Source organism: Electrophorus electricus, chromosome 13 (assembly GCF_041902795.1).
Source record: "Electrophorus electricus isolate QZ-2024a chromosome 13, ASM4190279v1, whole genome shotgun sequence".
Taxonomy (NCBI): Eukaryota; Metazoa; Chordata; class Actinopteri; order Gymnotiformes; family Gymnotidae; genus Electrophorus; species Electrophorus electricus.
Window position 1 is genome coordinate 15074094 of NC_137509.1, and position 144179 is coordinate 15218272.

The 144179-nt window shown below is 38.0% G+C and overlaps 4 protein-coding genes and 2 long non-coding RNA genes across 12 annotated transcripts; 4 read left to right on the plus strand and 2 right to left on the minus strand.

Moving 5' to 3' along the window:
* Positions 1-4355: 4355 nt before the first annotated feature.
* On the minus strand, positions 4356-5052 carry LOC145660424 (uncharacterized). The gene is made up of 3 exons (XR_014126789.1): positions 4972-5052; positions 4494-4601; positions 4356-4390 (listed from the first exon to the last, which is right to left on the minus strand). It is a non-coding gene; the product is annotated as an uncharacterized LOC145660424 (long non-coding RNA).
* Positions 5053-34160: 29108 nt separating this feature from the next.
* Positions 34161-98722, plus strand: LOC145643550 (uncharacterized). Its single transcript, XM_081695083.1, has 4 exons — positions 34161-34206; positions 34296-34662; positions 34860-35055; positions 98531-98722. The coding sequence occupies exons 1-4, from the start codon at positions 34161-34163 to the stop codon at positions 98720-98722; spliced, it is 801 nt and encodes a 266-aa protein (XP_081551209.1).
* LOC145643401 (V-set and immunoglobulin domain-containing protein 2-like) lies at positions 78155-87404 on the minus strand. 4 transcript variants are annotated; one of them, XR_014115768.1, is made up of 9 exons: positions 87352-87404; positions 87171-87240; positions 86668-87018; positions 86205-86555; positions 85750-85857; positions 85612-85646; positions 85392-85499; positions 84701-85057; positions 78155-79721 (listed from the first exon to the last, which is right to left on the minus strand). XR_014115768.1 is itself a non-coding variant. In XM_081694538.1 (8 exons), exons 1-8 carry the CDS (start codon positions 87400-87402, stop codon positions 79707-79709), a joined length of 1089 nt encoding a protein of 362 aa, XP_081550664.1. In that variant the 5' UTR covers positions 87403-87404; the 3' UTR covers positions 78155-79706. The 4 variants fall into 4 exon arrangements, 3 of the variants coding, with proteins under 3 accessions (XP_081550664.1, XP_081550665.1, XP_081550663.1); XM_081694538.1 differs by lacking the exon at positions 84701-85057; XM_081694539.1 differs by lacking the exon at positions 78155-79721 and having other exon boundaries at positions 83141-85057; positions 86205-86495.
* A 948-nt stretch (positions 98723-99670) lies between the features above and the next one.
* LOC145643408 (uncharacterized) lies at positions 99671-102846 on the plus strand. Of its 2 annotated transcripts, XR_014115773.1 has the most exons (4): positions 99671-99780; positions 99903-99937; positions 100100-100244; positions 102710-102846. It is a non-coding gene; the product is annotated as an uncharacterized LOC145643408 (long non-coding RNA). The 2 variants fall into 2 exon arrangements; XR_014115772.1 differs by having other exon boundaries at positions 99678-99937.
* An 8243-nt stretch (positions 102847-111089) lies between these two features.
* Positions 111090-113157, plus strand: LOC113568807 (uncharacterized). The gene is made up of 6 exons (XM_081694912.1): positions 111090-111279; positions 111397-111747; positions 111846-112190; positions 112323-112424; positions 112538-112572; positions 112686-113157. Exons 1-6 carry the CDS (start codon positions 111240-111242, stop codon positions 112719-112721), a joined length of 909 nt encoding a protein of 302 aa, XP_081551038.1. The 5' UTR covers positions 111090-111239; the 3' UTR covers positions 112722-113157.
* A 14406-nt stretch (positions 113158-127563) lies between these two features.
* On the plus strand, positions 127564-130837 carry LOC145643491 (uncharacterized). 3 transcript variants are annotated; one of them, XM_081694851.1, is made up of 8 exons: positions 127568-127673; positions 127869-127927; positions 128017-128379; positions 128565-128915; positions 129716-129829; positions 129928-129962; positions 130140-130267; positions 130699-130837. In XM_081694851.1, exons 2-7 carry the CDS (start codon positions 127882-127884, stop codon positions 130260-130262), a joined length of 1032 nt encoding a protein of 343 aa, XP_081550977.1. In that variant the 5' UTR covers positions 127568-127673; positions 127869-127881; the 3' UTR covers positions 130263-130267; positions 130699-130837. The 3 variants fall into 3 exon arrangements, with proteins under 3 accessions (XP_081550978.1, XP_081550977.1, XP_081550976.1); XM_081694852.1 differs by lacking the exon at positions 130699-130837 and having other exon boundaries at positions 127564-127596; positions 130140-130672; XM_081694850.1 differs by lacking the exon at positions 130699-130837 and having other exon boundaries at positions 130140-130672.
* Positions 130838-144179: the final 13342 nt, after the last annotated feature.

Genomic DNA, 144179 nt, shown 5'->3' on the forward strand with positions numbered 1-144179 from the left:
CCCAGGACCCAATGGTGTTTTGAAATTGAGCAAGACAGCCATAAACAACCTAGCTTTCAAGATAGCCTTGTATTCTGACCCTCAACCCCCTGTCCTTTGAAGTCATAAACTCATGTATGAGAAGGAGGAAAGCTTCCTAGCCTGGTTATACTTCAAGAAACTGTGACCATAAATTCCATCAGACTCACTCAAATCCCTACCAGGGCAAATATCTTTTCTCATCCCACAGATTCACAAAGTAACAACTTGCTATTTACTCTAACATGATGTCAAATGATAATCAAATAGTAATATATGGTTATTTTAACATAATCTCCAAATCATGACAGTTGCTCCTGTTATTTTATATGTATCTATTGTCACATTATTCTGTTCATTATTTGTTCCGTATTGATTTGCAGTACTCATCCAGATTACTTCATCTGTATGTTGCGTAACCTCATGCATATTGTAAACAAATTTTTACTCACTCCTAGTTGCATTTACCAGAAATTTTATATGAACCAATTAGACAACATATTACAGTTAGTAGTTTGTAACTTCTGGAAAATAGGAAATTATCCAATTGCTCTACACCTCTTAGGGTTTGTTAATAAACTTCATTCTAAGATGAGGAGGGAGAAATGGGTAGGAATATTTGATTTTGTTTATTTTTCTTTATTCATTTATTTTCTTTATAGTTGATTCATGGTGGATCCTATGTATTCCTATATCTGTTAAATAATTTTTCCTCAATTTTGAACACAAAGGCTTTAACGTTGAATGGAAAGGAGGCGGACATGTGCAGAGAAGAGCGAGTTTTATTATGGACAAATCTAGAGTCCTAATTGGTCATCAAACTAACACAGAGTCTGAGAATACATCTTAAACAAACAAAAGCACATGAGAAACAGATGATGCAGGCTGTAACAAAGAGGCTAGGAGTCAAGAACAAGGCATGGACTACAAACAGAGGCTTTGATTCACAATGACCAGCCAAACCACAGGCAAAAAGGCAGGGTATACATACACAGTGTAATTGTTAGATAGTGGAGCCTTTATGTCTTCAGGCACCCAACGCAAGGTCTCTGCCTATCAGCCCTGACATGGCAGCTTGACCGCCAGCCGGTCACCAAAGGTCATCCGCCCCCTCTTCTTGTCTCCTTTACCACTCCCTTTCTCTTTCTTTCTCTGCCTGTCTCTCTTTAAGCACAGGAGTGGCTCATGGTGGGCACGGGAACAGCTCGTGGCTTGTTCATACATAGAACATCTAATCTTTACTAATCTTGTCTCTTTCCTATCTACGTAAACCCTTAGAACATGCTTCACTTTTACCCGTCAACCTTTAGATTTAGATGGTAGATATAGGACACATATATACTGTGTGCTTTCCTCAATAAATTGGCTCTCTTGATTCACTACCTTGGTGTCAGTGTCTCTTGACTTCCCTGGATCTGGCTACAGAGGACGGAGGGCAGAAGAGATCAAACCTGAAGGGCTGGTCACTTTGAACCAGTTTTTAACAGTCATGAGGACTTAACAAAACACAGGTGCTATAAATGAAGGATGGACAAAATGAAACACAGAAGCCGAATAATTACACTGGACAGAGAAACCAAGACAATAAGAAAGATACCGTGACAAAGGCTATTAAATTTGCTTGAACTAGGCATATCCCCCCCCCCCCCAACAGAGAACTTCAGCCGAAATTATTTCCTAAAATAAGTGAATAACCTCTTGCTAAGTGGTTAGAAAGATTCAAATCCAGGTTATCTTAGTTTGTTTTACCATATTTTATATTTACATTTTTTTGTTTATTTTCATTATTATCTTACTAATTTCTTATTGTTGTTGTGTAATTTGCACATCACATCTTATATTGAGCAACCCACTGTCCAAGAATCCTGGTCCTGTCACTGCCATCGGCCTTCATAGCTCATGCAACGCTATTGAGATGATTTCAAGGAAATGGACTCTGTCTGCATGACCCACTCTGGCGATGTGATGGAGACTGAACTTCTCCCTCAGAGCCATCAGACAACTCCAAGGAAAGGGGTTACCCATTTACGATTTTCTCTATCCAGACGGCTTTGTTGAAACACACGCTTTGACAGATGGTTCAGACGCCAGCGTGTCATAACATCCTGCATTTCCCTTCTACGTTACCAGTTGGTATTCAAGTTCAAGTTTGGTTTATTCGTCACATACATAGTTATACACAGTATAACTCGCAGTGAAATGGTGGGCACATACATGGGTAGGTATCAATTGGTATCAATAGTAACTTTATTATTTACTAATTAAATTAGGTTAGTTAACTCTTTCCTCTCGTCTGTGATTCAGCCTCATTAACACCATTATTAGCTCAGTTTCCCATACACTGTGTCATAAAGGCTGGCCCTTGTTCCCCTTATCTTCCTTTTATGCTTGGATCATGAATTTTGTTTGATTAATACGTTTGCTTTAGTTTTGTTTGGTTGATAAGTAAATTACCCAGTTGATCATTCCCAGAGGGTGTTTAAAACAGTTTTTTATTAGCCTAATTGCCTACCCCATCCACCATGAATTAAGTGTTACATTCTGTTTAGTTGCCTGTTAGTATGGTTATTCTAGTGAATTTAATACTCCTGATCATTAATAGAATTCTAGTCAATGATTGTTGTGCAGGTTTTTCCTATTTATGCTTATTCAATAAATATCCCTTGATTATTATTCTGTGAGTTGAGAAGTGATATTCAAATGTTTAGTAGTTGAGAAATAATCATGTACCAAACTCGGGACTTTCATGAGTTCAGACAGGATTATCAATCATTAATAAATGTATTAAAATTAACACATTTTCATTTTAATCAAATTGTTGCCCCAAGTAATTTTATCCATTGTAATTGACAATCTATTAAAAGTATTAAAACTGCTACATCAGTTTCTAAAAATAATAGTCCTGTTGTCTGCTTGGCACTGTTGCAGACCACTCTTAACCAAACTGAAAAATTGATTTGTGTAAAAAAAATCCTTGCACAGGCTCAACACCTATTACCATGCTTGAATCAATATTGTGTTGAGCATGGTCTCAGCAATGTTCCTGTGGCCATAACTGAGTGGTCCTGTGGGTGGAAATAAGTGATGATTGGGATAAAACAGGGCTGCTCAAGTCTCAAGCATGGAGATCTTTCATCTGAAGAACTTATTTGCATCCTTAATACATTCCTTCAGCACATATATTAGAAACAGTATGCTAGAATTAAGTGTTATGTTGAAAATGTTTTGTGAAAACCTCTTTTCCTTTGAACTTTGTTCCATGTTTAAGTGTATATTTATCTTTAACTACTTTCTAGATAACACAGACATGGATCTGAGGGTTCTGTCCACATCAAACCCCCTCCACCCACTCCCCAAAAAAGGATGGAAACATTCTAAACGTCAAGCCTTCTTATGTCCAAGCCTTACTATTACTACTAATAAATTTACCTGTAATTGGAACACTGACGTGTTGCAAAGCTTCATATTCACAGATTTAAAAAAAATAAAATAAAATAAAAAAAAATGCAAATGATCTGCAGATCAAACAAAACACTGATCATTTATATTAAATAAAAAGGCAAAAATAATTTACAGCATTTAGCTGATGCTTTTATCCAAAATGACTTACAATTTTGACTGAGTACAACTTGAGCAATGAGGGTTAAGGGCCTTGCTCAGGGGCCCAATGCTGGAAGTAGAGGAGCTTGAACCAGCAATTTTCCAATTACAGCTTAAGTACCTTAACCACTGGGCTACTATCCTGGATAAAAGCTGGATAAAGTGTGCTAGAGGACACAAATCCTAAAATGATAAGTATTTCTTTTAAAACAGTACTGTACAAAACAAACTGCATAAACACATAAGAATTACAACTGACTGATTCAAAGCTAGGTGCTGTACCACATGTATAGCTGTTTTGGAGCTAAAAAATTAGACACACTTCCCACATTGCTAGTACTACTAACAAGAAAAATAATAATAATTGGTATTAAGTATTATTGTTATTATTTCAGCAATAGGAACTTTACAATAACTGAAATCCAATCATTCACATAAATTATACCACCATACATTCATTTCTTAAAAGAATATTGTAAGGAAATCCTTACATGGTTTTCTACTGATGTGCCTTTACCTGTGCATATACAGACTGATCACTGTTGAACTTTGCTTTGGTTCTTTGAGCAGAGTGAGAATGAGCAAAGCTCAGAGCTGCATAGTTCAAGGTGCCTGGGGCCTTAGTCTGAAAGTAATCACAACCCAACATGAGAAAATGCTTGAGCATTTTAAACATATGTAACATTTTAGCACATGTAATCTAATGTACTAAAGTTATTATAGAACAAAATAATCACCTGGTTTACTTGAACTCTTTGACCTTCAGAAGAATCTTAAACGAATGATAAGTAGATCAATTAAACCAATGTGAAATATGGAAGGTACATTCACCCACAATGAGAAATAAACAATTATGTCTCAAAAATAAAATGCACCTTCATGATGACTGTTGTGTAATCTTGTACATAATAATAAAACCACAACCAGGCATATGATGTTTGATGCTGCTAAAATAAAAATAGTTGGGTCCATAGTACCTTTGTCTGCAATAACCAAATAAGAAGACTTATAGTTAAATCAAAATGATAAATGTGATTCAGAATAAAATAAATAAAACATGCACTGAACATTCACTGTTTATGAAAAGTCATAGCAAAACAACTTTTGTTTTAATCCAACTCAAATGGTAATAAATGGTTGCCTGTCAGACTAATATTTAATTTGAAATCTAAAAATGTTTTGTTAGCATTTAAAAAAAAGATATACATTTTTCCTCTTATGCTGAGTTTGTTTTTGTTACACACAGAAGAAATTCTAATTATTATTATTATTATTATTGTTATTATTATTATTGTTGTTGTTGTTGTTTTTGTTTAATTATTATTTATTCAAATCGTTTCATTTAGTTTTTACCTGCAAAGTTCAATTCAGTTCCATTGTCAAAGATTATCTCTCCACATTCAGCCACAGCACAGTAGTAAGTTCCAGCATCAGAGAGACTGAGGTTCTTCTTGGGAAGCATGCACATACAACTCTGTGTATAAAAGCCAGCCTCAGAGCTATTTTTACACTGACCACTCCTGTCTCCATGAGTGTAAATGATTTATGGATTAGATTCTTCTGAGCCATGTCTGAACCAGTAGACACTGTGCTCTCCTGCACACCTCTTTGTGAGTACTGTGCACTTCAAAGGTGCATTACTGCCTGTCATGACAGGATTTAAAACAGGATGTTGGAGAACATCGTAGTGACTGGCAGGTGTATCTATAGAGAAAGTTATTTTGTGCTTATTGAGGGAGACAGTCTGATTTGTACAGTAAATTATTTCATGGCAAATTATGAAGTGCATTTAGTATTTTAACATACCAGCACCTACCTTTGAGCACTACAACTGTGCAGTCCTCCAATCCAATATGTGAATAATATGAAACAGCAAAGTAGTATGTTGCAGAGTCAGATGGTTTTGCATCGGAGATACTCAGAGTAAAGTTGTGTCCTTTTCTTATAGCATTATGGCGTCCAGTCTTGTTAAAATGTTTGTAGTACAAAACTGGTTCAGAGTGGTATGCAGAGGCAATCAGAAGAGGCTTTTCTCCTGGAGTGTGTTTGAACCATGCAGTCGTTGAAGCAAGACTGGATGAAAATGAGCAAGTCAGATGAATATTTTCACCAAACCTAACAAACTTCAGCCCATCTATCTGAATATTTACCTCCTTTGAGGTATTGCCTGAAAAAAAAAGTGAAAAGTGAAACTCCATTGATATAAAAAAAATTGGAAAGGTTTATGGATTAGTACAGCAAATATAGTTGCTGCAATGTACTGTAAATGAATGTAAACGAAATAAACTTATTTAGTGATACACTAAAGAGTATACACTACCTAAAGTTGTTAAAAAGAAGGAAATTATATAAAATCGAATAATCAGCAAATTCCTCAAGTAATGTATCCCCTGGGGTAAAAAAAATAAAATAAAATAAATTAATTTACACTATTCACATATTTAGATTAATGAAACTTTAACACATCTAATTGGACCAGAATAAAAATGATTCACTTACAGATTTTGAAGAACAGGAGTAAAGCTTTGTAGGTATAACTAAAGAATGCATGATTCTCTAAATGAAACGCCTACCACAACAGCTTTAAAACTGTGTGCTGACAGCTGATTGGTTGCCATAACAGAAGACTGAATTAGGCCCCACCCACTAATATGAATGGGTTAAATTCCCCGACCAAAGGAATAGTACCACATTAAGACTATTAATGTATTTTTAAACCCATAAAGCTGAATTGAAAGAATTGAAAATTAATTAACCAAATTGAAAGATAATAGTGTGATTTTCTTTTTACAAAACTGTATATTTCATCCTAAAAGGATGAAAAGATGGTAGCTGTGAAATAGAGCTGTGGTCAAGTAAAAATGTAATACTCATTTTGCAGTGTGCAAAGCACAGTAATCTTAACACAAAATCAGTTTTGAAACCTTATGAAATTAGTAGTAAAGCCTTCAACAGTGTATCACATTTTAGTATAGTTACACAATGTCAAAGTGACATTGGTGTTTATTGATATTGTTCCTGTCTCTTTTTTAAATAAATCTCTTTCATGTTTGCACATGCCCAATCAAATCTGTCTGCACAGACATTACCACTAAATACCACTATTATTATATAAATCCATGACTTTGAAATTTTCAATATATAAATAAATATTATTTTAGAAATTTCCTTTGCATACAGAGCATCATACTTGAATACCCACTGGGTAGAGAACCAAGTTGCACATAAGGTGCCACTGTGTTGGAATGATGTGATAATGGGCATGATGACAACATTTAAGCAATATTATGAGAGGGGGCACTGTTATACTGAATATCTGCACAGCTGGGATTCAGTTCAAGTTAAAAATGAAATTCAGTGTAATAGCATGAATTCACACCTGATTTGTTTAATAATTTATGTGGCTCTGCCAAAACAGATAGTTCTGCAACTGGGTTGGGAATGAACTGTTGCCAAGCAACATGATAATAATCAACATGATAACAGGATAATGGCTGTGACTGGCCTGGTTGGGAATTAATTTGTTGCTGGATCTCAATGTGAGGGGCACTCATATGGCACTACCTGCCAAACCAGAAACCCAAGTGTCTCAGATGTTTCTGATTAAATACATTTTCATGGGGCCCAAAGATCCATGGAACACACCTGCTAGTATCATTTTGCTTTGCATATATGGATGTTCTAACCATCCCAATGGTGACATCCCATGCATCAACCTGGCAAACTATCATCCCCAGTAATGGGTGGTCTGTGCCATACTCTGGGACCATGTATTCAAAGGGGCAAGGAGCCCTCAGGTGCCTCCTAGCCACCTCTCTTGAGCCCTACAGATGTTAGCAATTAGTTATCCCATGTCTTCATGCAGTGTCATTGAGAACTCTTTTCTTTTCATTACAAAAGGTTCTAAAATATGTATTATATTGACTATATATATGGGAAAAATGCAACAGACAAGGTTCATGCAAATTCTGCATTGTCTCATACTGCACTGATTTTACAGCACTTTGCTTCAGCTCTACAGTTCTTTGCTTCAGAGCTACATTTTCCTTCATGATACAAATAACAGCAACTCAAACAGATTGGAGGCACCCTACTACTATACTTGTAGAGTCTTTTTGATGGACAGTTTATCTGCCCAACCTAGAAAAGGCAGTTTCACTCACTTACTGACTGAGTCCCATTGCTGCATCAAGCATGTGCAAAGACTCTCAGGGCCACTGTGCAGTAGAGAGCATATATTCCAGCATGTGTTGTAATCAATATATTGTAATCATTGATCAATTCTCAAAATGGATAGAAGCCGTCCTAAGTGTGAGACGAAATGCAAAAATGCACTGATTTTACAACTCTTTGCTTCAGCTCTACAGCTCTTTGCTTCAGATCTACATTTTCCTTCCTGATACAAATAATAGCAACTCAAACAGATGGGAGGTGCCCTACTACTATACTTGTATTACTAGTATTGCATAGGGCCCTTTCTGATGTGCCCTTTTAAAGTTGACAGACTTTATCTTTTTTTGATGTTGTTGATATTCAATTAGCATCATCTACAGTTCAATTTCTTGAGTTGTCCACAATCTACGTCACATGGGTAATGTTTATGTTCTGAAGACAGAAGGCAAGGCAGAACAATTTTTGAAGTTGTATTCCTTGAGTTTGTAAAAAAAAATAATTTCTAACTATAATCCAATTTACATGACATTTATCCAAAGCATCGTACAATTATGACTTGAGCAATTGAGGGCGAAGGGGCTTGCTCAAGGGCCCAACAGTGGTGGGACACGAACCAGCAACCACTGAGCTACCAATTCCCACAAGATGGATTACAAGATAGAAACTACATTTTCACTATATTTATGTTTATGACACTGTCCTACACTGGTGCTGTAGTTCAAAAGTTCAAACTTGGTGACAGAGTTGTAATTAAATGTCTGCTTCCTAGGAAACTAGAAGAGAACTGCTACGGACCACCTGTAATTGTCATTGCAGTAACCAGAACTACTGTATTAACAGATTCTCAGCCGCAATGGATTCATGATAGTAATATTAAAGGGGTCACTCGACGGAGCTCACAAATATGACCCCATGCTGATAGGAGCTGCTCCACCAATCTTACCTGGGTCAGGAGAACAGCTTGGACTAATGAATTGAAGGAGCACCATTTATGTCACAAAATAATATTATCCTCCTATGTCAATAAATTTGTGTAGCTTTTATAGTGCCTTAGAAGTAAATACTGTCTCTGTTAATCATTCAGTTTTAATACCTAATATCCTGAGGATGTCAACACCACAAACTTATTCATGAATATGTTTTTCATTTTTATTTGAATGTAACTTTGTTCATGAATAACTTTTCATGTTTGTTTTGTAAATGTTTCATATCCTGAGATAGGATGAACTTCTATCACATGAAAAATGTGAAAAACAAACTCATAGACTAAACATATTTCTGTTAAATAGTATGTGAAGCATTATGTACTTGCTGTTCTTGGGGGAAAATGCTCCTCTCCTCATTTCCACCTGTTAGAAAATCAATTTCAACATGTTCTTTATGTTCTTTATCTGTCAATAACATACATTTATCTTTGCACCCTTCCCTACACCACTACCCTTTTTTCCTCTCACACACACACACACACACACACACACACACACACACACACACACACACACACACACACATACACACACACACACAGTCAGCAATCCCCCCTCTGGCCACCAGAGATCCACCTCTCTGGCATACTAGTATGGTCTCCATGGTTACTATCTCACCTGTTTTTACTTAATGCCATCGGTCAGTCTATTTAAAATTACTAAACACTAAACCAAATGCTCAGTGTGACCTAGTGCCTCCACAAGTATACATAACATTCATGTTGCATATTATTTTGCCTTCTCTGTGTTTTGATCTCTGCCCTCTGCCTAGCCCTTTTTTGTACCTCTGCTGGTTTTTGATCTGTGACTTGCCTGGTTTTGACCCTGTCTATGTCTTCTTGAAATATCCATTTATTTTGCCCCTATTATTAAATGTTGCAAATGGATTCCACTCAGTTTTTGAGACTCACTCATTACGCAAAGACACTTACTGTGTATATTCTCTGTCCATCCTCAAGCTTCTTGCCCAACGCATGACACCTGGTCTTGATTCGGAGTCAGTGTTCACTGCAAATCTATGTGATTGCAGGATGATAAGAAGGTCTCCTGCTTACAGACAAAGGGTATCCCTAATTGCCCTAAGTTATGACACCCTGTACCCTGTACCATTTTATCTTGTCCCTGAACCTGGACCACAGTCATGCTAAAACCTTTCCCATTGGAGGACTAGAGCAAGGATCAAGATGACCATAGGGATCTTCAAGGTCAGATTCCTGGTCTTGTGTGGGCTCAGGGTCACCTCAGAGAAGGCATGTGAAATTATAATAACGTGTGGTTTTGCTCAACAATGCCACCATCAAAGGAAAGATACTGAATAGATGCTGAAGAGGAACATCACTTCCTTGTAGCTGACCACAGAAATGGTAAAATTGTCAGAGGCATGATTTGCAATAACCATTTCTGTGACTAACTGTAATAGCCCTGTTCTTTCAAGCATCTGCCCTTTAATAAGTATTTATTTTTAAGACAATTTTATTTCAGTTTCATACTTTCTTTATTTCCTTTAAATACAAATTACACACGATTGTAGAATTTCCTTTGAATTACTTTTGAGTAAGATAACATTTTGGCCGGTCACATTCTGTTAGAGGATAGTCACAAACATGTTATCATGCAAATTCAAATGAAATGCCATCCTATGTGTTAAATATGTACCTCTGGAGGCATTTAGATCAGTACAACTGCAGGAGGCTCAGTCACTGCCACAACATCAATCACTGTATGTTCAGACACTTAGTAGACGGACCATTCCATAGTTTTTGTGCTGTTAAGTGCTGTGAACTTACCTTGAACATAGGCACAGGGGATTTGTGGCATTAAAGGGCTATGGTTAAAGGCAGGCTACTGTTCACTGCCTGTGTGAAAGGTTGTGGCAGCCCCCTTCCTGTTTTTGGGGCCTCAGCCTTCTACCTATTAGCCATAGAGCCAGAATCAAATATACACCATGGAAAATTAGGTTACAATTAACGACATTAAGTAGTTAATACTACTCATACTAATTGGAATTGTGTTTTCATATTTCATTTGTATTTGAGGCCATGTGTTTGATTCCACTTGGATTACATATGAATCAAGTAAATCATGTAAAGAAAAATCAGCGTGTGTAAAATTGAGACAAATATTACAACCAATATATTAAATATTTTTGGCCTATCCTTCTGTTAAATATTGAATTATTAGGCTGTTACAAAATGTTTTTAAAATGTAATTATAACATGTGCCATGCTAAAGGAACAGTCCTTTACAAATGCTGTTGTATTGCTTTTGAGTTGAAATGTACACTACCAGTCAAAGGTTTGGATACACCTACTCTTTGTTTATTTTTACTATTTCCACATTAAAAAAACCACACAGACTATAACAGACCAATAAAATAACACATATGTGATTATGCTGCAATAAATCAATAATAACTTTCCTATATCTTATATTCTTCAAAGTAACTATCATATACTTTGATGATAGCTTTGCACACTCTTGGTGTTCTCTTACAAGCTTCATGAAGCAGACACCTATGATGCTTTCCCATCAGTCTTGTAAACATTCTCACATATCCAGAGAACTTGTAGGGTGAAGAACTAAAGTTCTGAAAGAAAACTATTTGCTGAGGGTGTATCTAAAATTTTGTGTTAGTGTGTATGTTTTGAAAATTAATTCATATATAGGCTAACACCTTTCCCAAATTATAATTATATTAGAAACAAATGTAAGTGTAATCCATTAGATTAAAATGCCTCTATTACTTTTAAAACATTTATTGTGTCAGGTGTGTCCAAACATTTGACTGGTACTGTATGCTCATAGGCTGCATATGCTCTATTCTTTTTTTTATCTTTAAAGGCCATGGTGAATCCTCTTATTGGTGTGGCATTGAGGACAAATTTTTTATAGTTAACTGAAGTGCACTTTTGTTAGGATCAACCAACTAAGTATTGACTGATCTTCAGTTGGGCAGAAACCAAAAACTCTGTATATGACATGCTGAAATAAGTCAACTTGGAGTTCAAGGTTAAGTTTAAAGTTTGCTAAACAAGCTTTGTGAAATACCCCATACTCATATTCATAATCTGCACATACAATCATGATTATTTCCACTTCCACTGCCCTAAAATACATTTAGAGATTTTCTTCATTCACATGTGTTATGAATCCTGTTTTCAGCCCATCATAGATCATAGATTTCTGAATGCTCAGAATAGTTTACTGATAAATGCACTTTCCTGTGAACTCTGTTCTATGTTTGAATGAAAACAATAACCACAATCTAGATGGTTTAGATATGGTGCAGTACATAGGCTACTGTGGATTCTGACCACATCACAGATAAACGTTAACAGCCAGAAAGACCCTTGACAGAAAGGGAAACTGTTTAAACCTGTTAATACCTATAGCACTCAACTTTCATCTCAACTTTTGACTTATGTACAACTAAGACCTCTTCAATGACACCTTGCTATGCATTATAAACAATCATGTTAATTTTATTACAAATACATTTTAACACAGTACAAAGCTTCATGTTAATAAAATGTCCTTGTGTCACAATACACTAATAATAAAACTAATGATATAAAATATCTTTTGTAGCAAAGTTAACATTTAAATGCTAGGTTTTGTCCAGCAGGTCTTCACTGAATACTTCTAGTACTAATTTAACAGTTCCAACAGAATGCAACTATCTGAATTCCTGTTTAAGCTATATTCTATATTGCCTTCCTGTTTCCTTTTTTTTCTGTTCGCTAGTCTGTTGTACTTTCTCTGTGTTTTCGTCTGTGCTGCTTTCCCTATTAGTATTCGCTTGTCTGATTCCGGTCTCTTTCCTTGTCAGATGTTCTCCCATCGCTTCTGTTTAGGTTTTTCTTCCCCTGTTTATATATGCTAGTGTTGTCTGGTTTTCCTTTTCAGTTCTGATTACCTGTGTCATTTGTCTTGGTTCTTTTTTGTTTTTCTTACATTGCCCAGTTCTCTGTACTCCCCGCTAGTCCTAGTTTCATTCCTCATCATTTTTCTCCATTAATCATTCCTAAGTGTTTTTGTCCTTTCTGCCTAGTTCTTGCGCTCAACATGTTAGCTGTCTGTTCTTGTTCTGTTCTGTATTGTTAGTCTGTTTCCATTATCAAACATATTATTTATTTATTCTATTCGATCAGTCCCGTTCCTTTTGGCATCCTCAGTTAGTTCCGTTCCTTATCACATCCAAGGTGCCAGCACTTCACAAGTGTGTTCACTCATCACCTCCCACACATTACAGAATGACCAACCTACTAAGAACACAGTGAGTGCGCAACTCTCCGGTCAGTGGTCACCTTGCTGTGAAGAAAAGTTCTCTCAGCAAGATCGCACCGGGCAGATTAACTCCACTGGCACTGTGGGGACAAGGGGTTTTCGACACAAGTCCAAGGAGTCCGCAAAGGATAAGCAAACATCAGACACGAAGGTAATTGCGACTTCCGGTAAGTGCTCATACCTTACAGATCACAAAGCAAGCATCAGGGATTCACAGCTTCTAGGGCAGGACCTATAAGGACTATGAAAGGTGTTTACTGCAGAAGTCCAGTTCCTGTTCCTGGTGTGAGAGACACTGCCCACCCTGATCCACTTCCTGTTCCCAGTGTGAGAGGCACTGCCCGTCCTGATCCGGTTCTGTTCCTGGCATAGTGGATACCTCCGCCCATCCTGGTCCTGTTCCTGGCATAGTGGAAGCCACTGCCTAGCCAGGTCCCGGCGTAGAGACAACACCCGTAGAGATTGTAAAGGAAATACTATGCGCTTCAGTGATTCACATACATTCAGCAGTATCCTGTTCCCTAGGAAAAATGTTTATGTAAGCAAAGAACTTTAAGGGAGTGAGACCGTAGATCAGATAAGCAGGAAGATGTCTCTCGTTTTATTGCCTGCAATTGCTTTACTGCCTGCAATCGCTTTATTGCCTGCAATTAAGGGATGACAGTCAAGCAAGATTCTTACCAGCCGGCCTGAAAGAGATAAGCAACGCTTCTGTGATTGGTCAAGGCATACAGTTAGAATTGTATATCAAGCAATGCTCTGTATGACTCGGGGCTTCTCTTGGTAGTGAGCCCCACACTCTGTGGAATCTTTCTTTTCTATTAAAACCTTTTTTACTTATTATCCACATCTGACTCCCCGTTTCATTGAATTTCCACCACAGAATTTGGAGTTGTCGGCAGGATCAGCGAGAGGCACCATGCGGAGCAGCGGTGACTAAACTTCGAGGACGCTTCTCAGAGAGAGAACTGAGCTGGAGAAAGAGGGAAACCCACAAGAATACGGGAAAGTACCTAACCAGGGAGTGACGTCCCGCTTGACTCCGGTGGTGTGCTCCGCCTGATCTAACGAACAGAAAGTAAGTGGTGAAGTTCAGTAATTTAATCCTAGAAGAAAGTGACATAGTGATCCGCCTGAGTCTACCCTGGGGTGGGTCTGTAAAGTAGCATAGTACATGAGATACTAGGGCTTAAAAATAGGGTCTAGAGGACTCCGGAGTCTGGGACTCCGCCAGCCTAAGAGAATAGGCACACTGAGTAGAAGTACTAGTGTAAGAAATAGGCCCGGGCCGACAGAACACCCCGTAGGGAAAGGAGTGGACTCAGTATACTAGCACGATTTGCTGGAGCGGAACTAATCCATATCGGGGGTAGATGGTGTGGATAATAAGATAAGAATAGGAAAATTGTAGAGAGTAGGTAAGTTTCCTTTGTTCTTTTGTTGCCTGGATCCAAGAAAAAAAAAAAAATGTTGTTATTATTATTATTATTATTATTATGGGTGCGGGCAACAGTAAGGAGTATGAGTTCAGTAAGGACAAGTTCTCCAGTAGCCTACTCTTTCAAATGAATAAGGACTACGGGGAACATGTAAACAAACATGTCCCATTTTGGATTAAATATTACGGTTTTAATGTCTCAGGGACTCTAAGTGTTGCATACCTGTTAAAATTAATTGAAAGAGTTAAGGTTAAGCCTAGGGAAGCTGATAAGAAAGCGCGGAAATATTTTGATGAGAACAGTGAAGACATGCTGGAAAAGGCAAAAATGTGGTTAGAAGAAGCTGAGAAAAGGCAGAAGCAGCAGGTAGGACATAGAAAAGGTAATAATGAAGTGTCTCAGTGTGTTTCTTTAGCTGATCCTGACCTCGATGCCGCCCCGCCGAGAGCCCCCCAGCTGATTCAGCAACCACAAGCGCTAGCAAATCCACCTCCTTATCCGCAACCAGGAACTTCATTAACACCAAAGCCGTCTCCGTATGATGAATTAAGACGACAACTGGAGGCAATAACCTCACCAGTGGCTCATCGCACTCGAAGTCACACCACTATAAAGCCATCTGCAGAGCCTGAGGTAGGCTATGCCCCACAGTTCCCGATGGTGGAAGTGTCAGTACCTGAGGGAGTGATTATGGTCCACCGTCACTGGACTGCAGACGACATCATGAAAGCGGCCGATGGCCTGAGCAAGCCAGGTGACATCGGCGGACGACACTTCGGACAAGAACTGATGGCATTCGTGCAGTCCTGCAGACCAACACAGGCTGAACTGAGACAGTTGTTGATGATTCGACTCGGACCACAGTATAACCGCATTGATAGAAACTGGGTGGATGGAGATGTCCGTCTCCACCTGCCTGAGTGGAATGCACCGCCCCAAGGCCAACCTGACCTGAATGGCCCATACAGAGAGATGATAAGAGGACTCATCGAAAGGGTGGAAACAGCCTATCCAACCACCATCAACACCGATGTGATAGCATCATGCAAACAGAAAGATGACGAACCCGTCGCTGACTTTCTCGTCCGTCTGACACGTGTCCACACTGACCATTGTGGAATTGACACACCAGCACAACGAGCAGCAGGACCTGGAGAAGTAGGTGCATGGGAAGCTCATTTGAGAAACAGCTTCCTAATGAATATGAGAAGACATCAGCGATCTCATTAGAAAAAAACTGCATAGGCTACAGCAGAGCTCCCCTATCTACTATTGAGGAGCATGCCAAGCATCATGAGACAATCCTGGGGAAGAAAGACGCCAGACAAGAGCGTCAACGAGCAGATACCACACACCAAGCGATGCTGACAATGCTCCAGACGGTGGGAGATCAAGGAGAAGGCCGCGGACGAGGAAGTAGTCGTGGCAGGGAACGTGGTCGCGGAAGAGGCAGAGGCAGAGGAAGAGGAAAAGGAGGAAAAATTGATTGGATGAAAGAGCAGGAATGCTACAACTGTGGAAAGCTTGGACATTTTGCCAGAAACTGTCCGGAGGAGGATAACTCGTATGACGGGGGCACAGATCAGGATCCCACAATCCACGAGTGACGGGCGGTGGAGAGGCAGGACAGCAGCGGACCACTGAGTGAAGACAGCAAAAGGGAAGTGACAAATTTAAATTACCAACTATTACAGCAGATTAGTAAAGGGCCAAGAGGCCTCCCCGAGGTAACTGTGAAAGTAGAGGGAAAAAATGTTAGGTTTTTGGTTGACAGTGGTGCCACCCACTCAGTGTTAAAAGAAGGATTAATAGAATGTAGAATGAGACAAGGATATGGGATAACAGTAATTGGAGTGGGAGGTCATCCCATTGATGAAAGGATGTCCGAGCCTCTCCGATGTAGTTTAGGGAAAAGCCAATTTAAACACAGTTTCTTGATATCAGAAACCTGTCCAATTAATTTGTTAGCTAGAGATTTAATGTGTAAACTTGGGTGCACAATTAGCAGCAACCCAGAGGGGTTGTTTGTTACGTGGGAAACACCTACACAGGGAGTCCAGCTAGAGGCAGGAGCCCCTTTGTACGTGTATGAATTGCAGTGCACTGCGGGGGAAGTACTAACACATTTTATGACTGAAGTTACTAACACGCTACCTGGTGAGCTGACAGTTAAACAAAGTGATTCTATTCACTGTACAATGAAGGTCCATGAGGGATGTGACGTTGACTTTGAACAGAAATTTGACTTAGGGGGCAGTGACAGTTTGATTATCACAGCCATAGCGTGGGACTGCGAGTGGGCTGCGGGAGTGGTGCAGCTCTTAGCTAAACAGAAATCTTTATATTCAATCTCACATGCCACACCTCATGTGTCGCTGGCTAGCGCACATGTTGACCCAGACTGGCAGAGAGTAGGGTTGTGGACAAAACGCGTGTTGAGCGCAACTGATTGGATAAAAGAACCCCAGTGTAAAATTATGTACAGCCCAAGCATAGACGTGTGGAAAATGCCAACCCCGTATAGGCTAAATTGCAGAAGGGGGGTCGAGCTTGTAAGTCCAAATATAGTAATTATGGCAGCCTCTGTTACCCTCTCAGAGGAAGAGGAAGAGGAACTGAAAACAGTTCCTGCAGGGTTATGGGCACAGGGAAAAATGATGTGGGCTTAATAAAAGGATGTGAGCCTGTCCACATCACCCCAAAATCTGATTACAGACCACACCAGCACCAATACCCTCTAAAACCAGAGGCAGTGGAGGGCATCAGGCCTGTGTTCCAATCATTAAAACAAGCAGGAGTTATCGTACCATGCCCAGACTCACCAGTACGTACTCCAATTTTCCCAGTTAAGAAGCCAGGGAGAGATGAATGGAGATTTGTGCAGGATTTGCAGGCTGTCAACGCGGCAGTACACCCTAGAGCCCCAGAAGTTCCAAACCCGCACACCATTCTCTCTCAGATCCCACCAGACAGTAAGTGGTTCAGTGTAGTTGATTTGGCCAACGCTTTCTTTAGCGTACCTGTGCACAAGGATAGCCAATTTTGGTTTGCTTTCACTTTTGAAGGAAAGCCATACACATTCACGAGATTGTGTCAAGGGTATTGTGAATCACCAACCATTTACAATGCCGCCTTACATCGAAGCCTAGAGGCTTTAGAACTCCCTAAGGGAATAGCCTTGCTGCAATATGTTGATCTTTTGATTTGTGGGAGAACACGAGAAGCGTGTAAACAAGCCACGGTGGCACTGCTACATCATTTAGCAGGGGAAGGCCATAAGGCATCCAAATCCAAATTACAGTTCTGTAAGCAGCAAGTGCATTTTTTAGGACATGACATCACTGAGCAAACGCGCATGCTGACTAAAGACCGAGTGAATGCCATTTTGACTATACCAAAGCCCATGACGAAAAAACAACTGTTGTCCTTTTTAGGAATGTGTTCCTATTGTAGGACATTCATACCGTCCTATGCAGAACATGAGGGACCACTCAGAGATATAATACCGACCAAAGGGTCAAATTCCTCACAGCCGGAATGGACACCGGAAGCTGAGGCGGCCTTCACAACACTGAAACAGCTGTTACAAGTCATGCCAGCGTTAGGCATTCCCGACCCAAACAAACCATTTGAACAGACAGTGGATGTTAAAGGGCAATATATGACAAGTGTATTGACACAAAAACATGGGGACAAACAAAGGCCGGTGGCCTACTTCTCAGGAAAATTAGACAGTCGCAGCAGGCCTACCTTTATGTGTAAGAGCTGTGGCAGCCGCCGAGAAGGTACTAGTGGCTTCCAGAGATATAGTAGGCTACGCCAAGCTTACCCTACATGTGCCTCATGCAGTGTCAAGAATACTGCAAGATCAAAAAGTGGCACATTTGTCCACTCAGCGATGGCTTAGGTACCACACTGCCTTATTAGACATGCCAAATGTTACTGTGAAACGATGCACAACTCTAAACCCCTCCACTCTATTGCCTACAGAGGAGGAAGGAGAGCCCCATGACTGCCAACAGGTGTTAGAAATTGCAACATCTCCCAGAATAGATTTAAAGGAGGAACCAATACTTAATGCGGACCTGGAATTGTTTGTGGACGGTTCAGCTAAACGTGACTCTCAAGGCACTAATCGAGCAGCATATGCTGTTGTGTCACACACAGAAGTGGTGAAAGCAGAACCACTCCCATCTAATTACTCAGCGCAGGCAGCTGAACTTGCTGCACTCATACAGGCATGTAAACTAGCACAAGACAAGACCGTGAACGTCTGGACCGATTCCCGGTACGCGTGGGGAGTAGCACATGACTTTGGGGCCATTTGGAGACATCGCAACTTTCTCACCAGCTCAGGAGAAAAGATTAAGAATCACCACCTAGTAGCAGAGCTGTTGGAAGCAATTCAACTACCAAAGGAAGTAGCAATTATAAAGTGCGCTGCACACACTAAGGCGGATGACGCCGTAGCAAAAGGGAATGCTTATGCGGATAAAGTAGCTCAACTCACAGCGTTACAACCGCTCCATACACAAATGACACAAGCAGATACCGAAACCAGAATATCTACTAAAGATATCCAAAAACAAGCCACTCCACAAGATTATGTGAAATGGAAAAAAGGGGGGTGTAAACAAATAGGCGGGATATGGGTACACCCAGATATGAACAAACCCTGTCTCCCCACAGCTTATATGAAAGGACTAATTGAGATTGCTCATGGGAGGAGTCACATGAGCAAAGGGGGGATAGTGGAGAGTATAACAAGACATTGGTATGCACCAGGAATAAACACACACACCCAAAATTTTTGTTCCTGATGCTTGGTATGTGCACAAAACACACCACACCGAGACAATCATACCAAACACGCACCCGCCGGACACCTGCCGCCTAGTGAGCCATTTCAACATTGGCAAATAGATTTTGTAGAACTAACACCAGCTGAAGGAAAGAGGTACATGCTTGTGTGTGTGTGCATGTTTAGCAAGTGGGTGGAGGCCTTCCCAACGGGAAAACAAGATAGTGATGCAGTAGCAAAAGCGCTACTGAGAGAAATTATTCCCCGGTGGGGGTTACCACAACGAGTGTCCAGGGACAATGGGACACCCTTCGTACACGAAGGACTAAAAGCTCTGACTAAATACCTAGGGGTAGATATGAGAAAACACTGCAGCTATCACCCTGCTAGTGCATACTAGCATTCTAGGGCAGTAGAACGGACAAACAGCACCATTAAAGGAGGTCTAGCTAAATTAACGCAGGAAACAGGCATAAATTGGGTAAAATGCCTTCCCCTCGTCCTGTGGCAATGCCGAACCAGACCGCAGGCACGAACAGGCTTATCAGCTTTTGAGATAGTGTTTGGACGGCCTCCCAACACAGGGATAGGACTGCCCGACTGGGATACTAACCTGATCAATGAATCACTTTTGCAGTATTGTGTGTCTCTGCACAAATCTCTCTCCCATGTGTCTAAGCAGGTGAAGGCAGATCTTCCCGAGGTGACGAATACTCCACTCCACACCCACCAACCAGGTGATTGGGTGCTGATAAAGGACTTCAGAAGGAAGCGGTGGAACCAGCCCAGGTGGAGAGGACCATTCCAAGTGCTACTGACGACTAACACCGCCGTCAAGACCGACGGAAGAGAGACATGGGTGCATCACACGCATTGTAAAAAGGCACCAGAAACGCCACCGCAGGACTAGCAAGATGCAGCACCTCCTGTGGATCAGCCTGATACTATCACGCATCAGTGTCATTACATCTAAAGATTGGTGTATACAAAAGTATGGAGGAGTAGAATTGGACTATATGGTGGGCAGTTCTACTGCATGGACTTTTGACTTATGTGACGTAATTAATTGTGCAGGAAAGAATTCATCATATCACAGATATGACACATACTTATGTTGGGACAAGGATAACTTCCAGTTAACTTCCATGTTTTTGCCATAACTGAAGATTTTAGTTAATGATTGTATGAGAATCAAAGGGGGGAAATGTAAAGGAAATTATATGTGCTTCAGTGATTCACATACATTCAGCAGTATCCTGTTCCCTAGGAAAAATGTATATGTAAGCAAAGAACTTTAAGGGAGTGAGACCATAGATTAGATAAGCAGGAAGATGTCTCTCATTTTATTGCCTGCAATCGCTTTATTGCCTGCAATTAAGGGATGACAGTCAAGCAAGATTCTTACCAGCCGGCCTGAAAGAGATAAGCAACGCTTCTGTGATTGGTCAAGGCATACAGTTAGAATTGTATATCAAGCAATGCTCTGTATGACTCGGGGCTTCTCTTGGTAGTGAGCCCCACACTCTGTGGAATCTTTCTTTTCTATTAAAACCTTTTTTACTTATTATCCACATCTGACTCCCCGTTTCATTGAATTTCCACCACAGTAGGCAAGCGTCAAGGTTTTAAATCTGATACATGCAGCTATATATTTCTATATATATGTAAAATACATATTAATTTACCTACTCAAGTCCACAGCATATCAGGTGATTTGTACTTGTTCACTTTAACACTAGATATCTGAAATTGTACACATAGCACAGTGAAACATAATAAACCAGAAAACAGTGCAGAGGGTACAAAATCAGAGAGCAGTGTAAATGGTCAAACTAAGGCAGGAGCAAGGAAGAGTTGATAATCAAGCAACAAAGCAGTTGAAAACCAAAGAGACAGACAAGGAGAACACTCAATACACATGTGATACTCATGGAAATACTTTGTAAGAGACATTGAGAAATGGGCAGGTTTAAATAGACAGGTACATGATGATGAAAACAGTAAGTGATTTGAGGAGCTGAATCGGGTGTCAAGGGGACTGGCAACAGGTAAATTCTGGAAGATGGTGTTCAGGCTAGGGAGCATGACAATTATTGTATAAATGCATCCAAAACTCCGGAATAGCAGAAAATTATAAGAAACAAGACAAAATCTAATATTGTATACAGTCAAAGTGTCTGAAAACCCATCTATTTGCAGAATATTTAAAGGACAACTGACACTGTTCTCATATTGACTCACTAATTTAGTAGTTATTGTAGGTTATTGTTTATGTACCCTAGCACTTATTGTTTATTACACTTATCATTGTTTAAGATGGACCTTATGTATTTTGTACATCTAGTCATCAGCAGTGATCCCTGTATTCTACAGTATTCTAGTTCATTGGAATGTTGGACTCTAACCTACTGTACTGTACTAGGATATTCTATGAGTAAATGACAAAGCACTTTTGTAAGTTGCTCTGGATAAGAGCATCTGCTAAATGCCGTAAATGTAAATATAAATGCTATGGCCTTTCAAAGTAGAACTGCTCATAATATATTTGTACTCCAAAATACTAATAAACCAAAATATACACCAATATAGGTAACCTATTGGAAGACAGTGTTTTTTTTTTGTTTTGTTTTTTTTGTTTTTTTTTGTTAAGGCTATTATATGCAATTTCAATTTCAAATTGCAATTTCAAAATGATCATCTTAGTCAATGTAGTGTTAAACAATAATTGAAAAGGCATGTTGAATCCAGAATTTAAAAGAGTTATCAGTTACTATACGTAATCTCCACCAAACAAGTTTTCCATCTGCTGATCAGTTCTGTTCGTGTGTAAGGAGTTACTGTAACCTGTATTTCTCTATACAAACTTCTTTCAGCAATGTATAGTTTTGCATAGTAAAGTATAGTTTAATTTTGGGATAGTTGCCTAGGATTTAAGTGGTTCAGATGAAAGCAATAAAATGGAATAATGGTCAGGGCTTTGATTTAGCCATTCCAGATAAGATATATTGTTTGAGATATGTTTTCTGTTTGAGCTATGCTATTGTTTATTTATTCATCAGTGCTTGAATTATGTTTCAGTAGCTAATGGGTAATGCTGACCTACAGGAATGAGTTCAGACTGTATATCACACTCAGATTTTAGAAAACATTTATGCAAAGAATATATCCTAGACAGTATAGTAGGTGAGAGTCCATTATACCAATGAACTAGAATTTGTACTAGAGTTTGTTAGTCAAAATCAGTGTAAAACAAAAGACTATTGATTTGCATGTTAAACATGTTAATACCTTAATACCCTGTGTTAAACTGAACCAAATAAACTGACCTGAAGGTTTCATGTAACAGCATTATAGGACAACTTTAAAAAATATTTTCTGTGCCTCATTTTGACAAACCTCTTTACTACTTTAAATAGCAACACTGCAATACATCATCTGTAATATGAAACCACAACATAGCATTTCCTAAAAACTATTGGACAAATCAAATGAGCTTTTTTACAATTTTTTAGAATTATAGAAACAACTTCTATAATCTTAAAATATCCATTCAAATAACACAAAGCCTCTTTTGCTGATTCAATAGATTCTAATAAACAGTAGAAATGCTTAGTATTTTTTTTTTCATTCTTTGCCTCTTGATAACTGTTAAGTGATATTTTTAATAACCAGTATGTTTATGCTACAGTATCGGCTGCATATAAGTAACATGCATTCTAGGCAATAAACACTTTTTTTTTTACTCTCCAGTTAAAACATCTACAATCATGGAGCTTCAGGTACAAACATTTAGACAGGGACATAGCGTGGCAATTAAACGTGGCCAAAAGAAGGTCAAAGATAGCAAAGGTATTTTCATTTGGTATAAGATGAGTTTAGGAAAGTTGCCTCAGCAGGTTGTGAGAACAACTGAAGATGGTACAAAACACAAATTTACTCGAGCATTTGACATTGGCCACTTCACTGTTGCTCTGGGTGATGAAACGTTAGACCTCAACATTAATGAAATCTCAGAAGATGACATAGGAACATATTTCTGTGGAACAGTGAAGGCAAATGTTGTAGAGTTTGGATCTGGAACCTTTCTGCTATTTCAAGGTAATTGTGTGCACAGATTTACTGTTCTGCTTCTTTTCTTCTTTGGCCTGATTAATGGTTCTCTATTGTTACTTTGTTTTTATTAATTTTTCAAGCTGAAAAGATCAAGTGGCAGCTTCAAACTGAAATGGTTTTTAAGAACAGACAATATTCTACAGTCCAGTGTTCACTACAAGCTGTTACTGAGAGTTGCACAGAAGAACACAGTGTCTACTGGTTTAGACATGGCTCAAACAAATCTCATCCAGGAATCATTTACACTTATGGCAACAGGAGTGATCAGGGTAAAACAAACTTTCATGCTGGCTCTCCTACACGGACTTGTGTCTACGACCTTCCCAGGAGTTACACCAGACATTCTGATGGTGGAACTTATTACTGTGCTGTGGTTGCATGTGGAAATAACTCTTTGGAAATAACTTCTTTTTTTTGTAATACATTTTAAATGTATATTTGTGTATAATATATATATATATATATATATATATATATATATATATATATAATTAATGAATGGGAAAAATAGACCATTGTCTATGAATGAATTTGCTTTTAACCTATTGCTTTTGATAATTTCAGAAAATACCACATGGATTGTTACTGTTCTGACAATATGTAATTTGATCTCTGTTATTATCATCACGGTTCTGGGTGGACTGCTATATAAAAACCAACAGAAAAGTTAGTTAAATTACATTGTATTTAAAGATTAATCTATAATACAGGAGTCATTTTAAATTTTAACATAATATTTTCCCAAATATTTGAACATCATTACTTATTTTTTTCAAGACAAGGACAAGGTCCAGGTCAAGTCACTTGACACCCAAATAAGGTAAAAATAATAATAATAATAATTTTCCTGCACATACAAGTAGACTTAAAAAAACCTCCAAAACTAATTTTACTATACTCCTATTCTCTGCATGGTTTATAACACATTTTGTTCTCTGTCAGGTCTCAGACACAGATGGCTTGAACTATGCAGCTTTTAGATTTGCTCAGAAACCTTACACCTCTGGAATATACAGTTATGAACAATTCAGATGTTTATGCTCAGGTCAAAATACAGTAGAAAATTGAAATGAGAACATTTTTTATTTTCTGTTTAATGACATATTAGTCTCTCTATTTACATGTAGCATGACGGCCATGAATTGGCAACAAAACGGAACTCCTGTTTTGGTGATTCTAGCCTTGTTTCAAATACTCAGATGAGCCAGACAAAGTGAACAGCCCCATTGTCCATGCTGTTCAATCCTCCTTCAGTCATGCATAGTAAAAACAATTTAAAAAGCTTAAATCAATTAAAGTGAATTTGTTTTTGTCCAGATAACATTATGGAAATCAATGGCTATTATGAGACACATATTCTGACCAAAATGATATTCCAGGAAGTTGGTTAAGCGACTAACCCAAATATGTTAAGGCAGAGTTCATGGAAATCTTGGATTTTACATTCCAGAAACCAAGATCAAAGAGAATGTCAGTTACTATGACAACTTATGCTCTGAAGCTAACCTGTTTCTGACAGGTTTACTTAACCTTAATTGGGGGTTACACCCATGTTACTAATTGTAAAAAATAATTCTATACATTCTACAATACGTTACTGGCAGCATAGATACCAGTACAGTACTGTAAAATGGTAGCAGTGGTTAAAGTACTTAATTTGTAGTTGGAAGGTTGCTGGTTCAAGCCCTGCCACTGTTGGACTCCTGAGCAAGGCCCTTAACCCTCAATTGCTCAAGTTGTACTCAGATATAATTGTGAGTCCCTTTGGATAAAAGTGTCAGCTAAATGCTGTAAGTTTCCAGTAGCTAATTTTCAGTTTGTTACTGTATTATGTTATTAAAGTATTTTCTTGCCTACTGTGAATTTTACAATAAATTACTGCCAGCAAAGACACTGTTAATTTAAAGAACTTAAACACATTTTATAGTGTGTTACTGTATAAACAATAAAATTACATTTGCTTTTAAATCACTGTACTGCTAGTACGAGGCACATTGAACAGAACATATGTTTTAATAAAAAGCACGACTCAACACACACACAAACACATTACGTGGGTCAAACACTGACAACTTTGACGATATGACACAAGACTTATATGCACTCATGACAATTACACACAACAAGGATCAGGTGCCCAACACAAGAGGGCGTGGCAATACGGAAGCACACACAGACACACACACACATGAGGGGGTAGGGGCCGTACCGTGACAGAGCACCCCCTCAGGGTGCAACTCCCAGTGCGCCAGCCTACCGGGCTGCGGCCCTGAGACCAACACCAAAAGGCGACGTTGGAGGACCAGACAAACCGCCATGGGCCAGCGCGAGCAGGGCAGCGGGGGGGAAGGACAGGGACTAAGATGATGACAGATACAGGGACACGCACACTAATGGGCACGGGCACAGATACAAAGGGGAACAAGGTGACCGGTACATTTAGCATAATAGGGACAGACATGGTGACAGGGACAGGCACATGAACAACACCACACATATTCAATAGTCCAGGGAAGGGGTAAGGAACCCCAAACTGTCCCCCAGTCATCAGCTGGGTCGAAGCCTGACTAGCCTGGCAGGAAGTGTCCCTTGCCAGCCTAGCTGGCGGCAACTGTCCTGGTACTGGTGCCACTGCCTTTTTGCCTGCATGATGCCTCGGCGTAGGTGCATGCACTCTGGAGCTCTTCGCCTCAGGTGAGGGAGTGTCCTTATCTGACAATGGTGCTTCCCTGCTACCCACCCGGGTGAGCCTGCTCGCACCTGGGTGGCGTGACCTAGGCGGTGCCTTGGGTGCTGGAGGCTCCTTGCTCTCTGAGCTTTTGGCATCACCGTGGGAGGGAAGATCCCTATGAGGGTACTCTTCTACCTCCATTGGAGCTTCATCCTCACAATCGGAAACCCTCTTCGACTTCAGACAGACATCACTGCACTCCTCTGTCTCTCCGTAATCTGTGTCTCCTCTATGATCGTCCAGGTAGGGGTCATAGGACCCAGCAGAGTCCATATCTGAGTACCACTCCTCTTGGTCCGGCTGTTCTCCGTAGGACTCCGTACCGTCCAATCCCAGCCCATACACAGGGCCCCCCCAAAATCGATCAGCGGGTTCCTGCCTCCCGGTAGCGCCATGAAGCGAGGCCAGGATGAGGGAAGGTCTTACTGCTGGAATGTAGGGGTCCACAGAGTCTGACTCTGAGGACTGGAAATCATTATACCAGTCCCAATTATCCACCAGGGTTCCGTATGACTCCCCTGCTTCCACACCTGGAGTCAGGTGGGTGCCCAAGAACACAGGATACTTCGCTGCACGTGCTGTGGGAGGGCGTTGACTTTCCTCCCCGTCTTCTTCTTGCGTTTCCCAGGCATCCTTGGTCGGTCGGTGTTTCTGTAACATTTAAGGAGGATGCGGGGATGAGGTACATTAAACAGAACATACATTTTAATAAAAAGCACAACTCAATACACACACAAACACACTACATGGGTCAAATACCGACAACTTTGACGATACGACAGGAGACTTATATACACTCATGACAATTACACACAACAAGGATCAGGTGCACAACACAAGAGGGCGTGGCAATACAGACACGCTCACAGACACACACAGACACACACACGAGGGGGGGAGAGGTCGTACCGTGACATTAACTTAATTAATCTAAGTAATTTTACAGAGTATGTGGTAATTTCTTTTGGTTTTTAATTTAGGAGATGTTTAGTTTCAAATATTTAATATTTATAATTATAGTGAGCACAAGTACAATCCAAGATGGAAATAAACAGCAGGCAGGGGTTGTTACCAGATCCAAACAAACAGCTAAATGAAGGCTAATCCAAAGTGGAAACTATATAGTCTATATAGTCTAGACCAAAATAGTGATTACCTGGCAAAAGTGTAAAAAGATAATCCAGTAATGTATAGTCTCAGACAAAGAAGCAGATTTCATTACACAAACAAGGTAGTACACGAATACATGCTCAGTAAGCTGACAATACATACGCAATACCTCGCAATGAGGTAATGCTAGAAACAGGCCTAAATAGTGGTTCATTAGAGGCAGGTACAACAATTTAGTACGTGAAAGATGTGGTGTCTCTTGTGGTGTCCAAGAGGATGGGAAGTAGAGTCCTGTTTTGACACTGTGATAAACATTTGAGGCAACAAGCAAGTAAAGTCCACTTTACTTAAAACCTTTGAAAAACAGCTCAGCAACAGCAACCAAAAATTCCACAATTTTGATTTTTATCAAGATCTGTCCTCTCCACAATCACTGGAGCCTAGAATAGAAAAGAGCAGAATAAAAAAAAAACCCTTTCTGGAATATCAAGTCTTATCCTATTTCTCCTAAACCTTTTCAAAACTCAATTAATAGGTTTTCATAACACTACTTAATGTTTAAACAAACTGTTTGATGAACCTAATTTTCCACTCACCCTAGAGTCAAATTCATGAACAAATATATTTTTCTTTTTTTTTTGGTGATGTGTTGTTACAAAAACAGTTTGTGCTCTTTTGTGACTATTGGTTTCTAGTGTTTGATAGTAATGTTAGCCTTGCAGTTTCAGTTCTAAACTAAACTAGCAAAACCTGGACTTCAAATGTGTTGACTGATCAACTACATCTAGAATACATTCTGAAAATTTGATTTTTGGCTTAAATGGTCCTTTATAAATCATGAGAAATGGTGTTTTGATATCTTATATTGATTTAGGTTTTATATCCAAGGTCTCTAGGACTATATGAAACATTTCATACTAATAATAATTTCAAGTGTTTTATGATTACATTGTTTATATCCTCATGTCATGCATGTCTATCAGATCATGTTATAGTACCTTAATTAAACAGTATCATACTAAGATGTTTTATTTATGATTAAGATATGTCTTGATAAAAGAAATAGGGTGACAGAAAAATAGAGAAAGGAGAAAATAGCCCATGAATGTAAGAAAAGTACTCTGAGGGTATAAACAAGCATCAACAGGTACACCAGATGACATGTCTCTCACATTCTGTAAGCTTCCTCATCAGGGAACAGACATGTGGATCGATAGCCAAAGACCTTTTCCGGACAGGCTGTCTGGTCCTCTTGCTCATTACTTTGTCTCTGCTTGCATTTGATCCCCTCTCTGGGTTGAGCTTAAAGAAATGTATGAGGGGAAAAATGAAACATACACTATTATGGACAAAAAATGAAAAGAGAACATTGGCAAATTAACATATGCTTACTGATGTTAAATTTACACTTTGGTGGGGCACAGACAATGGCAATCCAGCTTGCACCCATAGATTGTATAGCTCTTTTAGTTTTCAAACTATAGCCATCAATCTAGCTGACCCATAGCACCAAGCAGAATGTCATACTGACTGCACTCAGTATGAGTGTATCCTTTCATTCATCCCTTTATCCTCCCATAGGAACCCATTCATTTTATAACTCCTTACGTGGAAAACATAGAACAACTACATTTGCTGTACTGACTGAACTATGCCAAATCACCAAATTGCTCTTCATACTGATGCACTCATCTATCCACACATCTATCCTTTCATTCATCCCTCCTTCCATCCTCCCAATACACATATAATTTAATTTGCCACATTAAACCATGTGTGTATTCTGGAAAGATGTTATTAATGCTTGTAGGGTCTGCAAGGTGATGCTAGTGATCAGGTCTGGAAACTTGAGTATGAGAAGGTGGTAACAGTAATCAAGATCTTGAATGTTTAGTCTTAGCATAAGGGTCAGAATATCTGATTGTGACATGCAGTGCTCAACCATTTATTTGTTTCTTTGTCAAACAACTTGAATGAAGAAACGTAGCTTTTACCGACACTTTTACCTTAGTTAAAAGAACAGTAGCAAAAACAACCAGATCTACAGATCCTATCATTTTTACAAGGCCTGCTTATTTATTTAAGTCCTAATTTCATGTTACGTTAACAAACTATTTTAAACCAAAGGCTCCTAGACATATTTTTCTGTGAGCCAGTAAACATGCACAACCCACAAAAACATTTTGATCAGTAGTGGTGGATATGAAAATGTAAAGAAAAAGAACTATGCATTTGCTTACCTGATTCTTTCTAATGGTTTTCAATGAATACTGTATGAAAATAAACCACCAATCAATCAATAACCTGAGCTGGTCTTGGTCTAATTCAATACACCGTAATATATAGGGAATTATGTCATGGGACCTGAAAACATCAGAGATGAAGAGGGGGGAAGTTTATAAAGATTTTAAAATTAGGGTGATCAAGCTGGTGGACATTCCCTTAACAACCTGTGGTTTGCATATATATTTTGTCTAAAGGATTTATCTTAGATATGATCTCCAAACCTAATGTTAACTACAGCTAGATTTCAAGGACAATGTCACATTTGTTAATCAGAGATTATGGTAGATAATGGAAGTACACAAAATTGGTATTTAGTGGCATGGAGCATTAAAAATGTACTTTATAACAACGCAAAGTCATAACTTGACTTGGCAGATTTTATATAAGTGATGTGATGGTTCCTCCTCTTTAGTAGTCTCTGCTTAGCAGTCATGGCCACTGCATGGCTTTTGTTTTTAATCTTTTATAGCTCCACATGCTTTGTGTTTTGGTTTCTGTACCATGCCCCTGCACAGGTATCCCGTGTTCCCCTTTTATTTGCTGTGCCACCTGAAAAGCTTTTGCAAAACTATTGCAAAGTGGTAGACCATTTACTCTGGTATGGCCAAATCATACAATGGGGCAGTGGCAGCTCAGTGGTTAAGGTAGTTGACTTGTAATCGAATGGTTGCTGGTTAAAGCCCCACCGCTGCCTCTGTTGGGCCCCTGACCAAGGCCCTTAACCCTCAGTTGTTCAAGTTGTACCCAATCATAATTGTAAGTGGATTTGGATAAAAGCATGTTTTGAAGGGGACCTTGATTAAAGGTGATTGATACAATGCCACTTTTTTTGATGGCCAATGGATTATCCAACTGACATTTGCAGCATGGTACATGCCTCTGATGTACACCACCACAAATGGCTATCCAATAGAAATGGAATGTTAACCACTTGTCTTGTCCCAAATACCTGTCCATTAGATTAGGCTTGAAAAACAGAAAAAGCCTAGTGAGTAACAGCTTCCTGGGTGGAAATGTGTTGTTGATGAGTGGGGTCACACAAGAATGGCTAGACTGGTTCAAACTGACAGAAATATATCTCAAATAACTACTCTTTATATCCATGGTAAGCAGGAAAGCATCTCACAACACCATTGAACACTGAGGCAGATGGGATACAACAGCAAAAGCTCACTATGCTACATCTATTCATGTCAGCATAGAACAGGAATCCATTTCTTGTGTAGGTCTTTCACTCTGGCATGCAATTTTTTCAATGTCTCTCCACTTGGAACCAACTTTGAATGGAACTTGAGTCTGTAGCTTTCTTTGTTGATCTTGTATTTTTGTAAAACAGCATCTTTCACTCTCTTGTAGTCATTAGAGTGCTCACAGTCGATGTATGGTGATGTACACTGCTCTGGTTTTCTCACTCAACAGTGGGATAAAGTGTAGAGTCCAGTACTTAGAAGGTCATTTACAGGTTTGTGAATTATCCTTTCAAATGTTTTCAGGTAATGTTCTATGTCATCATTTTTTGGGAGGGGGAACATCTTGGGGCCTATCCAGCCCATATACAATGGGTGTAGGTTGAAGTTGTAGTGTTGCTCAAACTGATGGTGCAGTGTCCGCCATCTATGATGCTGTTACAAAATTTATCTGTTCAGCCTTTCCTCTCTTGTTTGCTGGGCATACAATTTCTCAGTTGATTGCTGAACTGGGACACCATGTTCTCTTTTCCTGTATGTGTAACTGTGTTCTCTTTTCCAGTATGTGTTTTATTTATATATATATATATATATATATATATATATATATATATATATATATATAATGTACAGCTCCAGACAAAAATGAGACCACTCTGATTTTTTCTTAAATCAGCATCTCCACATGTACAGCATTCAAGTGTATGTTGAATTCCTTTTCAGACTCACCACATTCTACTTAATGAGATGCTAACAAAATCCTATTCTAAACCACTGCTGCTGTCATCACTATTCTCTTGTTATAGAACCAGCTGGATGAGAAAAGAAGTGCTAGGACTACCCAAAAAGTAATTGTACTCAAAATACAGCTACAGATCTCGCCAAAAGAGTTGAAAAGAAAGGTCCTTAATGAGGAAAAGAAGGGTTCAATTGTAGCTTTACTGTTAGAGGGATACAGTGAGTGTCAGCTTGTTTCTATCTTGAAAATTTCATAAATTATGGTTTATAAGAACTGGGTGAAGTAACAACCACATGGGACAACAACAGCTACAGACTTGCAGAGATCGAAAAAATGACTCTCTACTGACCATGATGATCACCACCTCAATCAAATGTCACTTAACAACCGTAAGATGACGTCAAGTGACCTACAAACAGAATGGCATGCAGCGGCTGGGCTGAGTTGCACAGTTTTGCAAAAGACCATAAGGATTGGACCATAGAGGACTGGAGTAAGGTCATCTTCTCTGATAAGTGCAATTTTCAGCTTTGTCCAACACCTGGCCATGTAATGGTTACACAGAGACCTGGAAAGGCCTACAAGACAGAGTGTTTTGCACACACTGTGAAATGTGGTGCACTGTGAAATTCGGTGATGATCTAGGGGTGTTTCAGCAAGGCTGGAATCGGGCAGATTTGTCTTTGTGAAGGACACATGAATCAAGCCACTTACAAAACTGCTGGAAGAAAACTTGCTTCCTTCTGCTCTGACAGTGTTCCCCAAATCTGATTGTGTTTTTTCAACAGGACAATGCTTCATGTCACACAGCCAGGTCAATCAAAGTGTGGATGAGGGACCACCAGATCAAGACCCTATCATGGCCAGCCCAATCTCCAGACCTGAACTGCACTGAAAACCTCTGTAATGTGATCAAGAGGAAGATGGATGGTCACAAGCCATCAAACAAAGCCAAGCTCCTGGAATTTCTGTGCCAAGAGTGGCGTAAAGTTACCCAACAGCAACGTGAAAGACTTGTTTAAAGCTTGCCAAGACGCACCAAATAATGATTTCTTGACTCATCCTATGTTGAAATATTAGTACTGTGTTGTTTATAAATGAATATGAGCTTGTTTTCTTTGCATTATTTCTGTAACTATTGCTATTTTGACCATTAGTTATTTTCATAAAAGAACATGCTCTAAAATACAATATTTTTATCTGCAATTTGAAAGAAATGTTGCCAGTATTTTATAGAATAAAACAAAAATGCTCAGCCTGGTCAAGCACATAGCCATCAATTGTAAAACTAAAAACTAAAGAAACTGATAATTTTGTAGTGGTCTGTTACTTTTTTTCCAGAGTTGTGTATATACACATCACTTCCCTTCTCCATGGGTCAACATAAAAGGGAAACAGCACTGAACATAAAAATAGCCTGCTTGCTGATGTGGTAAGTCACCTTTCTCAATTTTAACATTGACAATACATTTTTAGGCAAGACAGTTTAAAAAATGAATTCTGCATCAATCTCTCATTTTATTTTTGGTTTCACATTAAGATTTTTCTTATTGGTGTGGAGGGTTCTCCCACTCCCTCAAGGACGAGGTTGGCCTCTTCCTCTTCCAAATGCTTTGGAACTCCTTCAGCTGCTGCAAGAATACTACAGCTTCTGCTATCTCAGTAGATTTAATCAGAATCTATGCCACGACTCTTCCACCTAATAGAGAAGATTGCACTACAGATTTCCTGCCTGATTCTACAGTCTCCCCACAGTCAAGTTTGCCCATTGTTATGCTTAGGAAACAAGGCCATGGAGGAGTATGTAAGAGAAACACTGGCTCAGACTGTCCGAGTCCCCAGCATTCACCATATTCAGTGGAGTCAGTGACATTCTGTAGAACAAAAGACAGGAAGAGGCCATTCAGCACAATGTGAGACCATTTGAAGTGAATTACTGCTACACTGAAATACACGTGTTGCCAGACACATAATTTTCTATGGGTTTCCATAGCTGTATATATTTTATTACAATGAAACTTATGTATAGATTCAGTGCAATAAATATATGAAGAATTGCTGCACTTGATCTATAGCTGTTGGAGGTTGCTTTTGTCAACAGTTGTCACCTGATATGATGCATCTGAAATTGACAAGAAAATATACTAATATACTATACTTATTAAATACTAATAATTTAGTGAAATGGAAACAGAAAAATCACCAGAAAATGAGAGTGATTTAAAAAAATACAAATGCAGCTAGGTTTTTAAGGACATATATGACCCAGCCCCTCATTGTCATACAACCAATTAAACACTGTGATGTCAGTATCCTTTGAAGTTCTCACTAGTCATTATTCTGTGCAAATGAATACATGGGCAGAGTTAAAGGATTATTCCACCAAATCCTTATACAAAGAGCATGTAAGTGGAACAAATTTGTTTTGTGCATGCCTCTCTGAAAACAGATGCATCTCTTAAGTACTGGAATGATATGAATGGTGACCATCAGAATAATCAAGTATTTATGATTTTATGTGGATATTTTAAAAGTGAAATTACAGACTAAGGTTAAACTATTTAGAGGATCTGTCTTTGGATTCTACCACTCTATTAATATGATATTGTTGTTAAACACACTAGCATTAATTCACTTTCATAAACATATATTTCTACAAAAAATGTTTTTCTTCCAGACTTCATTGAAAAATGAGGTTCCTCTTCTTGATTATATACCTTTACTCAGACTGCTTTTGTAAGTTAGATTTTCTGTTTTAGTTTTTCATATGATTTCAGTGTCCTTTTCATTTAATTTTTATGCATATATTCTCTTTGCATTTTTAGATGCACAATGTCAGGTGGTGGTGGTTATGCAAAAGGACCCTCTAATAATGGCTGAACTTGGAGCCAATGTGACAATTCTTTGCAATTATTCCTCCAAATTTATGAATACAGTTTCATGGTACAAGCAGACTATCGGAATGAGACCACTACTAGTTGCAGACTTTCAGCGCTACTCAAAAGAAGCCACATTTTATAATGATTTTGACAAAAACCATTATATTGTACAAACTGAAGAAAGCAGTTGTGCTTTGAGCATTGTGAAAACAGAGCAGTCTGACTCAGCGACGTACTACTGTACTTTGGCTTTTATGAATATTATTACTTTTGGAGATGGAACCGTTTTGGTGATCAAAGATTCTGAATGTTAGTCACACTTTCAACCCAAATGCTAATGCAGAAATAAGAATTTTAATTGGATTTTATTGCAGATATTTATTATCAGACATTTTTGATCAAGGACGTTTTATTTGGTAATATTTTATGTTACACATTAGTTGATTACTTCTTTGTTAAAGTTATTTATTGCTTCTAATGCATTACTTTTTATGGTGCACATTATTCCAGCCACACACTTCTCCAGCAGCCTGTGTCAGAGCCAGTTCATCCAGGAAACTCTGTGACTCTGCATTGTACAGTCCTCACTGAGATCTGTGCTGGAGGACACAGCGTCTACTGGTTCAGACATGGTTCAGAAGAGTCTCAACCAGGAATTATTTATACTAATGGACACAGCAAGGGTCAGTGTCAGAAGAGCTCTGCGGCTGACTCTCCTACAGAGAGCTGTGTGTATGTTTTCACCATTCCACAGTCACTCTTCATACTTTGCCACAAGCATCAAATGAAAGTATTTCTGCACCAGTCAAATAAAAATATAAAAGGTGGACTTAGATCACTTAAGAAAAGTAGCCAACAATGGTTGTTTATATGTGTGGTTAGTTGTGCAGGTCAGTGAATCAGAAATAATCAGAATAAGAAGTATGCCCTGAGAGCAAAATCAAACTTCCTAAATGCAGACATGTAGAAAAACAGTATTTTCTGTTAAAATCTGTATCTTAACTGAACTTTTTTTTAGAACCCAAAATGGAGACATGGAAATTCCCTGTCTTAGCACTTGCATCATCAAATATCATAACTGTAACTGTGGTTATAATGCTCATCAGAATGTTACAAAAGTATCAACAAAAAGGTATGGATTTGTCAAGTTTTCTTATATATTTGAACATAAATATCCAGTATCTCTAAATGTGACATTACAGTTAATTATACTTTCTGATTATTTTCAAGACTCTTTAACTGCTCAAACAATACAAGTGAATCAGGTAAGTATTAATTTCTGAATTGCCACAGAATTAAATTGATGTTTTTCAAATCTCTCAATCAATAAACCTACTTTAGAAAAATGGTCTCTCACTGTATGACACAGAATGTTCATTTGAAAGCTGACAACTAAACTTTTGTGTTGTTATGAATTTTATTTTTATTTTATTGCTCTTGCAGGTTGATGAGAAGGATTCCTTGAATTATGCTGCTTTAAGTTTTTCTCCTGATCCAGCATCTTCAAAAAAATCAAGAGCAAAGCCCATTAAAGACAAATCTGTGTATGCACAAGTCAGACTGTGAAAACTGTAGGTTTGATTTTCCTTAAAAGTAAGCATGTAAATACACCAGTTACAAATCTGGTCCAAATACACTTGTATTGGAAACATAAAATCCCTTACAATAAAAATGTTTTTATTGCAGCTTAATTTTTAGAGTTCACAAGTCAGTATATAAATATGTTGATTCAGCATATGTATCACTCTCACTAATTTCCCCAGGTCTTTGCTTTATGTTTGTGTGTGTGTATTCTCATTGATATGAAACCAACATAAAAACAGTTTCAAAACATTTTAAATACTCACTAGCCACTTAGTTTTCAAGTTTTACAGTGTTTATCCATTGTGTTGTCTTAAGGGTCAAAAATGACCCGCCACCACATTTAACTGCAGAGAAAACCCCTTTAATGATCTTTTTTCAACATGAAATTTGATGACTTTTCCTACAGTGTCTCCAAGATTGCAAGAAGTGAAAAATATTGTTGTTTATATTTCCATGAAAGCTGTACACCTCCAGGGTACAAAGATTGTTTTAGGGTCAATCATTTATATTTCACAAAAAACACAAAATCACACAAGCATGTTCACACGCACACACACACACACACACACACACACACACACACACACACACACACACACACACATACACAATGAGAAATTGAAATTATGTGCTACTGATAGAACTAAAGTAGATTGGGGGTTTAAAACTCAATTCAGATATTTTATTTTAGGGGTTTAGTAAAGGCGGGTCATTTTTGACCCTTAGGACATGGTGTGTATACAGAATATTAAGACAACACGAGGGTTAAAATGATGTTTAAATAGCAAGATATAAAATATAACTTCAATGTCTTGATAGAACATCATGCTTCTGTTTTAATATAATCTGTGTAGAAACAGGATGTACTACTGTCAGATCGAGTGTGTGACATGTGCAGGGAGGGAACGAGATGCAAGCCCACATTCAGAATGTCTATATTCTCCATAATACAACAAACACAAAGCAAAGGAGTGAATGAAAAAATAAGCAAAGCACTTGCATAAACTCTCAAGGCACTGGGCCACAGTTGATTAACCATTCCTGTGGGCTTGAATAGAGAGAGACCAAAATGTAAATGAGGGACAGGTGCATGTAATCAATAATTAGGAGACTGCGGAAGGTATGGTGTGTGTGGGAGTGTGTGTGGCTGTTGGCATGTCCCTCGGGCTGGATGCCTGGTGCACTATGACAAAGTGAACAATGGAGTGATTTGCACATAAGTATAAAACTATAACAGTATTAATGATCAATATTGATCTGAAGTCAGCATAAAATGCACCAGCAATAGTGTTTTCCTTAGATATGTCAATTGAACTCTCTCCACACCAAATTGCTGATTGCATGTCCTGTAATGTTTCCAATTAATTTCTCATTACTTAATAAGCGTAGAACAGTTTTCCCCATTCTAGACCTTGGAAACCCCCCCAAAAGGCCACATTTTAGTCCTGTCCCAGTTCACAATAAAGTCAAAGACAAATGTATTTATATAAGACATTTGTCAACATGTCACAAAGCTGGGTCTGGATACCTAATGAGAAAGCCAGAGGCAACACTGGGAAGCAAAAACTCCCTGGGCTGAATTAAGGAAGAAACCTTGGGAGGACCAAGACTCAAGGGAGCCCAGCCAAACATAGTCGATGGAGCATTAGTTATACCAGTGGCTCTGTGGGTGGGATGTTTCTGACATGCAACGTCAGTTCATCGACTGGCTAATTTAGTTCATCTATAGGTGGGGCTTAATTTTTTTTAGATGCTTTCTACTAGTCTAGGGGTGATGGTCACCATCTTTAGGAAAGGGATGATAGCCAACCACTTGAAGCTCAACCCCAGTAAAACTGAGCTTGTGTACATCCCAGGTACTCCCAACCCTTACCATCCCAGGTACTCCCAACCCTTACTCACAGTGTCTTTTGAGAACTCCATGCTATCACCATCTGAAGCTGCCTGTAGCATGGGCATAACTTTGGACAACCAGTTGTCATTCTCAACTCATGTTTCAAATCTAACCTGGTCTTACAGATTTCTCCTTTGTAACATACAAAGGATTCGGCCCTTTCTCTCACAGGAAGCTATGCAGGTGCTTGTGCAGTCTCTTGTGAAATCAAAGATAGACTACTGCAACTCACTACTTGCTGGTCTGCCTCCAAGAGCCATCAGTCCTCTACAACTTGTCCAGAATGCAGCAGCTGGTCTTCAATCTTCCAAAGTTCACACGTTACTCTGCTGCTGCGCTCCCTTCATTGGCTTCCAGTAGCTGCATATATCAGATTTAAAACTTTGATGTTTGCCTACAAAGCCAAAAATGGACCAGCCCCTCCATACATGAGGTCAATGGTCAAAGCCCGATCTGTACCTCAAGTCTTTCGAACCTCAAGTATTGCTCGGCTTGAAATACCTTGCTTCAGGTCTCATGGATGACAAGCATCGAGACTATTTTCTGTCCTGGCTCCAAGATGGTGGAATGAACTGCCACTTGCTGTCCAGACAGCATAGTCCCTTGCAGTCTTCAAACACAGACTGAAAACCCATTTATTCATGGAATATTTAAATGACAACTGACCCTGCTCCCATATTGAATGACTAAATTAGTACTTATTGTAGGGTATTGTTTATTACACTGACGTTGTTTAACAAACTCTAGCACTTTTTGTTAATTACACTTATCATTGTTTAAGAGAGACCTTGTGTATTTTGTACTTCTAGGTATCAGCAATGATCCCTGTATTCTACAGTATTCTAGATCATTTGTATATTAAACTCTAACCTGCTGCACTGGCTAGGATGTATTCTATGAGTAAATGAAAAAACACTTTTGTAAGTTTCTCTGGATAAGAGCATCTGCTAAATGCCATAAATGTAAATGTAATGGCATAGATTCAACAAAGTGCTGGAAACATTCCTCAGAGACTTTGGTCCATATTGACATGACAGCATCATACAGCTGCGTATCCATGATGCGACTCTTCTGTTCCACCACATCCCAAAGGTGATCTATTACATTGGGACTTGGTAGCTGTGGAGGCCATTTGAATAAGTGACCTCACAGTTATGTTCAAGTAACCAGTTTGAAATATTTTGAGCTTTGTGACATGGCATGTTATCCTGCTTGAAGTAATCATCAGAAGATAGGTACCCTTTTATCATAAAGGGATGTCCATGGTTAAAATTATGCTCAATTGGTCTTAAGGTGCCATAAGAGTTCATCCTAAGTCTGAACTGTTGATACGAGGCAGGATGGATCCATGCTTTTATGTTTACACAAAATTCTGACCCTACTATCCGAATGTAACCGCAGAAATTGGGACTTATCAAATCAGGCAATGTTTTTTCCAATCTTATATTTTATAACTTTGGTGAGCCCATGTGAATTATAACCTCAGTTGTTTGTTCTTATCTGACAGTATTGGTACCCAGTGTGGTCTTCTGCTGCTGTAGCCAATCTGTTTGACATGTGCATTCATAGATGCTCTTCTACATACCTCATTGTACCGAGTGGTTATTTGAGTTACTGTTGCCTTTCTATAACCTCAACCCAGTCTGCCATTCTCCTCTGTTCTCTTGCATCAATAAGGCATTTTGTTTCCAAGAGAACTGTGGCTCATTGGATATTTTCTCTTTTTTGGATCATTCTCTGTAAACCCTAGAGATGGTTGTGTGTGAAATTTCCAGTAAGTCAGCAATTTCTGAAATGCTTAGACCAGCCTATCTAGTACCAACAACTTTGCCATATTCAAAATCACTTAAATCACCTTTCTTCCCCATTCTGATGCTTGGTTTGAACTTCAGCATGTCATCTTGACCATGTCTACATGCCTAAATGCATTAAATTGCTGCTTTGTGATTGTCTGATTACATATTTGCATTAACAAGCAGTTGAACAGGTGTAACTAATAATGTAATTGGTCTATATGGTTTTGTGGATCTGAAGAAGGCGTATGTCTATGTGTCAAATTATGCTCTGTGGGAGGTGTTTTGGGAGTACAGGGTGTCTGGGTCACTGATGTAGTCCATTTGATTTTTCTACTTTCACGGTGTCATTTGTTACACATTCTCAGCATTAAGCCTGTGTTGTATTTCTGGTTCCCTTGTATGAAGGTCTTCAGTACCCTCTTGAGTTGTTTGCAGATCATTGTGGAGCACTCAGTATAACTGCAATTCCTCCACATTGAGCGAAGTTAGTCAAGATCATTTGAGAATCTATTAAGGATTCAGTGGTCACCTCCCACTGAAGATATACCAGACATGGCCACCTGGAAGGAGGTCTTCATGTAGACCCTGGACCCCTGGCATTAAATTCTTTGGCAGGCCCAGGTGTTCCTAGGGATCCTCTAGGAGTAGATGGAGGCACATGGCACATGGAGTAGATGGCTGAAGACACATGGGGTTCTCTGCTCACCAGATTTCCTCTGCAACTCTGAAATAATTTAAGTGTAGAAGAAGATGAATATTGATTAGATGAAGATTAAAATATCAGAAAGTTGTGAAATGTTTCTACTTCACACACAATACACACACATTTTGCAGGCTAATTTTAAGTGAATGTCTTTGATCCAAACTAATGATTGTCATACATACACATATACTGTAATGAAGCAGGATCAGCCAGATGCTTTCAAATAATAGAGGGTGAGATTTTAATGACGGGTGGATAATCCAAAAACATAGTTTTAATGAGAGACATATAAGATAGAAACAGACAAGCCAAGGTCAAACGAGAAGAGTATATTTACCAAACCAAAAGAACACTGGGAGCAGGGTCAAAGACATTCTGGATGAAAACCAATAAAAACAATCCAAAGAGCAAACAAATGCAAATTGGCAGAATGCATTAACAGAGTCAAGGAAAACAAAATGAGTCAATACACAAATGGGAACAATACACAAAGAAAAAAATTCTGATAACAAGGCAACAGGTTGCAATGTCAATGAACAAACCCAGATTTATTATACATATAAATGAGGAGCAGGTGGAACCAATCAGTACTCCAGAGAAGATCATGCTGAGAACATCATCTGATTCGGTGATTGCTGGGTGTGGAGATCCTCAAGACTTTCATGGAGATTCTTGGAAATGGTATGGGCCCTGAGTGCTATGCTTGTTGGCTTGGGCTACAGGGCTGGAGGGCTGTGTGACTGTCACATATACACCATATTGTCGGATCAGAGATTTTATCTTGTTGCAGCATATACAATATTTGAAACCACTTCCCTTCCCTTTGTCCTCTTCCCATTCCTTTTTGAAAATGTTAATGAGGAATAGTTCAGTACTCCTGGATCTTCCACCTACATGAAAATTGGTAATGGAAAATTAAAATTAGCATGAAAATTAAGAAATTAAAATGAGCATAAAATAACACACACTCCAATGTACAGGCAAAGGTGCAGGCATGTGTGGCTGAACTGGCAATGCTAATTGTCATATGTTGTCTGCAAATTGCCAGCCAACTTCTCTAAGGGCCACATCTACCACAGGAAATGTTTTGATGATTTGTCTTTGGTCCTGGACCATTTGTTTTATACCTTTTGGATGCTGTCTTTACAGTTTTTCAAATTTCAGAAAATTCTCAGTATGCTCAACACATACAAAGCATGTGTGGAATTGGAATTGCTGTTGCATCTGTAGTTATAAATATATAAATGATAAGGGAGGGCCCATATCTTATATAAGGTCAGGGTTTCCATTTGTTTGATTACTGTGTGTATTTGCATTAAGCCAGGTTTACACTGTCTGATTTCATCGGTTTTATAAGTGTGTTACATGTCAGACTGTACAAGATCATGCCAGTAAAAACTTTTCTATGCCAAACAGTGTGATATTGTTTTTGAAGTTTGTAACACGTGGAGTTAGGGCTATTTAAGTTGCACTCCAACCCAGATGAGCAGGGCTTTGGGACAGGTAGAGAGAAGCCTATGAAGCACGTGGTGGAGCTGGACTCACTCAGTTAATATAAACCTGTTGGTTTATTCACCCCGTGACATAGGCTCGCACCTGGAGTATAGTAGACAGCTCATACATGAGTTGTAAACATATCCAAAGCTCGTAATGTGTTAATAAAGAAATAAACAATAACAATGAAGAGCTGGGTCCAGCAATATCTGCCATGTACAGTATAAAACCAAAAACTCTTCTGCGTGGCCTACGTGCAAACGCCTTTTACGAAAAACGTAACTTAAGGAGACAGTACGCAATTAACTGACCGTTACAAGCTGACTATATAAAAAGGTTCACTAATGATAGATTAAATTAAATGAAATTACTTCATTCAGCATACATCATCAATGAGCCCACTATAGCCAGTATTTTAGTTGACCCATGGGTTTCATGTCTCCTAATGACATCCTCTCTTTGGTGGCTTGTAGATTAGGAGCAGTCTCACTCTGATTTTCTAAATTTCTGACACTACCACAACTGAAAAGTCATCACACAAAAGTCTCAGAAGCACTAAATTGGCCAAAACGGAGTATGTCACACTATGCATTATATGTCCAACAATCTTAACTCACAACCAAAGATTTTCATACACCATGCATGATTTGGCTTACAACAATATAAAATCATGTTGTATGCAGTGGGAAGTCAGCCTTATACACATCTATATAAAGTCTATATACAAAGTACCTGTGTCACGGTAGCCTGGTCCCCTACCGGGAGGGACACACCCACTCCAGACAGGGACCTGCCCCACTCTCAGTCACCTGTCTTTTAAAAGGAGACACCTGCTCCTCATTCTATATCTCCCTATTTATTCTTGTACAGGTTCGGAGAGAAAATGCTGCACATTAGCGGACGAGACCACGAGTGCCCTTCGGTGCAACGATACTCTGCTCCAGGAGATTTAACAAGACTTCTCTTAGTGTTTGTTCAAATTATATGGAGAATAAAGAACATATCAGTTCAACCTTGCCTCTCGCTTCCTCTGTGCTGCCTACGTCACAACCTATAGCTAAATTACTGATTAGATTTACTCTTGACTACAGCAACAGTTAATTCACCATTTTTGAAATTGTGGTAGAGTGGCATTGTTGAAAGCCTTTATTTTTGCAGGATCATTACTTTTTAGGCTAAAATTTCAACTCTGTGTGATTGCACAAAAAAAAAAAAGCATGCATACTGAGGTAATTGGTTGGCAAGAAAACTCTTGCTGTGAAACACTGGTTACCTTACTTCAATACCTGTGTATTAGAGCTACTGTGCTACTACAGTAAAACTACATGGTTACAGGTGAACACAATGTTGCAGATGGATTACATTACTACATTACTATTGATGCAACTGCTGTACAATACCTGTGTCTAGTAACATCACATAACAATCTGGATTAAAATCAACAAATTAACTAGTACAAGTGGGATCTTGTACTATGAAATTGAAGACTGATTTAACTGGACTTGTGTTATTATTTTTGGTGCAAATGAAACAGAAGCACAAAACCCACAAGTGTTTGAATATGCAAGTATACACTGCAATGTCAATTTGTAACCAGTTTTACCTCTACATGGTGACAGTGGGCTTGGACAGGAGCATCTGAAAGGAAACAAGAAATAAACGTGTTTTTAGCCAAAGACAGCAGAATTTTGTGTGAGATAAAAGCCTGATTGCAGTTTCTTTGACATTAAATTATCTATGAATTCTGTAAAGCTTATTATTGTAACATGTATAAGCTGTCATTCTTGAGTTTACCTTGGGCCTGCTTGCTTTTCTTTTTTAGCCTGAGCAGGAGCAGTACCAGCAGGGCCATGATGAAAATGATGATTCCACTCAAGAGCAGTGTTAGTTTGAAAAAGATGTCATCAACACCATGATCCTGTGTAGTTATAGGCATATCATCATGACCAATTTAAAAAGGTATCATAATGAAAAATCATCACATGCATTACTACAGGTACTCAGGACAGTAGGTATTTGACAAATCGTAAAACAAAACCACATAATACAGTATACAGTAGAGGCATAGATCATATAGACGATCATAGATCAAAGAATATTTCTGAATAAATATTTTTAATCATGCAATATTACCTTTAATATCTAAATGTGATTCATTATAGAATTCCATGTGATCCCATGAAAAAGCTCCATAATAATAAAGGCCAGAGTCAGAAGAATCCACTTTCATGATTTTCAAGGATGAGCTTTTGTTTTTCGGAGTCATTTTAAAATGACAACAAAATGTTGTTTCATAGCTATAATAATTAGTTTCAATACAAAGTGGGAGAGAACCATTGGTTTGATTGAACCAGGCTAGATAACTTGGTTCTCTTAAAATGTTGGCAAAGGTAAAAGTTGCATTTTGTCCAATATTCACCATAAGTGCAAAGGTCTGAGCTGTCCATTTAAGGATGAAGCCTGAAAGCCATAAAGAATTACAATGAAAACAGATACTTTGATAATTTTGTAATCATCTTCTATCAATTTGTCGTTGATAATATTTAATATCATACTTTATCAGCCAGGGCAAAGCTGACAATTAAGAAGAAGTTCAGGCTAAAGACATGATTATACAACACAAAAAAGAATAATTCTATACAGATTGTTACTAATTTTTTACTTATTTTTTTACTTAATACATTTTCAATGACAGTAAATGACAGTAAATAATAAGAAAAATACTGTAGAATAAGATAAGAATAAGAAATACACATATTTCACATACACACAAATTCTACTGAGCACAAGTACACATGATGGAAGGAGAAGCATATGTGAGCTGTGGTTTGCAAGTTTCTACATCAGCATTAGACAATCAAACTGTTTTACTATTTTCGAGAGGCGTGATTTTTGTATCAGACGTGCAGAAAGAGATCTGTTTACAAGCAGTTGATGTTTCTTAGCTGTACTGTGATAGTTTTACATTAGTGCTAGACTTTAATGCAGGCAAACTAGGTGTAGGTATCCAATTTATGACCTCCTATGCTTCAGGTCCTGTTATAAATCGACACTAAAAAACAGCTGGCCAGATACTCGCTCATCAATTGCCAATCAAGTCATTCAAATAATCAATGATGTTCAAGACTCAAAAAGCATGGACATGCATAAAATTTAAAATATTGGAATATTTCACTGGATTATATTTTAAAACTTAGCATGAACCTTCTATAGGCCTGGGGACAGCTGCTGGGCTGGACAAAGACTTCTTGGCTATGGAGACAGCTTTAGTAATCAAATATATGAAAAGTGGTAAATTGCAGTGACCACATAGATCACCCCCCTCACCTTTGTTGCTATCAGTCTTTGAAAAATAATTTTCATCAAAATCCCTAAAAATCAAAATCCCATCAAACAAGTACTACGTAGGATTATCTCTTTAATCCTCAATAAATTAAAAAACCCTCTTGAGTGAACCTCATACCATCGAATTCTAAACACTGGTGCTAAAATCCTTGATAGAATTCTGATAAATTGTTCGGAGGGGGTTCTTCCCATCATCATATCACCAGATCAAACAGGTTTTTGTAATGGAGCAGGAGGGTTGATCGGGTGAAGCACCCTGAGAGACTGTGCCCCTGGTGAACACCCTAGCAGAGTAGGAACTCTTAGATGGACTCAAATGCAGATGAGGTGGAACAAGGATGAGCAATGGAAAAAAGAAGGACAACTGAAGAGGAAACAAGCCAACTAGGACAAGATTTGAACCAGAGTAGTGTGGTGCAAAACACATGGTGCTACCTGCTACACTCCTGTGAAGGTGAGGGGGGGGGACTTGGGCATAAACAACATAGGTAGAGAGTGAGGGGAGTGTTTGGTGGTAATGAAGGGAGGACAGGAGTTGTGGGCTCACCCAAACAGATGAGATTTATGAGTATCAAAGGCCGCAACTTCTTCTAAAGAGAAACAGACGAAAGATGAAAATCTTCATTTTCTAAATTTAATTATTTTATATAAAGTTTTATTTGGAACTAAAAAACATCCCAAATTAAAAGAGGTATATTGATCCTTGTATGATGAGACAGATGGCACTCTCATATTTCCAGTATTATTTCTGGGCAGTGTAAAGTTGAATGGTTAGCAGGCGGATGCCAAGTGCGGAGAAGAGCAAGTTTTATTATGGGCAAATCCATATTGAGAGTCGTTAGTCCAGAGTTTCTACAGCATGCTTATTGTGTACTAACCTGCCATTCACAAAGTCTTTGCACTTATTCAAAAACTGGAAGGGTAGAAAATCTGTTTTATTTAAGGGTTTGTGGCAAATAGCACCAACTGCAAACAGTCACATTGTTCCATCAGTCATAGATGAGGCATTTGCTGTCTGGTCTAGAAGAGGTGTAATCTCACTCTTTGATGTCTACTGACTACTATATATGCAAGCAATTCTGTTAGGCTATTTAAAAATTCTATACTGGTCTGCACTGGTCTAACGTTAGACTTTCTAATGCTATCATAGACCCGACATGTAAACAATGTAGGCAGGTCTAGCCTCTCTGCTGCACATGTTTAAGAAATGTCTTACACATTCTAACAAATTTCATGTCCTATGCATTCAAATTATCGTTGAGACCTTCTCTAGGATATCTGAAAAAGTAGAAGAGCCATCCCCATTCATTACATTATTTGAGGTGGTCTGGCAGACACCCAAACTGTCATGCTGGCTTTCTTCTTTCTCCTGCCAGGATATTGATTTTGTTTAAATTGAGAGATGGAATTAGTTGTATGGTCACATATTTTAGTGGGTTAGATCAACTTCATTTGCTGACTGCGGTGAACCAAAGGTTATGATATGCTCCTGAATTCAGACTGAGCATGAAATGTGAAACTAAATGAAATCTCTGGTTCACTTTATTTGTGTATTTTATTTTTATGATGTCTTTTCAAGACCACAAACTATCCCCCTCTTTTTGGAGAGACAGTAAACCTTTTGAGAACAAATCTACTGAGAACTCTATATAAAATATTTTTTAAAAACATTAACAAACAAACAAGCAAGCAAACAAATATGTGCACACAGCATTATAAAGTTCTGATAGCATTTGAAGGCCTTTTTGGTCCGAGACAGACAATCAGATAAGGCCTGAAGCCTTGTATACTTTTACCAGAAGCTACGAGCTTCTGGGTCAAATGACAGCAGCACATGACTATAGAATTTGGCAGGGAGAGTGGCATAACTGAAAACTAGGTGACAGAATGCAGCTTGGTTTCCTGCAGAGTGAGGGACAGGAAGAATGAGACTGAGGCATTTGTAATCTACTCCTGCACAAGAGTGACTCCTGAATACCATCTAAAGTTCACTGAACATGCACATGATTTACACAACACGTTCATAATGGAGGATCATTTTCTGCCACATGCTATAATAATACAAATGGAGTTGCTTGCTTTTATGGTATTTTTCTATGCTCCATTTCTCCAGTCTGGCTTTTTGTTCCTGCTGCATGTTGTTTGCAGAATAACACCTGTAAGCTATGTGCTTAAAAACACAAGCAAACAAAAACCTCTTGACACTTCTATGCCATGGATAGAAAATAAAACTACAAATTTTCTCATTTAATTCATCATGACTTGCAAAACCTCTATTTGCACAAACAAAGCATGGGGGAGTGTATTTCTTATTGACTACAATTGTCATTTTAAAGAGTATTTTTTTACTCTTTAAAATTATTAAAAGTATATTTTAGGTTTTATATATAAAGAGTATTTAGACTATTTTACATTTGCCTTTTGTCAGATTATATATATATATATATATATATATTCTGTTTGTGAGACTAAGTATTTTTATTTTCAAGATCAATTAGATAGAGCCGGAGGTTTTGTTGTTTAGACAAACCACAAGCTCCTGTTTAAATGACAGCAGCAAATGCTCCTATAAGGAGCTGGTGTAAGTGGAACAAAACTGAAAAAGGGGGTGTCAGAGAGTGGCCCATCACTTCCTGTTGAATGATAGACAGGAAGAAGCTGTTCATTGTCCACAAGAACCGCTGAGCTGAACAACAGCGGACCAGTAGATTTATTGAAGATGTTTACCAGTAACCAGTCATCAGTCAATAACTACATTATATTTAAATGTTGATTTTCACAATTGTTTTGACAGTTATGATAAAAACAGGCCTTGTTATCAATATTATTCTTTTAGTGAAAGTAACTTTATTTGTTGTTTGGGATTTTTTTTTAAATATTATATTTGTCACCATACTAAAATACATGTTAGCATGCTTAAGTATGTTTTTAACTGTCTTACTTTAAAAGTTAATAGTATTCCCATTTGGAGAGAATTGCTATCATTTTACTATACAAGTGTCACGGAACGCTCGCCTCCCGCGAGTCACGTGGTTTGGCCAGCCACGTGCAGTAGGAGGACTTTCGTTTGTGGCCACGCCTGCACACACCTGCACCTCGTTTTGTCTGTGTGTATTTAAACTCACGTCAGGGTGTGCGGCGTGGTTGGTTATTTTAGATGTAATGTCTAAATTTAACACGTTTGTTAGATGTATCCTTGTGTATTGTGTTCGTTTAACGTCAATCGTTTCTTGTTCATGTTTATCGTTTGTAATGCGTGAGTGCTGCTGTCATTTATGTTATTAAATGGTCGTCCCTGTCGAGGAAGTCTGTGCGTCCTGCCTCGCGCCCTGCGGCACTGGGGCCGACACACGTTACAAGAAGTATAATTTTTTGCTTTTACATCTACAACTTTTTGCTGCATGGATAATAAAAGAACATTTAAAAGCAAGTATTTTTTGTGCATTTTACTTTTGTACAATCAACAGGAATTATAAATACTATGGCTACTTTTTTAGTTAGTTCTTTTTGATTGATATCTCCACATACACATCAGTACATGACTTGTGTACTTTCTCAACCCTTATTATTATTATTAGTAGTAGTATTAGTGCCATCATCATAATAATCTCTCCACTGTTTAATTCATCCAGCTAAAATGTTGCATGTAATTGCACATACAGAGCAAAGGCCCAGGCTGCAGATGTGCATTTGTATGGCTAGACATGCAGGTTTGCATGAGAGGGCCCCTTGGTTTGAGTGTTTCCACCCACAAAATTCACCAGGCCTGACCTTTTTCACACCCTGTGCTGCAGCACAAAGTGCACTTTGCTTCTCTTTCCATAATCACTGAAATATAAAATATAAAATGACTTGTTTACTCCAACTAAATCAAAAACAACTAAAAGGAGAAGCCTGATGCTTTTTGTTTTGCATTTAGAGTTTATCCATACTCAACACTGTTTTGGTAGCTTGTTTTTTTTAGAGTTGGCTTTCAAATATTTTATTTGTTTGGAACCTTCACACATGTTTGTACCTAAAATATTACTGCTAAATATAGCATTTTTACTGCTAAATTTACTGCTAAATTTAGCATATGTCATTGTAACAAACTATTATATCATTATTTCATATCTTTATGACCTTTTAATCCATTTGTATCACATTAAAAAAAATATTTTTGTAAACATATTGAAGAGAGAAAAGTAGTCAAGGTGTGGGAGGGCAGGCTTGACTGATATAGGTTTATAGAGCTCTCACCAAACACCACTCCCTGCTGGTGACAGCAGGAAAAAATAGGGTAGCTGAGCACCACACAAACAAAAAATCCACAGTGAAAAATCTATTAAGATGAAAGTTTAAAAGCTTTTCTTAACTTTAGGAAAAGCTTAGGTGAATTCCAATAAGTTTGTCAGTTCACAGAGTGTTTTAATACACAGTCTTTAAGTGGTGAACTCGTACCTATGCTTCCTGTTTGGACTTATTCCAGTATCTTGAGTTAACTCGACTGTGAACTGTGAGTAAGTGTGAACTGTAATGGAAAGACAAGAGAGATAAACATCTCTGTGGTATAGGATCTGCAGAGAGCCTCTCACAAAGCATTAAAACAAGGAAATAAACACATGTTTGTATATTTAAACTTTAGTTATCCTAATTTGGTGTACAGAGGCAAGGCAAGTCAAGGTGAATTTATTTGTATAGCACTTCACACAGGGGGACAATTTAAAGCATAGGCCTACTATATAATTGGACTATAATGAAATTATGTTTATATTTGCTTGGTGCCAAACAATTTTAAGAACTGTCTCTAATAAAATGCATCATTATGACAATTCTCACTAAATTCTACTAAATATTTCTAAATTGTAACAAATTATGTCACACAAAAGTTTTCCAATATATGAAAGCAAAATGAAAAGTTCACTAAATCTTTTTTTATGAGGACACGAATTTATTAGAATTGTGCTCCATAGCTTGTTTTTTTTAAATTATTTATTTATTTATTTTTTTATTATTGTTCACCACAGCTTCACAGGAGGGAATTTCAGGACCATGGACAGGGACATGCAAACCTTATTCCTGCACAGGAATGAAACCTGGATTGTAGATGCCTTTCACTCAGTGAATATACAGAAAAAATATTTACACAATAGATTCATAATTCCAGATCTTTTTCCTAGTTCTTCCTGTCATTATGTCAAGGTGAGTGTGTCACACCACCTTTGACAAAAACAACAAAAACATACAAAAAAAAATAATAATAAAAATACAAAAACAAATGCAGTCCATGCACTGACATAAAAGCATCCACAGCACATGTTACTATATATTATTTAAGATAAATGGAACAATAAAAAATATTGCTTGTCATCCATACAGCACAGGCAAGATCTGAAATTCACATATTAAACGGTGATTCTTTTTTGTTTTTAAGGTAAACCAGTGTGTCAATGACAGAGGATCAGATAAAGTTTGAGGTCTTGCTTACACATAATACAGAAACCACAAGCTGTTGGTCAAATAACAGCAGCAAATGCCCTTATAAGGTGAAGGTGTGAGTGGAGTATAACAGAAAAGGAGATGTCAGAAAGTGACCCTTCATTTCCTGTTGAGTAAGAGACAGGAAGAAGCTGTTCAGTGCACAGTGAGACCTGGTGAGGTGAACTACAGTTGACCAGCATATATTTTCAGATTTCTAAATGATACATAACCAAAGAATAACATTTTTAATGGTCATCAACATAAAACACTCTTAAGTTGACTGATTTATGTGGTCATCTCAAATAAAATATATATTTTTAATTCTGTTATAAAACAGAATAGCAAATAAAAATTTCGATTATTAAACAATTCATATGTTGTTTCATATGTTTCTTGTATCAAGAGCGTGCTCAAAACATAGAAGCCCAGTATGAGTGTGTGGGTGTGTGTGCGTCATAGTTTGACTATTTTCCTGACACACAACTGACCTGTCGGCTTTTCTTTTTACACACCCATAACAGTGAAACCACAAGAACACAGTTCCCACCAGAGACCCTAGACCTTTTTCCATAAACAGAAACAAAAATAGTTATCTTGTTTACTGCTGACTTTAATTGTTTACTTTCCCACTTTAATTTACCACTGAATGTAGGGGAGAAAAGAAGTTAAAGAATCGGCACAGTTGTTTTTGATCTTAGAATAAAGACGTATTTTGTCTGTTCATGTAAGTGAATTTACATTTACGGCATTTAGCAGATGCACTTATCCAGAGCGACTTACAGAAGTGTTGTCATTTACTCATAGAATGTATCCTAGCCAGTACAGTAGATTAAAATTCAAGATACCATTTAACTAGAATGCTGCTAAAATACAGGGATCACTGATGATGCCTAGAAGTGCAAAATACACAAGCTCTATCTAAGACACCAAACAGTACCCTACAGTAAGGACAAGAGTTTCAGTTAGTCAATATAGGAGCAGGATCAGTGGTCATTTAAATTGGATTGGATTTTAAAATAAAGACTATGATCTGTGACTTTACAAAAGCCATAAGGCTGAGCAGTGCCAAAACAGCAAGTATCCTTAGTGGGTTCTGATGTGTGCAATGATTGATGTGTGAAAGACAAATGTAGCTTGAAAACAGTACAAGCAGAGGTGTCTAAAAATGTTTAAATAATAATAAGAATAAAAATAAAATTATAAAGTAGATTTTATGGAGTAATCATCGATGGTGTGAGAACCATGTTGCTGAAATGTCCCATAAGCACAGACAAGTTAGTATTAGACTAATAGCACATGGAAGCTTAAATAAATGTTGATTGAAAACTGTACAAGTTGGATGAACAAAATACTGGCATCATCAAGTCAATATTGCAAAAATCGATATAGGAAGAGCAAAATATTGGCTTTGTCACGCCAATATAAATAGACCATTAATAGATAAAGGTTCTTTACCTTAGTTCTTCAACATTAGTCCAATCACTTTGCATAGTTTTAATCTGTCACTGGATATTTTCAAATACAGTGTCTTGTCCTGCTTAAGTTTTATCCATTAATTTGAATCTAGCTGTAAATGTACATCTTTTTTCCATAATTTGAAATGACTGCTCCAGTCAAAGACAAAGAAGAGAAATATAGTGTGCTTGATCTGATCCTGATACCAGCATGAGAAGCAAATTAATGTGGCATCAATATTTTTTATTATTTTACTCTTGCACTCGACATCACTCAGAGTTGCTATCAATATGCATATGTAGTTACCTGTGCTCAGAGTCATAAATTTGAGAATGTTGTAGACATACATGAGTCAGATTGATTCCTTGCAGAGCGTAGAGGTGTATCTGTTAAGCCTGATGAGCTTGATATTGAGAAGTATACTGAAACATGTCGACCTTGTAAATTACTTGGGAGTTTGCTAAAGTGGATTTGTGTGCCACTAAAGAACAGCATAGTCATGCACAGCATAAAGATCCTTATTTGCAACACTGCACAGAGAGTATAGATAGATTGCACAATGTTGATTCTACAGTACCCACGTATATGTGGGATGACGGCGTATTGATATGAAGGTGGACTCCGCCTATGCACAGAGAAAATCAGAAGTAGAATACAGTTATTGAATCACTTGTGCCTCAGGAGTACAGTTCCAAGGTTTTAACTTTAGCACATGATCATTTACTAGCAGGTCATTTGGGGGTGAACAAAACATACAAACACACATATCTTACAAGATTTCTTTTGACCAGCATTAAAGTCTGATGTAAGAGACTATTGTTGCTCATCACACCTTTCAGGTAACTGGCAAACGAAATCAAAAGATTTTGCCTGCTCCACTTCAGCCTATACCTGTGGTGGGTGTTCCTTCTTTTAGACTGTATAGGACCTTTGCCCAAAACAAAAACAGGTCATCAGTATCTTCTGACAGTGTGCAGTTACAAGGTTTCCAGAGGCTATTACATTAGGTACCATAAAAGTGATGTCCATAATTAAAGCCTTGATAAACCTCTTCCATTTTTGGTTTACCACAGTACATTATGACTGACCAAGGATCCAATTTTTTATCCAAAATATTTGCCCATGTTTTTCAACAATTGTTCATCAAGGATAGGGTATCAAGTGAATATCGAGGGGCTTTGGAACAATTTCATCAGACCCTAAAATCAGTGTTACGAAAATATTGTCTACAGATGGGACGGGATTGGGATCGTTTTAGTTGCTTTAGTGGTTGAGTTGCTTCAGTAAATTTTTGTTTGTTTTAATGGCATAAAGCCCACCCTGCATAAACTCTCCCATTTAGATTCACTTTATGTTGTTTTTATATATATTTTTGTATGTCCGTTTTTGTTACCATATAAAAAAGAAAGCAATATCACCACTGAAAACCATGCATAGAGTGCGTCTCTGCATTTCTTTTTTATGTTGCGCCCTTTTTGTTCCTATAATTCAAGATCACAAAAGGTATAGGTAATAGGGCCTTAAGAGCAGTAGTATGTACACTGGATGGCTTTCTTGGTACACTCAAGCCATACTGTTTAGATTGTTTGTGGTTGGTGTTTCTCCTGTAGTACTTTGCATGTTTTTTTGACTTCCTGGTTTTGATCAACTCACATGGACTGTTGTAGCTTCTGTGTTGACCACTCTGTATGGATTCTGACCTGGTCTCTATGTGGTTTTGGATTTGCCATTCTCTCAAACCAATATCACAAAACTTTATCCATGAGCATCTAAGTTCTCTTGAATAATTAAAATACCACTAAAGGGCATTTATTAAATGAGTTGCCTTGAGATCAGCTGACTCCCCTGAGTCTTGCGCTCCTTTTTATTCTTTGTTTCATCTCTGAGAGGGGTGCACTACACTGATGATCTTACTACCTCTGCCCTCCTCTGGACTGCACAAGGAAACCAATAAAATGTTGCCCTGGCATACAGTTGTTTTCAAAGCAAAATAAGTATTCTTTAACACACCTGGGTTTGGCTCCTGTTTACATATCTTTATTTATCTTTAACATATTCTTAGCATATTCACTGAGTAGGCAAAAAATCTCCCACATAATTCCTTCCATGTGGCTGCAAAATTCACAACATACATGTGCTATAAACAATCAGAATATAGTGATTACAGCTTGTTAGCTACACAATTTATTAGAGTATCTTGACATTTGGTGTTGGCAATATTTGGTTATTACTTTCTTTTCATGCATACCTTTAGGACTGTATACACATCTTCAGGTATAAGACACCTCTAAAGGTTTCACTATGTTTTAGCAATAAGTTCCAACTGTTCTCATTGTGTGGGAACTTATGACTCCACTAATAGCTGCAACTGATCTTTTCTTCCCATTTCTCATTTGATCCCATCCACTGACATGTTCCTTTACCCATATTTGATCACTTTCATTTTATGGCATGTCACACAATTTTGCTTGCTTTAGGTTGTCCCAAGTTACAAGCAGGATGCTACCCATCATTGGCTAACCAGTTAAGTTGGTGCTAAGAATTTTATCGTGCCATTTTCCTCTTAACTACTGTTATGGTCTTATTGCCTAGATGAGGTCATAACATGAGGTCCATACTCAATCTGAGTCAATATACATGTGAATCACTAGGAAGCTTTTACAGTATTCCTGCACTCTCTAAAAATCCTACAAGGGAGGACATGAGGGTGGCTTACCATTAGGCAGTAGCATTTGACATGTGCAAAAACTGATCATATTTCCTCCCACATTATTCATAGCTAGGTTCTTGTCAGCATGGCATTTCAGATTTAAGAAAGGTGGATGCAGTGGGCTCCTGTAACAAGCCTGCTAATAACAGGAAGCAAGTGTGAGTGACAATAGAATAGATTATTACAAAAAACAAGGTCGATTAGAGGCAGACATCAGAGGCAAGCAAAAGGCAAAGCAAAAAAATATATATTTAAGTTCAAATCAGGAGCAAACAGGGATATCAGATGCAGACAAAATGCAATGTAATAAAAAAGTCTGGAAAAGGGTAAGTGATTAATAGCAAAAACAAAATCAACAAAAATGGCTCAGAAACTTAGCTAAGCCACAAAAGACTTCACAATGACTGTAAACAAAAGAGCCATGTAAAGGGTTCAGGTAACATCCCTCATGTGTGAGTAATTGGTAGACTGGTAGCAGTTTCCACAAACTCACTGATTGTGGAAATCAATTTAAGGAAAAAATAAACTGAAGAACTGTATTGTAACCACTATGCCATGGAGGGTGACTGCAAGCTCTGTCAGTAGTTCCTGCACTATGACAGAAGCAGAAGGAGAAACAGAAAGGGAGACTTCTCCCCAAAAACAACTGGAAAAACAAAAAAAATTGGAAAGCTTTCTCTAACAGAAAAGGTAAGAAAGAAGAGCTCTCTCACACAAACATCCCATTCAAGATACCATTTACCAACAATGCTATTCACACCAAATCTCTATAGCCAAGGGTTCACAAAGACTGGCCTTTGTGAAGCCCTTATATACACAAAGATCACCTGCTGGTAATCCTGTTGATTACTGATTAGAAGCACATGACCTCCCTTTAATGGCCAGAGGCCAGCACCACAGGTGGCCCCTTACACATTAGTAGTGAGAGTTGCTAAGCAACTGTCATTGTAAATACATGTCACATGGACATGGACATGCGCCACAACTGGTCAAACTTTACTTGGTACAACAAGCATAACCACCTCTTTAAAAATAAGCTTAGCTATGCCCATTTTAACAATTATGAACTTGTAAGTTAAGCTCTGGTATTGAAAATGGCCCATGGTGTTACTTTCCTCTTCAAGTTTCCTAGGAACTTGGAAAGCCAGATATGGATTCTAGTCAAGTACTGCCTCGATTTGATCAACTATTTCTTCCTTCTGGAACAGTAGTCTCCTATGGCATTCAGGCTTTTGCAATCTTAATTTGTTTCCAAGTTTTTGTATTGCTAGACCTCATTCCCTACTTGCCACTACCCTACGGTAAAGTCAATTCCAATGTGTGAGGTCCACAGTTAGCCATAGGAAGGAGAATGCCAGCCTAGTGGTAGCTGAGGGAGAGTAAAGATAATTCCTTTCAGGGTTGCGCCCACGTTATTTCCGGGCTGTACCACCAGCACATGGTTCCTGATGTCTAAACCGGGTGCTAGCAACTTTTTATCATTTGATCAGCACCTTGGACAGCTGCCTGCTACTACAGAAACTTATATGCTGATCAATTTGAGTGGTGACATATCAATCTATCTCCACAGACCTCCCTTCTTAGTCTTCCCAGGCAGCAGGGATTAAATCACTCATAGGGGAGATGGAGCTGGGACAGAACAACTGGAACAAGAAGCCCCAAAGCGAGAGGACCCATGGAGTAATTCTGGTACTCATACCTTGCCGTATGCCATTCATTGTAATGGAGCATGGTTGGTGATAAAAGTAAAGGACTTACCTTTAGGACAGAATCTGATTTCTTTGGTGGTCTATTTGATGGCCAAGGATTCAATTTGGCCTTCTGCCACAATTGACAAAGTGCCAACACATAGCTCTTATTTTCCAGGATTAAACTTGAATATCTGACAAATACACTACCCATCTATTAATCTTGGGATATCAGCTCTAACCACAATTAGTGTTGCTTTAAAAAGGTTTGTGAGATAAGTTAGTTGTGTCCCATGTTACTACATTGAAAATACTGTGAGATAATGGATTTTCAATTGATCAGATTGCCTTTAAAGACCAGATGGGACAAAGTTTATTACTGAGCAGGTTAAATAGGTTCATGTTTTTAATGTTTCACTAACAATGGAGGAGGGGATGACCTTCCAACCTTCACATAGTGGTAGAGAGCATTTATCTCAGTTGTTTGGTCCAGAGATTAACCTATACCAGACTGGAGCTTGTATTCTAAACTACATGTATCCTAATAGTATATAGTAAGGTGAAGTGGTACATTATGGTGCATACCTAAATTATTGGGAATATCTTTTCTGTATAAATGAAATCCTGTCACTCTTCATTGTATTATTCAATTCAGTATTATTAACCTGCTGTTATAACAGGGTCCTTTTTCCATTGTTTTCTTGGGTTTCAAAGGCGTAACAAATACATAACAAAAACCATGAACTAAGGCATGTTTTGGTGCTGTCGTCCAGTATATTCCTTAATTGTGATAGTCACTTATTTAGTGAGTGTGGATTTATTGGTAACATTAACAGAAAAAAAGGTCATTTGGACATGTCAAATGCTGTACTTAGAGAGCTGTTTTCAGCCCTCCAGCTCTTCATAATTTTCAAACTGAGAGGAGGAGGCTTCGGATATTATCTGGAGGAAGACACCAGTCATGCACATTGCACTCCCTCCAGTGAATGCAATGTGAGAACCATCTAAATTCCTAAATCTTGTTGCCTGAGTACAGAAGGAATATTTAAAACCAGGCCTGTCTTCAAGCTCAGATCTTCCCCCAGAGTGAAGTGCCAGCTCTTTGACATAGCAGCCAGAACACACATTTAACCTCTTGAGTGACATTCTTTAGATACCTTAGGGTTTCCAAAAGTTACTTTTGAAGGCCTTGGGGAGTAGACTTTTGGGGACGTGACTTGTGGGGGGGGGGGCGTCTTGTGACAGAATCCCCTGCCAAGGGGTGCGGCTCCCAATGCGTCCATCCCAGCACTGTGAATCCCAGGCAACCGTGTACAAATACCTACACACAACACAGCGACGCCCGGTGCCCAAGCAACACAAGAAGGGCTAGGAAGCGATGGCTCGGGAGATCTCTTAACAGGAGGGAGAGAGGCAGGATCTCTGCCTCTTTCAGCGCAGTCTGGCAAGCTCTTTGTAATATGCGGTGGGGAGACATTCCCTGACGATGACCCCTCTCTAGGGATGTGGTTCCTGACACTTTCCCCTTCTGGGATAGCGAAGTCCAGGCTGCTGTATACACACACACACACACACACACACACACACACACACACACACACACACACACACACACACAGTATGGCCATGCCTGGTGCCCACCCAGCACAAGGCGGGCCAGAAACCTCCCACCTGGGAAACCCTCACCAAATAGGGAGAAAGACAGGGTGCCTGCCTCTCTCAGGTCAGTCCGTCGCTTTTCCCGTGCAGCGAAACACCTAAAGACAAACAAGAAGCCCAAACATACACAAACAAAAGTGCCTTCACACAAACACTTTCGGCATGGTGCTGCAGTGCCTGCAGTCAGTGCAAGCACTGTAAATTTGTCCCCGGCATCAACGGACATGCGACTCCTATTCCTCTATCCATTGTGTCTGTTCCTATTCATACTCTGCTGCAAGGTATATTACATACAAACATCTGACATCTGGTTAAACAAAACATTGTTTTCTCCTGAATACAACAATAAGTATAAGACTAAAATCTTATAAAATAATGTGCTGTTGTTTATGACAATGTTCTGTGGGTCTTATGTTAAAGTGTCTCATATAAAATACCGAGTATTTAGTCATGGAGTAAATATGTTCTGTGCCCAAACCAGTTTATATAATGCATATAGCACACAGTGACATCTATTGAAAGTGTTTTTAAATGATCAGTTGGCTGCAACTGGCCAATCAGCAAGCTGCATGGAAAAGCAAGCCCCCACCACGTCCCTTTTCTTTACCTTCTGTGCAATTTAAATGAATTTACACTTGAGGATTGGAGGGATTTCTTTACACCATTATGAATATATCTCAATTATTATATCTAACTTTTCTAGTGATTAGCCAGTGTAAGTATCCATTTTTACCACTCCTTAAAGTAAATATTCCTTTTCCTAACAAAGACTCGTGGTACAAAAGGAAAGGATTAAACAGTTAAAAGATAAAGAATAAACCTGTCTAAAGTTTAGTGGCTGAGTTCCAAAAAATGTATTTTCTTGTATGATCTTAGATTCCATTTCACATTTATGAGATGGTTCCTACATTTGTGCATCTTATCATTGTAAGGTGAATCTGCTGCTGGAGTTATATCACAGCTGGAGTCAAAAGTTAGGGTAAGGCCTTGACTCCCAACCACTCTTCAGTGCTATGTTCAGATAGATGGACTCTTTTCAATGTTCTGAATGAAAATTCCTCTTAACGGAGCCCCAGTGTGTATAGCAACTATGAAACCAATAGGGGAGGATGTGGAAATGTGTGAACAATTTATCAACCATTACAGAATCAAAGTCACGTGGAATAAAATTACTTTCAATTTGTCATTTTCATCAGTGGAACAAACAGACAGTGTAACATATGTTTGTGGAAAATATAATTATGGAAGATTTGTGTTTGGAAATGGGAGTATGCTGATGCTTGAAAAAAATGTCGATAGTAAGTATGGTGAATCTTGAAATATGAAATAGAATGAAACCAAACCTTTTGTAAAATATTACAATTTTGTCAATTCATTGTGTCAGTGGGATTATTAATAAAGACTAAAACATTTGACAAATACTGCAAAAGGAGAAAAAGGCCTAGTGTAGAAACTTAGCTATGATCAGTTGCTGCACAAAAAATGCACTGCTGATCAGTTCCAAAAGCACATGAAAACTCAGTGACAATTAGATGAATAAATCTTTAGAAATGCATAATGATGTTTGGAAATTTCACTGGAATAATTATAATACCTTGAATGGCTAGTTTGTGAACAAGCTTCATGTTGGTGTGACAAAGCTCAATAAAAGCAAATACACTGATTTTGATTAACCGCTAAGACGCAAATAGCTGATCAGTCTCAAAAGCACAAGCAATTTAAGTAGGCATAATGTATGATGATCATTTTAATTAGAGAACATTTGAAGGTCTAATAATAAAAAATAACAACAATAATAGTATAAATAATAATTATTATAAATATACAGAAATAACAAATTGTTGGCTTTTTCAAGCTGACACAAACATATAAATTCATCCTTAATAGATTCAGGTTCTTTAGTTTAGTTCTAATCACTCAGTGTTTGTTGAATCTAGAGTCATATCATTTGATGTCATGTGTACACATGGTATCTGTTTCCTTAATATTTTCAAATCACGTCTCTGGTCATCTTTAACTTCTACATGTTTATTTGAATATTTGCCTGGTTTTTAAGGCAAATATACAGGTAAATGTGTTGTATATGTCTTTTACATAACTTGATCCAACAACAGTCAAAGACAGCAAAAAAAACAATGGTAGGTTTTATCTGACTGTAATAAAATTGTGTTTTACTATAAAAATAGTATCATTATTTGCAGTTATTGGTTTTATACAGTACCTAATGTATGAAGTTTTGTGATTGTGTTACCAAATAATCTAAATCTAGAAATCTGAATTTCAATTAATACATTTACTAAATGACTTTCTCTTGTAATGGTAGGAAAAATACAATTAGCTGAATTCCTAGTTCCAGCATTAGTGGTAACTAATGTGGCATCAGTATTTCTCATCATTTTACTCTGTCACTGCTTAAAGAAGAACAAAGCTGGTAAGAATAATGCACTCTGCTTAAATATCATACCATATATATGCAGAATTAAAATTTGATCAAAGCATGATCAACTTTCAGCATTTTTTTTAATCTTGTTGGGAAAGAATACAATTCATGAAACACTTACTGACTGTTGAATAAACATGTTTTTAGAGTATGCATCATATATTCCTTGCAGGTGTATCAAGTGTAACCATTGATGCAGGTGACAATGTAAATGATAATTAACTGCTGATGATGGAATAAGTAACAGTACAATACAACATTTATAATGCTGAAGTTATGGGAACTGCCCAGGTGCTCTCTAGGACTAATATTGTTAAAGGATTTAATGATTATGTTTAACATGTGGCCTTTTCTAAACAGAACACAGATGAAGTAAAATATGCTGGTCTCACATTTGGCACAAACAGAGAAGAACTGCACAGAAGCGGACCAGTGCTGAAACCTCAGTCATATATGGAGCTGTGAAACTGCAGGGGGAGTAAGCCTGTCCAAAAGGATTTCTGTTTTACATACTGCATGTCATCATCACTGTATGTAGACAGTAAATAACATCTTAGATAATACAAAATATCATACAAATTACAGTGTCAGTTTTGCATACAGTGTTAAAAATGTTCTGTAAAGTTCACCTCTATTCCATACATTGGTTTAGCACCATGGCCTAAGAGCAGTCAAAATGTGTTTATCAGTGTCTGAAAAATTTAAATAATCATATCCACTCTTTATATCAGTTGTGTCAGAAATGTTTTCCAAGACAATAAAAATGTAAAACAGTAGTTGGATCACTGTTTTGTTCCTTGTTCCTTCATGCTCTCAGATCACCATAGAATAAATGGTGATATGTGGTTTGTTTGGGTTTGTGTTATTATCTTAGACTGCGCCAGGGGTCAGTATGGGAATTAAAAGTATTTATTAAAAAACAAAAAAAAAACAAAACATATATAGAATCTGTTTACATGAATTGTGTTATGATTATATTGTAGTGTGTTTTAAGATTGTATTTTATTATTGTGTGTGGTTACTTTAGTTTTGTTTTTTTGTAAAATGAAAATTATTTGGACCTCACAGAGATCACTATTCATACACTTAAAAAAACTTTTACACACTGAATGTTTTATTGCATTTTAAAGGATTCTTCAATTAACATTTAATATTCAGCACATCGTATTTAATCATGAATAAATCAATATATTTATTGTGTCTATAATTTTAATCAAGGTTTAATGATACTTACAGGTTAGTGGGTTTATGTACACCAGCAGGTGGCACGTTACACTAAGTAATATGCTTCACTGTCACCCATGGTTTCCCTTGTACACAGAGAAAGTGGCAACACAGTTCCTATTTTCCATTAACAAAACAAAACAAAAACGTGACATATGCACTACCCTTCCAGGAATACTGGGAAATACTCTCTAATCATAGATTGAATAAGCATTCTGGGCAATATGGTAATGAGGTTTTCCTTAAAAAATACTTGTATGCTAAATCAGGGTCATTTCATACTAAGGTAGCAAAAATGGAGAGAGGATGTTCTCTGAGTAATTTAGAATGGCTGGGAGTGTGTACTATTGCAGAGCTGCTATCGATAATTTTCTTAATAATTATGTGCATTTCTATGCATTGTTTGATTAAATAGAAGATTGCAGTGATGATTGTTCTACAGTGAAAAATGGACCAGATGTGCTCCACTCTTTACATGAGAAAATACCAGATAAACCGACATGTTCATTGTTGCACAGGGCCATAATCAGAAAGAAAACTCTTGTAAAGTCCATATTGTCGAAATGTAACCTATGCCACCTTAAACCACATTGTCGAATATGTTTTGATTTTATTTTTAAATTAATTGTTTTACTTAAAAATTTAAGATTAAAGCCCATTTAACTTTACATCTATTTAGAAGTATTTCAGTTGAAAGCATATGCTTCCATAATTACTAAGGAAAGGACCTTACCATCCTCATAGCTAGGTACGGCCCTGTTGTTGCTTTTGCAATGGCTGACCAACCCTCTCATTACCACAATGTAGCAAAGAGCCTTCCATGTCATATTAATTCAGCTGTTTGGGCTAAGGACTGCCCTGCCCTACATGTTTGATAGATAGAATCAACTTGATTGTCATCACTCAATACAAGTGCAAGCCAACAAAATTGCATTTAGTTGCAATTTGGTTAGTGTCCACACAACAGATATTGAAGCTATTGCCAAACAGATGGATAAGTCATATGCTTTTCATCATCAGAGAGAGTCAGCTGTCCAGATGATGCATATCACAGCTCTCAAGAGGATCTAGAGCTTTCCTCTATTAGTATCTGGAGGTGCTGTTTTAATATGTGGATGTATGAGGTTTTCAATCTTTTTTCCCAGGTTATGTGAGTCATTAATTCCCTTAGGGGGGCAACAGCTACAGCTCCAAATTCCCAACAAGTTGATCTTTAATTTCCATTTTTCAGGATGTGGGTGATTCCAACACTCGTTTATAAAAATAACAGGGTTAAATCAATGTGTAAAGAAAAAAATAATGTCCTGGAGATGTCCAAATGTCAAGGTTCTAAATCTTTATCTTCAGTTCTCTCTGCATGCAGCATGCATACTGTTGGCATTTATCTTCCTTTCTGCTGCTCATGACAGTAATATTATTGCAGTATGGGTGTGTTTGCAGATATTTTTTAAAAAGGATGAAACAATAATATGCAGGTGATATTTATAGTGAGTGAGGAAAGCAATAGAGCTAAACAAGTTTATTTTTCCAGTAGTCAATCAGTGCAATGTGCTGAAACAATTACTGTAGATAATGTACTAATTTTAAGTTAAAGCCCAAATTAAAAGTGCAGAAGTTGCATGATGGTTAACCCAATGTGCATGTTAAGAGATTGCTAACAAATTGCTTCTGGTATCCAATGGCCTATAGGTTCTCGCAACACATTTGCAAGGCATTTCCAATTAATATTTTTAATATGGCAGGTAATGAGTGTATACATGACAGGCACACTTGACTGCAACCACCTTCTTTTCAAAAAGCTATTAGATTCATACAAATTGTCCATGACCTTGATCATTTACAAACATATTGTTCAGTTAAAATATTAAACTAAAATGTTGTGCCTGTCATTTGCTAAATAACAATTTTTAACATATTATGTAGACAATAGATATTCATGTATAAATCCAAATCATTTCCAATGGTTCACAGACTTATTTTAAAATACGTAGTTTTCCAGATTTTCAAAAGGCAAATCCATGTATGGCAGACTGTCACAGAAAAATGAGGGCATATTTTTATCTGGCTACTAAAAGGCATATTGCCAATGTATAACACACTCACTGGATTGGTTGTGCACATGTGATTGGGCACATATGTACACTCTGTTCACTGGATAAATAAAAACAGCTAAATATTGGTGTTTGTAAATATATACATTTGGGACATTTAGCTTTCTGCTATATTTTTTTACAACTAAACACGTGGATCCAAATTGATTGATAACATTTTCTAGAGATTTAGGATTCCTGTCACAGTGTCCATATATGTATTTATATAGCATACGAAAGTGTTTACATTTTTTTTAAAAAGCCCTAGATCAGACCTCTTAGTGTCACCCCCCCCGACACACACACACACACACACACACACACACACAAAGTCACACACACACAAAGTCACATGGTACGGCCTGCAGCGTGGGGGGTGGGGTGGCAGGGGTTCACTCTTGTTTGTAGCCACACCCCCGTGATGGCACGCACCTGGAAAGGATTTAATGTTTAGTGTTTGTCAGTCTAAACCCCAATCAGTGTGTGTCTTACTGTTGGACATTGTTTATTAGCGTCTGAGTAGAATGTTAGTATTCATGTTTGTGTAGCCATTGTTATTGTTTGTCTAGCCTATGTTATTGTTACCATCTTTATCGTTAGTGTTAAGTGTGTTTATGTTCACTGTTAATGTTACGTTTGAGTGCCAGCATTGTCTTTTACGTTCGATGTCATTAAATATTTCACAAAGTCGAGGGAGTCTGTGCGTCCTGTTCCCTGCGACACTTGGGCAATCGTTACACTTAGTATTAGAATCTGTAAAAGATATGGACTCAGGGATAGGAGTCTACTATCTTCAATAGCAAGGACACTCTGCATATTGATTTGCTCTGTATTTTGCAACATATAACAACATATAACTGCAATAACAACAATATTTTACTTTTGTGGATGTACGTTCAAACTTTATTACTCACATTACCTGACTTTAGTCACTTGTTTGTTCTCTTTGTGCCATTTTAGACATACCATATTATAAAACTGCAAACCTTTCCATATGCATTTTATGAGTAAACATGATGTCTTTCTGTTATCTTATTAGCATTTTGGGCATTGAAAGGCAGATAGTAATGTACTGTTTCTCAGTTTTACCTGTAACATGATTTATTTTTTATTAATTTTTTTAGCTAGAGTTAAGCCTAACTGGAACATATGGCAACAGTACAGATAGGGGTCCCCCTGCCACTTTTTTTTTTTCCTGCCAACATTTTTGGAACTGTTGTACATTTCTGTGTTTTAAGGCTATTTGGTATGTTTGTATGCTAGTAGTAATATACAAAATAAGTAATTTTGGGAGAAAGGAGATGTGACTTATAGTCATTATTACATCATTACAGTCATTACAGCTTTTTACTAACTGCAAATGTTTTAGGAGTACTCTATATACAGCCTGCAGAAATTCATGTCGTACAATGATTTTGTGCTTATATGAGATTTATATGCAAACATGACTTCAATGTACACACGTATGGAGAGTTTTAGTGTATTGAATGAATGCAAACACAGTGTTGATGAACTCAGTTCCACGTGGTTCTGAGGTCACTTGGAGGTTCTGCAATGTAATAACAGCATTCCCTGTATTGTTTTTGAAAAAATACACACAGCCAGGGTGAGGTGTTGCCTGGCAACAAATGATAGTTGCATAGTTTCTGTTTTTAGAAATGCACTAAGAACACAAAAATTACATTTTGTTAACCTTTGTTCATGCTCTCAATTGTTCTTCAGGTTTACTAATTGTTTGTAAGGAAATGAAAAACACAGTGTACCAAAATACTCAAATAGGCTTTGGCATTCAAACAATGTTCTTTTGGTATTTGGGAGCCTATTGTGTGCCAAAAACATTTCCCATATTATTATACCCCTAGCAGTTGTTGGGTGGGTCCATGTATTCATGCTGTTCACATCAAATTCTCTTTTGTTCCCTGTCTATTTTATTGGGTACTGTACTAGCTATTTGTGTATTATCTATGTGGTGGATATTAGTGTTCTTATTAGTTTTGTTATTTGTGTCTTGATCAAGAAACACAGAAAGTCTTAGTGATGTTAGAGAGCATGCATTTATTCAGCATAAACCATCTCTTGGAAGGCATTTTGGACATACATTTTAAAGGCCCCATCATGTGTGTTGTGACCCTTCATTGGTCATCAGAGATAAGACTTAACCAGTTGTTCATAAAAAGAGACATACTATACTACATTTCTGCCCAGTTACAAACATGTGAGTTGTTGCTTCCTTCAGGGCATATCAATCCTTCTATTATTTATGTTGCAGTGCAGTGAAGGTGAAGGTAGACCCTTGCAAAAGCTTTAACATTTACATTTTTATCCAAAGTGACTTATGATTATGACTAAATATAATTCAGGCAATTAAGGGTTAAAGGCTTTGTCAGGGGCCCAACAGTGGCAATTTGGTGGTGCTACCTTCTGAATACTAGTCAGGTACCTTAACCCCCAAGCTAAGGCTCTCTCACATGAGAGCTAAGGCCCATAATAAATGAGTGAAATAATATATGAATGAAATATAAAAATATCAATATCACACATAGCTTAGTGGTGGTGCTTTACCTAGATACGGGTGAAGCATCAAATAAACTTTGCTCACTTATGTGTTGTGTGTTTGAGTCCTGTCACTTTGTCACTTATGTGTTTCTTGTCCAGTTTTAGTGAGCCTGTGTCCACTGTGGCTTCAGACTCCTGTTTGTTGCTGTAAATAATGATTGAAAAGAATGGCTGTTTGAGGTAATGTGGCCTACTTCTTAAGTTGAACCCATCAGCCCATTATGCTGTGACTTCTGTTAATAACTCCCCAAACTGCCACTCACTGGCACTGGAAGCCACATCACTGTCAGTAACTCAGATCACATTTTGCCAATTATTATGTTTAATTTGAGCACTAACTGTACTTCTTAACCCTTATACGCTCCAACGCCCCCTAGTGGGCCCGTGGGGGGGCCCAAATTGGTCTTTGCAGTGCCATTGTCTTGGAATGACAGCAATTCACACTTATGTGTGAAGCAGGAAAGGGGAGGAAGGGTGACTAGCATTTACTTCCAGGTGTTTCCAAGAGTTTCCAGGGCAAGCTGCTTGATTGTAGCGGTTTCATCAAATAGAGGAGGCTTAGATGAAAATGTAGACCCCTCACTTGCCTTATTTAGTCATCCCTTTAATGCTTAAAGGTAAGTGTACTGTCAGTGCTTCAGTGTTGTTAGCAGATAGCATAGCACATCGGATTGGCACTGTTTTTGCCAATATGTTTGGACATTATGGAAAGGAAGAGGCTTATTTTAGCTGAAGTTATGTGGAGTTGTTTGAGTGCTGCTAGCATGGACTAGCTTGACTGCTAGCATATATTATTTTAGCTGCTAGCATCAAATAACTTCGATGTTTGCATAGCAAATCACTGGATGTTTCCATTCACTGCTGGAAAAATTCATAATCCTACTATAAATCAAAGTATAAATGAGAAATTATACTACTATTTATTTATAGTATTACAGCATTTTCCCCGCGATTTACAGTATTATCTAGTATAGTAGTAGTAGTAGTACAGTATTTTAACCAAATTATGCCAGCAACGATGCTATGAAGCTAATATTGTTGTGGAAGTTACTAAAGTCACTTATTGTGATGTTTTAGCAAAAAAGAAATGTGCAAACTTGATGTATAGTAATAAATTACTGTGTGCCTTTGGAGAGGTTTTTGGACACTCTGGAGAAGTCTAGGACACCTACTGGAAAACATTGTGTAGATATTTAGTCATTTCATGTACATGCTCAAAACTGTTCAATTTATTACACAAGACCCTGGTGAATCAGAAAATGCAGAGTATGAGTGAAAAGCAATCTCCAGCATCAATAGACACATTATACACCAAAAAAATCAAAGGCGTTTTATGTTTTTTTTGACATTTTCTTCTGTATTAGATGAGTTCAAATGGAACCTAAATGATGGACAAATAAGCCTGCATGTAAATGTATGTCTAATCCCAAGTGTCTACTTCAGTTTGAATCCTGAATGATCATTGTACTATGTGTACAATTTCAGATACCTAGTGTTAAAGTGAACAAGTATAAATTGTTCAAAAATGAGCTTAAAACTGCTGGTGCATAAAGATGCACATCTGAATGACTTTATACATTGCACTACTACTACATGAAAGGCTATTTGGGTCATTACATGAACGTGTAGTTGAACAGGTATTCCATGGCCAGCTAGTGTATATGCACAGTTGGAGACTACTGGCAATCTGTGGTCAAGCATAGGTTGTATGCTGATATTCTAGGTTTTTATTAAGGGTCAGTTTCTGGCCAGAGGGCTGCTTTTGACTGTGTGCATGGTGGCTCCCCCTAACTCCAGTAATGACAGTGTTGTGTAAAAATTCCAACTCCAGTAAGTTGCTTGAAAATGTTCTGGCACCCAAATAATAAAAGGTAATCCTTTTGACACAAATTTACTACTGATGATATGTTAGAGGGCACCTAACAAATTGTGTATGCTATCAGACTATACTTTGTTTTTGTACACTTACTAAGTGTAAATATAAGGAGGTGATTCAAATTAAATGGTCAGTGAGTGCCCAGTGAACTAAAATGCCCCATGAAGCAGCTATTAGCTCAACTTCAGATCAATGATGGAAACACTCTGTTATAAATAATGAATAATTGATTGGTCATTTTGTATCTACTGGTAGAAAAGGATTGGGTTCAAGCTCAGGTAACTGATAAAACACACAGTCAGCTGAAAGACTGGAAATAGCTAAAGTTCTTAACTTTGGCTGACAAATAAGTTCCAGATGGACTTCCACTGTTAACCTAAGCTTGTTTTTTTGCACTGAATTACACCTTTGTTACACCTGCTGAGATGGCTGTAAATTCTTAAGGCTATTGAGAGGCTGACAATCATCTTTCATAAAATGTGGGTAATAGACAGTGTAGAAAAGAAACAAAGTCCACTCCTAGTGACAGACCAATTAGAAAAATGGTCATCTCAGTTGAACTTACGTAATATGTACAACGGAGGCTTGCCTATGATTTATGCTTGTTTTGCTTCCATTTTCAAACAGGTGCTTAGCATCCATTCATTCACTGATCACATTTAAAGAAGACTAGATTACAAAATGCATGCACACTTCTTTGTGAGCTAGCCTTTGATGTTAGTGTAATATTCATAAAAGTAAAAATTACAATTTGGAATTTATCTGAAGCTACTTCAATTTACTGTAAAGGAATTCAATGTAATTGAAAGATGATTTTAAATTATTGTACTGACAGTATCGCCAATAGTCAGTGTCACAGTCTCATATTTTTACAGTAATATTCAAGCAACTATTATCTATTAAGTCAGTTTTAAAGCAGAATTGCATAGGATTCTGTTATAAAGATTTAAGAAGTTACTCCTAAACTGCAAATATTAAATGACAACTCGGGACATTTATTTCTGTGCCCTTTCTTCCTCTTTAAACTTGCTTTACAAAGGTTTTAACTAGACACTACCAAAATATTAGGACTTTGGGAGCCCCCCATATAACACCTCCATATACCTTCACCTCTTCTGCTATTCTACCTGCTTCCACTCTGCCATGATCCACCTCTACTTACAATCTGCTTACAACTCCTTACAATCGAGGCTCCTCCCAAACAACACTATAAATAGCTTAGAGCTTCCCATAGGTCTCTGTGAAGTCCCTGTAAAATGAGTTGCATGGATAACACCTTATGTAGAGGCTATATTCATTAGATATTTCAACCTACATTTTCAAGTCACTTTACCAAGCTTTCCTACCAGTCCCAAAAAACAGTCCTGGTGACAAAGGTCCTGCATAAAATTATGGAGAGCAAAACGATGAGTCACAAGTGTGCAGAGAAATACAATTATCCACCACTTCATGAATGCATTAAATTTACGAATTTGCTTTATTTTAAGTACCAATTTTTTTAAGTACTAACCGTCATATGAGTGTACATGTATTGCTATCAGTTTTCCACTGGATTTCTGCCTGCCTTTTGTTCCAAATCTACTGCCATGGGAGATGACAAGGTGGCAGCACCGACAACAAACAAGACTTGCCCATGTTTAACTGTCAGATGCATCTTTGTGCTCAGTACTAGCAATAACATCTGAAAGGAAAAAAGTTATTACATGTTCCAAATTACCATGGTAAGTTAACAATACTGTGTTATTACTTTAAATAGGACAGTCCCAACCATTCCACCTGCCTAGCCAGTGTGACCTTTATGCCTTACAATGCAAACAATGTGCTCTGCACTTGAGGCAGGTTTATGATGTTGCCTCAGGGGCTCTGTAAACCAGCCAAGAAAGTCTCCATTCTGGCTCAAAGCAAGTTTCTTGCAGACACTATTTCATGGCCCTTCCTCTGCTTTCAAAATGTATTTATTTCAAAACCTGCTGGACCCTATGATGCTCTGCAGGGATGGCTTTGTTTTTTCTCAAGCTCACAGAGAAAGTCAGTCAGAGAGCAAGGCAGAGAGAGTTGGAGAGTGAGAGAGATAGAAAGGGGTGAGATCACAGAAGTGTTTGTCCCCCCCACCAGCACCACCACCATCCATAGCTCCTCCTGAACTTTTCCATCCAAACACCACAGCGCTCAGAGCTGTTCACTCAGGACAATTTCTACTGCAGTTTTCTCCAGGATGTGCCACCTTTCATGGCCCCTTATCATACTAGAGGAGATAAGATGCTAAGCAGGTTGTGGTGTCTGCTGGAGGTAACTATGGGATAATTTCTTATCGAGCTATGGAAGGTTTTCTTTCAGAAAGCAAAAGGATGAAGGCTTGGCTTGACGACAATCCGGACTTCACTCACTCATACAAAAGCCACCCGGTAACTTAAGGAAGTAGACATGTTCATCCACCTACGATTAATTTGTTAATCCATAATATACTAGAGAATAGTGTAATGGATTACAAATACATTACAAATTATAAATACAACAATGTGCAGTGCAGTAAGTATATCATTAAGAGTTTAAGGACGCCATGCAGACACGCAATTGCTTAAAGCCTTTAGCTAACATTTTTCCTGATAAACATGTCACTCTGAACTGCTTTAATTACTTATGTTCAAGGTACAAGTGCTGACATTTTTATTTCATTGTGGAGTCTTATAGTTCTATTTACATGCAGCCTATAGCAGTATGCAGCGATTATTGTATACACCTATCTGTGGTCATTTCCATGTTACGTTATCATGCCTGTCCGTTGCAACGCAGCCTCTACATCTTCTGTTTCTCCTGTTCCTGCCTGGGACCTGTAGCTAGACGTCTGAAAGCTGTAGCTTCCATCTGAAAGCATAGGCATAGTCAGACTGGTATATCCTGTACAACTTGTCAGTGCTACACAGTGAAATTTCTGTTGTTGGACTGACACCATTTAAAGTGCAGGTGGACAAACACCTGGTAATTGTAGAAGGGATTTTGCTATAAAATCTGCTATAGCTTATGATGTAGTTAAGGAGTATTGCTGTAAATTAATACTCCAATATACACAGTAAAGCTGTTAAATGAACAATGCAGTGTTAAACTGGTTCTTGATGGATCACATATGCTTACACTATATTCCATTGTACACTATAATTTAGGTTTGGTTTTGATGGGCTTTCCTCCACTTCCTTGCAAGGTGTTTAATAAGCCATTGTGTCTACTTAGCCTGCGTTCTTTTAAACTAATGGATATGCTGTAACTTCAGCTCAAATCACAGATGCATGTGCGGAGAGGAGAGTGATTTATTATGGACATTATTAGGAGTCGTTAAAGCAGTCCAGGGTCATAGAGCCGACATGGAGAGTATGTGGATACATGACAAACAAACAAAAAACACATGAAGGCAAACAAGAAGGCAGGCTATAACTAAGGCTAGGAAAACACTCGGGGCTAAACAAGACAAAAATGAAGGCTTTGGAACACAGATTCAAGAAATGACCACAACAAAAACACATTCACAAATTCAAATGAGAAGCAAACTACTGGGAACCAGACAGGGCTTAAATACATGAACTTAATACTAGAAACGAGATACAGGTGTGGAAAAATCAAACGAAGGGTGGAGAAAATGAAACTATGGCATGGAACTAAAAAAAGAAATGACAGGGAAAACACGGAACACAGAACCTGGGAGGGACTGATTGGGTCAGTTTGAAAATGCAAGAAGCTGTCCAGGAACTCCTTTGAGGAACTCATTTGCCCTGGTCTGCAGATGCATGAAGGGCCCACACACTTTTGATGTTTTTACATCTGCATTAGAGGAAATACATTCAGAGTACCACATCAGGGAAAAGATTACCAGGACAACTACAGACCGTAGTTCAAAGTTCTTGAAGGAATTTTGCATGTATGGGGAAGAAAAAGAAGAATTCACTGATGAACAGGATGCAGATGTCTCCATTCTTGATGATGATTAAGAAGATGAAAGTGATTTAGAAGTGGAATACCAAGATGTCTATTTTGAATGATGACACTAGCCTCAAATACCAGCTTCCAAGGCATCAAAAATGTGCATGAGATCTGCTGAATATCTACAGTTGATGCCAATACTGCAGAAGTTAGCAGTGAGACATAAGAGGGCAGACTGTCTGCTTCTGCAAATTGAGGAAAGGAACTGTGCACTGTGGAATAAAACAAGCAGGTCAGCAATGGCTTTTGAAACAGTTGAATGTCACTGAGTTGCTAATTGTTGATATACAAATGATGTTACCAGCAATTTTTTGTTTTGCAGGATGACGCCAGCAGAATTGGGATTTTTGGATGAGTACATTGCTGTAATAAAACATTTTTTTCATGGCCCTTGACATCCTCCAAGAAGAATCCTTTGTGCATGTGGGTTTCATGATGCCAACTCATTCTCAACTGCAGGGGATGTTGAAGAAGTTTGAGTCATCCTGAAAAGTCTGTAGGCTCCTGCTTATAGCCCTACAGACAGGAATTCTGAAGAAGTTCAGATAGGTCATAAAAGATACTGAGATGATTGCTGTAGCTATACTTCTACCAGAATTCAGAACATCTTGGACCACAGAGGAAGTCTTATTGAAGACTGGTAATGTATCTTTATTAAAGAAATTCAGTGCGGTGTGCATCAATAAATATCAAAAAAGTGAACAGTAGAACAATTGTATAAATGGAACAGTGAATTTTCTTATGTGAATGCTTTTCTAGTCTTTACAATTGTAATACATCACATATTTTTGTTACGCAAACGCTGTAGGCTTTCTAAAGATAGCTCCAAAATAGTGCCCTGCTAGCCTATACAATAATTGAGTAAAATTATTTGAAAATTATGTCTTGGCACAGGGCTTGAGTACATCCTGAATCACCTTGAGATGAACTTGGATAATGATGAGGTTCTTGCAAACAATAGCCACTCTGATGAAAATTTCTTAGCATCTATGAAGTTTGGGAACTTACTTGTAAACAGGAGAGCTGGAGTGATACCTTTCATGTTCATCCATGGAAGTATCAACATTTTGCATTCCTTTTCGCAAATCAAGAAATTATTGCTCAAATTCTGCAGCCTATGAGAGACTGTTTAGTAATGCTGTACTCCTATTCTGTAAAGTGGGCTTGAACCCTCGTCAGCTAGGTGAGGACAGCTAGGTGAGCAACCACACCAACAATGGTGGGCCCATGTGCAGAACAGTTAGATCTTGGTTCAGGTAAAACAAAAGGAAAATACTAAACACCATGCCGAGTGTGGAAAAAGGGAGAACAAAGGATGCCACGATAAGAAATGGCAACCCTGAGGCACTGGGGAAAACCAAACTATAACTTCCCAAACAAAACCAGAAACGGGGAGGAAGTTGAATGGCTAAGCGAAGCCTCAGAAGAGAAACAGAATCGAGAGGGAAAACTGGAGAGGGGAGGAGACATGGAAAAACAAACATCCTTGCAGACAAGAAGTGAGGTGTAGCATGAGGGCTCACAGACCTCAGTACCTGAAGTTACTGGCTAGGAGCTTGGCTCAAAACCATAGCAAAGACCCAGCACTGAACGACTAGGTCACTTGGCATGTATAAGCTCTAGTCCAGCGGTTGGGTGTTGATCCTGATTAGTGGTATGGTTGACTCGGGGCCTCCCTCTGGTGGCTGGAGGGGGCCTCGGCCTGGTGCCGACCGTTACAGTACCCCCCCCCCCCCCCCCCCCCGGAAGGGGCGGCTCCTGATGTCCCAAGGCCAGCCGCACGATCCTGCCGAAAAGCCCAAATGAGTTCACGGTCCAGGAAGTGATGGGAGGGGACCCAGGACCGCTCCTCGGGCCCATATCCCTCCCAGTCCACCAAATACTGGACTCCACCATGAACTCACTGGACGTCCAAGAGACGCTCGACCGTGTACGCCGGTGCAACATCCACCATGCATGGACCCGGCGGGTTGGAGGGTCCCAGTGCACACAACACGGGCCTAAGGTGAGACACATGGAAAGTGGGGTGGACAAACAATGACAGGGGAAGAGCAAGGTGATAAGAAACAGGGTTTATGCGGCAAAGGACCTTGAATGTCCCGATGTAGCGAGGGGCGAGTTTGCGGGTATAACCATGCAAAGGTAGGTCCTTGGCTGATAGCGAAACCCTTTGCCCCGGCCGATAATGTTTTTGAGTAGCAGCGGCATAGAAAACAGCCCTGCGTGCCTGTTGCCAGGTGACGTGGCAGCGCCTGACCATCTGCTCTCTCAGACCCAACACCCATGTCCGCTTCTTCGTCAGGAAACATGGGTGGAGCATAACCATACTGGCATTCAAATGGTGACATGCCTAAGGAGGAGTGCCACAGGGTGTTGTGGGCAAACTCCACCCATAATAGGTGCTCAGACCAAGAGGATGGAAAGGAAGAGGTCAGACAGCAGAGCACTCCAAATCATGATTAATCTTTCGGTCTGGCTGTTGGATTGGGGGTGGAAGCCGGAGGACAACCTAGCTTCCGTCCCAACAACGGACAGAAGGCCCTCCATAACCGGCCAGTGAATTGAGGCCCGCGGTCTAACACGGTGTCGCTAGGCAGCCCATGAATATGGACCACCTGGGTAAGCAATAACTTAGCTGTCTCCTTCACCGATGGAAGTTTAGGCAGTGCAAAGAAGTGGCCACCCTTGGAGAACCCGTCCACGACTGTCAAAATCACTGTGTTGCCCCTTGATGGGGGAAGCCCTATAATAAAGTTGAGTGACAGTTGAGACCAAGGGCATGAAGGCACAGCTAGTGAGCGCAACAGACCAGCAGGCCTGAGCACACTGAGCGCAGGTGCGACAGGAGTTCACAAAACACCGAGACATCGGGTTCCATGTGGGGTCACCAAAACCACCAACGGAGAAATTCAAGCATCCGTCTGACTCCTGGGTGCACAGAAAATGGGGATGCATGTCTCCACTCGAGGACCTGAGCTCTAACCACCTTAGGGACATACATCCCTCTTGGTGGGCCTCCTGCCGGGTCTGGTTTGGTAAGGAGAGCCTGACGTACTGCCTTCTCAACCCCCCACTGGATTGGCGCTATGACACGGCCCTGGGGACAATGGTCAAGTTCAAATTCAAGTTCAGTTTATTTGTCACATACATAGTCATACACAGTATAACTTGCAGTGAAATGGTTTGAGTGCTCTGTCCAAACTGAGGGAAAAAAAAAAAAATTCATGGCCCTTGACATCCTCCAAGAAGAATGCTTTGTGCATCTGGGTTTCATGATGCCAACTCATTCTCAACTGCAGGGGATGTTGAAGTTTGAGTCATCCTGAAAAGTCTGTATATATATATATATATATATATATATATATATATATATATATATATATATACACATATACATATACATACACACAATATATTAACAATGTATGTACAATATATGTATAATATGTTTATATACACAATGTACAAAGTATATATGGATATGTATGTACACAATGTACAGGTCCAGCTTACAATTGAATATTTACAGTTACATGGTGGTGGTGATCCCCACACTTTATCAGTTTCCCCGAGTCAGGGCCCGAATGGCCTGTGGGAAGAAGCTCCTCTTCAGTCTCTCTGTCTTGCTCATCAGGGAGCTAAAGCGCTTCCCTGACCTCAACAGAGAGAAGATCCTATTGTTGGGATGGTGGGGTCCTTCACAATCCTCCTGGCCTTGGTCTGGCACCACTTGTAATAGATGCTCTACAGGTCAGGAAGTTCCATATGAGTGATGCGCTCTGCTGAATACACCACCCTTTGGAGTCTGTCCTGCTTGGTGCTGTTCCAAAACCAGACTGTGATGTTCCCCGTGAGGATACTCTCAATAGTGCAGGTGTAGAAGTTCTGCAGTATCTTGGAAGGCAGTCTGAAGTCTCTTAGGTGTCTGAGGTGGTAAAGACACTGATGAACCTTCTTTGCCAGGGAGTTGGTGTGGCGGGACCAGGACAGGTCCTGCGAGATGTGAACACCAAGGTATCTGAAACTATCTACTCTCACCACCGTGGTTCCACTGATCCTCACAGGTTGGTAGTGCCGCTCCTGCTTCTTGCTGCAATCCACGATCAGCTCCTTTGTCTTGCTGACGTTTAGAAGGAGATTATTTTCCTGGCACCAGTTTTCCAGGTGTTTAATCTCCTCCAGGTAGGCCCTCTCATCGTTGTCCGAGATCAGGCCCATGACGACGGTATCGTCAGCAAACTTGACAATGATGGTTGAGCTGGAAGTGGCTGTGCAGTCATAGGTAAGTAGAGTAAGTAGAGCAGGGGGCTTAGGACACAACCCTGAGGAGCTACAGTGCTGAGGGTGAGGGTGGATGAGACACAGTTGCCCACCCGTACTGATTGTGGTCTGTCTGTTAGGAAGTTGAAGATCCAGTCACACAGGGATGTATGCACTCCTAGATCCTCCAACTTGGTGTTAAATGCTGAACCGTAGTCTACAAACAGCATTTTAACATAATTACCCCTCTCGTTGTCCAGGTGGGTCAGTGTGGTGTGGAGCATATATGCAATTGCATCATCAGAGGAGCAGTTGTGGTGGTATGCAAACTGCAGTGGGTCCATTGAGGCTGGCAGTGAAGATGTGATGAAATCTCTGACTAGCTTCTCAAAGCACTTCAAGACTGATGTGAGGGCAACAGGGCGGTAGTCATTGAGGCCGGAGGGTCTAGGTTTCTTCGGGACGGGGACAATGGTGGAATGCTTGAAGCTGGATGGGAGGATATTGAGCGTCAGGGAGAGATTAAAGATGTCGGTGAATACCGGGGCTAGCTGGTCTGCGTAGGCTTTGAGGACTCTCCCGCAGATACCATCTGGTCCTGCAGCCTTCCTGGTATTCACTCTTTTGAACACTCTCCTCACGTCACGCTCTGTGATGATGAGAGGGCTCTGTTCAATAGTGGGCTCTGGGCATGCGCCGTTGGCTGCGCCGATAGCACCATTAGCATTGTTAGTGTAAGCGCTGTTAGCATTAGCGCTGCTAGATGTAGCCTCGAAGCGAGCGAAGAATGTGTTCAGCTCGTTCACCAGAGATTCATCTGCACTCATCAGTCCGGAGGGTGGGCTCCTGTAGTCTGTGATCATCCATAGTTCCTGCCACATGGATCTATAGTCACTCTGCTGGAACTGTGTCCCTAATTTCCTTTCGTAGCGCCGCTTTGCCTCCCTCACCACCCTGCGCACTCCGTATGTCACAGACTTGTACTCATCCATGTTCCCGCTGATGATCCCCACATTGTAGGCAGCAGTGTGAGAGCTCAGAGCCTCGCGGATGGTTTTGTCCACCCAGGGCTTCTGGTTGGGAAACTTTGATGGTGGTTCTTGGAATCGTGTTGTCCATCAGTTTCCCAATAAACCCTACTACTACCGCCATAAACTTGCTGACATCAGTGCTGCACCGGAACATGTCCCAGTCTGTGTCATCCAGAACATCCTGCAGAGCGTCCACCAATTGGTCTGTCCAGCACTCGTCCAACCTCTGAACCGGAGCTTCCTGTTTCAGCCTTTGTTTATATTTTGGTAGTAGGAAGATGGCGGCGTGGTCTGACTTACCAAATGGTGGATGAGCTAGTGCCTTGTAGCTGTCCTTGTATGGGGTGTAGCAATGGTCGAGTGTCCTATTTCCCCTGCTGGGGAAGGTTACATGCTGGTAAAGGTTGGGCACAGCACGCTTGAGGTTAGCGCTGTTGAAATCCCCAACCACAATAAGTGCAACGTCCCGGTGTTGTGCCTGAAACTGCATGAGCCTCATGAAGTTCCTACAGTGCAGTGTCCATGTTGGCCTGAGGTGGGATGTACACGGTGTTGATGATGACTGAAGTCAAAATACACTAACAGGATTAAAAACTATAACCCTGTGTGTGTGGGGGGGAGGGCAATCTTTCTGAAGCAATCTTTCTAAAGTATTTTACTTCTTTCATTCTTACTTTCTTTGGTAAACTTTGCATCTCAGTAAAAGATAATGATAGTGGAACTGAGGCCAGATCTCAGACGCTTTGATAAAAGTAATCTATATAAGCATAAATCAACCAAAAATGAAAGGGATTTGGTTTGGTCAAAATTTTGCCTAAGAATACTGCCATGAATAAGGCATGGTATCAAACCATCCTCCAAGAACAACTTCTCCCAATGATCCAAGAGCAATTTAGTGATGCTCACTGCTTTTTAGATCATGAAGGAGCACCATGTCACAAGGCAAAAGTGATAACCAAATGACTCTGTGAAAACATTGAAATTTGGGTCCATGGCCAGGAACCTATGGTCAATCCTCAAAAAGAGGGTGGTTGAACAAAAACACAGAAATTGACATCCACTCCAAGCACTGATTAGGCAAGAATCGGTTGCCATCAGTCAACATTTTGCCCAGAAGGTGATATCCAGCATACCAAGGCAAGTTGAAGCAGTCTTAAAAAAGGAGGGTGAACACTGTAAATATTAAGTCTTTGCTTGACATGGATATATTTGAAAAAAAAGGAAAAAAAAAAAACTTACGAAATGCTTATAATTTTAATTAACTATACCATATAAATATCTGACAAAAGGATCTAAAAAACTGAGGTAGTAAACATTTTGAAAATCTAAATTTGTCTCAAAACTTTTGGCCACAACTATACATTCATTATTTGGTCATGGTAAAGAAATACATTCAAGGTGTCAGGTTTTTTTGTTTTTAAATCAACATTACATATAAAAACTCAGAAGACATGTCTACTTCACTGGCAGTTTTGGACATAGAATTGGATATATTTGTGCTCTTGATGACCCCTGGTTACTTTCACCACCACTGGAAAAAAATCTGAGTCAGCAAGTTTTTCTACAATGAACCACACCAAATCTGACTTTGAATGACTTTGTAAACATTAACATCAAATTTGAAATTGGATATTATCAACAAATCATTCAGCCTGACAACAAACACCCTTCATGAGTAACACTCAATATCCAAATACTTACATTTAAATAAAACACTTGGAAAAATGATGGGTATACAAATGTGTGTATTATTGATTCTAATATACCAGCACAAATATAGTTGAAAACAAGAATGATTGATAATAACTGTGTAGGCACATAACTAAAGGTATAATATTAGTACCCCGCATGCAACATTATTGGCTAACTGCCTGATAAGCTTGTAATTGGTGTGAATGTGTTGCATGCACAATGGTCCAGGAACAAAGTACTTGTGGTTTTCTAGAGTAATTTGAGTAAAGCCCATCCAATGCCTCATTCATTACATCTGGTAGGAAACTAAGACCAGCTGCATTTATGAAGATTCTTTCTTTATTGACAAGATAGAGTAAGTAGACAAAATCAGGAGTATTACTTGAAAGAGCATGCTCAAGCCTTGTCCAGAGTCTTGAATTACAATCTTATCTAAAAGCTTCCTGCAACATGAAACAGGACACTCAGTAAAACATTAAACATATTGACAATAATCTTGCTAACTGAATGCACCTGAACAATGACATGGGTAAAATCTAATATACGCCTGTTTAGTCTACATACCCACATATATAGAGCTGATGTTAAGTTATCTGAAGTTAAGCTACTTTACCAATGGTTAAGATGATGTAAAACTGTTTTAGTCATCCAACCTATCACAACTAACCCAAACACTCCTCTAAGATTATAACTTGACTCAAGTTTGTTAGGGAAGATGACATTTCAAATGTGCAGTGCTCTGATTCTTGAAGAACACACAGACACAGAAACCACTCAGCAGCTCTTAAGGCTCACATGAGCTATGCGAAGCTTGCAGTGCCACTTGAGATTCAACTGAGTACCATAGAATGGGCTATCTGAGCATTCCATCCATCTATCCACATCTTGTGCTACAGGGAGGAACGACCCATCAAGATGGGTAGGTGCACAACGCTTACCTGGGGTCTCATTACAAAAACCAGCTGCATGTGAAACTACCTGCTGTGTTTTCTGCGAATGAAGAGACACCCTTGGACCTGCAGTGCTAGGGGATTTGCTGTCTCTGGCTTGGTGGCATTGAGACATGACAAACCAGAACTGTGTATAAACAGCAGGAGTTTTGTCACAGCGGAACAACCATATAACAGAGTCTTGCTCTCTCGCTGCATCCTTATAGGGCTGGTCATTCTGTAACGTGGAACAATCATGAACCAGACACAAATAAGGAACGGATCCAAAACAAGGAAGCTCATGGAAAATAAACCACGAAGTAAACAAGGGCACAAGATAGAGTTGCCAAGGTAACAGAGACACTAGGGAAGAGCCAACCACGAGGACCATCCCATACCAATTAACAACTTTACCTGGTCAACTCTCCTCCATCTTGTAACAACACTGGTTTCAACTTATGGCTTGATGTGATATGACAAAATGCACCAGATGGTGCTGGCGTTCTTAGAAATGAATGAGAGGTGAAGCAGAAATTGCCTCGCTTCAATGCAATACAAATGTGCCATGTGCGTGCATTATTCACTGCCTAAAACGTCTGCACAAGCATGTGTTAACACTTAATGCATTAGGAAATTGTCAGGCAAAGAAACCACCTTAACTGACAATGAATTATATAAAAGGATATTGTTATGTATATTTCATTTAAGTTTGGTTCATCAATTATTTTGGCATATAAACATAAAAATGAAATAACCAAACTGAGAAGTAAATAACAGAGTAAATATTTTGGCATGATTTTTGTTTTTCTGAAAAAAAAGTTTGTGGTACCCTCAGTAACTGCACACAAGGACAGCACATGGATACATTTATATACAGCTTTAACCCTGTATTCATTCACTGGACATTTTATTAGAATCATGTTGTAGCTGTCTGTGGGCATTTATTTTTTTGTTAGCCATCCCCTAGTCATGGATACTCAGTGTAGTGACGATAAGACTACCATTTATTTCCCTGATGAAACTTTGACCTGGTCAAAGGGGGGCCCTATCTTACCCCCGGACCACTGACCAGACCCAGGACCCGATAGTGCTTTGAGGTTGAGCAAGACAGCCATAAACAGCCTAGCTGTCAAGATAACCTTGTATTCTGACCCTCAACCCCCTGTCCTTTGAAGTCATAAACTCATGTATGAGAAGGAGGAAAGCTTCCTAGCCTGGTTATACTTCAAGAAACTGTGACCATAAATTCCATCAGACTCACTCAAATCCCTACCAGGGCAAATATCTTTTCTCATCCCACAGATTCACAAAGTAACAACTTGATATTTACTCTAATATGATGTCAAATGATAATCAAATAGTAATATATGGTTATTTTAACATAATCTCCAAATCATGACATTTGCTCCTGTTATTTTATATGTATCTATTGTCACATTATTCTGTTCATTATTTGTTCCTTATTAATTTGCAGTACTCATCCAGATTACTTCATCTGTATGTTGCATAACCTCATGCATATTGTAAACAAATTGTTACTCACTCCTAGTTGTGTTTACCAGAAATCTTATATGAACCAATTAGACAATATATTACAGTTAGTAGTTTGTAACTTCTGGAAAATAGGAAATTATCCAATTGCTCTACACCTCTCAGGGTTTGTTTATAAACTTCATTCTAAGATGAGGAGGCAGAAATGGGTAGGAATATTTGATTTTGTTTATTTTTCTTTATTCATTTATTTTCTTTATAGTTGATTCATCCTATGTATTCCTATATCTCTTAAATTATTTTTTCTCAATTTTGAATACAAAGGCTTTAACGTTGAATGGAAAGGAGGCGGACACGTGCGGAGAAAAGCGAGTTTTATTATGGGCAAATCTAGAGTCCTAATCATTTGTACAGTCCAGTGTCATCAAACTAACACATAGTCTGAGAATACATCTTAAACAAACAAAAGCACATTAGAAACAAATGATGCAGGCTATAACAAAGAGGCTAGGAATCACGAACAAGGCATGGACTACAAACAGAGGCTTTGATTCACAATGACCAGCCAAACCACAGGCAAAAAGGCAGGGTATACATACACAGTGTAATTGTTAGATACTGGAGCCTTTATGTCTTCAGGCACCCAACGCAAGGTCTTTGCCTATCAGCCATGACATGGCGGCTTGACCGCGACCGCGAGCCCTGTCTCTCTTTAAGCACAGGAGTGGCTCATGGTGGGCACAGCTCGTGGCTCATTCATACATAGAGCATCTAATCTTTACTAACCTTGTCTCTTTCCTATCTACGTAAACCCTTAGAACATGCTTCACTTTTCCCCGTCAACCTTTAGATTTAGATAGTAGATATAGGACACATATATACTGTGTGCTTTCCTCAATAAAGTGGAACTCTCTTGATTCACTACCTTGGTGTCAGTGTCTCTTGGCTTCCCTGGATCCGGCTACAGAGGACGGAGGGGAGAGGAGATCAAACCTGAAGGGCTGGTCAGCTTGAACCAGTTTCTAACAGTCATGAGGACTTAAACAAGACACAGGTGCTACAAATGAAGGATGGAGAAAATGAAACACAGAAGCTGAATAATTACACTGGACAGAGAAACCAAGACAATAAGAAAGATACCCTGACAAAGGCTATTAAATTTGCTTGAACTAGGCATATCCTCCCCCCCCCCAACAGAGAACTTCAGCAGAAATTCTTTCCTAAAATAAGTGAATAACCTCTTGCTAAGTGGTTAGAAAGATTCAAATCCAGGTTATCTTAGTTTGTTTTACCATATTATATATATATATATATATATATATATATGTTTCTATATATATTGTTTATATATATATATATATATATATATATATATATATATATATATATATATATATATATATATATATATATATATATATATATATTTGTTTCTTTTCGTTATTATCTTACTAATTTCTTATTGTTGTTGTGTAATTTGCACATCACAGCTTATATTGAGCAACCCCCTGTCCAGGAATCCTGGTCCTATCACTGCCATCAGCCTTCATAGCTCATGCACTGCTATTGAGATGATTTCAAGGAAATGGACACTGTCTGCATGACCCACTCTGGCGATGTGATGGAGACTGAACTTCTCCCTCAGAGCCATCAGACAACTCCAAGGAAAGGGGTTACCCATTTACGATTTTCTCTATCCAGATGGCTTTGTTGAAACACACGCTTTGACAGATGGTTCAGATGCCAGGGTGTCATAAGATCCCGCATTTCCCTTCTATCTTACCAGTTGGTATCAATAGTAACTTTATTATTTACTAATTAAATTAGGTTAGTTAACTCTTTCCTCTCATCTGTAATTCAGCTTCATTAACACCACTATTAGCCCAGTTTCCCGTACACTGTGTCATAAAGGCTGGCCCTTGTTCCCCTTATCTTCCTTTTATGCTTGGATCATGAATTTTGTTTGATTAATATGTTTGCTTTAGTTTTGTTTGGTTGATAAGTACATTACCCAGTTGGTCATTCCCAGAGGGTGTTTAAAACAGTTTGTTTTTTATTAGCCTAATTGCCTACCCCATCCACCATGAATTAAGTGTTACATTCTGTTTAGTTGCCTGTTAGGATGGTTATTCTAGTGAATTTAATACTCCTGATCATTAATAGAATTCTGGTCAATGATTGTTGTGCAGGTTTTTCCTATTTATGTTTATTCAACAAATATCCCTTGATTATTATTCTGTGAGTTGAGAAGTGATATTCAAATGTTTAGTAGTTGAGAAATAATCATGTACCAAACTAGCGACTTTCATGAGTTGAAACTGGATTATTAATCATTAATAAATGTATTAAAATTAACACATTTTCCTTTTAATCAAATTGTTGCCCCAAATAATTGTATCCATTGTAATTGACAATCTATTAAAAGTATTAAAACTGCTACTTAAAACTGATACATCAGTTTCTAAAAATAATAGTCCTGTTGTCTGCTTGGCACTGTTGCAGACCACTCTTAACCAAACTGAAAAATTGATTTGTGTAAAAAAAAAATCCTTGCACCAGCTCAACACCTATTACCATGCTTGAATCAATACTGTGTTGAGCATGGTCTCAGCAAAGTTCCTGTGGCCATAATTGAGTGGTCCTGTGGGCAGAACTAAGTGATGTCTGGGATAAAACAGCTGCTCAAGACTTAAGCATGGAGATCTTTCATCTGAAGAACTTATTTGCATCCTTAATGCATTCCTTCAGCACATATATTAGAAACAGTATGCTAGAATTAAGTGTATGTTGAAAATGTTTTGTGAAAACCTCTTTTCCTTTGAACTTTGTTCCATTTTTAAGTGTATATTTATCTTTAACTACTTTCTAGATAACACAGACATGGATCTGAGGGTTCTGTCCACATCAAACCCCCTCCACCCACTCCACAAAAAAGGATGGAAACATTCTAAACCTCAAGCCTTCTTATGCCCAAGCCTTACTATTACTACTAATAAATTTACCTGTAATTGGAACACTGACGTGTTGCAAAGCTTCATATTCACAGATTTAATAAAAAAATTTAAAAAAAAAAAAGTGCAAGTGATCTGCAGATCAAACAAAACACTGATCATTTATATTGATTAAAAATTGTTAAAATCATTTACAGCATTTATCTGACACTTTTATCCAAAATGACTTACAATTATGACTGAATACAACTTGAGCAATCAAGGATTAAGGGCCTTGCTCAGGGGCCCAATGCTGGAAGTAGAGGACCTTGAACTAGCAACTTTCCAATTACAGCTTAAGTACCTTAACCACTGGGCTACCACTGCCATGGATAAAATTCAGATAAAGTGTGCTAGAGGACAGAAATCCTAAAATGTTAAGTATTTATTTTAAAACAGTACTCTACAAAACAAACTGCATAAACACATAAGAATTACAAGTGACTGAGTAAAAGCTAGGTGCTGTACCACATGTATAGCTGTTTTGGAGCTAAAAAATTAGACATACTTCCCACATTGCTAGTACTACTAACAAGAAAAATAATAATAATTGGTATTAAGTATTATTGTTATTATTTCAGCAATAGGAACTTTACAATAACTGAAATCCAATCATTTACATAAATTATACCACCATACATTCATTTCTTAAAAGAATATTGTAAGGAAATCCTTACATGGTTTTCTACTGATGTGCCTTTACCTGTGCATATACAGACTGATCACTGTTGAACTTTGCTTTGGTTCTTTGGGTGGAGTGAGAATGAGCAAAGCTCAGAGCTGCATAGTTCAAGGTGCCTGGGTCCTCAGTCTGAAAGTAATCACAACCCAACATGAGAAAATGCTTGAGCATTTTAAACATATGTAACATTTTAGCACATGTAACCTAATCTACTAAAGTTATTATAGAATAAAATAATCACCTGGTTTACTTGAACTCTTTGACCTTCAGAAGAATCTTAAACAAATGATAAGTAGATCAATTAAACCAATGTGAAATATGGAAGGTACAGTCACCCGCAATGAGAAATGAACAATTACGTCTCAAAAATAAAATGCACCTTTATGATGACTGTTGTGTAATCTTCTGCATAATAATAAAACCACAACCAGGCATACGATGTTTGATGCTGCTAAAATAAAAATAGTTGGGTCCATAGTACCTTTGTCTGCAATAACCAAATAAGAAGACTTTTAGTTAAATCAAAATGATAAATGTGATTCAGAATAAAATAAATAAAACATGCAATGAACATTCACTGTTTATGAAAAGTCATAGCAAAACAACTTTTGTTTTAATCCAACTCAAATGGTAATGAATGGCTGCCTATCAGACTAATATTTATTTGAAATCTAAAAATGTTTTGTTAGCATTAAAAAAAAAGATATTTTCCTCTTATGCTGAGTTTGTTTTTGTTACACACAGAAGAAATTCTAATTATTATTATTAGTAGTAGTAGTATTGTTGTTGTTGTTTAATTATTTCTTTATTCAAATTGTTTCATTTAGTTTTTACCTGCAAAGTTCACTTTAGTTCCATTGCCAAAGATTATCTCTCCACATTCAGCCACAGCACAGTAGTAAGTTCCAGCATCAGAGAGACTGAGGTTCTTCTTGGGAAGCATGTACATACACCTCTGTGTATAAGAGCCAGCCTCAGAGCTATTCTTACACTGACCACTCCTGTCTCCATGAGTGTAAATGATTCCTGGATGAGATTCTCCTGAGCCATGTCTGAACCAGTAGACACTGTGCTCTCCTGCACACCTCTTTGTGAGTACTGTGCACTTCAAAGTTGCATTACTGCCTGTCATGACAGGATTTAAAACAGGATGTTGGAGAACATCGTAGTGACTGGCAGGTGTATCTATAGAGAAAGTTATTTTGTGCTTATTGAGGGAGACAATCTGATTTGTACAGTAAATTATTTCATGGCAAATTATGAAGTGCATTTAGTATTTTAACAGACCAGCACCTACCTTTGAGCACTAAAACTGTGCAGTCCTCCAATCCAATATGTGAATAATATGAAACAGCACAGTAGTATGTTGCAGAGTCAGATGGTTCTGCATCAGAGATAGTCATAGTAAAGTTGTTTCCTTTTCTTACAGCATTATGGCGTCCAGTCTTGTTAAAATGTTTGTAGTACAAAACTGGTTCAGAGTAGTATGCAGAGGCAATCAGAAGAGGCTTTTCTCCTGGAGTGTGTTTGAACCATGCAGTCGTTGAAGCAAGACTGGATGAAAATGAGCAAGTCAGATGAATATTTTCACCAAACTTAACAAACTTCAGCCCATCTATCTGAATATTTACCTCCTTTGAGGTATTGCCTGAAAAAAAAGTGAAAAGTGAAACTCCATTGATATAAAAAAAATTGGAAAGGTTTATGGATTAGTACAGCAAATATAGTTGCTGCAATGTACTGTAAACGAATGTAAACAAAATAAACTTATTTAGTGATACACTAAAGATTATACACTACCTAAAGTTGGTAAAAAGAAGGAAATTATATAAAATCGAATCATCAGCAAACTCCTCAAGTAATGTATCCCCTGGGATAAAAAAAAATAAAATAAAATAAAATCAGTTACACTATTCACATATTTAGAGTAATGAAACTTTAACACAATCTTATTGGACCAGAATAAAAATGATTCACTTACAGATTTTGAAGAACAGGAGTAAAGCTTTGTAGGTATAACTAAAGAATGCATGATTCTCTAGATGAAACGCCTACCACAACAGCTTTAAAACTCTGTGCTGACAGCTGATTGGTTGCCATAACAGAAGACTGAATTAGGCCCCACCCACTAATATGAATGGGTTAAATTCCCCGACCAAAGGAATAGTACCACATTAAGACTATTAATGTCTTTTTAAACCCATAAAGCTGAAATGACAGAATTGAAAATTAATTAACCAAATTGAAAGATAATAGTGTGATTTTTTTTTTTTACAAAACTGTATATTTACTTCATCCTAAAAGGATGAAAAGATGGTAGTTGTGAAATAGAGCTGTGGTCAACTACAAATGTAATACTCATCTTGCAGTGTGCAAAGCACAGTAATCTTAACACAAAATCAGTTTCCAAACCTTATGAAATTAGTAGTAAAGCCTTCAACAGTGTATCGCATTTTCGTATAGTTACACAATTTCAAAGTGACATTGGTGTTTATTGATATTGTTCCTGTCTCTTTTTTAAATAAATCTCTTTCATGTTTGCACATGCCCAATCATATCTGTCTGCACAGACATTACATATACATTATTAAATGTACTTTAAATACCACTATTATATAAATCCATGACTTTGAAATTTTCAATATATAAATAAATATTATTTTGGAAATTTCCTTTGCATACAGAACATCATACTTGAATACCTACTGGGTAGAGAACCAAGTTGCACATAAGGTGCCACTGTGTTGGAATGATGTGATAATGGGCTTGATGACAACATTTAAGCAATATTATGAGAGGGGGCACTGTTATACTGAATATCTGCACAGCTGGGATTTAGTTCAAGTTAAAAATGACATTCAGTGTAGTAGCATGAATTCACACCTTATTTGTTTAAAAATTAATATGGCTCTGCCAAAACAGATAGTTCTGCAACTGGGTTGGGACTGGACTGTTGCCAAGCAACATGATAATAATCAACATGATAACAGGATAATACCTGTGACTGGCCTGGCTGGGAATTAATTTGTTGCTGGATCTCAATGTGAGGGGCACTCATATGGCACTACCTGCCAAACCAGAAACCCAAGTGTCTCAGATGTTTCTGATTAAATAAATTTGCATGGGGTCCAAAGATCCATGGAACACACCTGCTAGTATCACTTTGCATTGCATACATCCCATGCATCAACCTGGCAAACTATCATCCCCAGTAAAGGGTGGTCTGTGCCATACTCTGGGACCATGTATTCCAAGGGGCAAGGAGCCCTCAGGTGCCTCCTAGCCAGCTCTCTTGAGCCCTACAGATGTTAGCAATTAGTTATCCCATGTCTTCATGCAGTGTCAGTGAGAACTCTTCTCTTTTCATTACAAAAGGTTCTAAAATATTTACTATATTGACTATATATGGGAAAAATACAACAGACAAGCTTCATGCAAATCCTGCATTGTCTCATACTACACTGATTTTACAGCTCTTTGCTTCAGCTCTACAGTTCTTTGCTTCAGAGCTACATTTTCTTTCATGATACAAATAAGAGCAACTCAAACAGATTGGAGGCACCCTACTACTATACTTGTAGAGTCTTTTTGATGGACAGTTTATCTGCCCAACCTAGAAAAGGCAGTTTCACTCACTGACTGACTGAGTCCCATTGCTGCATCAAGCATGTGCAAAGACTCTCAGGGCCACTGTGCAGTAGAGAGCATATATTCCAGCATGTGTTGTAATCAATATATTGTAATCATTGATCAATTCTCAAAATGGATAGAAGCCATCCTAAGTGTCAGACGAAATGCAAAAATGCACTGATTTTACAGCTCTTTGCTTCAGCTCTACAGCTCTTTGCTTCAGAGCTACATTTTCCTTCTTCATACAAATAATAGCAACTCAAACAGATGGGAGGCGCCCTACTACTATACTTGTATTACTAGTATTGCATAGGGCCCTTTCTGATGTGCCCTTTTAAAGTTGACAGACTTTATCTTTTTTTGATGTTGTTGATATTCAATTAGCATCATCTACAGTTCAATTTCTTGAGTTGTCCACAATCTACATCACATGGGTAATGTTTATGTTCTGAAGACAGAAGGCAAGGCAGAACAATTTTTGAAGTTGTATTCCTTGAGTTTGTAAAAAAAAAGGTTTTCTAACTATGATCCAATTTACATGACATTTATCCAAAGCATCGTACAATTATGACCTGAGCAATTGAGGGCTAAGGGCTTTGCTCAAGGGCCCAACAGTGTTGGGACTTGAAACAGCAACCACTGAGCTACCACTTCCCACAAGATGGATTACAAGATAGAAACTAGGTTTTCACTGTATTTATGTGTATGACACTTTCATGCACTGGTGCTGTAGTTCAAAGGTTCAAACCTGGTGACAGAGTTGTAATTAAATGTCTGCTTCCTAGGAAACTAGAAGAGAATAGCTATGGGCCACCTGTAATTGTCATTGCAGTAACCAGAACTACTGTATTAACAGATTCTCAGCCCCAATGGATTCATGATAGTAATATTAAAGGGGTCACTCGATGGAGCTCACAAATATGACCCCATGCTGATAGGAGCTGTTCCACCAATCTTACCTGGGTCAGGAAAAAAGCTTGGACTAATGAACTGAAGGAGCACCATTTATGTCACAAAATAATATTATCCTCCTATGTCAATAAATTTGTGTAGCTTTTATAGTGCCTTAGAGGAAAATACTGTCTCTGTTAATCATTCAGTTTTAATACCTAATATCCTGAGGATGTCAACACCACAAACTTATTCAAGAATATGTTTTTCATTTTTATTTGACTGTAACTTTGTTCAAGAATAACTTTTCATGTTTGTTTTGTAAATGTTTCATACCCCGTGATAGGATGAACTTCTATCACATGAAAAATGTGAAAAACAAACTCATAGACTAAACATATTTCTGTTAAATAGTATGTGAAGCATTATGTACTTGCTGTTCTTGGGGGGAAAATGCTCCTCTCCTCATTTCCACCTGTTAGAAAATCAATTTCAACATGTTCTTTATGTGCTTTATCTGTCAATAACATGTTGATACATTTATCTTTGCATCCTACACCACTTCCCTTTTTTCCTCTCTCTCTCACACACACACATACACACACACACACACACACACACACACACACACACACACACACACACACACAGTCAGCAATCCCCCCCCCTGGCCACCAGAGGTCCACCTCTCTGGCATACTAGTATGGTCTCCATGGTTACTATCTCACCTGTTTTTAGTTAATGCCATCGGTCAGTCTATTTAAACTTACTAAACACTAAACCAAATGCTCATTGTGAACTATTGCCTCCACAAGTATACATTACATTCCTGTTGCATATTCTCTTGCGTTCTCTGTGTTTTGATCTCTGCCCTCTGCCTAGCCCTTTTTTGTACCTCTGCTGGTTTTTGATCTGTGCCTTGCCTGGTTTTGACCCTGTGTATGTCTTCTTGAAATATCCATTTGTTTTGCCCCTATTTTTAAATGTTGCAAATGGATTCCACTCAATCTTTGAGACTCACTCATTACACAAAGACACTTACTGTGTATATTCTCTGTCCATCCTCAAGCTTCTTGCCCAACGCATGACACCTGGTCTTGATTCGGAGTCAGTGTTCACTGCAAATCTATGTGATTGCAGGATGATAAGATGGTCTCCTGCTTACAGACAAAGGGTATCCCTAATTGCCCTATGTTATGACACCCTGTACCCTGTACCATTTTACCTTGTCCCTGAACCTGGACCACAGTCATGCTAAAACCTTTCCCATTGGAGGACTAGAGCAAGGGTCAAGATGACCATAGGGATCTTCAAGGTCAGGTTCCTGGTCTTGTGTGGGCTCAGGGTCACCTCAGAGAAGGCATTTGAAATTATAATAATGTGTGGTTTTGCTCAACAATGCCACCATCATAGGAAAGATGCTGAATAGATGCTGAAGAGGAACATCACTTCCTTGTAGCTGACCGCAGAAATGGTAAAATTGTCAGAGGCACGATTTGAAATCACCATTTCTGTGATTAACTGTAATACCCCTGTTCTTTCAAGCATCTGCCCTTTAATAAGTATTTATTTTTAAGACAATTTTATTTCAGTTTCATACTTTCTTTATTTCTTTTAAATACAAATTACACACGATTGTAGAATTTCCTTTTAATTACTCTTGAGTAAGATAACATTTTGGCCAGTCACATTCTGTTAGAGGATAGTCACAAACATGTTATCATGCAAATTCAAATGAAATGCCATCCTTTGTGTTAAATATGTACCTCTGGAGGCATTTAGATCAGTACAACTGCAGGAGGCTCCGTCACTGCCACAACATCGATCAATCTATGTTCAGACACTTAGTAGAGGGACCATTCCATAGTTTATTCGCTGTTAAGTGCTGTGAACTTACCTTGAACATAGGCACAGGGGATTTGTGGCTCTAAAGGGCTTTGGTTATAGGCAGGCTACTGTTCACTGCCTGTGTGAAAGGTTGTGGCAGCCCCTTTCCTGTTTTGGGGGTCTAATTAGCTATAGAGCCAGAATCAAATATACACCATGGTAAATTAGGTTACAATTAAGGACATTAAATAGTTAATATTACTCATACTACTTTGAATAATGTTTTCATATTTCATTTGTATTGGAGGCCATGCGTTTGATTCCACTTGGATCACATATAAATCAAGTAAATCATGTAAAGAAAAATCAGCATGTGTAAAATTGAGACAAATATTACAACCAATATATTAAATATTTTTGGCCTATCCTTCTGTTAAATATTGAATTATTAGGCTGTTACAAAATGTTTTTAAAATGTAATTATAACATGTGCCATGCTAAAGGAACAGTCCTTTAAAAATGCTGTTGTATTGCTTTTGAGTTGAAATATACACTACCAGTCAAAGGTTTGGATACACCTATTCTTTGTTTATTTTTACTATTTCCACATTAAAAAAAACACAGACTACAACAGACCAATAAAATACCATATGTGATTATGCTGCAATAAATGAATGACTTTCTTATATCTTAGATTCAGATTCTTCAAAGTAACTATCATATACTTTGATGATAGCTTTGCACACTCTTGGTGTTCTCTTACGAGCTTCATGAAGCAGACACCTATGATGCTTTCCCATCAGTCTTGAAAACATTCTCACATATACAGAGAACTTGTAGGGTGAAGAACTAAAGTTCTGAAAGAAAACTATTTGCTGAGGGTGTATCTAAAATTGTGTGTTAGTGTGTGTTTTGAAAATGAATTCATATAACACCTTTCCCAAATTATATTTATATTAGGAACAAATGTAAGTGTAATCCATTAGATTAAAATGCCTCTATTACTATTAAAACATTTATTGTGTCAGGAATGTCCAAACATTTGACTGGTATTGTATGCTCATAGTCTGCATATGCTCTTTTCTTTTTTTTTTAAATCTTTATAGGCCATGGTGAATCCTCTTATTGGTGTGCCATTGAGGACAACTTTTTTATAGTTAACTGAAATGCACTTTTGTTAGGATCAACCAATTAAGTATTGACAGATCTTCAGTTGGGCAGAAACCAAAAACTCTGTATATGACATGCTGAAATAAGTCAACTTGGAGTTCAAGGTTAAGTTTAAAGTTTGCTAAACAAGCTTTGTGAAATACCCCATACTCATACTCACTTGTTCATAATCTGCACATACAATCATGATTATTTCCACTTCCAATGCCCTAAAATACATTTTGACATTTTTTTCATTCACATCTGTTATGAATCCTGTTTTCAGCCCAACATAGATTTCTGAATGCTCAGAATAGTTTACTGATAAATGCACTTTCCTGTGAACTCTGTTCTATGTTTGCATGAAAACAATAACCACAATCTAGATGGTGTAGATATGGTGCAGTACATAGGCTACTGTGGATTCTGACCACATCACAGTTAAACGTTAACAGCCAGAAAGACCCTTGACAGAAAGGGAAACTGTTTAAACCTGTTAATACCTATAGCACTCAACTTTCATCTCAACTTTTGACTTATTTACAACTAAGACCTCTTCAACGACACCTTGCTATGCATTATAAACAATCATCTTAATTTTATTACAAATACATTTTAACACAGTACAAAGCTTCATGTTAATAAAATGTCCTTGTGTCACAATACATATGAGTAAAAAATAATTTTGCAGAAAGTGAACACTAATGATCATGTAATCCATTGTGATTTTAAAAGAGAGAGAGAGAGAGAGAAAGAAAGAAAGAAAGAAAGAAAGAAAGAAAGAAAGAAAGAAAGAAAGAAGGACCACAAGCCATAACAGGGAGAGAGTAAGAAGCCAGAACTAGAGACCTTCACATGGTGCCCAGAGGTGGAGTCCAGATGTAGTGCTTAGAGGATGCAATAATCATTTATACAATACAGTAAAGCAATACAGTTTTTACTCAATTGATTAAGCATTACTAATTAACATTTGGCATGCGATTGTCCATAAGCAGAGCTCAGGAGACTTTTGCCTGTATCAATGGTGCAACACTCAAAACAAATTTTACTGGGGTTGGCTCTTATCAACCTTTTATACTCTTTTTCTTTTCACAAAACATGTCACACAAAGCTACATTGATTATCAAAATTTCATGATAAACTAACAGGTTTTTTTGAAAGAATATGTCACGGAACGCTCACCTCCCGCAAAGGTTTGGCTAGCCACGTGCAGTAGTAGGGTCATGTTCGTAGCCACACCTGCACACACCTGTATTGTGTTAGTCTTTGTGTATTTAAACTCTTGTCATTGTGTGCAGTGTTGGCGGTTATTGTTGCCGTAATGTGTGAACGGTAAATTTTTTTTTGCCGTTGTTAAATGTAATTGTGTTTGTTCAGTGGTAACTGTGTTGCGTGCATTGTTTGTAACGCATGTGAGTGCCGTCATCTTTATGTTTCAATTAAATGTTCATCCATGTCCAAGAGAGTCTGTGCGTCCTGCCCCTCGCCCTGCAGCACTCGGGCCACCACATGTTACAGATTAGAACAGAAAATACATATATGTTGGAATCACTGATAGAACTCTAACAGCAGCAAGACCAAACACAATAAGGAGCTTCATAACTAAACTTAAAATCAAAAAAGCATATTATGCAAAGGGGCAGAGACAGACTGCTTCTAAGCAAGACAACAGGACAATAAACAGTAACTTACAGTAACAGGAAGTAACAGTACGAAAGTGTCATAAAGGATGGTCTACCATACAGCTACAAAGTAGTTGTAGCTGTATTATATTATACATGTATGTGTACATATAATGGCAGCAATTTATTGTTTCTAACTGCTGTACATGCTATCACATATACATACTGTCTTAAGTCACCCCTCTGAATGTGTTTAGCCATTAACAATGTACATTCTAATGGATTCAAACAGTATCTGAATTATGAAAAAAATTGCAACACATCCATAAATAATCCATTAAATAATTACATACTTTATATTCAAATTCAAATGATAAGTGTTTCTGATTGTCACACCGGCTCCACCCACTTCCTCTATGGCCAATGGAGAGAATCCTCAATGGAATTCTAGTCTCCCATGTGTTCGTGTCTTTCATCTGTCCCTTGTTTCCAGGTGTTCATATACACCTTTGCATCTCTGTGTCCTTTGTGAGATCTTGCCAATCTCTGCAAAATGCATTTCTGAGTGTTTTTGTCATGAGAACTGGTTTTATCTGTGTATTTCTAGGCTGTTATTACTCCAGCCTTTGCTTTTTTATTACATGTTCGATCTCATCGGTTTTGCTGCTTTATTTGGGTTGTAATTGGGTTTTTTGATATTGGATCGCCCCTATGGACTGAGTGTATTGTACTTTTGTTATTTCTGTCTGGTGAATACAAAATAATCTCTCGCTGCCAAGCTATCAGTCACAGATAAACCTTTGCAATTTTGTTATGGAAAACAATAGAAGGGGGCATTCAGTGGGAGTCTAAGAGCTGAAAACAGCCTAGGTAACCACGATGCTTTCCTGAGCAGTCACATTCAGCAGTTGCATGACATCGTGGCCACATAACCCTAACCGTAATCCTAACCTATCCCTAACCACTGCCTTTAAGCAGGTTTCTCCAGTCTCCTACCCAATGGCTGACAAAACAGCTCATATGCAATCCTAAAAACATTCCCTAGCAGTACTTGCATCTAGCAGCTGTGTCACATGCATTTCACTGAATACCTCCAGTGCTAAATTCAGGATGCAGATGAAATCACCATGACTTTATCACTGCTGCCCAGCTGAGCCAGTTCCATGACATTTGTGATCTCCCCATGTCTCGCAAGCAACCAGGTGAGCAACTTTTAAGTTTTAATCAACGGTGCTATTCTGTGGTGAATTATGCAGTTACTTTTTATTTTTTAGCCACTAAAAATGGATGGCGTGAGCTTGGTTTGAAATCAGCCTTTTGCTGCAGTCTTGGTACAGAACAACATTTAAAACTTGCCAGCCAAGATAAGCTGTCTCTGTCTCAGTACATTCAATTAGCCTTCCACGCTGACTACATATTTTGCGTCTGAACATCGGCTGCCCCGCTATCTTTGTTGCATGAACAAGCTGCTTTGAACTGCACCGCTGCTAAAGCTGTATCTATGGAAATGGTCCACAACAAACTCAGTCCAGGGGAGGAATGCCCCTCACTCTCATGATCTATGCTTTTATGGTGGAGACACAAGCGTCACAAGCACATTCTTTTCTAAGCACCCATTTCCTGCATAGCACTATTGTTCTTTGATGTCCCTGACTAGCTCAACAAAACCCTGGGACAGCGGGGAGCTCACTGAGTATTTCACATAATTTAAGTCCCCACCCTAGCCCCAAAAGTCCCAAAACAAAATTCCTGGTACAAATTCTGCCTGAGTACTAGCAAGGCCATGTCCTGAAATTTTAGCCATAGACAAATGTCAGGGGGGTGCTATCTCAGGGATCTCCTTCCTATGCTGCTGCACCACTCTCCTTTATTGTGAAGAAGGATGAGATATTCAAATCACAGTCCTCAAGGTCCAACAGATTTTCCATCCTCCCTTTATCCAGGAGACAGTTGTGATAAAGTGGCCAACCATTTATTCAACTACCAGAGATTTTGTTCTCTTATTCTGCCAACCAGACATTCCAGGACCTCTAGGAATGCTTCATGTTCACTCCCATATCCAACACCTTGACCCCACACTCCTTTTAGTAGGCAATGTGAATTCCTTCTAAACCAGGGCAGGGACTGTGTTTTCCCATTGTCAGGGCACCTCAGACAAGTTGCATCTGTGTGCCTATTCAAGGATACTTAGTACATCTGAAAGAAACTGGGCCCCTCAACAAGGGCCTTATTGCTCAGTTGCTCAAGTTGTATTCAGTCATAATTGTAAGTCGCTTTGGATAAAAGCATTAACTAAATACAGTAAATGTAAAATGGGAATTCTTGGCTATGAAAAATGCTCTTGAAGATTGTGGACACTGGCTCCATGGAGCTGTGCATACCTTTCCTATCCATCACAGACCACAGTATATACTACTAAAAGACTAAACCCCCACTAGGCCCAGTGAGCATTATTTTCTTGTTTCAGTTTCATGATGACATACTGCCCAGGCTCCAAGAATGTGAGGGCAAAATTCTGAAGTTCCATTGCAGCCACCTAAGAGGGTGCTATTCTGTTGGCTACTGGCATGTGCCACTCCAGCCACTGAAACCTGGAGACCTGACTGGAATTCTAGTCCCCCTTGAGTTAATGTCTATTACCTACTCCTCATTTGCCTGTGTTTAAATATCCCTTTCTAATGTTTGCTTGGTTTAGATTGTCATTTATATTAGGTCTTTGTGTAACCTGTTTGGACTACATATTCAGACAGTGCCTTCTGTCTACTCTTCCTATAACTGCAAAATAAAATGAGCCTCCAACTGTGTCTGCAGAACAAATGTTTGTAAGGGTTTTAAAATGTGTTTAGCGATTCTAGAACAGAGATCATTGTTCAAGTAACCTTGTTATATTGCACAGTTTAATTATGCCAGGGAAACTGTGGGGAAAAAAATCACCTCCTTGCTTTCTCCAAATTATTAGGGTTACACATTCATACCAGTACCATGACTGTCAGTGCGGTGTAGAGAAAGGTCTGCTTCCCAAAAATATCTAGCCAGCAGTGGTCCTGTGGTCACCAATTGTAACGTGTAGAGAAGTGAAGCCAGACTCAAGTGTGTAGTGAGTTACTTTTAGGGCAATCCCAAAATCATAGTCTATGGTCATTAAGCAAGAAATAAGCCAGGAGGAAATTGTGACATGACTGCCACTTAATGCATAGGTCCAGAAGCATTGACATGCTCAATGGTGACCCTGGGCCCCATGGTTGGATAGAGTCAGCTGGCAGGCCTTCTAGAGGCAATCATCACACCAGATAAGCAGACACACACACACACACACACACACACACACACACACACACACACACACACACACACACACACACGCACGCACACACACTTAATTCCCATTTACAGTACAGTTTGAGAGATGGTAGCAGTCCTGATAAATTGTTCTTGTATATTATATTTAATTAAGTCAGGTGTGAAAATAAACATGCTTTGAGCTCTTCATGTTAATATTGTATGTATAAACCTAAATTAAAGTTTGTTATTCTAAAAACTTTCACTGTGGCAAATAATGTATGGATTCTTTCACTTTCAGCATTAATGAAATTAAAGAAGATGATGTAGGAACATATTTGTGTGGAAAAATAAGCACAAGTATTATAGAGTTTGTATCTGGGGCCCTTTTGATGTTTGAAGGTATAGAGTTGTGCTGTGTCAGCATACATAATTCACTCCAACATTACACCATGGCCAACATTGTTTACATTTATATTTTATATTATATTTTATGTTTTACACCACTTTTAGTTTTTTGATTGCTGTTTTCTGTTTTGCCTAATTCATTTTAAAGCTGAAAAGAATGTCCACAGTGCTCTGATTAAAATGGTTATCAAGAGGGGAGAATCTACCATGCTGCATTGTTCAGTACAAGCTGATACTTCAAGCTGTATAGGAAACTACAGTGTCTACTGGTTCAAACATGGCTCAGGAGAATCTGATCGAGGAATCATTTACACACATGTAGACAGCAGTGATCAATGTAAGAAGAGATCTGAGGCTGGCTATTCTACACAGAGTTGTGTGTACCAGCTCCCCAAGAGGAACCTCATCCTCACTGGAACTTACTACTGTGCTGTTGCTGCATATGGAAAGATAATCTTTGGGAATGGAACTGCAGTTGAAGGTGCATCTGAAGTTGTGACTTTTTATAATATTGCAGACACATTGGGAATAATGGAACTTCATTGAATTGTATAATTTTAGTATGGGGCAACATTTGCCTATAAATACATTGTGTGGTATTAATTCAAAACATTTTTCATAATTTCAAAATATAACCACTGGATTGTTATTGCCTTGGCAGAATTAACTCTAATACTTGATGTCATAATGGTGGTTTTGTTTGGAATTCTATTTAAAAATCAAATGAAAGGTAAGTTCACTTTACTATGTACCAGATTTAATAAACAAATACATTTAGTGGTCAAAAGCATTATTTTCCTATTTAGACCTTTTGTGAACTTTAAGCGTTCTGCAACCTATCGATTTCAAACTGGTCAAAATGATCATCTTGGTCATTCTACTGTTAAACATGTAAGGCCATTAATTTGAAAAGTATGTTTAATCCAAAATTTAAAACGGTTATCAGTTACTGTAAGTAACCTCCACCAAACATGTCCTGCATCTGCTGATCGGTTCTGTTCCCAGTTAGGAGGTACTGTAACCTGCATTCATATATGCAAAATTATTTCAGAAATGTATAGTTTGGGGATAATTGCCTAGGATTTCAATGCTTCAGAAGAGACCACATCAACAAAATGGGATTAATGTCAGGACTTTGACTTGGCCATTCCAAATAAGAGATGTTTCTGTTATTCTGTTTGACCTATGCTATTGTTGATTTACTCATGTGTTTTGGATCATGTTGTAAGACCCAACAGGTAAAGTTGACCTACAGGATTGAGTTCAACCACCACATCACACGCAGACCTTAGTTCAACATTTAAAATGCTTTATAATTAGAGCACTTTGTTATGGATTACCTGACATGATTGTTTTCAAGGCTCACCGTGCCTAAAACAAAAGTCTAGTGGATAGTGGATATCCCAGAATAACAAAACAATGACTACATTGCATAGTTTTAGTTAGAGGGCACCTTTGCCCCTACATTGTGTGATATTGATCCACAATATTTTTCATGATTTCAAAATATAATCTCTGGATTGTTATTGCACTGGCAACATCCAGTATATTTAACATTATTATGGTAGTTTTGGTTGGAATTCTATTTAAAATTCAACAGAAAGGTAAGTTTTCTCTTTCACTACTGCTATTTTGTAACAATCTGCTAAATGTAAACACTTACTAAAGGTAAGTATTAGTAGGTTATTACCAGGAATATTACTAATAGTCCTATTTTTTCATAAAGGTGCTTCCAATTACAATCAAAGTCACATAAATCAGGTAAATGAGTAATCTGTCATGCCAATTCATGCGTTCATTTTCTTAATAATATACATGGATCTGTCCACAATAATGTATTTGTACAAAATACAGAATTATATTTTTATCTCTGTGTGTATTTTGTCCTGTGATTAGTTTGTAAAGACTCTTGTTCTGCCTCAGGCTGAGGACTTTGATGTGTCAAACTACACAGCTGTGAGATTTATACAGAAACCTTTGCGATATCCAGAGTCAAAGACAGTCAAGATGTTGAAATACAGATTAAAGTGAAATGATTATCCATCAAAATCATCACCAGCATGGACAGGTATCTCTACATTTTAAGAAAGCTTAATGATATGAGTCAAGTTCTTTGAATGGTTCATGTAAAAAACTATATAACAGCTTCAAAGATAGGTAAAGAAACATAACCCATTGTGAGAAACTGCTATCAGGGAGTAACTATCATTTTAAGGAGTCTAAATTGTGGTATGCAGTGTGCCTAGACTGCACAGAGACCTGAGGCTCACCCAAATAAGAAATGTTGCTCTGTGAAATCTTTACCAGATATTCATGAAACCACACCCTCAATGAACTCTGATCTTACTTTTAGGTGCTTTGATATATTGTAACAACTATATTGAATCTATACATTTTTACTACATTGCACGAGGAAATTTAATATGAGATTAATTTAATGTGTGAGTACTTAACCAGTACACCTAAATAGCAAGCTAAAAATCCATGATGTCAATTGAAACATACAAGCATATCTGACAAATTTTGCAACATTTAGAAAACACATGCAGTACTGTGAATTTTTTGCTAAACACACTAAGCAAATTATTCTGCCTGTTATTGTTTTCACAGGTAATTTGTTTTCTGATGCAATTTACACAAAGCAATAGAGGCACGATATGATGCATAAAATACCCACATTAGGGTCACGTATCTGATATGGTTCAGTGTACTTTTATCTAACATGCAAGATGATCAACTATAGAGTGTGAGCAGGCCATCTGAGGCTGAGACTATTACTTCTTATCATAAGATAAATTAACATTATCACCCACATTACACACATCTGATCTTACCTTACTTTTTGGAGTGACAGAAAGGGTAGTCTGGCAAAACAATCAATGAGTCACGTCAAGTCAAATTTATTTCTAGAGTACTTTTTACAACAGTTTTTTTCACAAAGCAGCTTTATAAATGTCTGAGTTCAAGCCCCAATGAGCAAGCCAAGGGGGACAGTGGCAAGGAAAAACTCCTTAGAACATGAGGAAAAAACCTTTAGAAAAACCAACACTGCTCTGTTCTCCATCCTGCTTACTGAAAAAATGTCTTATGTCCACCTAGAAAACATATAGGATCTTTTAAAAATGGAGAATAATATGAATCAGCTACAAATGTGGCCTGTGTACCTTTCTGCCAGTAAATTTATGTGAAGCTAGTTTTAATAACTACCATTATGTTTAGTTTTGGTTTAATTTTCTTTTCTTGCTTTTCTCTATTCACTACTAACCTACATCCACAGTTTCACACACCATTTTAATATGAATTATTATATCAAGTAATGCCATCAAGCAGGCTTGAAGAGATGGGTAATTCAATTTTATTCCAGTTTAGGTAGGTCAGGGCTCTGACTCTAGTGTTAGCCAAAACCAATAGTTATTAGCATAATGTAGAATAAAGCTTTATTTTTACACTAGATTGATTCTACTATTTATTTTCAAGAACATCATCATAAATGCAACACTTCTAACCTCACTACATCATAACCTTAACCAGAAAAGTGAATAAATAATAGGTTCTCTGTAACACTAACTTTATACATATAATGTCAATGGTGTAGGGGCAAGTATCTTCTATTCATGGTAAGAAAAATGAATGTTCTACAATAGTGTCTACAATGTAAACGTTAACATTAACATTACCCTTGTCATTGTTTTGTGTGTCATCATTGCATCAGTCACAAGAAGTCTGAGATTCAAAGACAAAAAAGAAAAAAGGAGGTGGAGCTTGTTAGTTTGAAATTTGGTTTGGCAGGGCAGTGTATGCTACATTTTTCCATTTTTAGTCCTGGTGAGTGAATTTGTGGTTATATTTTACCATGATTTTATTCAAAGTTCACCTGGTAATGTGAATTTGGTATTAGAAAAGTTGCAGGACTAATAAAAAATCTCCAGGGCTACAGCTCCATAGCCACAGGCTAGGCAGGCCACTGGCTGTATGGTTAGCAAATATGTTTCAAAATGAGTTATACGAGCATGTACAAACTGAGCTGGTGTGTTGGGATAAAGTGTCGCCCCTTGAGGAGTTCATTTGCATGGTGATTTGTTTCAACAATATTCTAAAGTATGACAATAGAAGACCAACGTCCCACTTGCAAGAGCTAGTGGGGTTACTATTTCATTCCTCATTATTCTGCCTTTATTTTCATCTTTTAACTCAACACATCATAGGTTACATTTGATTTTATGCACTGTCATTTATTAAGTATAATTTTTTTAATTAAATTTAATTAAATCTCTTTATGTAATATTCTGTTTTATTCCTTTACATTTAGTTTTCTATTTAAATCAACAAAATTTAATATTTTATATTTGGTGAAAACATTCCCAAGTTGATATATCTCATATCTCATTGTCATGGTTGGCCAGCCATCCAGCAGGAGGGACACGCCCACTGCTACTAGGGATTACACCACTCACTCACACTGCTCTCAATCACCTGCTTATTAAATGTCTTCACCTGTTACCTATTTTGTTCTCCACCTATTTAAACCCACAGATCCAAGAAGATTGCACTGGACTACAGATCAGAGAGTCTCTACAAATTGCTGTGCTGTCTTTGTGAAAAAGGATTGTTTTTTTGTTTATTTTATCAGTGCTTCTCTTAGTTATTCTCTTATGGAGAATAAAGAGCACTTGTTTGCTACCCCACCTCTTGCTTCCTCTGTGCTGTCTATGTCACACTCCTGGAGATACCTAATTATATCCAGAAGTCTATGTGAAGCACTAGAATTGTCACCATGTTTGAAACGTGCTATACAAATAAACTTGCCTCACCTTGCCTTGATGTTGTTTCAGATCATAAGGTTTCTGTCCCAATTAATGTTTTGAATTAGAGATCCTTCACTCCTCTAGCTCTCACAAATTCTGGTGAAGTCAGCACTTTCATAGACGAGAGCTTAATGCGAGAACTACACATTTCCTGTATACTCCTCTCTCATCTTATAAATATTAGAAACAATGACAGCAGACCTGTCGGTAAGGGCTATGTTACGACCGTGTCTAGATGGTGAGGTCACAACAGCACTTTGAAAAGACTGGTAGCAGGATGGTAGGTGGAATGATTTATCACTGGACTAAACCAGTAGACGAGGTGAAATTTTGTGTATTTAAATGGTGAACAAAGACACACATCTATATACAAACACTGAATAGCTTCAGGAGTGGTTATTTGCCAACATAACAAACAAAACCCACACTACCAAAAGAAACACCACAACTAACTACACTTTACAGGACAAAAATAAAATACAATCCTACACTAACTCCCTGACAATAAACAGACAATAACCCCAAACCCAAACCAACAGGCACCACTTCCTACAATCAGTAATTATATGTAAACATACAGAAAAACCTTTCAACTATCACAGGGATCACAATCATAAATAAACACAGGGAATACTAACATACAAATCTACACATACACAAGCTAACTAGGCATATCAAGACAAAGAAAGCACAGCAAAACACTAACACAAAAAGGAGCTTGAGCAACCGCTGTTTTCTTGCAGCAGTCACAGCAAGACCAGCAATCACTCAACGAGGGGCGGGGCTACCGACAAGGTGCACAGACAGCCCCAAATCCCGAACTGAATAAGGAGCACACTGCAGCACTCCAGGAGTGTAACAGCTATATTCCTCATAACATAATCCCCATTCACAAATTGAAACCTGATCATTTTTATCACATATACCCCATTGCATTGAACATCAACCACAAAATCCAGTGGACTCATGGTCTGCTAGAGCAAGCATAACCTAAAAGGTAAAAATCACTGACCAATCTTTCCCTCAACCTACATGGATTTCAGGGATGGCTTTACAGAACCAAAGCCACCTCAGCACCCACATCAACCCTGGAATTTTCAGTTGATCTCAGTGCAAATACAATTCCTATTAGGGCTAGGTTCTAACCTCTCTTTTTCTACCAGAATCTCAGGCCACGGAGGGCTACATTGACGAAGCCTATAAACAAGGCTTCATTTGACCATTCACTTCCCCTTTGTCCACAGGGTTTTTTGTTAAAAAGAAGGTTATTGGTCTAAGGCCATGCATAGACTGTTGTGAAGCTTCATCTGCACATTATATATAACTTCATCTTCATAAGGGAAAGAGTGGAAGGAAGAGTTCAGTACATTCTGAAGCCACTTTGAGTACCTGTCTATACTGCATGGAATCTCCACTGAAAAGTGGAGAGGGCCAATTCCCACAAGATTACATCTCCTTCCTGGATTATATCTGAGGGAATACAGATGGATGACCACAAGATAGAGGCAGTGCACTCATGACCCAAAAAGCTCTCTGTGAAAGCACTGTAACACTTCCTTTTTTACCAAAAGTCCATCAGGTTTTACCACAGGTCCATCCAAAGTTAAATTTGGATTGCCGTTACAATCACTTCCATGTTGCAGGGAAAGAAGTTGGACTGGACCCCCGAGTCAGAGAAAGCTTTCTCTATGTTGACAAAGAGGTTCAGAATGGCCCCTCTTCTCAAGGACCTGGATCCCTCTAGACCATTTATGGTGAAGGTGGACATCACTGTGTGTTGTCCCAAAGACAAGCTGAGGTAAGTGATCTCCAGCTTCATCTACAGAATCCTCAAATGGAATTGATAATATCAACTCAAGAATATCAACTATCAATTTACTTTCAGAGTACAACACCATGTTTGGCCTCAGCACAGTTAATGCAATAATACTGTGGGACCTGTAGTTTTGACCTCTGTCCACCACCAATTTCCAGTCTTACATGTCACCCTATCTACTCATATTTATAGCTTACGTTCACTCTCCAACATGTCGCCCCTCTCTCACAAACTTAATTGCTTTATTACTACTACCACTCTGTGATGTGTTAACTTATAGATGCCTATTATCAAATAAACACCCTAATACTTTAAACACTTTATTTATTTCTCCACACTTTCCCAGTAAATCCATTGGCCTTGTTTTCCATGAAATACTCTGTTGTGCACCATGCATCTTCTTCTTGCTAAAATGATCCTTCATACACCTTCTTTCAGGCAATGTGGCCTTATTAAATGCTTTTCAGGAATCACTTGACCCAAGGCCTATTTTTCCATTGCACTCATCCAATGGCATCCTTTTACTCTAAGGAACTCTTAGCTAACTGCTCCACCAGTTGTGAATTCCACTTCCTCCCTGATTTCATTACTAGTGCAACTGTTTTTATCACTACATCATTCAATCCATAAAAAAATTAACTCAAGAGCCACCTTAGCACATTTAAGTTCCTCAGTTAAGATTGTCAGTGGTATCTTCAGCACTCCCATCGAATACCATGCTATAATACATAAACAATGCAGCCTATTTCTAATTTATTCAGAATCCTCTACAGCCTCTCTACTACTGTAATTGGGACCTCATACACACATTTGTTAGTGGCCATCTAATATGTGACAGTATGCCAAACTGGAAACACCACTACCACAATTTCAATTTGCTTGTAAGATATAATTATTTATGCTTTTTAACAAACTCTAGCACTTATTGTTTATAGCACTTATCATTGTTTAAGATAGAGCTTATGTATTTTGCACTTCTAGGTATCAGCATTTATCCCTGTATTCTACAGTATTCTAGTTCATTGGTATGTTTAATTCTAACCTATTACACTGTACTTGGATATATTCTATGAGTAAATAACAAAGCAGTTTTGTAAGTCGCTCTGGATACGAGCGTCTGCTAAATGCCATAAATGTAAATGTAATTACTCAGTACTATTAATAGCCTTCAACAATTCTTCCTTTAGCCTGACAACCTGCTCTTTAGCATTTAGTGCTGCACTGTACCATCTACCTAAACTCATCACTTCTCCTTCCATTATGAAATTTTCCTGCACAAGTTTTCCATTAACAATTATTAGACTTCTATATTTGTTAGATTTAACCTTCATCCTTGCCTATCTAAGATTATCATTTATCTTCTCTAGCGACCACCAGGTACACAGCACAGTAGTTGTCAGTGTTGTCATGTCTTCCATGTATGCCCTAACCTGAGGTAACCAGAAGCCATTGTGTAGCCACTCCACACCTACAACCCACTTCAGAGCTCCATCTCCACTGTAAACAGTAACGTAAAATGGAACAACCAGCCATCATGCCCATTTCCAATCTCAGCCAGGATTTGCTTAACCATTAGTAATTTTATGTGCAACCTGTAAGAATTCACATGCTTTACATAAGAAGTTATACAGCACTGGACCAAATGTTTTAGCTAAATATAAGAAAACCACATGTAGGTCCCTATTCTATTTCTATCCTGCCTGAATCAGATGCCAAATCATACTACTATTCTCCAAACAACCTGCAAATCCAGAAATGCCTGCCAGTTGTATTGATATACCAATTAGTTTATTTGTCTTCAAGTATGCTTCCAGTCTCCACAATGTAGGAAAGAATCTTACCTTCCACATTAAGAAGATTACTAAATAAGGTTTTAACATAATTGAAAGAATTCCTAAAGAAGGCTGCACTAGCACACACCACTCTTTCTGTAGTGTATTAATACCCTTTTTCCTCATCCAATACATGTCTTCATTGCTTTCTAAGAGACCATAATTCCTGAATCAGACTGGTTCTGGTTTAATTCATATGATTATGTAGCATTTCATTGGGTGGAGGGTTTTGGGTTGAAGAAGCAATAAGCTGAGAATAGCTTTGTTATAACCATAATATTTGTTTTACACTATTCAATTGGTATATTGTTGAGTGCTAAATCTTACCTTCAGCCAAGTCAGCTGTCAAAGTACAGGCACATGTTAACTGGCAGCAGGATGAACATAGCACAATGCAAAAAATAAAATAAAAATCACATCAATAGACACAATTTGAATAGAAGTGCCTGACTTGTTAACAATTTCAACATTGTTGGTGAAACCCATGTTAGGCAAAACATTGTGTTCTAAGTATACAGTGTATAAACTCAAAATATTTATTTCACCTCACATTAACTCAGAAAGATGATGCGTAAATGTAAACAAATCAACTTAAGTTGATGTTATTAGCTTTTATCCTATTCAGTTGAAAAAACAAACAAAAACTGCACAACACACCAAAAAATTCTGCAAGGTAACGGTTCCTTGATTTGACAGCTGTTTTTCCAAAGCCTCCAGATTGTTTTTCTTTTTCTTTTGCACCTCTTTGATGTCCCTTGGACTTTGAGACGAAGCACACTTTTCCTTCTGACTCAGCTCAGCATTGTGATCAGCAGTCTTAAGCAGCACATTTATATCCTCATCTATTCTCTTCTTTTTTGCTTTTATCTCAATTATCTCCTCCATTAGTTCTTTCCTCTTCTGTGTTTTCTGCTCATCTTGCTTTAGATGTATTTGGTTATCAAGATACATGTGATATTTCTGGCTGGCAGCAACTGCAGAGAGGAGTAGATTCTTCATGCTGACTATGTTGAGTAGCCCTCCAACATTATTCACATGGTCATGAATGATCCACTGAGAAATCAGTGAATGCTCTTTTAAGGTTCTCCACGATTAGCATCTTCTTACCTGAAAAACCTCTGTCAACAGCGAATGGACCATTTGAGAGGACCAGGAGTTTTATCATGTCCAATAGATGGCAAAACTGTTTGTTGGATAAATGTGTATCGTCAAATTCATCCAACCTTCCACTTTGTTGGTTGAAGTTCCTGAAGGATTCTGACTCCGAAATGAGGCTGTGGTCGTAAAAGTCACAAAACTCCCACAGAATGTAATCACAGCATTTTTCTTAATTGAAGCCAGGGTCACAATCTTAACTTCAACCCTCTCAACTCCCTCATCCTATATCCCCATTGTTGTGATTGCGGTTCCCTCCTCTGCATCTCTTTTTAAATTACCTGCCCTATTTAAGTCAAGATCTTCAGATTTGAAGTCTCCTGAGCCTCTCCTGAGCCATGTTTTCTGCCATTCTCTCTTTCTGTGCAATGACCCACCATATTGCTACTACCCTCTTTGGATGCCTGTCAGGACTCTTGTTTGCTCATAACAAACCTACCTTTTGATTATGAGTTTGTCTATGCATTTGGAATATTGCCCAATAATATATATACATTTCCATCCTGACTCTCTGGTCGTTTCTGACAATAGCAGCCCCATAAGTCATGAATCTTGTCTTCCCATGCAAAGATGATACTGAAAAAATTGTGTGTGTTCTTTGATTGATCTCAGATTTAATAAACAAATCAATTATGTGGTGAAAAGCAATATTTTCCAATTTAGACCTTTTGTGAAGTTTAAGTGTTCTGCAACCATCGGGAGGTCATTCATGCAATCGTTTCTTCATGAATTGGATACTGTAACATATATTGTGATCAACCATTCCCTATAGCATAGCTTATACATAGTAAAGAACACTTTAGCTAGGTTACTTACTAGCACTAAGTAAAGAGATCATATTACACCTGTCCTATTTTCCACCTTCTAGCTACAGTTCAGTTTAGCATTCAGTTTAAATGCTTTTGTTTCTTTTTAAAGCACTTACCAAACCAGCTCCCTCTTATATCACTAATTTATTCTATTCAACCATGCAGCAAACCCCGAGGCCTTCTTCACAGATTTTGTTGGCTGTTCCAAAGGCATGCTCTATGCTTAGATGTGACTATGTATTTGTTGTCTATGCACAAGAAGACCTTACCATTTACTGTTCACCAAGGCTCTTCTATTTCTGCTTATAAGGCAAGTCTTAAAACCTACTTGTATAAATTTGCTTTCATGAGAGGATAATAATGTGTAATTTTGTGTTTGTGAAATTAAGTCTTGTTTAACATAGCACTATATGCTATATCATTATTCTCAGGAACCAGAATGTCTCTTTATTGCTTTAAAGGGCAACACTGCAGTATTTTTTCCTCTAATATGAAACTACAACATAGAATTTCCTCGATTAACTATTGGATCAAAAAAGCAGTTGAAGTGTGAAGGTGAACAGCTATTAGGCTTCATCCTTGCCCACCTAAAATGATCATTTATCTTCCCTAGCAACCACCAGGTACACAGCACAGTAGTTGTCAGCGTTGTCATGTCATGTCATGTCATGTCTTCCATGTATGCCCTAACCTGAGGTAACCGGAAGCTGTTGTGTAGCCACTCCACACCTACAACCCACTTCGAGGCTACAATTATTACCTCCGTCTCCACTCTAAATGCTAACAGTGAACTGGAACAACCAGTCATCATGCCCATTACCAATCTCAGCCAGGATGTAACCAACCCTGCTGGATGTAACCAACTCTTCAAGTATTTTGCCAGTCTCCACACTCTCACACTAAAAGAAATCTTATCATCCACATTAAGAAGACATATAGGCTGAAAATATTTTATACCCATGGAATCCTTTTCTTTAGGAATAAGGATACCTCCTACACTTCTCCACTCTAATAATCCCTTTCTACCAGTTTATGAACATCATCTTCCACAAAAATATCAAGACCTCAGATGCCTTTTTATACACCTCATATGGCACTCCTTTAGGTCCTTGTGCAGAAACTGCCTTTGCATGACACACCTTGTCTTGAACCTCACTCCATTTTGGTGGGCTAACATCCATTTGCTATTCTGTTTAACCCCCAGTTGGAATATTTAGTGGCAACTCCATCTCCTTTGACTTATTGTTATCTTTATAAACACCCTCAAAATACCCCGCTAATTAACTTTTTCATACTTTTCAACTCCTTATTTCTCCTTACTAAATAAGGTCACATAATTTAAAGAATTCCTAAAGAAGGCTGCACTAGCACACTCAACTCTTTCTGTAGTGTATTAATATTATATTTCCTCCTCCAATGCAAGCCTTCATTGCTTTCTAAGATACCTTAATTCCTGAATCAGACTGTTTCTACATACCATCTTGACTTTACTACACATTGTCCCTTTTCCTTTTACTGCAATTTACCAAATCTTGCCATTCCATATTCATAAATAACTTTTATAAATACATTTTACTGACCTACTCATGACCACAGCATATCACAGCAACAGCTTTGAGAACCATTTACATCCATCTGGACTTACACGAGAATGTTTCATAAAATGTGTCCATTCCTAATCACATAATCTAATATTGTATACAGTCAAGGTGTCTGCTATGGTCTTCATGGTAGAACTACATTTTTTTAAATACTCTTAAATCTGAAATACTGATAGACCAATATACGCTAATATAAATCAATAATTGGTAGACATGGTTGGGGTTATTTTGTTATATAAAAATCAGTTACTGATATAATTTCAATTTCAATTATATCGATTTCAAACTGGTTAAAATGATCATCTTGGTCATTCTACTGTTAAACATGCAAGGCCATTAATTTGAAAAGTATGTTTAATCCAGAATTTATCAGTTACTATAAGTAACCTCTACCAAACATGTCCTGCATCTGCTGATCAGTTCTGTTCCCAGTTAGGAGGTACTGTAAGCTGCATTCAAATATGCAAAATTATTTCAGAAATGTATAGTTTGGGGATAATTGCCTAGGATTTCAGTGCTTCAGACGAGACCACATCAACAAAATGGGATTAATGTCAGGACTTTGAGCAGGAATGAGTTCAACCACCACATCACATGCAGATCTTAGTTCAACATTTAAAATGCTTTGTAATTAGAGCACTTTGTTATGGATTACCTGACATGATTGTTTTCAAGGCTCACCGTGCGTAAAACAAAAGTCTAGTGGTTTAAAACTTGTTAAATAAACTAAGATGACATAAATAAACCAAATAAACTAAGCTGAACATTTCGTTTGACAGCACTACAGGACAACATAACTCTTCTAAATTTTTTTTTTGTGCCTCATTTTGGCTCGCCTCTTTACTGCTTTAAATAGCACCACAGCAGTACTCTTTCTGTAATCTGAAACTACAACATAGCATTTCCTCAAAGCTACTGGACCAATCAAATTTGTTTATAACTTTAAAACATCCATTCAGAAAACACAAAGCCTCTTTTGCTGTTGAACAGTTGAACAAGGTACTGATTCATTAGATTTTACTATCTCACTGTCTAAACAGTAAAAATGTTTAGTCATTTTTTCACTCTTTGCCTCTTCATAACTGGTAAGTCATATTTGAAATAAACAGTATGTTTTTGCAACAATCTACCTGTTAAGTACATGGTACATATAAATAACTGGTGGATTCTAGCCATTAAACATTTCCTTTTTTTCTCTCCAGTTAAAACCTCTACAGTCAATGAAGTTCAAGTACAAACAGCTAGGCAGGGATTTGGTGTGGCAATTAAATGTGGCCAAAACATAGTTCAATATGGAAAAAATAATTTTTTAGTTTGGTATAAGGTGAGTTTAGGAAAGGTGCCTCAGTACATTTTTAGAACAGTTGAGGATGGTACAAAGTACAGATTTGCTCGAGCATTTGCCAATGGCCACTTCACTGTTTCTCTAAGTGAAGAAATGTTTGACCTCAATATTAATGATGTCTCAGAAGATGATATTGGAACATACTTCTGTGGAATAGTGAAGGCAAATGTTGTAGAGTTTGGATCTGGGACCCTTCTGCTATTTCAAGGTAACTGTGTGCACAGGTTTTCTCTTCTGCTTCTTTTTTTCCTTTGGTTTGATTCATGGTTCTCTTTCATTACTTGCTGTTTTTACAAATTTTTCAAGCTGAAAAGATCAAGTGGCAGCTTCAGACTGAAATGGTTTTCAAGAACAGAGAATATTCTACAATCCAGTGTTCACTACAAGATGTTAATGAGAGTTGCACAGGAGAACACAGTGTCTACTGGTTCAGACACGGCTCAAACAAATCTCATCCAGGAATCATTTACACTCATGGAAACAGGAGTGATCAAGGTAAGACAGACTCTGATGGTGGATCTCCTACATGTACTTGTGTCTACGACCTTCCCAGGAGTTACACCAGACATTCTGATGGTGGAACTTATTACTGTGCTGTGGCTGCATGTGGGGAAATACTCTTTGGAAATGGAACTAAAGTTGATGTTGAAGGTAAAATCTATAATAAATTATGATACTTTTTGTAATGGATTTTAACTGTATACCTAACTATAATGAATGGGAAAATTATACCATTGTCTATGAATGAATCTGCTTTTGACCTATCGCTTTTGATAATTTCAGAAAATAACAGATGGATTGTTACTGCTTTGATAATATGTAATGTGAGCTCTGTTATCATCATCATGGCTCTGTGTGGACTTCTATATAAGAATCATCAAAAAGGTTAGATAAACTACAATGTAATTAAAGATTTGTCTTTAATGTTGGAATTATTTTGATTTAAACATTTTTGATATTGTCACAAATATTTGAACATTATTACATTTTTTTGAAAGGCTCAGTTAACGGTCAATCAAGTCCCTCAAATAAGGTAAATTGTGAATTAATTGGCCTTCAAATAAAAATATACTTAAAATCTACAAAATTACTTTTACTATACTCGTATTTTCTGCTTGGTTTATAACACCTCTCCTTCTCTGTCAGGTTGAAGACACAGATGGCTTGAACTATGCTGCTTAGAGATTTGCTCAGAAACCTTCCTCCTCTGGAATTTCCAGAGTTAAGGACAATTCAGATGTTTATGCCCGGGTCAGAATACAATAGGCTATTGATATGTTTAAATTTACATTCTCTAGGACAGACTTGAAGTGGCAATAAAACTGAGCTTCCTTTTCATACTGTGGCTCTGAATCTAACCCGCTTTCTGAGACGCATACTTAATCCTAACCGGGGGTTACAGCCACATGCAGAAATGCATAAACTGCAAAACAACATGTACATTCTACAGCACAATTACGGGCAGTATATTAAATTTACAGTATCTGAACTGTACATATAATTTACAGCTTGTTACTGTATTATGTTATTACAGTATTTTCTTGCCTACTTTTAACTGGCAGCAAAGACTTCAGTATAGCTCTGTACATTTACAGACTTAAATAAATTTTACATTCTGTTACTGTATAAACAGTAAAATTACTACATTGCATTATATTGCACTTTACTGCTATGAGATTAATGTAATTTTACAAAATATGTGGTTATATTTAAGAGACTGTTGCTGCATACTTACAGGCAAATTACTATCACAACTGACATTACGTTATTCAGAAACTCCATCTTCACAGCTCTGATGACTAAATTAATTATGTAACTGCTGTCATAAGTATTTTGAGGCAACAAGCATGAAAACAATTAAGATTACTAAATATTTTTTTAAACTTCACTTATAACTAATTTAGATTTTCATGCAGATCTGTCCTCTCCACAATCAAGCATATAGTAAAAAAAAAACCTTTTCTTGAATATCAAGACTTTTGTCTTATTTCATATTCACATACAATATCTTTCCAAACTCAATGCATGGGTTTTTAACACTACATAATTTTTAAAGAAACAGTTTAATAAATCAAATTTTCCACTCACACTAGATGTAGTGAAATTTGAGCTATTTGGGTGACTATTTGGGTGAGCTATTTGTTCCAGTGTTTGATAGCAACACTATCTTTGCAGCTTCACTTTTAAACTAAAGAAGCAAACTCTGGACTCCAAACATATCTTGGCTGATCAAATACATTTAGGTAAATTGTGCAAATTGGATTACTGGCCAAACTGGTGCTTTACAAATAACCAAAAAATAAGGTCTCTAGGAATGTATGAAACATTTTATACTACTAAATATTTTTATGGACAGGCTGTCTGGTCCTCTTGCTCATTACTTTGCCTCAGCTTGCCTTTGATCCCCTCTTTGGGTTGATCCTAAAGAAATGTATGGGGAGGAAAAAAGAATGAAACGTACACTATCATGAATAAAAATAGAGCACTGGCAAGTTAACATTTACATTTACATTTACAGCATTTAGCAGGCCCTCTTATCCAGAGGGACTTAAAAAAGTGCTTTAGAATATATAGAACATATATTAGAATATATCCTAGAATATATCCTAGTACAGTACAGTAGGTTAGAGTCCAACATTCCAGTGAACTAGAATACTGTAGAATACAGGGATCAATGCTGATACCTAGAAGTACAAAATACATAAGGTCTCTTTTAAACAATGATAAGTGCAGTAAACAATAAGTGATAGAGTTTGTTAAATAACATAATAAACAATACCCTACAATAAGTATTAATTTAGTCAGTCAATATGGGAGCAGGGTCAGTTGTCCTTTAAATATTCTGCAAATAAATGGGTCTTCAGTCCACGTTTGAAGAGTGTAAGGGACTATGCTGTCCTGACAGCAAGTGAGAGTTCATTCCACCATCTTGGAGCCAGGACAGAAAATAGTCTCAACGCTTGTCATCCATGAGACCTGAAGCACGGTGTTTCAAGCTAAGCCATACTTGAGGTTCGAAGTACTTGAGGTACAGATTGGGCTTTGACCATTGACCTCATGTATGAAAGGGCTGGTCTGTTTTTAAGTTTGTAGGCAAGCATCAAGGTTTTAAATCTGATACGTACAGCTATATATTTCTATATATATGTAAAACACATATTAATTTACCTACTCAAGTCCACACCATATCAGGTGATTTGTACTTGTTCACTTTAACACTAGATATCTGAAATTGTACACATAGCACAGTGAAACATAATAAACCAGAAAACAGTGCAGAGGGTACAAAATCAGAGAGCAGGGTAAACGGTCAAACTAAGGCAGGAGCAAGGAAGAGTTGATAATCAAGCAACAAAGCAGTTGAAAACCAGAGAGACAGACAAGGAGAACACTCAATACACATGTGATACTCATGGCAATACTTTGTAAGAGACATGGAGAAATGAGCAGGTTTAAATAGACAGGAACATGATGATGAACACATTTGAAAACAGTAAGTGATTTGAGGAGCTGAATTGGGTGTCAAGGGGACTGGCAACAGGTAAATTCTGGGAGATGGAGTTCAGGCTAGGGAGCATGACAATTATTGTATAAATGCATCCAAAGCTCCGGAATAGCAGAAAATTATAAGAAACAAGACAAAATCTAATATTGTATACAGTCAAATTGTCTGAAAACCCATCTATTTGCAGAATATTTAAAGGCCAACTGACACTGTTCTCATATTGACTGACTAATTTATTACTTATTGTAGGTTATTGTTTATGTACCCTAGCACTTATTGTTTATTACACTTATCATTGTTTAAGATGGACCTTATGTATTTTGTACATCTAGTCATCAGCACTGATCCCTGTATTCTACAGTATTCTAGTTCATTGGAATGTTGGACTCTAACCTACTGTACTGTACTAGGATATTCTATGAGTAAATGACAAAGCACTTTTGTAAGTTGCTCTGGATAAGAGTTGTCTGCTAAATGCCGTAAATGTAAATGTAAATGCTATGGCCTTTCAAAGTAGAACTGCTCATAATATATTTGTACTCCAAAATACTAATAAACCAAAATATACACCAATATAGGTAACCTATTGGAAGGTTTTTTTTTTAAGGCTATTATATGCAATTTCAATTTCAAATTGCAATTTCAAAATGATCATCTTAGTCAATGTAGTGTTAAACAATAATTGAAAAGGCATGTTGAATCCAGAATTTAAAAGAGTTATCAGTTACTATACGTAATCTCCACCAAACAAGTTTTCCATCTGCTGATCAGTTCTGTTCGTGTGTAAGGAGTTACTGTAACCTGTATTTCTCTATTCAAACTTCTTTCAGCAATGTATAGTTTTGCATAGTAATGTATAGTGATGTATAGTTTAATTTTGGGATAGTTGCCTAGGATTTAAGTGGTTCAGATGAAAGCAATAAAATGGAATAATGGTCAGGGCTTTGATTTAGCCATAAGATATGTTGTTTGAGATATGTTTTCTGTTTGAGCTCTGCTATTGTTTATTTATTCATCAGTGTTTGAATCATGTTTCAGTAGCTAATGGGTAATGCTGACCTACAGGAATAAGTTCAGCCTGTATATCACACTCAGATTTTAGAAAACATTTACTCAAAGAATATATCCTATACAGTATTGTAGGTTAGAGTACATTATACCAATGAACTAGAATTTGTACTAGAGTTTGTTAGTCAAAATCAGTGTAAAACAAAAGACTATTGATTTGCATGTTAAACATGTTAATACCCTAATACCCTGTGTTAAACTGAACCAAATAAACTGACCTGAAGGTTTCATGTAACAGCATTATAGGACAACTTTAAAAAATATTTTCTGTGCCTCATTTTGACAAACCTCTTTACTACTTTAAATAGCAAAACTGCAATACATCATCTGTAATATGAAACCACAACATAGCATTTCCTCAAAACTATTGGACCAATCAAATGAGCTTTAAAAAAAATAGAATTATAGAAACAACTTCTATAATCTTAAAATATCCATTCAAATAATACAAAGCCTCTTTTGCTGATTCACTAGATTCTACTAAACAGTAGAAATGCTTAGTATTTTTTTTTTCATTCTTTGCCTCTTGATAACTGGTAAGTTATATTTTTAATAACCAGTATGTTTATGCTACAGTATTGGCTGCATATAAGTAACATGCATTCTAGGCAATAAACACTTTCTTTTTACTCTCCAGTTAAAAGATCTACAATCAGGTAGCTTCAGGTACAAACATTTAGACAGGGACATAGCGTGGCAATTAAACGTGGCCAAAAGAAGATCAAAGATAGCAAAGGTATTTTCATTTGGTATAAGATGAGTTTAGGAAAGTTGCCTCAGCAGGTTGTAAGAACAACTGAAGATGGTACAAAACACAAATTTACTCGAGCATTTGACATTGGCCACTTCAGGGTTGCTCTGGGTGATGAAACATTAGACCTCAACATTAATGAAATCTCAGAAGATGACATAGGAACATATTTCTGTGGAACAGTGAAGGCAAATGTTGTAGAGTTTGTATCTGGAACCTTTCTGCTATTTCAAGGTAATTCTGAGCACAGATTTACTGTTCTGCTTCTTTCTACTTTGGCCTCATTAATGGTTCTCTATTGTTACTTTGTTTTTATTAATTTTTCAAGCTGAAAAGATCAAGTGGCAGCTTCAAACTGAAATGTTGTTTAAGAACAGACAATATTCTACAGTCCAGTGTTCACTACAAGCTGTTACTGAGAGTTGCACAGAAGAAAACAATGTCTACTGGTTCAGACATGGCTCAAACAAATCTCACTGAGGAATCATTTATACTCATGGCAACAGGAGTGATCAGTGTAAAACAAACTTTGATGCTGGCTCTCCTACACGGACTTGTGTCTACAATCTTCCCAGGAGTTACAACAGACATTCTGATGGTGGAACTTATTACTGTGCTGTGGTTGCATGTGGGGAAATACTCTTTGGAAATGGAGCTAAAGTTGATGTTGAAGGTAAAACCACTAATAAATTCTTTTTTTTTGTAATACATTTTAACTATATATTTGTGTATATTATACATTCATTATATATATATATATATAATTGATGAATGGGAAAAATAGACCATTGTCTATGAATGAATTTGCTTTTAACCTATTGCTTTTGATAATTTCAGAAATTACCAGATGGATTGTTACTGTTCTGACAATATGTAACGTGATCTCTGTTATCATCACAGTTCTGGGTGGACTGCTATATAAAAATCAACAGAAACGTTTGTTAAATTACATTGTATTTAAAGATTAATCTATAATACTGGAGTCATTTTAAATTTAAACATAATATTTTCAAAAATATATTTGAACATCATTACAAGGTCAAGAACAAGGTCAAGTCACTCGACACCCAAATAAGGTAAAAATAATAATAATAATAATTTTCCTGCACATATAAGTAGACTTAAAAAAACTCCAAAACTAATTTTACTATACTCCTATTCTCTGCATGGTTTATAACACATACTCCTATTTTCTGCATGGTTTATAACACATTTTGTTCTCTGTCAGGTCACAGACACAAATGGCTTGAACTATGCAGCTTTTAGATTTGCTCAGAAACCTTACACCTCTGGAATATCTAGTTATGAACAATTCAGATGTTTATGCTCAGGTCAAAATACAGTAGAAAATTGAAATGAGAACATTTTTTATTTTCTGTTTAATGACATATTAGTCTCTCTATTTACATGAAGCATGACGGCCATGAATTGGCAACAAAACTGAACTCCTGTTTTGGTGATTCTAGCCTTGTTTCAAATACTCAGATGAGCCAGACAAAGTGAACAGCCCCAATGTCCATGATGTTCAATCCTCCTTCAGTCATGCATAGTAAAAACAATTTAAAAAGCTTAAATCAATTAAAGTGAATTTGTTTTTGTCCAGATAACATTATGGAAATCAATGGCTATTATGAGACACATCTTCTGACCAAAATGATATTCCAGGAAGTTGGTTAAGCGACTAACCCAAATATGTTAAGGCAGAGTTCATGGAACTCTTGGATTTTACATTCCAGAAACCAAGATCAAAGAGAGTGTCAGTTACTATGAGAACTTATGCACTGAAGCTAACCTGTTTCTGACAGGTTTACTTAACCTTAATTGGGGGTTAGACCCATGTTACTAATGCAAAAATGCATACATGTAAAAAAGAATTCTGTACATTTTACAATACGTTACTGGCAGCATAGATACCAGTACAGTACTGTAAAATGGTAGCAGTGGTTAAAGTACTTAATTTGTAATTGGAAGGTTGCTGGTTCAAGCCCCGCCACTGTTGGAATCCTGAGCAAGGCCCTTAACCCTCAATTGTTCAAGTTGTACTCAGATATAATTGTGAGTCCCTTTGGATAAAAGTGTCAGCTAAATGCTGTAAGTTTACAGTAGCTAATTTTCAGTTTGTTACTGTATTATGTTATTACAGTATTTTCTTGCCTACTGTGAATTTTACAATAAATTACTGCCAGCAAAGACACTGTTAATTTACAGAACTTAAACACATTTTACAGTGTGTTACTCTATAAACAATAAAATTACATTTGATTTTAAAGCACTCTACTGCTATGGCATTAACTGTGATGTTTAACAGGTTAAGGATAATGCAGGGACAAGGCACATTGAACAGAACATATGTTTTAATAAAAAGCACTACTCAACACACACACAAACACATTACGTGTGTCAAACACTGACAACTTGGACGATATGACACAAGACTTATATGAACTCATGACAATTACACACAACAAGGATCAGGTGCACAACACAAGAGGGTGTGGCAATACGGAAGCACACACAGACACACACACACATGAGGGGGTAGGGGCCGTACCGTGACAGAGCACCCCCTCAGGGTGCAACTCCTGGTGCGCCAGCCTACCGGGCTGCGGCCCTGAGATCAACACCAAAAGGTGACGTCGGAGGACCAGAGATGCCCGCCATGGGCCAGCGCGAGCAGGGCAGCGGGGGGAAGGACAGGGACTAAGACGATGACAGATACAGGGACATGCACACTAACGGGCACGGGCACAGATACAAAGGGGAACCAGGTGACCGGTACATTAACATAATAGGGACAGACACAGTGACAGGGCCAGGCACATGAACAACACCACACACATTCAATAGTCCAGGGAAGGGGGGAGGAACCCCAAACTGTCCCCCTGTCATCAGCTGGATCGAAGACTGACTAGCCTGGCAGGAAGTGTCCCTTGCCAGCCTAGGTAGCGGCAACTGTCCTGGTTCTGGTACTGGTGCCGCTGCCTTTTTGCCTGCATGATGCTTCAGCGTAGGTGCATGCACTCTGGAGCTCTTCGCCTCAGGTGAGGGAGTGTCCTTATCTGACAATGGTGCTTCCCTGCTACCCACCCGGGTGAGCCTGCTCGCACCTGGGTGGCGTGACCTGGGCGGTGCCTTGGGTGCTGGAGGCTCCTTGCTCTCTGAGCTTTTGGCGTCACCCTGGGAGGGAAGATCCCTATGAGGGTACTCTTCTACCTCCATTGGAGCTTCATCCTCACAATCGGAACCCCTATTCGACTGCAGACAGACATCACTGCACTCCTCTGTCTCTCCGTAATCTGTGTCTCCTCTATGATCATCCAGGTAGGGGTCATAGGACCCAGCAGAGTCCATATCTGAGTACCACTCCTCTTGGTCCGGCTGTTCTCTGTAGGACTCCGCACCGTCCAATCCCAGCCCATACACAGGGCCACCCCAAAATCGATCAGCGGGTTCCTCCCTCCCGGTAGCTCCATGAAGCGAGGCCAGGATGAGGGAAGGTCTTACTGCTGGAATGTAGGGGTCCACAGAGTCTGACTCTGAGGACTGGAAATCATTATACCAGTCCCAGTTATCCACCGGGGTTCCATATGACTCCCCTGCTTCCACAACTGGGTGCCCAAGAACACAGGAGACTTCGCTGCACGTGCTGTGGGAGGGCGTTGACTTTCCTCCCCGTCTTCTTCTTGCGTTTCCCAGGCATCCTTGGTCGATTGGTGTTTCTGTAACATTTAAGGAGGATGTGGGGACGAGGCACATTAAACAGAACATAAGTTTTAATAAAAAGCACAACTCAATACACACTACGTGGGTCAAACACCGACAACTTTGACGATACGACACGAGAATTATATACACTCATGACAATTACACACAACAAGGATCAGGTGCACAACACAAGAGGGCGTGGCAATACAGACACGCACACAGACACACACAGACACACACACGAGGGGGGGAGAGGTCGTACCGTGACATTAACTTAATTAATCTAAGTAATTTTACAGAGTATGTGGTAATTTCTTTTTGGTTTTTAATTTAGGAGATGTTTAGTTTCAAATATTTAATATTTATGATTATAGTGAGCACAAGTACAATCCAAAATGGAAATAAACAGCAGGCAGGGGTTGTTACCAGATCCAAACAAACAGCTAAATGAAGGCTAATCCAAAGTGGAAACTATATAGTCTATATAGTCCAGACCAAAAGAGTGATTACCTGGCAAAAGTGTAAAAAGATAATCCAGTAATGTATAGTCTCAGGCAAAGAAGCAGGTTTCATTACACAAACAAGGTAGTACATGAATACATGCTCAGTAAGCTGACGATACATAGGCAATACCTCGCAATGAGGTAATGCTAGAAACAGGCCTAAATACAGTGGTTAATTAGAGGCAGGTACAACAATTTAGTACGTGAAAGATGTGGTGTCTCTTGTGGTGTCCCAGAGGATGGGAAGTAGAGTCCTGTTTTGACACTGTGATAAACATTTGAGGCAACAAGCAAGTAAAGTCCACTTTACTTAAAACCTTTGAAAAACAGCTCAGCAACAGCAACCAAAAATTCCACAATTTTGATTTTTATCAAGATCTGTCTTCTCCACAATCACTGGAGCCTAGAATAGAAAAGAGCAGAATATCTGGAATATCAAGACTTTCTGGAATATCAAGACTTATCCTATTTCTCCTAAATATTTTCAAAACTCAATTAATAGGTTTTCATAACACTACTTAATGTTTAAACAAACTGTTTGATGAACTTAATTTTCCACTCACCCTAGAGCCAAATTCATGAACAAATATATTTTTTCCTTTTTTTTGGTGATGTGTTTTTATAAAAACAGTTTGTGCTCTTTTGTGACTATTGGTTTCTAGTGTTTGATAGTAATGTTAGCCTTGCAGTTTCAGTTCTAAACTAAACTAGCAAAACCTGGACTTCAAATGTGTTGACTGATCAAGTACATCTAGAATACATTCTGAAAATTAGATTTTTGGCTTAAATGGTCCTTTATAAATCAGGAGAAATGGTGTTTTGATATCTTATATTGATTTAGGTTATATATCCAAGGTCTCTAGGACTATATGAAACATTTCATACTAATAATATTTTCAAGTGTTTTATGATTACATTGTTTATATCCTCATGTCATGCATGTCTATCAGATCATGTTATAGTACCTTAATTAAACAGTATCATACTAAGATGTTTTATTTATGATTAAGATATGTCTTGATAAAAGAAATAGGGTGACAGAAAAATAGAGAAAGGAGAAAATAGCCCATGAATGTAAGGTAAGTACTCTGAGGGTATAAACAAGCATCAACAGGTACTCCAGATGAAATGTCTCTCACATACTGTAAGCTTCCTCATCAGGGAACAGACATGTGGATCGATAGCCAAAGACCTTTTCCGGACAGGCTGTCTGGTCCTCTTGCTCATTACTTTGTTTCTGCTTGCATTTGATCCCCTCTCTGGGTTGAGCTTAAAGAAATGTATGAGGGGAAAAATTAAACATACACTATTATGGACAAAAAATGAAAAGAGAACACTGGCAAATTAACGTATGCTTACTGATGTTAAATTTAGACTTTGGTGGGGCACAGACAACGGCAAACCAGATTGCACCCATAGATTGTGTAACTCTTTTAGTTTTCAAACTATAGCCATCAATCTAGCTGACCCATAGCACCAAACAGAATGTCATACTGACTGCACTCAGTATGAGTGTATCCTTTCATTCATCCCTTCATCCTCCCATAGGAACTCATTCATTTTATAACTCCTTACGCGGAAAACATAGAACAACTACATTTGCTGTACTGACTGAACTATGCCAAATCACCAAATTGCTCTTCATACTGATGCACTCATCTATCCACACATCTATCCTTTCATTCATCCCTCCTTCCATCCTCCCAATACACATATAATTTAATTTACCACATTAAACCATGTGTGTATTGTGGAAAGATGTTATTAATGCTTGTAGGGTTTGCAGGGTGATGCTGATGATCAGGTCTGGAAACTTGAGCATGAGAAGGTGGTAACAGTAATCAAGATCTTGAATGTTTAGTCTTAGCATAAGGGTCGGAATATCTGATTGTGACAGGCAGTGCTCAACCGTTTCTTTGTTTCTTTGTCAAACAACTTGAATGAAGAAACGCAACTTTTACTGACACTCTTAGTTAAAAAAACAGTAGCAAAACAACCAGATCTACAGATCCTATCATTTTTATAATGCCAGCTTATTTATTTAAGTCTTAATTTCATGTTACGTTCACAAGATATTCTAAACCTAAGGCTCCTAGACATATTTCTCTGTGAGCTAGTAAACATGCACAACCCACAAAACCTTTTTGATCAGTAGTGGTGGATATGAAAATGTAAAGAAAAAGAGCTATGCATTTGCTTACCTGATTCTTTCTAATGGTTTTCAATGAATACTGTATGAAAATAAACCACCAATCAATCAATAACCTGAGCTGGTCTTGGTCTAACTCAATACACCGTAATATATAAGGAATTATGTCATGAGACCTGAAAACATCAGAGATGAACAGGGGGGAAGTTTATAAAGATTTTAAAATTAGGGTGATCAAGCTGGTGGACATTCCCTTAACAACCCGTGGCTTGCATATATATTTTGTCTAAAGTATTTATCTTAGATATGATCTCCAAACCTAATGTTAACTACAGCTAGATTTCAAGGACAATGTCACATTTGTTAATCAGAGATTATGGAAGATTATGGAAGTACACAAAATTGGTATTTAGTGGCATGGAGCATTAAAAATGTACTTTATAACAACACAAAGTCATAACTCGACTTGGCAGATTTTATATAAGTGATATGATGGTTTCTCCTCTCTAGTAGTCTCTGCCTAGCAGTCATGGCCACTGCATGGCTTTTGTTTTTAATCTTTTATAGTTCCACATGCTTTGTGTTTTGGTTTCTGTGCCATGCCCCTGCACAGGTATCCCGTGTTCCCCTTTTATTTGCTGTGCCACCTGAAAAGCTTTTGCAAAACTATTGCAAAGTGGTAGACCATTTACTCTGGTATGGCCAAATCATACAATGGGGCAGTGGCAGCTCAGTGGTTAAGGTAGTTGACTTGTAATCGGATGGTTGCTGGTTAAAGCCCCACCGCTGCCTCTGTTGGGCCCCTGACCAAGGCCCTTAACCCTCAGTTGTTCAAGTTGTACCTAGTCATAATTGTAAGTGGCTTTGGATAAAAGCATGTTTTGAAGGGGACCTTGATTAAAGGTGATTGGTACATTGCCAATTTTTTTGATGGCCAATGGATTATCCAACTGACATTTGCAGCATGGTACATGCCTCTGATGTAAATCACCACAAATGCCTATCCAATAGAAATGAAACATTAACCACTTGTCTTGTCCCAAATACCTGACCATTAGATTAGGCTTGAAAAACAGAAAAAGCCTAGTGAGTAACAGCTTCCTGGGTGGAAATGCCTTGTTGATGAGTGGGGTCACACAAGAATGGCTAGACTGGTTCAAACTGACAGAAAGATACCTCAAATAACTACTCTTTATATCCATGGTAAGCAGGAAAGCATCTCACAACACCACTGAACACTGAGGCAGATGGGATACAACAGCAAAAGATCACTATGCTACATCTATTCATGTCAGCATAGAACAGAAATTCATTTCTTGTGTAGGTCTTTCACTCTGGCATGCAATTTTTTCAATGTCTCTCCACTTGGAACCAACTTTGAATGGAACTTGAGTCTGTAGCTTTCTTTGTTGAGCCTGTATTTTTGTAAAACAGCATCTTTCACTCTCTTGTAGCCATTAGAGTGCTCACAGTCGATGTATGGTGATGTACACTTCTCAGGTTTTCTCACTCAACAGTGGGATAAAGTGTAGAGTCCAGTACTTATAAGGTCATTTACAGGCTTGTGACATATCCTTTCAAATGTTTTCAGGTAATGTTCTATTTCATCATTTTTTGGGAGGGGGGACATCTTGGGGCCTATCCAGCCCATATACAATGTGTGTAGGTCGAAGTTGTAGTGTTGCTCAAACTGATGGTGCAGTGTTCGCCATCTATGATGCTGTTACAAAATTTATCTGTTCAGCCTTTCCTCTCTTGTTTGCTGGGCATACAATTTCTCAGTTGATTGCTGAACTGGGACACCATGTTCTCTTTTCCTGTATGTGTTATATATATATATATATATATATATATATATATATATATATATATATATATATATATATATATATATATATATATATAATTTACAGCTCCAGACAAAAAATGAGACCACTCTGATTTTTTTCTTAAATCAGCATCTCCACATGTACAGCAGCCATTCCATTCAAGTGTATGTTGAATTCCTTTTCAGACTCACCACATTGTAGCTTTACTGTTAGAGGGATACAGTGAGTGTCAGCTTGTTTCTATCTTGAAAATTTCATAAATTATGGTTTATAAGAACTGGGTGAAGTAACAACCACATGGGACAACAACAGCTACAGACTCGCAGAGGTTGAAAAAATGACTCTCTACTGACCATGATGAACGCCACCTCATTCAAATGTCACTTAACAACCATAAGATGACATCAAGTGATCTACAACAGAATGGCATGCAGCGGCTGGGCTGAGTTGCACAGTTTTGCAAAAGACCATAAGGATTGGACCATAGAGGACTGGAGTAAGGGCATCTTCTCTGATAAGTGCAATTTTCAGCTTTGTCCAACACCTGGTCGTGTAATGGTTACACAGAGACCTGGAGAGGCCTACAAGACAGAGTGTTTTGCACACACTGTGAAATTTGGTGCACTGTGAAATTAGGTGATGATCTAGGGGTGTTTCAGCAAGGCTGGAATCGGGCAGATTTGTCTTTGTGAAGGACACATGAATCAAGCCACTTACAAAACTGCTGGAAGAAAACTTGCTTCCTTCTGCTCTGACAGTGTTCCCCAACACTGATTGTTTTTTTTCAACAGGACAATGCTTCATGTCACACAGCCAGGTCAATCAAAGTGTGGATGAGGGACCACCAGATCAAGACACTATCATGGCCAGCCCAATCTCCAGACCTGAACCGCATTGAAAACCTCTGTAATGTGATCAAGAGGAAGATGGATGGTCACAAGCCATCAAACAAAGCCAAGCTCCTAGAATTTCTGTGCCAGGAGTGGCGTAAAGTTACCCAACAGCAACGTGAAAGACTGGTGGAAAGCACGCCAAGGCGCACCAAATATTGATTCCTTGACTCATCCCATGTTGAAATATTAGTACTTTGTTGTTTATAAATGAATATGAGCTTGTTTTCTTTGCATTATTTCTGTAACTGTTGTTATTTTGACCTTTAGACATTTTCATAAAAAGAAAACATGCTCTAAAATACAATATTTTCTTCTGGAATTTGAAAGAAATGTTGCCAGTATTTTATAGAATAAAACAAAAATGCTCAGCCTGGTCAAACACATAGCCATCAATTGTAAAACTAAAAAAACTGATAATTTTGTAGTGGTCTGTTACTTTTTTCCAGAGTTGTGTATATACATATCACTTCCCTTCTCCATGGGTCAACATAAAAGGGAAACAGCACTGAACATAAAAATAGCCTGCTTGCTGATATGGTAAGTCACCTTTCTCAATTCCATAATTATAACAGCCTCTATGGGCTTGCTCTGACTGGATGGTCTGTTGGCTTTTATACACTAATTATCCCATCACTTTCCTGTGGGAAGAATCAATGCAATGATTAAAATTCACAGTCTTAACTATACAGTTAAACAATATTTTAACATTGACAATACATTTTTATGCAAGCCAGTTTAAAAATGAATTGTGCATCAATCTCTCATTTTGTTTTTGGTTTCACATTAAGATTTTTCTTGTCAGTGTGGAGGGTTCTCCCACTCCCTCAAGGACGAGGTTGGCCTCTTCCTCTTCCAAATACTTTGGAACTCCTTCAGCTGCTGCAAGAATACTACAGCTTCTGCTATCTCAGTAGATTTAATCAAAATCTATGCCACGACTCTTCTACCTAATAGAGAAGATTGTACTATAGATTTCCTGCCTGATTCCACAGTCTCCCCACAGTCAAGCTTGCCCACTGTGTTATGCTTAGAAAGCAAGGCCATGGAGGAGTACATAAGAGAAGCACTGGCTCAGACTGTCTGAGTCCCCAGCAGTCACCACATTCAGTGGAGTCAGTGACATTCTGTAGAACAAAAGACAGGAAGAGGCCATTCAGCACAATGCGAGACCATTTGAAGTGAATTACTGCTACACTCAAATACACGTGTTACCAGACACATCATTTTCTATGGGTTTCCAAGGCTGTATATATTTTATTACAATGAAACTTATGTATAGATTCAGTGCAATAAATATGTGAAGAATCGCTGCACTGTATCCATAGCTGTTGGAGTTTGGTTTGTCAACAGTTGTCACCTGATATGATGCATCTGAAATTGACAAGAAAATATACTAATATACTATACTTATTAAATACTAATAATTTAGTGAAATGGAAACAGAAAAATCACCAGAAAATGAGAGTGATTTAAAAAAATACAAATGCAGCTAGGTTTTTAAGGACATATATGACCCAGCCCCTCATTGTCATACAACCAATTAAACACTGTGATGTCAGTATCCTTTGATGTTCTCACTAGTCATTATTCTGTGCAAATGAATACATGGGCAGAGTTAAAGGATTATTCCACCAAATCTTTATACAAAGAGCATGTAAGTGGAACAAATTTGTTTTGTGCATGCCTCTCTGAAAACAGATGCATCTCTTAAGTACTGGAATGATATGAAAGGTGACCATCACAATAATCAAGTATATATGATTTTATGTGGATATTTTAAAAGTGAAATTACAGATTAAGGTTAAACTGTTTAGAGGATCTGTCTTTGGATTCTACCAGTCTATTAATATGATTTTCTTGTTAAACACACTGGCATAAATTCACTTTCATAAACATATATTTCTACAAAAAATGTTTTTCTTCCAGATTTCATTGAAAAATGAGGTTCCTGTTCTTGATTATATACCTTTACTCAAACTGCTTTTGTAAGTTAGATTTTCTGTTTTAGTTTCTGATATGATTACAGTGTCTTTTTCATTTAATTTTTATGCATATATTCTCTTTGCATTTTCAGATGCACAATGTCAGGTGGTGGTGGTTATGCAAAAGGACCCTCTAATAATGGCTGAACTTGGAGCCAATGTGACAATTCTTTGTAATTATTCCTCCAAATTTATGAATACAGTTTCATGGTACAAGCAGACTATCGGAATGAGACCACTACTATTTGCAGACTCTCAGCGCTACTCAAAAGAAGCCACATTTTATAATGATTTTGACAAAAACCATTATATTGTACAAACTGAAGACAGCAGTTGTGCTTTGAGCATTGTGAAAACAGAGCAGTCTGACTCAGCGACCTACTACTGTACTGTGGCTTTTATGAATATCATTACTTTTGGAGATGGAACAGTTTTGGTGATCAAAGATTCTGAAGGTTAGTCACACTTTCAACCCAAATGCTAATGCAGAAATAAGAATTTTAATTGGATATTATTGCAGATATTTATTTTCAGACATTTTGGATCAAGGACATTTTATTTGGTAATATTTTATGTTACACATTAGTTGATTACTTCTTTGTTAAAGTTATTTATTGCTTCTAATGCATTACTTTTTAAGGTGCACATTATTCCAGCCACACACTTCTTCAGCAGCCTATGTCAGAGCCAGTTCATCCAGGAAACTCTGTGACTCTGCAGTGTACAGTCCTCACTGAGATTTGTGCCGGCGGACACAACGTCTATTGGTTCAGACATGGTTCAGAAGAGTCTCAACCAGGAATTATTTATATTAATGGACACAGCAAGGGTCAGTGCCAGAAGAGCTCTGCGGCTGACTCTCCTACAGAGAGCTGTGTGTATGAGCTCACAAAGAGGAATCTCAGCCTCTCTGATGCTGGGACTTACTACTGTGCTGTGGCTCTTTGTGGAGAGATACTGTTTGGGAATGGAACTACACTGTTCTTCAATGGTAAGGATTGCAATATAATGTCAGGTGAAAAAAAGCAAACCCTAGATCAACATCCAATTACTACTACTTGGTGTTTTAACACCATGTTAGATAGATTAAAGATATTAGATAGTATACTTAGATATAGCATACTTTAAAAAAATTATAGATATTTATAGACTACTGTAAAATATTGAGTAGGGATAAAGTTGGAAATTTATTTAAATGCAACTATTGTTCTGCTTCATGCATGTTTTGGTTTTTGCTCATCATGCAAATATAAAAACCTAATATTAATATGATCAATATATGTATGTCCAAAAATGGAAATACAGTTAACTGTAGGAAAAAAGCAATATATTATCAGATGCCTAACTAAAAATTTGCTCTTTGAAAGTCCAGTCCACTGAAGTTTGTACCACTAAGTACCTGCCAACCGATCACTCTTGAGTGCCCCTAGGTTAAATAAACACAAATAAGCTCATAGTTCCTTCTTCTATGCCATCTGCACTTTAGCTTGAGTTCTCAGAAGTCTTCCTGTTTTCACCATTCCACAGTCACTCTTCATACATTGCCACAAGCATCAACTGAAAGTATTTCTGCAGCAGTCAAATAAAAATATAAAAGGTGGACTTAGATCACTTAAGAAAAGTAGCCAACAATGGTTGTTTATATGTGTGGTTAGTTGTGCAGGTCAGTGAATCAGAAATAATCAGAATAAGAAATATGCCCTGAGAGCAAAATCAAACTTCCTAAATGCAGACATGTAGAAAAATAGTATTTTCTGTTGAAATCTGTATCTTAACTGAACTTATTTTTAGAACCCAAAATGGAGACATGGAAATTCCCTGTCTTAGCACTTGCATCATCAAATATCATAACTGTAACTGTGGTTATAATGCTCATCAGAATGTTACAAAAGTATCGACAAAAAGGTATAGAGTTGTCAAGTTTTCTTATATATTTGAACATAAATATCCAGTATCTCTAAATGTGAAATTACAGTTAATTATACTTTCTGATTATTTTCAAGACTCTTTAACTGCTCAAACAATACAAGTGAATCAGGTAAGTATTAATTTCTGAATTGCCACAGAATTAAATTGATGTTTTTCAAATCTCTCAATCAATAAACCTACTTTAAAAAAGTGGTCTCTCACTGTATGACACAGAATGTACATTTGAAAGCTGACAACTAAACTTTTGCGTTGTTATGAATTTTATTTTATTTTATGGCTCTTGCAGGTTGATGAGAAGGATTCCTTGAATTATGCTGCTTTAAGTTTTTCTCCTGATCCGGCATCTTCAAAAAAATCAAGAGCAAAGCCCATTAAAGACAAATCTGTGTATGCACAAGTCAGACTGTGAAAACTGTAGGTTTGATTTTACTTATAAGTAAGCATGTAAATACACCAGTTACAAATCTGGTAAAACTTGTCCAAATACACTTGTACAAATGAAAACATAAAATTCCTTACAATAAAAATGTTTTTATTGCAGCTTAATTTTTAGAGTTCACAAGTCAGTATATAAATATGTTGATTCAGCATATGTATCACTCTCACTAATTTCCCCAGGTCTTTGCTTTATGTTTGTGTGTGTGTATTCTCATTGATATGAAACCAACATAAAAACAGTTTCAAAACATTTTAAATACTCACTAGCCACTTAGTTTTCAAGTTTTACAGTGTTTAACCGTTGTGTTGTCTTAAGGGTCAAAAATGACCCGCCACCACATTTAACTGCAGAGAAAACCCCTTTAATGATCTTTTTTCAACATGAAATTTGATGACTTTTCCTACAGTGTCTCCAAGATTGGAAGAAGTGAAAAATATTGTTGTTTATATTTCCATGAAAGCTGTACACCTCCAGGGTACAAAGATTGTTTTAGGGTCAATCATTTATATTTCACAAAAACCACAAAATCACACAAGCATGTTCACACACACACACACACACACACACACACACACACACACACACACACACACACACACACACACATACACAATGAGAAATTGTGTGCTACTGATAGAACTTTCGAACTTTCTACAACTTTCTTGTGCAAGAGGGGCTATGACCCCACAAATGTATCAAGTTCAGAGATTAAATAAAAACAAATTCAGATAAAATAAACTAAATTTCAGACAAAATAAACATTTCTTGAAAGCATTGTTTACTAAAGGGGAATGCAGTGAAAGGCTATAAAAGGTACAGCAATTGACAGTAGCCACACGTTTCAGTGCCCAATAGCTCATAGATCTGATTTTTTCAGATGTTCAGGAAGAACAAGGGCTCAATGATTTAGAAAAGGTATCTGAAGAAGAGGATGGGGAGGAATACAACCCAGAGCACGATGAATCATCTTCAGATGAAGAAGAAATCCCCCAAGTTAACAGAGAGACATTTTTGTCAAAAAATGGCAAAATAACATGGTCCCTGTTACCATATGGCATACATGGCAGGGAGGCAGCTCAAATTGTCATAAAGATGACCCCAGGGCCACTAGATATGCAGCTGCTCATGCCCATGACATCCCTTCAGCATTCTACATGTATATCACACCAGTGATCAAAAAAGAATCATCCTGGAATGATAAATTTGGAAGGTTTCTGTAAATATGGGGACATCTGAAAAAAAAAGGACCTGCCAGCCTACAGATCGCTGCTAATTTTAGCAGGTGTTTATAGGTCATGAGGTGAGGCTACATCTAGTCTCTGGGACGCAGAGAGTGGACGGGCGATTTTTCATGCCGCAATGCCACTAAAAGTGTTTCACGCTTTTTTCACGAATGCTGGGAGAAAAATGGGAGATTGATATGTTGTAGTTGAACTTCACACTGTATGGTGCATAAGAAAATATCACTATGTTGACAAAAAATGTTGATGACTGCAATTGTTTCCTTTCAGTACAATGCATTAGAAACTACTTTCTGCACATTCTGCTATATAATTGCCATCTCTTACTAAAATGTTAATGTTTACACCTATGCAGAACCTTAAATAAAAATGATAATGCATCTCTACTTTAGTGTACACAAAATAATATAGCAGGTGTACTGTAATAAAAATTTGTGGTGGCCACTGATTAAATGCAGTCTTTCTGCAATGTGAAAAGAGAAAACTCAAATATTCATAAAGACAAACTTGTATGAAGGTTGCTTCTTCAAGCGAAGTAGATTGGGGGTTTAAAACTCAATTCAGCTATTTTATTTTAGGGGTTTAGTGAAGGCGGGTCATATTTGACCCTTAGGACATGGTGTGTATACAGAATATTAAGACAACACGAGGGTTAAAATGATGTTTAAATAGCAAGATATAAAATATAACTTCAATGTCTTGATAGAACATCATGCTTCTGTTTTAATATAATCTGTGTAGAAACAGGATGTACTACTGTCAGATCGAGTGTGTGACAAGTGCAGGGAGGGAACGAGATGCAAGCCCACATTCAGAATGTCTATATTCTCCATAATACAACAAACACAAAGCAGAGGAGTGAATGAAAAAAGAAGCAAAGCACTTGCATAAACTCTCAAGGCACTGGGCCACAGTTGATTAACCATTCCTGTGGGCTTGAATAGAGAGAGACCAAAATATAAATGAGGGACAGGTGCATGTAATCAATAATTAGGAGACTGCGGAAGGTATGGTGTGTGTGGGAGTGCATGTGGCTGTTGGCATGTCCCTCGGGCTGGATGCCTGGTGCACTATGACAAAGTGAACAATGGAGTGATTTGCAGATAAGTATAAAACTATAACAGTATTAATGATCAATATTGATCTGAAGTCAGCATAAAATGCACCAGCAATAGTGTTTTCTTTAGATATGTCATTTGAACTCTCTCCACACCAAATTGCTGATTGCATGTCCTGTAATGTTTCCAATTAATTTCTCATTATTTAATAAGCGTAGAACAGTTTTCCCCATTCTAGACCTTGGAAACCCCCCCAAAAGGCCACATTTTAGTCCTGTCCCAGTTCACAATAAAGTCAAAGACAAATGTATTTATATAAGACATTTGTCAACATGTCACAAAGCTGGGTCCGGATACCTAATGAGAAAGCCAGAGGCAACACTGGGAAGCAAAAACTCCCTGGGCTGAATTAAGGAAGAAACCTTGCAAGGACCAAGACTCAAGGGAGCCCACCCAAACATAGTCGATGGAGCATTAGTTATACCAGTGGGACTGTGGGTGGGATGTTTCTGACATGGCAACGTCAGTTCATCTACTGGCTAATTTAGTTCATCTATAGGTGGGGCTTAATTGTTTTTTAGATGCTTTCTACTAGTCTAGGGGTGATGGTCACCATCTTTAAGAAATGGATCTGGAGAATTTGTGTAAACAATAGAGGTAGCACTTCTCAGTCTTCCTAGGAAAGTCTATGGCGAGGCAAAGTATTATCTGATTGTTGAGCCTTGGGTTCAAGAGGGACAATGATACAGTTCTCATGAAACAGTGGACCAGCTCTTTACCTTCTCCTAGATAGTTGAGGAGCAGGGGAATTTGACATTCCAGTACACATTCACTGGCCACTTTATTAGGTACACCTTGCCAGTACCAGATTGGACCTGCTTTTGCCTTAATAATTGCGTTAATGTTTAATGCTTTTTCCTACCACTGCTATGCTGATGACACACTATTATTTCTTTCTTTTCTCTGACACACAGGTCTCCAGATCTCAGCATGCTTGACTGACATTGTGTCATGGATGATAGCCAACCACTTGAAGCTCAACCCCTGTAAAACTGAGCTTGTGTACATCCCAGGTACTCCCAACCCTTACCATCCCAGGTACTCCCAACCCTTACTCATAGTTTCTTTTGAGAACTCCATGCTATCACCATCTGAAGCTGCCTGTAGCCTGGGCATAACTTCGGACAACCAGTTGTCATTCTCAACTCATGTTTCAAATCTAACCTGGTCTTACAGATTTCTCCTTTGTAACATACAAATGATTCGGCCCTTTCTCTCACAGGAAGCTATGCAGGTGCTTGTGCAGTCTCTTGTGATCTCAAAGATAGACTACTGCAACTCACTACTTGCTGGTCTGCCTCCAAGAGCCATCAGCCCTCTACAACTTGTCCAGAATGCAGCAGCTGGTCTTCAATCTTCCAAAGTTCACACGTTACTCTGCTGCTGCGCTCCCTTCATTGGCTTCCAGTAGCTGCATATATCAGATTTAAAACCTTGATGCTTGCCTACAAAGCCAAAAATGGACCAGCCCCTCCATACATGAGGTCAATGGTCAAAGCCCGATCTGTACCTCGAGTCTTTCGAACCTCAAGTATGGCTCGGCTTGAAATACCTTGCTTCAGGTCTCATGGATGACAAGCATCAAGACTATTTTCTGTCCTGGCTCCAAGATGGTGGAATGAACTGCCACTTGCTGTCCAGACAGCATAGTCCCTTGCAGTCTTCAAACACAGACTGAAAACCCATTTATTCATGGAATATTTAAATGACAACTGACCCTGCTCCCATATTGAATGACTAAATTAGTACTTATTGTAGGGATTGTTTATTACACTGATGTTGTTTAACAAACTCTAGCACTTTTTGTTAATTACACTTATCATTGTTTAAGAGAGACTTTGTGTATTTTTTACTTCTAGGTATCATCAGTGATCCCTGTATTTCTACAGTATTCTAGATCATTTGTATATTAAACTCTAACCTGCTGCACTGGCTAGGAGGTATTCTATGAGTAAATGAAAAAACACTTTTGTAAGTTGCTCTGGATAAGGGCATCTGCTAAATGCCATAAATGTAAATGTAATGGCATAGATTCAACAAAGTGCTGGAAACATTCCTTAGAGACTTTGGTCCATATTGACATGACAGCATCATACAGCTGCGTATCCATGATGCGACTCTTCTGTTCCACCACAGCCCAAAGGTGATCTATTACATTGGGATTTGGTAGCTGTGGAGGCCATTTGAATAAGTGACCTCACAGTTATGTTCAAGTAACCAGTTTGAGATATTTTGAGCTTTGTGACATGGCATGTTATCCTGCTTGAAGTAATCATCAGAAGATAGGTACCCTTTTATCATAAAGGGATGGACATGGTTAACATTATGCTCAATTGGTCTTAAGGTGGCATAAAGGTTCATCCTAAGCCTGAACTGTTGATACGAGGCAGGATGGATCCATGCTTTTATGTTTACACAAAATTCTGACCCTACTATCCAAATGTTACCGCAGAAATTGGGACTTATCAAATCAGGCAATGTTTTTTCCAATCTTATATTTTACAACTTTGGTGAGCCCATGTGAATTATAACCTCAGTTGCCTGTTCTTATCTGACAGGAGTGGCACCCAGTGTGGTCTTCTGCTGCTGTAGCCAATCTGTTTGAAATGTGCATTCATAGATGCTCTTCTATATACCTCATTGTACCGAGTAGTTATTTGAGTTACTGTTGCCTTTCTATAACCTCAACCCAGTCTGCCATTCTCCTCTGTTCTCTGGCATCAATAAGGCATTTTGTTTCCAAGAGATCTGTGGCTCATTGTATATTTTCTCTTTTTTGGATCATTCTCTGTAAACCCTAGAGATGGTTGTGTGTGAAATTTCCATTAAGTCAGCAATTTCTGAAATATTTAGACCAGCCTGTCTAGTACCAACAACTATGCCATATTCAAAATCACTTAAATCACCTTTCTTCCCCATTCTGATGCTTGGTTTGAACTTTGGCATGTCATCTTGTCCATGTCTACATGCCTAAATGCATTACATTGCTGCTGTGTGATTGTCTGATTACATATTTGCATTAACAAGCAGTTGAACAGGTGTAACTAATAACGTAATTGGTGTATATGGTTTTGTGGATCTGAAGAAGGCGTATGTCTATGTATCCAAATATGCTCTGTGGGAGGTGTTTTGGGAGTACAGGGTGTCTGGGTCACTGATGTAGGCCATTTGATTTTTCTACTTTCACGGTGTCATTTGTTACACATTCTCAGCATTAAGCCAGTGTTGTATTTCTGGCTCCCTTGTATGAAGGTCTTCAGTACACACTTGAGTTGTTTGCAGCTCATTGTGAAGCACTCAGTATAAAGATAAGCACCTCCAAGTCTGAATCCATTGTTATTTCCTGGAAAAGGATAGCACTATTCCTCTGCATAGGGTGTGAGAAACCACCTTCAAGTGGAGTTTAAATATCTTAAGGGTCTTATTCAGGAGTCATCGGAAGAGGGATCATGAAATTGACCACAAGTTAGGTGTAGTAGCTGCAGTAATGCAGTTACAGCACTGACCTGTCAAGGTAAAGAGCTATAAAGCAAAGCTCCATTTATGTATGTCTATGTCCCCACCCCCACTTATGTTCATTAACATGATTACAGATAAAAGTAGCCAAAATTAGCTTTCTCCAGTGGGTACTGCAACCCATGCCCAGTGATAGGGTGAGGACCTCAAGTATCTAGAAGGAGCTCAGTGTAGAACTGCAAAGCTATTCAAGCGAAGCTATTCAAGATCATTTGAGAATCTATTAAGGATTCAGTGGTCACCTCCCACTGAAAGTATACCAGACATGGCCAACTGGAAGGAGGTCTTGATGTAGACCCTGGACCCCTGGCATTAAATTCTTTGGCAGGCCCAGGTGTGCCTAGGGATCCTCTAGGAGTAGATGGAGGAAGTGGCTGAAGACACATGGGGTTCTCTGCTCACCAGATTTCCTCTGCAACTCTGAAATAATTTAAGTGTAGAAGAAGATGAATATTGATTAGATGAAGATTAAAATATCAAAGTTGTGAAATGTTTCTACTTCACCCACAATACACATACATTTTATTTTGCAGGCTAATTTTAAGTGAATGTCTTTGATCCAAACTAATGACTGTCACATATAATGTAATGAGGCAGGATCAGCCAGATGCTTTCAGATAATAGAGGGTGACATTTTAATGAAGGGTGGATAATCCAAAAACATAGTTTTAATGAGAGACATATAAACTAGAAACAGACAAGCCAAGGTCAAACCAGAAGAGTATATTTACCAAACCAAAGGAACACTGGGAGCAGGGTCAAAGACATTCTGGATGAAAACCAATAAAAACAATCCAAAGAGCAAACAAATGCAAATTGGCAGAATACATTAACAGAGTCAAGGGAAACAAAATGAGTCAATACACAAATGGGAACAATACACACACACACACACAAAAATTCTGATAACAAGGCCACAGGTTGTAATGTCAATGAACAAACCCAGATTTATTATACAAATATAATATTATACATATAAATGAGGAGCAGGTGGATCCAATCAGTACTCCAGAGAAGATGAAGCTGAGAACATCATCTGATTCGGTGATTGCTGGGTGTAAAGATCCTCAAGACTTACATGGAGATTCTTGGAAATGGTATGGGCCCTGAGTGCTTTGCTTGTTGGCTTGGGCTACAGGGCTGGAGGGCTGTGTGACTGTCACATATACACCGTATTGTCGGATCATAGATTTTATCTTGTTGCAGCATATACAATATTTGAAACCACTTCCCTCCCCTTTGTCCTCTTCCTATTCCTTTTTGAAAATGTTAATGAGGAGTAGTTCAGTACTCCTGGATCTTCTACCTACATGAAAATTGGTAATGGTAAATTAAAATTAGCATGAAAATTAAGAAATTAAAATTAGCATGAAATAACACACACACACAATATATATATATATATATATATATATATATATATATATATATATATATATATATATATATATATAATTTTATGGCATTGAACCACATTTGCCTCCAATGTACAGGCATGTGTGGCTGAACTGGTAATGCTAATTGTCATATGTTGTCTGCAAATTGCCAGCCAACTTCTCTAAGGGCCACATCTACCACACGAAATGTTTTGATGATTTGTCTTTGGTCCTGGACCATTTGTTTTATACCTTTTAGGATGCTGTCTTTACAGTTTTTCAAATTTCAGAAAATTCTCAGTATGCTCAACACATACAAAGCATGTGTGGAATTGGAATTGCTGTTGCATCTGTAGTTATAAATATATAAATGATAAGGGAAGGCTCATATCTCACGTAAGGTCAGGGTTTCTATTTGTTTGATTACTGTGTGTATTTGCATTAAGCCAGGTTTACACTGTCTGATTTCATTGGTTTTATAAGTGTGTTACATGTCAGACTGTACAAGATGATGCGAGTAAAAAAATTTCTATGCCAAACAGTGTGATATTGTTTTTGAAGTTTGTAACACTTGGAGTTAGGGCTATTTAAGTTGCACTCCAACCCAGATGAGCAGGGCTTTGGGACAGGTAGAGAGAAGCCAATGAAGCACGCAGTGGAGACGCAAGCTGGACTCACTCAATGAAGCACGCAGTGGAGACGCAAGCTGGACTCACTCAACCTTTTGGTTTATTCACCATGTGACATAGGCTCGCTCCTGGAGTATAGTAGACAGCTCATACATGAGTTGTAAACATATCCAAAGCTCGTAACGTGTTACTAAAGAAATAAACAATAACAATGAAGAGCTGGGTCCAGCAACATCCGATCCGCCATGTACAGTATAAAACCAAAAACTCTTCTGCGTGGCCTTTTACGAAAAACGTAACTTAAGGGGACAGTACGCAATTTACTGACCATTACAAGCTGACTATATAAAAAGGTTCACTAATGATAGATTAAATTAAATGAAATTGCTTCATTCAGCATACATCATCAATGAGCCCACTATAGCCAGTATTTTAGTTGACCCATGGGTTTCACGTCTCCCAATGATGTCCTCTCTTTGGTGGCTTGTAGATTAGGAGCAGTCTCACTGTGATTTTCTAAATTTCTGACACTACCAGAACTGAAAAGTCATCCCTCTTCGGTCTCAAAAGCACTAAATTGGCCAAAACGGAGTATGTCACACTATGCATTATATGTCCACCAATCTTAACTCACAAGCAAAGATTTTCATACACCATGCATGATTTGGCTTACAACAATATAAAATCATGATGTATGCAGTGGGAAGTCAGCCTTATACACATCTATATAAAGTCTATATACAAAGTACCTGTGTCACGGTAGCCTGGTCCCCTACCGGGAGGGACACGCCCACTCCAGACAGGGACCTGCCCCACTCTCAGTCACCTGTCTTTTAAAAGGAGACACCTGCTCCTCATTCTATATCTCCCTATTTATTCTCATACAGGTTCGGAGGGAAAATGCTGCACATTAGCGGACGAGACCACGAGTGTCCTTCGGTGCAACGATACTCTGCTCCAGGAGATTTAACAAGACTTCTCTTAGTGTTTGTTCAAATTATATGGAGAATAAAGAACATATCAGTTCGACCTTGCCTCTCGCTTCCTCTGTGCTGCCTACGTCACAACCTATAGCTAAATTACTGATTAGATTTACTGTTGACTACAGCAACAGTTACTTCACCATTTTTGAAATGGTGGTAGAGTGGCCTTGTTGAAAGCCTTTATTTTTGCAGGATAATTACTTTTGTAGGCTAATATTTCAACTCTGTGTGATTGAACAAAAAAAAGAACAAAGCATGCCTACTGAGGCTAATTGGTTGGCAAGAAAATTCTTGCCGTGAAACACTGGTGGCCTTATTTCAATACCAGTGTATTAGAGCGAATGTGCTTCTATAGTAAAACTACATGGTTACAGGTGAACACAATGTTGCAGATGGATTACATTACTACGTTACTATTAATGTAACTGCTGTACAATACTTGTGTCTTGTAACATCACATAACAATTTGGATTAAAGTCAACAAATTACCTAGTACAATTGGGATCTTGTACTATGAAATTGAAGATAGATTTAACTGGATTTTTGTTATTATTTTTTGGTGCAAATGAAACAGAAGCCACAAGTGTTTAAATATGCAGGTATACACTGCAATGTCAATTTGTAACCAATTTTACCACTACCTGGTGACAGTGGGTTTGGACAGGAGCATCTGAAAGGAAACAAGAAATAAACGTGTTTTTAGCCAAAGACAGCAGAATTTTGTGTGAGATAAAAACATGATTGCAGTTTTTTTGACATTAAATTCTCTATGAATTCTGGAAAGCTTATTATTGTAACATGTATAAGCTGTCATTCTTGAGTTTACCGTGGGCCTGCTTGCTTTTCTTTTTTAGCCTGAGGAGGAGCAGTACCACCAGGGCCATGATGAAAATAATGATGATTCCACTCAAGAGCAGTGTTAGTTTGAAAAAGATGTCATCACCACCACACTCCTGTGTAGTTATAGGTATATCATCATGATCTATTTATAAAGATATCATAATGAAAAATCATCACATGCATTACTACAGGTACTCAGGACAATAGGTATGTTGACAAACCGTAAAACAAAACCACATAATACAGTATACAGTAGAGGCATAGATCATATAGAATATCATAGATCAAAGAATATTTCTGAATAAATATTTTTTTATCATGCAATATTACCTTTAATATCTAAATGTGATTCATTATAGAATTCCATGTAATCCCGTGAAAAAGCTCCATAATAATAAAGGCCAGAGTCAGAATAATCCACTTTCATGATTTTCAAGGATGTTCTTTTGTTTTTCAGAGTCATTTTATAATGTTCTTCTTTAAATCCATTCAGATAAATGGCAGTTGTTTCATCGTGATAATATTTAGTTACAATACAATTTGGGAGAGAGCCATTGGTCTGTTTGAACCAGGCTAGGTAACTTGGTTCTCTTAAAATGTTGGCACAGGTAAAAGTTGCATTTTGTCCAAAATTCACCATAAGTGCAAAGGTCTGAGCTGTCCATTTAAGGATGAAGCCTGAAAGCCATAAAGAATTACAATGAAAACAGATACTTTGATAACTTCATAATCATGTTCTCACAATTTGTCATTGATAATGTTTAATATCCAACCTTATCAGCCAGTGTAAAGCTGACAATGAATAAGTATTTCAGGCTAAAGACATGATTATATAACAGAAAAAAGAATAGCTGTACACACATTGTTACTAATTTTTACTTAAACTTATACATTTTCAATGACAGTAAATGACGGTAAAAAGAAAAATACTTTAGAATAAGATATAAATACAAATATTTCATATATACTCACAAATTCCACTGAGTACAGGTACACATGATGGAAGGAGAGGCATATTTGAGCTGTGGTTTGCAGGGTTCTACATCAGCATTAGACAATCAAACTGCTTTTTGTATTTTTGAGAGGCATGGTTTTTGTATCAGACGTGCAGCAAGAGATTTGTTTACAAGCAGCTGATTCTTCTTAGCTGTACTGTAATATATTTACAGTAGGGCTAGAGTTTAATGCAGGCAAACTAGGTGTAGGCATCCAATTTATGACATCCTATGCTTCAGGTCCTGTTGCAAATTGACTCTAATAAATCAACACTAAAGAGGGTATTAGATCATGTATTAGTTCATGTATTGGATCATAGTTTCCTCAAGAACATCTCCCTGTCTAAATCTGCACATGCACGTTTTTCCTTAAATCATATGGTATAGCTGATATATGGATGTTCATAGGCTCCATTCCCATTTAGATAAAGTCTTCTACCCCACATTAATGAGTGTGATTATGGACACGTAGTTATTTCAGTTCATTCTCCCTTATCTGTGAACATATATATTCATAATACACAGTCCAGTTACCACTCTAGGAGATTCAGTCTGCTACTACTGTCAGTGGAAACTTTCACTAATTTCTTTGTATCTGAGATTGTGCTGTTTCTTGATATTAATGAAACCCCAGTGGTATCCTCTTTAACTGTATGGCAGATGCCAAAGCCAATATGCATATATCATAATTGCACAAATCAAAAAAGCACTGTATGCCTTAAAGAGCTGGATAGGTTATAGTCATGATCCATCACATGATACAATGGAAAATAATAAGTTACTGCAAACCAAATTTGATCTCCTGTCAACAAGACAGGCTGAATACATTATGTCTAAATCATGGTCCGATGAACACAGTGAAAAAGCTGGCCAGATACTCGCTCATCAATTGCCAATCAACTCATTCAAGTAATCAATGAAGTGCAAGACTCAAAAAGCATGGACATGCCTAAAAATAGAAATATTGGAATATTTCACTGGAATATTTTTTAAAACTTAGCATGAACCTTCTATAGGCCTGGGGACAGCTGCTCGGCTGGAGAAAGACCTCTTGGCTATGGAGACAGCTTTAGTAATCAAATATATGAAAAGTGGTAAATCGCAGTGACCACACAGTTACTTCTTCAAAATATTCGCAGATCACCCTTCCCCTTTATTGCTGTCAGTCTGTGAAAAATAATTTTCATCAAAATCCTTAAAAATCTAAATCCCGTCAAACAAGTACTAAGTAGGATTATCTCTTTAATCCTCAATAAATTCTAAAACCCTTCTGAGGCAACTAGGACAAGATTTGAACCAAAGTAGTGTGGTGCAAAACACATGGTGCTACCCATTACACTCCTGTAAAGGTGATGTGGGGGACTTGGGCATAAACAACATAGGTAGAGAGTGAGGGGAGTGCTTGGTGGGAATGAAGGGAGGACGGGAGTTGTGGGCTCACCCACATGAGATTTATGAGTATCAAAGACCGCAACTTCTTCTAAAAAGAAACAGATGAAAATCTTCATTTTCTAAATTAAATAATTTTATATAAACTTTTATTTGGAACTAAAAAACATTAAAAGACGTATATTGATCCTTGTATGATAAGACAGATGGCACTCTCAAATTTTCAGTATTATTTCTGGGCAGTGTAAAGTTTAGTGGTTAGCAGGCGGATGCCAAGTGCGGAGAAGAGCAAGTTTTATTATGGGCAAATCCATATTGAGAGTCGTTAGTCCAAGGTCAGTTGACCAACATGTAGAGTTCTGGAATTCATGAAAAACTAAATGAAACAAAACACATGATGACAGAAGGGAAGCTGGCTAAAACAAATAGGCTAGGAATAAACAAAGCATGTGTACATGACATCAGCTAGGACAATGACCAGAACTGAAACATGGCAAACACAGGGCTTAAATACTGAACATAAAAAGGTTAGAAATGAGGAACAGGTGAAAGTAATGACAGGTGAGGAAAACCAAACGAGGGGCAGTGAAAATCAAACTATGGAATGGAACCACAACAAGGAAGTAAAGCAAAACAAAAACACAAGAAAGGGAAACCATAGAGACAGGGATGCTAGGAGGGTGGTCAACCATGACAGGCAGCTGATATAAGAGCATTGCTATATTGGGTAAAGAATGATCTCACTGAATGGTCAATTTTGGAAGGGGCATCTGTTTGGTCCATTTCTACAGCATGCTTATTGTGTACTAACCTGCCATTCACAAAGTATTTGCACTGGAAGGGTAGAAAATCTGTTTCACTTAGGGGTTTGTGGCAAGCAGCACCAACTGCAAACATTCACATTGTTCCATCAGTCATAGATGAGGCATTTGCTGTCTGGTCTAGAAGAGGTGTAATCTCACTCTTTGATCTCTACTGACTACTATATATGCAAGGAATGCTGTTAGGCAAATAAAAAATTCTATACCATCTGCACTGGTCTAAAGTCAGACTTTCTAATGCCATCATAGACCCCACATGTGAAGAGTGCAGGCAGGTCTAGCCTCTCTGCTGCACATGTTTTAGAAATGTCTTACACATTCTAGCAAATTTCATGTCCTACGCATTCTGGCAAATCATCTTTGAGACCTTCGCTAGGATATCTGAAAAAGTAGAAGAGCCATCCCCATACATGGCATTATTTGAAGTGGTCTGGCAGACACCCAATCTGTCATGCTGGCTTTCTTCTTCCTCCTGCCAGGATACTGATATTGTTTAAATTGAGAGATGGAATTAGTTGCATGGTCACATATTTTATTGGGTTAGAACAACTTCATTTGCTGACTGTGGTGAACCAAAGGTTATGATATGCTCCTGAATTCAGACTGAGCATGAAATCTGAAACTAAATGAAATCTTTGGTTCTCTTTTTTTATGTCTTTTCAAGAGCACAAACTATCCTCCTCTTTTTTGAGAGACAGTAAACCTTTTGAGAACAAATCTACTGAGAACTCTATATAAGATATTTTTTTACAAACAAGCAAACAAACATGTGCATACTGCATTATAAAGTTCTGATAGCATTTGAAGACCTTTCTGTGGCCTGAAGCCTTGTGAAGTTTTACCACAAGCTACGAGCTTCTGGGTCAAATGACAGCAGCACATGACTATACAATTTGGCAGGGAGAGTGGCATAACTGAAAACTAGGTGACAGAAAGTAGCTGTGGTTTCCTGCAGAGTGAGGGACAGGAAGAATGGGAA

Excerpts from the sequence above, each read along its gene's own strand:
- LOC113568807 (XM_081694912.1), top strand. The coding sequence starts at position 111,240 with ATGTTTAGTCATTTTTTCACTCTTTGCCTCTTCATAACTG. Across the intron at positions 112,191-112,322 it reads AACTAAAGTTGATGTTGAAG|AAAATAACAGATGGATTGTT; the intron begins GTAAAATCTATA and ends TGATAATTTCAG. Across the intron at positions 112,573-112,685 it reads AATCAAGTCCCTCAAATAAG|GTTGAAGACACAGATGGCTT; the intron begins GTAAATTGTGAA and ends CTTCTCTGTCAG.
- LOC145643491 (XM_081694852.1), top strand. The coding sequence starts at position 127,882 with ATGAGGTTCCTGTTCTTGATTATATACCTTTACTCAAACTGCTTTT. Across the intron at positions 127,928-128,016 it reads CCTTTACTCAAACTGCTTTT|ATGCACAATGTCAGGTGGTG; the intron begins GTAAGTTAGATT and ends TTGCATTTTCAG. Across the intron at positions 128,380-128,564 it reads GGTGATCAAAGATTCTGAAG|GTGCACATTATTCCAGCCAC; the intron begins GTTAGTCACACT and ends TTACTTTTTAAG.
- LOC145643401 (XM_081694537.1), bottom strand. The coding sequence starts at position 87,402 with ATGCATTCTTTAGTTATACCTACAAAGCTTTACTCCTGTTCTTCAAAA. Across the intron at positions 87,241-87,351 it reads ACTCCTGTTCTTCAAAATCT|GGGATACATTACTTGAGGAG; the intron begins GTAAGTGAATCA and ends TTTTTATCCCAG. Across the intron at positions 85,500-85,611 it reads AAAGAGTTCAAGTAAACCAG|ACTGAGGACCCAGGCACCTT; the intron begins GTGATTATTTTA and ends GATTACTTTCAG.
- LOC145643550 (XM_081695083.1), top strand. The coding sequence starts at position 34,161 with ATGAGGTTCCTCTTCTTGATTATATACCTTTACTCAGACTGCTTTT. Across the intron at positions 34,207-34,295 it reads CCTTTACTCAGACTGCTTTT|ATGCACAATGTCAGGTGGTG; the intron begins GTAAGTTAGATT and ends TTGCATTTTTAG. Across the intron at positions 35,056-98,530 it reads AGTGTCAGAAGAGCTCTGCG|GCTGGCTATTCTACACAGAG; the intron begins GCTGACTCTCCT and ends AAGAGATCTGAG.